At 47.9% G+C, this 141,687-nt stretch overlaps 3 protein-coding genes and 1 pseudogene across 12 annotated transcripts in view; 1 reads left to right on the top strand and 3 right to left on the bottom strand.

Moving 5' to 3' along the window:
* Positions 1–2,902: 2,902 nt before the first annotated feature.
* On the top strand, positions 2,903–68,554 carry LOC113939724 (speckle type BTB/POZ protein). 10 transcript variants are annotated; one of them, XM_027626235.2, is made up of 13 exons: positions 2,904–3,105; positions 6,426–6,529; positions 10,496–10,528; positions 35,774–35,824; positions 47,702–47,845; positions 48,500–48,621; positions 51,005–51,156; positions 51,296–51,423; positions 58,431–58,608; positions 61,412–61,467; positions 61,948–62,070; positions 65,825–65,967; positions 67,275–67,820. In XM_027626235.2, the coding sequence occupies exons 5-13, from the start codon at positions 47,768–47,770 to the stop codon at positions 67,417–67,419; spliced, it is 1,125 nt and encodes a 374-aa protein (XP_027482036.1). In that variant the 5' UTR covers positions 2,904–3,105; positions 6,426–6,529; positions 10,496–10,528; positions 35,774–35,824; positions 47,702–47,767; the 3' UTR covers positions 67,420–67,820. The 10 variants fall into 10 exon arrangements, with proteins under 10 accessions (XP_035580548.1, XP_027482043.1, XP_027482036.1 ...); XM_027626234.2 differs by lacking the exon at positions 10,496–10,528; XM_027626236.2 differs by lacking the exon at positions 6,426–6,529.
* Positions 24,087–24,218, bottom strand: LOC113908405 (annotated as a pseudogene).
* Positions 68,555–85,159: 16,605 nt separating the features above from the next.
* NXPH3 (neurexophilin 3) lies at positions 85,160–89,076 on the bottom strand. Its single transcript, XM_027626120.2, has 2 exons — positions 88,516–89,076; positions 85,160–85,902 (listed from the first exon to the last, which is right to left on the bottom strand). The coding sequence occupies exons 1-2, from the start codon at positions 88,567–88,569 to the stop codon at positions 85,198–85,200; spliced, it is 759 nt and encodes a 252-aa protein (XP_027481921.1). The 5' UTR covers positions 88,570–89,076; the 3' UTR covers positions 85,160–85,197.
* A 41,090-nt stretch (positions 89,077–130,166) lies between these two features.
* The window catches only part of NGFR (nerve growth factor receptor), a 19,260-nt gene continuing 7,739 nt past the window's right edge, over positions 130,167–141,687 (bottom strand). The window contains exons 3-6 of the mRNA XM_035724830.1: positions 138,535–138,894; positions 134,736–134,988; positions 133,121–133,281; positions 130,167–132,453 (exon numbers count right to left, since the gene is read on the bottom strand). Coding sequence (XP_035580723.1) covers positions 132,152–132,453; positions 133,121–133,281; positions 134,736–134,988; positions 138,535–138,894 — 1,076 coding nt within the window. The 3' untranslated portion in view covers positions 130,167–132,151. The remainder of the gene's footprint in view (positions 132,454–133,120; positions 133,282–134,735; positions 134,989–138,534; positions 138,895–141,687) is intronic.

Raw genomic sequence — 141,687 nt, forward strand, 5'->3', positions numbered from 1 at the left:
CTCGTGTCCCAAAGTATGTCATCTGTCTCTGTTCCTTTAGACTGGGAACCTCCAGAGCACAGGACCAGGCCTCCCCACTGAGGATATTCCTTCCTGCATACACATCTCTGAAATCCCTGTGGGGCTCCACCATGACAGGCCTCGGGCTGGGGTGCATTGACTGGGGTGCATAGAGAGGAGAGGACTGTATCTTGCCACAGTGCTTACAACCGGTTGGGAGTCTGGGCTCATTTTCTGTTCAGTCCTGCCTGTCTCCACCTCCCCTACAGCTTCAAGAGAAATCATGCCTTTGCTTACTGGACTGTACAATGGAGCTGAAGATCCTCGTTGGCAGCATAAAGACCAGATGTGTTGCGGTCTTTTGAGACAGAGCCCTTGCCCAGGACCTGGCTCATGCCAGCCAATGAATACTTTGTCATTTGTGTTTTGGAATTAAGAAAACTGAGTTCGGCACGTTTCCTACCACCACAAGGAGCAGTGAATTGAATTGGTGCCATTGTAAGCTTGATTGTTGTTGCATAGATAAAACCCTCATTAAGTCCCTCAAGAGAAGAAAAGAATTTTATTTTGAAGAGAGAGGAGTGGGGGGGGGGGTGCTTCTTGCTTGTCGGCAGTTACAACAACAGAACAGTAAATGGAGGAAATAATGAAATAACCGCACTTTTCCCCCCCAAACCTCGTCAACAGGCTGGGTGAGTTTTTAATTAGTGCTTCGTTTTCAATAAATCCGTATGTGTACGTGGTGCTGATTCTTTCCTGGATAAGGGAAAGATAATAATGAGAATCCTATTTTTCAGTCCCACACTAAAGGGATGCCTCGTATATTTAATCATGCTGTAGAAATCCTGGCAGCTTTCTCTGAGCCCAGCCTCTGCACTAATTACATTTCTAGATTTTAGTAAATTGAAAGGGAAAATGTAGGAACAAAATAATTAAAACCGAAGAGGAAGTGCATATTAAAAAGGAGAAGCTGTTTAAAATTCTTCCACACAGTGTTTCCAAGGACATCTACAGTCATTGAATCAGATCCACACCAGATCAAAGCCCTTTGTACAGAGGCTGGTGGAACACATCTCAGGTGGGCGGGATGGTCCCCACAGCAGAATGGGAGCCTCATTGCGCCAGGCTACAGATGGGGTAGGACTCATGTCCTTCCAGATCTCTGGAGATTCAGGGCCAGCCTGGACAAGCTGCTAGCACAGATTCACTAGCCCTGAGGAGTCCCTTCCCAGGTGCCAGGCAGAATCTGACTACACCATATTGATTAGCCCCAAGTGTGAGGTAGCTAAACTATGCTGTCCCTGCCTCCAGATTCCTTTTTCTGCACTCCTTACCCCTCTATGATCCTCCCTCCCATGAGCACCTTTTTTCTTTCTTCCTTGCCAACCTGTGAACTCTGAAGTGAAGAGAACAGGAACTGAATAGCCTCAGTGACACCAGGAGTCAGTTACTTGAACCGGGTTACCTGGTTACCTATGGGGCACTCTGAATTTTCACAAGGACCAAAAACCTTGTTGGCTTCAGCTAAAGGAATGAATGTTTGTTGAGGATGATGATGAGTGGAACCTAATTGGAAAGTTTCAAGCATCAGCCTACTAGGTGACAAAGGCCTTTTTTTTTTTTTTAAAGCGTTTTGTTTTAAGCAAGGTAGGCCCAGTACTCACATGACGGTGGAAGTTAGGAGCGCCATTTCTTGATCATGTTGTCTGAAATACAGTTGGAGCAAGCTCTAGGAGCTTGGAGGGCATTGTCTGTGATTCCTAGGACATTTTAAATTGTGGGATTGTAGGGTGTGCTTGTGTACTTGAAAGTGGAAGGCAGCCTGACACCGTCAGGGGTTTCTTTCCAAACCCCTGTGGCTTTGCTCATGGGCTCCCGGCCTTCCCTAATGAACAGACTCACCGGCCACCTGGCGCCAGGACGCATGTGGCAGGAGACAAGTGAGTGCAGTCTCCTGGAGACAGTCCCATGGCAGCAAAGCTTCCGGAAGCTGTTCCCAAGGCAGAGCCCACACTTTATCACACCATGACCTGCAGGTTCATCTGGCTGCTCTTTTGGGTCCAATGCCTCCGACATTTGAATGAGTGTGTCTGTGTAATGACACTATCACAGTGCGGAAAAGAGACAACAGCTGCTCTGGGTTATTTGGCTTGATTCAGTAGGAACAATTTTTTAAAGTTTAAGCTAATGGGAAGGATTGTAGCAATAACAAATATCCCATCACTGTCATTAAGTCTCTAACATGCGGATGTCTTTTTTTTCCTCCCAGGGCCAAGATGCTGAGGCTTTTTTTCTTTTACTCAACTCAGGAGTCACTGGTGGCCCTTGGGAGCCAGGATGTGAGGCCGGCTGGGGACCCAGGTGTCCATTGATAACAAGTTGTCATTGAATCAAGTCCCTTTCAGTTAAGCCACCCACATGCCCACCTTCCCCCAAGAGGTTGGTCCTTGGTTTTGTTTCCAAATGCCAAAATCTAAGTTACTTAAAAGTCTTTAGAATTATCATAAAGTCCAAAAAATAGTTTACTGACACAAATCTGTTCGGAAAAAGTGAGGGAACGCAAGTTCTTGGTAATCCATATACTTCCTGCAAATATCAATTGCTATTGTTTAATGCCTTTATTGTTATGCTGCCCCCCCCAACCTTCCCCCCCAACCCTTGGTAGGCCTCTGTTTGGTCCTCGCACCTCCGCACAGCCTCCTGCGCGGGGCATGCCACCCCCTCAGTGCTCCCGCCTCTTTCTAGTCAGGCCCCTCCTTCCCCTCAAATCCCCCGGCCCAGGGGAGCCGGCGGGACGCACGCGCACTAAGGGAGGTAGGCGGAGTCTTGAGGAAGAGGGAGGAGGGGCAGGAGAACCCAGGGAGGGGAGAAGAGGGGCGGAGGCCGCGCGGGGTGGGGCCCGGCGGGTACGCGCTCGCTGCGTCGACGTGCTGACGCCATGACGCCCCGGCCGGTGTGTGTCGGTGTGTGTGTGTGTGTGTGAGTGTGCGCGTTCTGAGTGTGTGTGTATTTGTGTATCGGCGGTCCCGCAGGTCCCGGATGTTGCGGACAGTATGAAGCGAGCGCAGGGGTACGGGGACCAGCAGCTGTCGCCGCCGTTCTCAGGTGAGTGGGGGGGAGGAGAGTCAAGGGAGAGGGTTGTCCTGTCGGAGTGTGGGGGGGCGCCTCCCTTAAGAGGTGACTGACCCCCAACCCCCCCCTCCCCCCCCGCCACACACATACTCTTCTCTGTCCCATATCCCACATCCTGGGTTACGTGGCCTGGGAATGCCAGAGCCTAATCAACCGTTCCTTCTCCCAATCCCAAGCATTCAGGAGACACAAATGCGCCCCCTGCCTTCAGCCCCCCCCCATCATTTTCCCAGCCCCATCCCCCTTGCCAAATAGTGAGCTGTCGCCTGCGGCGAGATGGGTGACTGCGCATGCGCGAGTGTGAACGAGCTAGGGGTGCTTGTTCGCTGCCCCCGGGGCGCATGCGCATCGCTGTGTTGCAGGGACCTGCGGGATAAAGAGCCCCTTGACCACGCGCCCGCCTTCTGCCCAGACAGTGGGCTGCCAGAGAGCGCGCCTGTTGCTCCTATCCAAAAGGGAGAGTTTAAATTATTTGACGGACTTACTGACAAAGCAGGATTTGCATCTCGTGTTGCCCTAGAGACTCCCAGGCTACTAACGCTTTCCAGAGCCAACGTGCCCCACGCTGACCCTTCTTTTGAAACTGTCACTGCAAGTTCTAGTTCCAGCATTACGTTTCTTTCCTCCCAGTCATGCTGTACTTTTAATGCAAACATCCCCTAAACTTAGGAGTTGGTGCCCTAACCCATTCAATTATTCTGGCAGGGGATTTTGGTGGCTTTTCTAAGGAGGACTAAGGGTCACAAAAAAGAAAGGGGACTACCTTTTAGTAAGATTCTTAATTATAATCGTAGAACTAGGTGAGGTAGAGATAAAGAACACGGTGTAAGGCTTAGAGCAGTAACTAAATCAAGACATCAGGGTTCTCATCTCTAGCCCTCCTTCTTGTGACCTATTTGCCTCTTTTTTTTTTTTTGTAAAAGATCTTCCTTTAAAGAAAAAAAAAGGATCTTCCTTAGCACTTTCGTTTTAGCTGTACATTATTGATGCTCTGTGAACATCACACGAAAACAAAAGCAATCTGAAACTACTAGTGGAGGGTAACTTACCCAGTGGAGGTTTTAACTTTAAGCAGTGGGAGTGATGTTTCTTGCCCATTTGCAAATACCGAAGAGCAGTGTAAAATAAGGAACTCTAAAGTACCGTAGTATTTCAGTGATCTAGGACTTAGGTTTCAGTTGGCAGATTATTCATGGTCCTTAATTTGCTGCTGTATGGCCACTCTTGGATACTTGGATGCTTCTTCCCTCTGGCATCAGAACAGGGTGAGGAAATGATGAATTCTTACAAACAGAAGGTTTGCTGAATAGCAATGAAATGAATAGCTGAATTGTTGGGGGGGGGGACAGCTTTTTGTGTGTTTTTCAGTTATCTTTGCCAGACCTGTTTCCTATCTGGATAACAGGATGGGTGATATCAGTAAGCCTTATTTTCTATTTTCTTCCCTTTGTGTTCTTTCTTTGGTATTCTAGCAAGACTTTTTTGGCTGCCATTCTTAACTGTAGGACCTTATGTTTTGGGGCCTTAAAGTGTGTGTGTGTGTGTGTGTGTGTGTGAGTGTGAGTGAGTGTATTATATATATATATATATATATATATATATATATATATTTCACTTCCCCTTTTAACCCTGGCTTTTGCAAGGTTCAGCTGTCTTTTGTGCTGTTTTCTGTTGCCATGGTTACAGTGGGAGCCAGGAGATGACACAGAAGCAGCACAGGAATTTGGGGGGCATATATCATCCTGTTTCCTGGAAAGTTCTGGAGACTCATCTTGTTTTCCTTGTGTGAAGACTAAGGAGTATAAGTTATCGTGACCGCTCCACACTTAGGGTGGGGATGGTTGGTGTCCATTGGCACTTTGGTGACTTCTGTTAGAGCTCTTAATAGTGGTTAGTGAACTGGAAGATGTTCAGTGTTGCCTATATCCAGACTTGCATCAGGTTCTGGTGCAAGTGAAATAAAACTATTGAGGTAATAAGTAGCCATTTCTCAGGAGGTTTCTGTCATCTGTGATCCTTTGTTTTTATCTGGAAGCATTTCATCTGGTTGAATTTACTGAAGCCTTATTCAGGAATTTTTATGGTGTGAAGGCATGATTGCTTTTAGGGTTAAAATGAGTATTCTCACTTTGTATTGGTGCAGAGCCACGTTTAAAAAGTCTCTTTAAAATGGGTAACACGGGCGCCTGGGTGGCTCAGTCGTTAAGCATCTGCCTTCGGCTCAGGTCATGATCCCAGCGTCCTGGGATCGAGCCCCGCATCAGGCTTCCTGCTTGGTGGGAGGCCTGCTTCTCCCTCTCCCACCCCCCCTGCTTGTGTTCCCTCTCTCGCTGTGTCTTTCTCTGTCAAATAAATAAAATCTTAAAATGGGTAACACATGGGGCGCCTGGGTGGCGCAGTTGGTTAAGCATCCCACTCTTGGTTTTGGCTCAGGTCGTGATCTCAGGGTCCTGAGATCGAGCCCCGCGTAGGGCCCTGCACTCAGCTCAGAGTCGGCTAAGACTCTCTCCCTTCTCCCACCATGCACTCTCTCTCACTCGCTCTCTAAAATAAGTCGTTAAAAAAATAAGATGGGTAACACACATGAAACAAAATTCAAAAGGTACACAGAGAGAAAAATCTTCCTTCTCTGTCCTCTTTTCATCCATCTAGTTAAACCCTCCTAAGCCCTCTGCAAAGGAAACTGTTGTTACCCATATCTTGTTGACCCTTCCAGAGATAGTCAGTGCTTTTACAAGCATATACAACTATGTACCCTTTTAAGTTTTTGTATATATTTACTGTTTTACACAAACGGTAAGATACTATAGCCATTATTCTGCACTTTGCTTTTTTCACTTAGTATATCCTGGCCATCATTCCATACAGTAATAGAATACCTCTTCCTTTTTGAAAGATGACAGATAGTCCCTTGTACAGATGTACCATCATTCAGCCAGCTCTTATTATTGGATACTTAGGTTGTTTCCAGTGCTACCATTAATTCTTTGCATGTACTTTCTAGGTACATGGGTATCTTTTGGGTAAATTCCTAGTGGAAGTGCTGGATCAGAGGATATATGCATTTTTAATGCTGTTAGATACTGCCGAATTGCTTGCCATAGAGGTTGTATGAATTTATATTCCTGCCAGTAGTGTTGTGAGTCTACCTCTTTCCTCACCAGTACTGTATTATCAAAATGTTTTTTTATCTTTGTACAGTCTTTTATCTAAGATTTTAAGTTCATTATGTAGCTTGTTAAGCTTCATTACAACCCAGGAGTTGTGGATAAATACCATCAACTGTTTTGCAGATGGGAGTGGTGGTGGAAGATAGTGTTCGACTGAAGAGTAATGTCATGAGACTAAAGTCATATGCCTGGATAACAGCAAATCCATGACACTTCTCAGAAGACATGTAAAACTTATGCTTCCTTTAACTCTTAGATGCTAGTTTCTCTGTGCAAAATTCTGTAAGCCCATAAGTGATGTTCTATGATCTCCTTTTGATAGCTTTGACTCAAAATTGTTTGTACAAGTGAACTGCCATTCTGTTGAGGAATTGAAAAGCTAACCCAGTTAGTTAAAGGTGCTTTACTGAGTGCTTTCACAAGATATTGGTACTAGTACTTTTTAAAAGTCTGCTGATTGTAGAATATTTCATTATGAGCTGTGAGGAAATGGAAAAGAATTTAAAAATGCATGGGCCTGAAGGAGCTCACAGTCTTGTTAGAAAACCAAATCTACTGAGTATGTGAAATGGAGAACAGTTAGAATGGGAACGTAATACACTGTGTTCCATGTTGAGAGGACTTTGTAAGAGTGATAAGGTTTAGAGGAGAGTTCCCTTTGGGAGGCCTTTCTGGAGGAAGTGCATTTTGAGCCCTTCCCCACCCCCCCTTTTACAACTGTTTATGTAAAACATTTTAAAAATACAGAAAAATTCAAAGAATAGTACAGTTATCACCTTTATACCAATTAGCCCCTAGATTCCATAATTTACATTTTGCTATATTTGCTTTATGTATATATGTGCATGTATGTTTATATAATACATAAATTTTCATATTGCAGACATCATAACATCTTAATACTTTCATACTTTAAATACTTTAGATGCATATTCTTAAAGATATTGTTTTGCTTAATTGTTCTTAGGATATATTGTCGTAGTTAAGGGAATTAACAGTAATTTCCTAAAAACCATCTAATATCCCGTTGAAGTTCAGATTTTTCTTAAAACATGTATCTTTAGTCTTTTTAAAGCTAGAGCAGTTTATTTAAATCTAGAGCCACAAGAAATTGCCTTTATGAAGAGACCAAGCCATTTGTCTTGTAGAATATATTACTTCTGGAATTTTCTGTTTATTTCCTCACAGTTTCATTTAATTTGTTCCTTTATGCCCGTATTTCCTATAAACTGGCATTTAAGTCTATGGTCTGATTAGATTCAGATTAAATACTTTTGGTAAGAATTCTTCATAGGTGTTGCTCTGTGCCTCATATTGGGTCACAATAAGAGAAATAATGTCATAATATCCCATTATTAATGATGTTTAGTTTGTTTGATAATTTGTTTAAAATGATAAATACCATATCTCCAGTGTAGACACTTTTTTCCCTTTGTAGTTAGGAGGTAATCTGTAGAGTGGTGACACTTTGGAACGATATTATTCTACTTCTCCAGCAGTCTGTCACCTAATGATAGTGATCCTTGTCTGAATCTTGTTGCAAAATGATAATTTTCTAATTCTGCTGTTCCTTTTACATTAGCTTTCAATCTTCTGTAAAGATTTCTCTCATCAGGAATAATTGTAATTTCTATCAAAAGTTAGGTAAATTCTTAATTTTCCTTTTAACAGTTTCCTGAGTAAGGAGATGCTATAATAATCACCTCGAATGGTGGCAAATGATTTGTTTGTTTTTCTCACTTTCTTTGCTTTAGTATCACTGTAAATTCATGGACCTTAATTTATTCTACATGTTACCAACAATTATAGACATTTTTTGAAGCTCAAAATGTTCCATATTTGGCTTGTAGAAACCTTTTAAGCTTGGTTTATGAGTGCTTCCTTGCCCTCTGGTACAAGAAGTTCCTGCCTCACTTTGTGTTTTTCCTGTCCTAGTTGTGGAACCCTCATCTGTGTGTGTGTGTGTGTGTGTGTGTGTGTGTGTGTGTGTGAGAGAGAGAGAGAGATACATATATGTGTGTGTATACACACCCATATGTAGGATTTATATATATATATATCACATCTTCCCTTTTATTATGTTGTTCATCATGGAGCTTCTGGAGCCAACATCTAAAAACTGAAGGTGCCTTTATTCTAACACAATGCACCTAGTGTTTGACTCATCTCTGTGCCACAGACATTGCTGGATTCTGGATCTTAGACCTCACAGATGCCTTGTTTTGAATACTCTTTGTGAAAGACAGGTAGTACCTCTGAAGACAGCATTGCCTTCCCCCTACCTCTCCAGTATAAGGTTTGCTGTAGAGGAAACTGGGAATTTCTTCTCTCATGAGCAACCTTGCTTTTTTTCCGAGATGAAAGGTACACAAAATGGAATTTAGAGACGGAAATTGTGTTTATAAGCTTTCTTGGAGATGTGGAGTTTGGGTGTTCTGTAAAAGCATCTTAGCGTGTACGTGCACAAGTATGTGTTTGTCTTTCCTCCCTTTTCCTCATTTCTACATGGTTCTCCACACGGAGTGTTATGTAAGATTATGCTGTGATAGCATATTTTTTTCATTATCACTAGATTTTCATCATTAAAAAAAAAGGAATGAGACAAATTGTTCTTAATTAGGGAAATTTTTCAGATAGGCCATGAACTCTGATATCTAACTGTCTTGACTCAGGGTCTGGAACAGTGCTGAATCCTGTAGATTTCTGTCCTGTACTGTAGACTCAGGAGAAATGTTGGCACATCCACAGTGTTTTCTTAAAATCCATCATACTAATGAAGGTTAATACAAACAAAAGGTACAGTGGAACTGCATTCTAAAGCTGGTTTTAGGGGCTGGACTAATTCCTGCCTTAGCAGGAAATGTTTTATTAGACTCTTACCATGTAGTGGTATTTTGAGTAATCTTAACTGATTTCAAGTTACTCAAGGCCTGATAATAACAGTATTGTAATATGTATCCGAAATTCTTTTTTTTTTTTTTTTTTTTTTTACTATCTTGTCGTATTTACTTCCAGACTTAATGAGGTTATTCTCAACCTGGTTTCATAACAATACTGGCCCCATATTAAAATCTGGTTGTGTATTCAGGGAAGCATACCTGTTTTTTGTGGGTGTTTGTTTTCAGGCATGGTGAATCACTCTGAAAGGCTATGCTGACACATTTGCCACTGAAGATCCAATAGCTTCTTTTCCTTTTGTTTTTGACAAGCTCACATTATAGGAAAAAAGATTCTGAAGTATAATCTCTTCAGGAAATGCTTGGGCCTTCATTCTTACAACTGTAGTCACGTTTTAATAGAATTGGCAGGAGTTGCCTAGCTGTTCTGTGTGGCAAAGCTGGTCATGCCGCTTGGGGAGAGCTGGGTGCAGAACTCAGAGTGGGAGTTAAATGTTCAGGCAGTAACCCTTACTTGACTGTGAAGACCTTTCTTCTTGACTCTTTCTTTCTAAGAAGCTCTTGGCACAAATCTTCCTACTGTGGCACTAGCTACATTAGAGAAGGGCTTGCAGTAGTTCTCTGAAAGCCTCTAATTCTCTCTAGTGTGTCTGTTTGTAAGAAAAATGTGTGTAATCGTTCATCTCCTTAATTTAAGATTTACACAATTTTTGGTATTTAGAAACAGGTACTATTTTCTATCATTTTGACTACTTTAGTTACTTTATATGAGTGGAGTCATGTGGTCCTTTTATATCTGGCTTATTTCCCTAAGCATAATGTGTTTGAGGTTCATCTGTGTTGTAGCACATGTCAGAATTTCTTTCCTTTTTAAGGCTGAATAATATTCCTTTGTGTGCATACACCCCATTTTGTTTATTCATTTATCCATCAGTGTTCACTTGGGTTGCTTCCACCTTTTGGCCGCTGTGAATCATGCTGCTCTGAACATGGGTGTTCAGCTATCTCTTTTGAGATCCTGCTTTCAGTTTTTCTGGGTATATACCCAGAAGTGGAATTGCTGAATCATATGGTATTTCTATTTTTAATTTCTTTGAGGAACTGCCATACTGATTAATATGGAGGCTGCACCATTTTACATTTCTACCAACAGTGCGTAAGGGTTCCAGTTGCTCTGTATCCTCACTAACTCTTATTATTTTCTGGGGTTTTTTTTGATAGTAGCCATCCTAAGGGTGTGTTTAAAATTTTTTAATTTTATCTTTTTTTTTAAGATTTTGTTTATTTATTTGACAGAGAGAGACACAGCGAGAGAGGGAACACAAGCAGGTAACAATTATATCTTGTATTTTTTTCTAAAAGTTTTAAAGTTTTGTTTTTCACATTTGGGTCTCTGATCCAGGTAGAATTTATTTTGATGTTTGCTGTGAAGTAGGGATCTAACTTTTTTCCATAAGGATAACCCTGAAGTAGGAATTTAACTTTTTTTCCATAAGGATAACCCAGTATCCCAGCATCATCGTCTGCCCCTTATGACTTTATAATGCCACTTACATGTTTCTGTATTCCCTGTTCTGTAATGTTGGTCTGTTTACATATCTCGTACTGGTACTACACTGCCTTAATTATCTTAGCTTTATAATTGTTCATATCTGGTAGGGCAGGTCTCCCTACCTTGTTCTTTTTCTGTTCATCAGCCTCCCTGAAAAACCCTGTCAGGTTAGTATATTTTAAAGAAGCCATTGGCTGTCTAAAATATATTGACATGATATATAATGGCCTTCTCCAAAAAGAAAAAAAAAAACAAAACAAACACCCAACAAACCAAGCCTCCCTTAATCTAGCAGCTGACCATTAAGGTTGTCTCTTGTTCTGAATAAGCCTATAATTTCCATTCAAATTTTAGTTTTGTTGGAATGACTTTCATTTTATATGGGGATATGATCTTCAAATGGAGGAGAACCTTGTTATAATTTGGTGTCTCAGATAAGGACACCAAATAAAACATTCTTGGTAACAGTATTGAAGTTCTGTGGTGTTAAGGCTTTCTTGATCATAAGGAAAAGGAACCTATTTAACGGGGCGCCTGGGTGGCTCAATCGTTAAGCGTCTGCCTTCGGCTCAGGTCATGATCCCGGGGTCCTGGGATCGAGCCTCGCATCAGGCTCCCTGCTCCGCGGGAAGCCTGCTTCTCCCTCTCCCACTCCCCCTGCTTGTGTTCCCTCTCTTGCTGCGTCTCTCTCTGTCAAATGAATAAAATCTTAAAAAGAAACCTATTTAAAATAACATATAAAAGATTTTTCAAAAGGAAGTAGTTGTAGTAGAATCCAAGGAAAAGCTGAACAACAAGACCTTAGGGCTGGAACCAAAACAGTTCCAAGGACTTCAGCAATAAGACTTAATGGACTCTAGCGTTCTGCCATAAATAGACCTCAGTATCCATGAGGCTTAATTCAGATTCCTGAATGATATCTGATTTGGCCAATCTAAGGCATGATTTTCCCTCGGCCAGATGTCTGCCCCAAGTTCAACTCTGGGTGAGGATGGGGAATGGAAGATTTGCTACAAACGGCAATTTTGGGGTGGCTGGAATCAGAGACAGATTCTCTTAGAGCAGTGGTTCTCAAACTTTTTAGTCTAAGGGCTCTATACTTTTAAAAATTATTGAGGACTCCAAGAGCTTTTGTTTATGTGGTTTATAACTATTGATATTTACCAAACTAAAAATTAAAATAAAAAACAGTTTTAAAAAATTAATTACCTAGGGGTGCCTTGGTGGCTGAGTCGGTTAAGCATACAACTCTTGGTTTCGGCTCAGGTCATGATCTCAGGGTCATGGGATCAAGCTGTGTGTCGGGCTCCGCACTTAGCGGGGAGTCTGCTTGAGATTCTCTCTCTCCCTCTGCTTCCCCTCGCTCGTCAGCGTGCACTCTCACTCTCTAAAATATATGAATAATTAGCTAAAAAAACCTCTCTCATGTTAACATCAAATCTTTATGAAAAATAACTTTTTCAATATATTAGAGAAATGTTACTTTTTTTTTACACTTTTGCAAATCTTAAATATCTGGCTTAAGAGAAGATGGATTTTCTTATCTGCTTGTGGATTCAGTCTGATGTGATTGATAGTTTTGATTGAAGTATTTGAAGAAAATATAATCACAAGGGATATGTAGTTAGAAAAGGGAGAAGTATTTTCAGACAGTTGTGCATATTCTTCTACACAAAACTTGACACTTGGTAGTTTCTTTTTAATTTTTTTTTTATTTTTTAAAGATTTGATTTATTTGACAGAGAGAGAGAGATAGTGAGAGCAGGAACACAAGCAGGGGGAGTGGGAGAGGGAGAAGCAGGCTCTCCACGGAGCAAGGAGCCCTGTGCAGGGCTCGATCCCAGGACCCTGGGTTAATGACCTGAGCCAAAGGCAGATGCTTAACGACTGAGCCACCCAGGAGCCCAAACAATTGGTAGTTTCTTAAAAGTTAAGTTGCAGTGTGGAAACTGAAATCATTGATGTTACTCTTACATTAAAATCCACTGGTCTGGGGGTACTTGGGTGGCTCAGTCGTTAAGCGTCTGCCTTCAGCTCAGGTCATGATCCCAGAGTCCTGGGATGGAGCCCCACATTGGGCTCCCTGCTTGGTGGGAAGCCTGCTTCTCCCTCTACCCCTCTCCTGCTCTTGCTCTCTCTCTGTCAAAAAATAAATAAAATCTTAAAAAAAGAAAAGATCCCTTGCTCTGTCTTACACTTTGAATGGGTTTTTCACCCATTCATGATTTGATAACATGCATTGGTTGTTTGGGAAATATTGGTTCATTGAGTTAAGCAAATTTTCCAAATGACACATTTCATAATGCAATAAAAAAAACACAGTAGGGGCTCCTGGGTAGCTCAGTCGGTTTAGAGACTGACTCTTGATCTCAGCTCAAGTCTTGATCTCGGGGTCATGAGTTAAAGCCCTTTGTTGGGCTCTGTGCTGGGCATGGAGCCTGCTTTAAAAAAAAAAACCACATTAGTTAATATCATCACCCATCTCATCAGAAAAGTCAGTAAGTATTAGGAATCTGTCAGGCGGCTACAAGATTTACAGAATTCTAATTTTTTATTAAAAGCTCAAATTTTACTAAGAAAATTTATTCCTTCATCAAAAACATTCTTGGTGAAATTGACTTAAAAAAAATCACCAGTATATGATGGTGAAAGACACCAGACTCTAGTACAGTTTGATGCCATTACCTTAATTTATGATGAAGCACCAGTAGTTTTACCCATGGTGGATTTTGTATCACTAGTGCAAATGACAATGCAGTGAAAAAGGCAAATGATTTCTTAGTATTATGAAAATAGTTTCAACTTTATGGACTCCTTGAAAAGGACCTCCAGGGATCCGTGGACTACATTTTGGGAACCACAGCCTTATGAGAGGGTGTGGGTAGGGAAACAAAGGTCTATTACTTGAGGTACAACAAATGTTTCGTGGTAGGATTTTACTGCATTGCTACTGCTGTTTTTGGCCATCATTTAACATGATGTAGAAATGAATGGAATACTTTGAAAGTTTCAGATTTCTTGTTGAATAGAAGTGTTTTCCTAGTCATGATCATTTTCAAACAGCAGAGCTTACGGTATCCAGATCTTTCAGCCAGAATTCTTTCATGCATGTGATAATCTTAAGGTAACCCATTTTTTTTATTTTTCTCTTTTTTTTAATTTTATGTTAATCACCATACATTACATCATTAGTTTTTGTTGTAGTGTTCCATGATTCTTTGTTTGCGGATAACATTCAGTGCTCCATTCAATATGTGCCCTCTTTAATACCCATCACCAGGCTAACCCATACCCCCACCCCTTCCCTTCTAGAACCCTCAGTTTGTTTCTCAGAGTCCATAGTCTCTCATGGTTCGTCTCCCCCTCTGATTTCCCCAGGTAACCCATTCTAATATAGCCCATAGGATTTCTGTCCTGGTAGTAGCACATGCAAGTTAATATTTTTTTCAAGCAGTTGAATACGTTAAAAAACTTGAGATCCAAAAATTTGGGAAGATCTTGCCTTTGCAGAAAAGCCATAGAAGGGGAGGTTAAGGCTGGGAATCTGCCGTTCCAGCCTTGTATCTCTTGATTATTAAAGGTCTTGCTAAAGAGAACCTCCATTCTCCCCACCCCCATTTAAATATGCTTTATGACAGAGACAGGAGTAGTGGTGTTAACTGACTTCATTTCAACAAATATCTATTGACTGTAAATGAAAGGTTTTATAAAAGGTGGAGAAGGGGTATGTTGTGAAATGATTGGGGAATTAAACCAGTATTACATATTTTGGTGTTTAGAATTGGAAGGGATCATTTAGTTGGGGAAGTTGGGGTGGGAGTCAGGACTGTCTTTGTGAAGGTTACCTTTGAGCTGGATTTGAAGGGTAGGTATTTTGAAGGCTGGAATTTTGATTGGCAGAGATGGAAAGGGAATTCAGGCAGAAGGAATGTCATAAGCAAAAATGTGGAGGTAGGGAAATGCAGTGTTTGTTAGTATAGGGTGTGTACTGGGAATATGAATAGTGCAATATAGCTGAAGCAACAGACGCCTGAGATAATAGGAGCTAAGATAGGAGAGAAATTGGCCCTGAACATGAAAGGTCTTCTACAAAGGCCAGATAGTTAGGCTTTAATGTGGTAAATGATGGAGAGACTTTGAAAGATTTTGATTGAAAAATAACACGATCAGAGTGTGCTTTCAGAAAATGTATTCAGCCCCATTCATTAATTCATTCATTGGCTATTTTTTAAAATAGTTACTTGGTGCCACTTCAGCATGAAAAACAGCGTATATAATGGTGAACCAAATAGAAAATCCCTATTCTTTTGGAATTTCCAGTCTAGGAAGGGAGCTTTAACAAATAAACACAAATGTAATTACAAATTGTTAATGAAGGAAAGGAATAAATTACTATTGGGGAATAATGGGGTACTTCACTTTAGTTGGGGGAATCTGGAAAGGCCTTGCTGGGGAAGTTAAATATTAGCTGAGTACCTCCCTTGTGCCAGATGCTGTTTTAGGTACTGGGGATATATAAGGAACAAAAGAGTCAAAAATCCCAGCTCTCATGAAATGCATATTCAGGCAGTAAATAAGATAAATAAATTATATGGTATTTTAGAAGGCAGTATGTCCCAAGGAGGAAAATAAAGCTGAAGAAAGAGATAGGGTATGTTGGGGTGGATGTGGAGGTTACAATTTTCAGTGGAAGGGCCATGGAATGTCTCACTAAAGCACTACAAAAGTAATATTTGAGTAAATCTCTGTAGAAGCTGAAGGAGTGAACCAGAGCAAAGGCAAACGCCATGAGGAGTGATGTGGCTGGCACGGTCAAGGAACAAGCAGGGAGGCCAGCTGTGGCTGGAGTTAAGTGAGCAAGAGAGAAAGTAACCGAAGTGAGATCAGAGAGGCTAGTGGGGGTCCAGAACCTGCAGAGCAGTCGTTCTCCCCCGGAGCTGCATGTTGGTTACCCGAGGAGCTTTTACAAATCCCGGTGCCCGGGCTGCACCTCATACTGCTGAAATAAGAATCTTGCAGGTGGGACTCAGTGGCAATGGAGAAAAGTAGATGGATTTGAGAAGTATGTTAAAGAAAGAATCCATTTAATTATAGATTGGATGTGGGGGTTGAGGAAGAAGAGTGTCAAGACTGACTCCCAGTTTTCTGGCTTAAGCAGTTGGATGTGTAGAGGTGCCGCTTACTGAGATGGGAGTGGGAGATAAGAATGGGGGGGTAGGTGTGGGATTTGGAGGGAAGATCAGAAATCAGGAGTTCAATTTTAGACATGTTAAATTTGAGATGCGAACGTGGCTAAGTATAAACATGTTAAGTAGGCAGATATATGAGTGGGGCTTGAAGTAAGAACTTGAGGTAATAAATTTGTATATCATGTGCTTATGATGGTCTTAAAAGTATCTAAATGACATCACATAGGATAGATTTGATGGAATGAACTGGAGGTGTGGAAACTGGTTAGCCTGTTCCAGCAAACTGCACAGGGATTGGTGCTAGTGTGAACTGGAATTGTGGCGGTGGGACTAGAGAAGAGAAAAGAGAGTAAGTTGGAGGTTTGAGGCCCCAGAGAGCTTGTAAGGAGTGGGGGCGGACAGTAGGCCAGGAATGCAAGACAGCTTTGAGATACCAAGCCTGGGTGAATGATCGGTCTGTTAGCAGATATAAAATAGTCAGGAGGAGCTGCTTTGGAAAAAAAGATAGTGTTTGGCTTTGCATGTATTGACATTTAGGAGAGGCTGCCTAGCAGGCAGGCAGTTGAATCTGTTGCACTGGGTTTTCGCAAAGCAGATGAGGTTTGAAAGATAGATCTAGGTCTCATTTATATAAAGTTGATTCACCATAGGAGCGGCAAACTCTATGAAAATAAACATCCAAAGTCTCTATCATAACCTGTTAGGTCCTCTGTGATGTGGTTCCTGCCTGTTTCGTGTACAGTGTTTTCCTTTGTTTACCATGATCAAGCTGCACTGGCTTTCTTTTTATTTTTCCAATATATCCAGCTAAGTCCTCCTTCAGGGCTTTTGCACTTTTTCATCTTGACTCTTCTTTTCCACTTGGTAGCGGGAATAGGAGTTCAGAGAAAAAACTTCAGAAGTTGGTATTTAGGGAGTAGAGAATATTCCAAGAGATCCTTGGTTAGGTAGAGAGTGTTGGATGAGCATCTGAAATAGAATGGCGATAGGAGCCCCAGACCTTGCAGTTCTGTCAACACAAAGGCACCAAGTGCCATGTTGGTCTTAGTGTCCCCCGAACTTGAATCTGTTCACCAGAAAGGCTCAGTCAGTGGTAGTTCCCCTCCACGTTGGCTGTCTGACGATGGAGTGGAGGTGACGGTCGACCTTTGGAATATAACTCGACTTGATGATAACCTGACTCATTGCTCCCCTGTCACCACTTATGGAAATGTCCTCTACGTAGGTGAGAAACTTCCGTTTTGAAAGCTGCTGGTAAATTACTTCAGAAACTTTTGGCTTGAAGAAACAACATGAAAACAGCAGGGAAATGAACTGCACGTTGACCTTGGTGCATTGTTAGGGACTACTTCTCTTCATGGGCTGGTGCATCACTCCTTAAGTGGTGGTGATAGCAGTAAATGTGAGTAATGCACTATACACATGAGTTCTTAAAATGAGATGTACGTAATTGCAAAATTTATACTGTATTTTTTTATTCAGAATGAAAAGATTTCCTTTTTCTGATTTTAAAATAATAGAAAAATAGTAAAAAAGAAAAAAGAAAAACTTAAAACATTACATGTCACTAAAAATGGTCTTTTATTTTATTTTTTTTTAAGATTTTATTTATTCATTTGACAGAGACACAGCGAGAGAGGGAACACAAGCAGGGGGAGTGGGAGAGGGAGAAGCAGGCCTCCTGCAGAGCAGGGAGCCCTATGTGCGGCTCAGTCCCAGGACCCCGGGATCACGACCCGAGCTGAAAGCAGACGCCTAACGACTGAGCCACCCGGGTGCCCCTAAAAATAATCTTTTAAAATAACTACGTAGAATTCCTCTACAGAGTTTTGTTGTATGAATGCATCATATTTGGTCAGTTCCATACAAATGAACTTCCTTTTTCTCCAGTTTTTGCTTGTAAATTATGCTCTGATGAGCATCCTAATACATAAATATTTGTATATACTGATCAGATTGATTCGTTAGGATGGATTCTGGAAGTGGAAGTGGGATTTCTGTGTTAAAGGGTCTGCAGTGTTCCATTTTTTCATAATTATTCTTCAGATATTTTTATAGTTGGAAAGATATTTAAACAGCATTAAAGAACATTTTAATAAAGGAAAGAATCTATTATTCTGTCAGCCATTTTCCCCTTTCCATCTGATAACTTGTTTTGTTTCTTAAGTACCTATTCTTAGGTCTCACTAGACCTACCTAAAGAGAATTTGGGGTAGGGAAAGACATACACAGAAGAATTACAGTCCTCGGCATCCTACATTAATTGTCAAGTAAGGGATTCTAAGTAACCTTTGTTAACTGCCAAGAAAGTGGACAATAAGTATGATAGGAATTCAGAGGGAGCTGGGGTGATCAGGAGAGGCTTCAAGACAAGGTAGAACTTGACCTGGATCCAGAAGGGTAATATTCAAACAAGAGGTAGGAGAATATTCCTGGCTTTCAGAATGGTATGACCAGATTTGAGGAAGGCACATGACTGTGTGTGTGAGCTGACACACAGGCTTAAACAGCCTAACCGGCAGACTAATTGGAGAGGAGGCTGTAGTGGAGAGGCTTGTATGGGAGTGAAGTTATATTCCAGAGGACTGATTTTATTCTTAGCACATCTGAAGTTGTTCAGTATAGAACTAGAAGATAGAGCAGATACATAGATGTGGCCCAATTTAAACTGAATGCATTAAAGTCTCTTTTTTTTTACAAGAAGTGTAGGAGAAGGTTATTTATTTATGTAAATGTATTATTAAATGTGTTATTTAAATAATGAACTTTCTATAGATCTTAAAAGTTCTCATCCCAAGGAAAAAAATTTTTGTAACTGTGTATTGATGGACGTTAACTAACCTTATTGTGGTGATCATTTTGTAGTGTTGTACATATATTACATCATTATGTTATACACCTAAAGCTAAAACAATGTTACATGTCAGTTATATCATAAATAAATAAATAGGTGAACTTCCCAGTACTTAAATATTTAGTATGTAATTTCACAGATATGTTGCAACTTCTGTGGATCTTATTTTCTTCTATAAAATCAAAGAGTTTAGACAAGGTGGTCGCTGAAGTACTTTCTGGTGCTGAGGTTGCTATGTAACCTTTCAAGAATACCTTGATTTTATGACATAAATTGGGCTGTAGCTAGGCTGATACCCACTTCTAGCTCCTTAGGCACACTAATGCACCCCCACATCTGTGAGAGCAAAAATCTTCAGTTGGTTGATTGTCTCCTAGCTCCCCAGGTCTAGAATGATTCACCTTTGGAAACTCAGTTGTTCTCATCTTTTATTTCTGAATGACATTTAGAGGTTTTTGGTTGAAAGAATTTTATGGCTAAGATTGAGCCTCAAGAGGATGCTGTGAGGTTGAGAGGAATTATTATATAATAATAGTTTTAAATGATCTTCCTGTTATTCATAGGAATTTATTTCATGCTGGCCTCCTCCTTTTGTTTTGAATTCACTCCCATGATGACTTTAATGTATGGCCATGCTATGTAAATACATTTTGTTATAAGTTTAGCCCAGATAAAATTTTGGATATGAATCTATAGGAAAAATTACAGAATACATTCCAAAGCAAAATGTTAAGGATTTCTTTTTTACTCTCTATTTTGAATTACACCACTTTTTACCTCCTTTTGAGAACTGACTAACACTTTTTTAAACTCAGAGACTCTATTTAAAAGTGCACAATCATCACAGGGTGTTGTATGGAAGTGTTGAATCACTATATTGTACACCTGAAACTAACATAACACTGTATGCTAACTAACTGGAATTAAAAGAAAAACTTAATATAAGTGCACAGTCAGGTTCACAGCTCATTAGTGGCATACTTTAAGTGTCTCCCACCTAGCATCACATTATTTTCACTAAACTGTACTGCCTTTGACCAAAATGTTGTGTTTTAGAGAGAACCAAGGTAAGCTGTCACAAGGTGACCAACTAGCTCTTCTGATAAGCCCTCTCAGGATGGTTTCAGTATGATGGGGTCTTCAGGATTCAGGATACTTTCTAAAGTTTTGCAAGTGAACCGTCTCTTCAGTGTCACCAGAGTTGATTGGTCTCAGGGAAAAGTGGCTAAACAAACTCATAAGGGGCTGACAGATAAACCAGCATGCCATTTTATTTATTTGTTTGTTTATTTATTTATTTATTTATGGGGGGGTGGCACACAGTGGGAGAAAGAGACATCTTAAGCAGGCTCCATTCCCAGCGCAGAGCCCAACATGGGGCTTGATCTCAGGACCCTGAGATCATGACCTGAGCCAAAATCAAGAGTCCGATGCGTAACTGACTGATCCCACCCAGGTGCCCCAAGAATGCCATTTTATTAATTTTCATTGAGGGGTGGTCTTTTCCATGACCTAGAAAACGTATGTCTGCTCAGTCCATTCCCCTTCTAGTGTCAGGGTATTATTAGCAAAAACTAATAATAGCTAATGTTTACTGAGGACTTACTGTGTCCCAGGCACTGCTCTAAGCATTTTACATGTTTATAAGTCATTTGATCTTCATAATAACCTTATGAAGGAAGTATTCTTACCTGTATTTTATAGGTGAGGAGTCTGAGGCACAGAGGTTTCTTTTAATAACTTGCCTGAGATCATGCAGCTAGTAACTACTGTGTTGTATTAAGCAAAAGGTCACTTGGTAAGCATAGAATCTTAGCAAAGGGAAGTAAAAATCCTTGAGGCCATTTTATCTGGATCATGATAGAGTCATTCCTTTTTCAAACATTTATTAAGCACCTACTATTTGCTGGGCACTGCCTAGACACCAGACTTGCCAAGGTAAATATCATAGTTGAGTGCCCTTCTGGGACTCAGAGTCTAGTGAGAAAGGCAGGTAATTACAGCAGCAAGAGATTTTACACATTGGAAGTGGGGAGGAGGAAGCATTTAAATTCTACTTGGAGAGATTAGAGTAGTTGTTTACAAAGGTGAAGAAAAGGCATTCTGGATAGAGAAAACATTTTGTGCAAAGATGTTGTGCCAAGCACTAGCTTACTCTGCAGGAATGAAACAAAGTGTTGCACTAATTAAGGTAATACTGCAGTATAATAATGTTCTGAACTAATTAAGCTGTTTGTTGTGGGGATCAAGAGAAACAAATGGGCTTGAAATATATTTCTGAGGTAAAATTCACAAGACGTGGTGAATGACTAAATTGGGGGATGGGAAGTGGAGGTATGGGTAGTGAGAGCGAGTGGGGAGTTAAGGCTAACTCCAGGATATCTGGTTTGAGCCCTTGGGTGAATGGTAGGATCGCTCAAAGCAATCAGGTTTTGGGGGGAGGATGGGCTTCCATTTTGGACCTGCTGAGTTTAAGATGCCTATGAGATAGTCACGTGATGTCTAGTAGCAGGAAGCTGGTTTGCAGCAGAGAAGAGAGAGGCATGTACATGGTGACTGAAGCCATGGGAATTAATGAAATGGGGGCAATTGTAGTGATTTGGATTGGCTAGAAGGCAGGAGCAAAAGTGGAGAGGGGCCGGTATTCCTCCATTTTCAGTAAATCCTTGTTTAAATTTTTAGGTCCTGTTTTGTCTGCTTTTGACTTGGTAGAAATTTTGTCTTTTGAAGTAAGTGCTTTAAATAATTCTTTTACTTATGGTTGTTGTCTTAAAATTTACATAAAAACTTTTTTTTTAATTGCAGTGGTTTTACACGTGAATTTTGTTGAAATTCACAGAGTGTAGACAAAAAGGTTAATTTTACTGTATATAAAAACTGTAAAAAAAAAAAAAAAGTACGTCCAGAGTTTGGATCCTTTTAAAAGGATCTGGTTAGAGCTTTATATAATGCCAAAACCTCATTTTAACAATTTTTTCTAAACTTAGTCTCCAGTTCCTTAACCAAGCTCACAAATACTAAAATGGGTGGATTTAAATTTATCCATTCTTCTCCTAATTTGATTATCACTACTTGAAGGCAGAGAGGCAAGAAAAGATCTGAAGAGTCTACAAACTGGATAGTGAGCACTGTACTGACTCCAGTCTCCCCCCCCATAAATTGTGAGTGATTTCACTGTAAATGTGTATAGTACTTTTTTATAGTACTTTTTAAAATAATTATTTTTTTCTTTTTGAATAATTTTTCATCTCCTTCAAGTACTGTAGGGATTGAAGTGGAGGTCATAATTTCTTTTTTTTTTTTTTTTTTTTTTTTTGAAGTGGAGGTCATAATTTCATTCTAGAATAAAGAATTAGGAGAACAGTATCATCTTTATTGCCAACTATAAAGATATTTTGAATTAGCTAAATTAATGTCAGTTGTGAAAAGCAGAGTTTAAATTTTTTTTTTTAAAGATTTTATTTATTTGTTTGAGAGAGAGAGAGAGAGAGAGAGCATGAGAGGGGGGAGGGTCAGAGGGAGAAGCAGACTCCCTGCTGAGCAGGGAGCCCGATGCGGGACTCGATCCTGGGACTCCAGGATCATGACCTGAGCCGAAGGCAGTTGCTTAACCAACTGAGCCACCCAGGCGCCCAAAAAGTCAGAGTTTATAGACATGAGATACTTACAGAAGTGATAGAGGGCACCTGGGTGGCGCATTCGTTAAACTTCTGCCTTTGTTCGGCTCTCCTGGGATCTAGCCCAACATCAGGCTCCTTGCTCAGCGGGAAGCCTGCTTCTCCCTCTCCCACTCCCCCTGCTTGTGTTCCCTCTCTGGCTGTCAAATAAAGAAATAAAATCTTAAAAAAAAAATAGAAGTGATTGAGTTAATTATAAAGTATGTGGAAGTCTCAAAGACATTGGACATCAGATTTTGGCAGTTTATTATGCAACAGTAGAAAACTGAGACACCGCCCTTTCTCTGTTGGACTGTGCCTTGACTGCTGTGCCTTGTATAGAGTACATGTTAATTAAAAACTGATACAGTGGAAAAAAACCCAGACTACTTACTTTTGGAAGTTATTTGTATTACGTGATCTGATTGGATAAACTTTTGTGGCAGTAACCAATAAATATGCATTTGGGTTCCCAGACTGTAGCCAATCATAAGCCATTGTGTCCTCTTAGGTCATAGTGGTCTGCTATTCAACATAGCAGCTCAACCCAAATGCTGCTTTAGTTTGTTCTTGACAGTATGTGCAAGCTCAGTATTAAATTGAGTGTCTTTGATTTTTGGATTAGTTTTAAGTCATTTGTTTTTCTGTCCTTGATTCATTGCCACTTAATACCAATCTCAAATCCAAGAAACAGATTCTTAACTGTCTTGGAAACAGATTGCAGTGAAGGACGTAATTATTTTATCTCAGTCTGAGGTCTGCCTCTTCAATTATGTGATTAGAATATTTGTTTTTGTTTGGTTTATAACTGTTATTTGAAAACTCTTAACCTAAAATTTTTATCTACTAAGCTATGGACTTCAGTCTGGTAGATGGGACATTAAACTCCACTAGGTAGAATTTGCCAACTCCTAGAAGACTTTAATTTTTCTACAGCTGCAATCTTAAAGGACCTACCCAAATCATAAGCCTTACAGGTAAGGGCTTCTTAATTAGTGGCAAAATTTGTGGACCTCTCAAGTGATTTTTTGTTAATATCATAGGACCCTCGCCAGGTAATCCTTGTGTTTGACATTGCATCCCATTTAGTTAACTCCCCCTTCCTTGCCCAGTTGATGCTCATTGGATACCTGGAACTATCTGCTTTGAGTCCAGTGTCTGGAGTTGGGACCCATTGATCATTTGTGGTATAGTCAGAGCAAGGGCTGAGAAAACCACTCTCTTTTATTTTCTTTTTCTTTCTTTTTTTCTTTTTAACTCTCATTTTGAAAGAGATGCTTCTGGCCCTCAGTGTAGGATGTGCTGTGCTTGGTTAGTTTGGTATGTAGGTGTGTGTAAGGTTGGCCTTGATTCTGAGTGCTTGGATTGATGCTTAAGATTATGAGGCTTTTTGTGTGTCTTTTTTAGTGATCCCCTGATAATATAAGAAACTGGGGGCAATTTTCTTGAGAGATTTAGTGTTGGGTGTGGTTGTTTTCCTTGAGTGAGGAGAGGAAAGAATGTATTGGGAATGATCTCATAGTAGGTGTTCCTAAATTATATTTTCCCAGTGTTCTTATAAAAGTAGAGGGAGCTCCTGCCGAAAACAGAACATACTGCATTAGATATACTGCATTTCCCTGATCCTAAAATAAAAAAAAGTTTTTTTTTTTTTTACATTTCAGTGTAACACTAACATATTTTTTGTTTTTCCCCCAAAATGTGATAGCATACTGCAATTGAAGATGTAATACTACACTTGATCTTAGCCAAAAGGCCAAGAAGCGATAAAGACATAATACTGATAATAAATTATAGGAAAGTAAAATGAGAACTTTTGTATATATTTTGTGTTTAGAAACTCATGTGCTCCCCCCCCATACACACACATATACACACACACACACTTTGAGAGTCACCTGATGTTTACATGGTCTTTTGTAAATACCTCCTATTAAATTAAGGTAATTTTCAAAGTGGATGAACACTTTAAGAATACGTCAAGAGTTGCTTCCTACGTGGTTTATTAGCAGTTTTGTCACCTTTGGAATCATACACTATCCCATTTAATTTGGGGATAAATTGCCGAATTCATAGGGATCCTTTGCCAATGACAGAGATAAGGAACTAAATTGACTTCTGTGTTGATAAACCTCTCTGGGTGAAAACAGCCAGTTTATATATGAAGGAATTTAGCTGTACATGTTATTAAATCCACATCCTGATCTAAAAACTGTGTTCTTGGGATTCACATAGACGCTGCAATACAAGTTGCTCACTACTCTCCTTTTGCTTCCCACCTGAAATTTGTTTTCTATCAATATCTTCTTAAACATCTCAAGGAAACAGCAGCACTTAAATCTTAGAAACAAACAAGTATCACATACCATGTTTGCTGTATTTTTGGATGAAGTTTGTCCACTTCATAAGAGATATTTCTGAGCTTTTTTTTTTTTTGGTCTAAGTCTCACTGGTTCTGTTTCTGTTTTTTTGTCTCTGGCCATCCTGGATGAATATCTGTCAAGTGGGTAGATGCTCAAAGGTGCAATGAATCTGGCAGTCATCTGGGGAGTATATACATATATATATAAAACATTTACAGGGCAATTTGTCATTATCTATCAAAATAAACAATGTACAGGCTCTTGGGCTTGCTTGCATGTATGTTCAGATACACCAGTTTGCTGGGTTGTTTGCTGTAGCAGACCCCTGGAAACCACACGTCACGGTACACTGGAGTTCTTTACAACCTTCAGAAAGGATAGGTCTATGTGTGCCTCCAAGGAGTGAGTGTGTGTGTGTGTGTGTGTGTGTGTGTTTGCTGGTACATGGCGGTTTTGTGCATTTTGGGGGATTGTTTCTGAAGCTACAAACAGTAGTTGTCTTTAGGCTTTAGAAGAGGGATTTGGGGGTCTGGAAGGAAGCTTTTACTTTTCATTTATAGCTTCCTATCACTTTTGAATTATTTGTACTCTGTATGTATTGCTTTTAGTTTTCAGAAAGCACATATGAAGAGAGGCAGATATAATTTTTTTTAAGGATTTATTTGAAAAAAAGATTTATTTATTTGAGAGAGAGTGTGTGTCTGCGCACGAGTGGAGGGAGGGGCAGAGAGAGAGAATCCTTAAACAGACACACCACTGAGGGCAGAGCCTGATGCAGGGTTTGATCCCTTGACCCATGAGATCACAACCTAAACCGAAACCAAGGGTCCAAGAGTCGGACGCTCAACCGACTGAACCACCCAGGCGCCCCAAGGCAGATGTAATTTTAACATTATTTCTAGAGGGGCATAGACTTGTGCTCTGAAAGAGACCTTGGACAGTCATCCTCAATTTAAGGCTGAGAAAAGTCAGATTTAGGAAAGCATCTGCAAAACCTGCACTAGAATTCAGGTCCCAAGGACCGCAGAAGCTTATGAATATATTGACTTGTTCTATTGTTACTCTATTTATCTAACTGATGTCCATTTCTCATTATGAAGAATTGATTTTGAAAGACCCAATAAAATGTTGACCTTTGTAAGATAGTTCTTAAAGTAACCACCTCTGGCAGTAAAAATAAAGTGATAGTGGTAACTTTTGGCCACATTTTGTAACTTTGGAGGCCCAATCCCTTAAAAGTGAATTCATTTATGAGTTCTGTAAGTTTTAATATTTGAATGAATTTGTGTTTAGAGTCCAAAGCTTCCCTGTTTGATTTGAATACCTTGCTGACTCTTCTAGATTTTTAAAATTGATTTTACTGAGTTTTCATTCCATCTGGTATCCAGGGGTTGAATAGATGGAGAAATAATTTTTGTGACTTCAAAAGGGCTTGCTATTTAAAGTTGAAGTGTACTGTGAAAGATGGTAGGGAAATTGTTTAAAGGAAGAAAACATATATTGAGGAGAAGCTCTCAGTTCCTGAAAATATGAGCAGTTCTTCTTTTAACCATGAGTTGAGTCTTTTCCTGGCTCTTCAAGGTCAGAAACAATTTTCTCTTTATTCAGACCAAGTACAGGCGCCTGGGTGGCTCAGTCAGTTAAATGTCCGACTCTTGATTTCAGCTTTCAGCTCTGGTCATGATCTCAGGGTCATGAGATCGAGCCCTGTGTAGGGCTCTGTGCTCAGTGGGGAGTCTCTTGGAGATTCTCTCTTTCCCTCTCCCTCTCCTTCTGCTCCCCCTACCTTCCCCCCCCCATGCCCCGCCTTGCACTTGCACTGTCTCTCTCTCTCAAATAAATAAATCTTAAAAAAAAAAAAACAACAGGCAAAGAAATTGGTAGTGTTAAAGCTGGTAGCTCAGCATGGGACTGGAGATACTCAATGAATATTCTTTATGGTTGATTGACTCTAGGGCTCCAGCAATAGAAACATATTTAGTAATGTTATGATTAGTTGCTGGTGGGGGGCGCCTAGGTGGCTCAGTCAGTTAAGTGTCTGCCTTCCACTCAGGTCATGATCTCACGGTCCTGGGATCGAGCCCCACGTCAGGCTCAAGTCTGCTTCTCCCTCTCCCTCTGCTCGTCTGCCCTGCTTGTGCGCTCACACGCACTCTCTCTCTCTCTCAAATAAATAAAATCTTAAAAAAAAATTAGTTGTTGGATTTAGGATAAATACCTGTCTTTGCTTGTATAGGTGGGGAAAAGTTACTCTTCCAAAATTTAAATAATCAATAGGCCTCTCAAGATGGTCACTTTATTTGAAAATAATTTGATTAGGCTGATAAGGTAAATCTTTACTTCAAAGGAGAGGGTTTTCAGGAAATAAAGGAGCCTTTTAAAAACATCTTGAGGGGGCGCCTGGGTGGCTCAGTCAGTTAAGGGTCTGCCATCGGCTCAGGTCCTAGTCCTGGGTCCTGGGATCAAGCCCTGCGTCAGGCCCCCTGCTCAGCGGGAAGTCTGCTTCTCTCTCTCCCGCTCCCCCACTCGCTCCCCCACTCGTGCCTGTGCATGTGCACACTCTCCCTCTCTCTCCCTCTCTCTCCCTCTCTCTCTCTCTCTCTCTCTCTCTCTCTCTCTCTCTCTCTCTCCCTCTCTCTCCCTCTCTCTCCCTCTCTCTCCCTCTCTCTCCCTCCCTCTCCCTCCCTCTCCCTCCCTCTCCCCCCCCCCCCCCCCGTGAGCGCGCTCTCTCTTCTCTCAAATAAATACATAAAATCTTTAAAAAAAAAATAAAAACATCTTGAGGATCAGACTCAAATCACGTCTGTGCAGTTTTAATCAGTAAAGTTTTGGTTGAATTTGAAAGGGAAAAGAGGTTCATACAGGGCCAAGAACAGATAGAGTGGCAAATTTATCTTTGTAATCCCACATCCTTAGGGAGGAATCCGGTCTGTATAGCCACGTTCTGTTGTGAATGTGGGCTGAGCAGTGGAATTGGAGAGTCTGGCAGTTGACTGAATGTGAACAGTCACATTGGGTAAGACTGGAAAGCTAGATTGGAGGATGCCAGTGTTAGTGTTTCCTGGTTTGTTGCCAGTATCCTTTCTAGTGATGGAGATCAATTAGAAACCTGTTAACACCAGTTCAGGTGAGAGAAAAGTGCATAGAAATGGATAAATGTGGAATGTGTTAGGAAGCAAGAGTGCTGACGGGACTTGCTGATAGATGGGAACCCTAGGAAAAGCGGGGTCTTTTTGGCTTAGGCACTTGGGCGGCACACGGCGCTGCTTAGTACTCTAGTCGTGGTATACATCTCAAATCACTATTAATGATAGAAATTGGGCTTTTCAATTCTGTGAGCTTATGGCAATGGAGAGAGAGAGCTTGGGGGAAAGACACTAGTTTCTTGGAAACTCAGGCTAGAAAATTACTCTGGCATGTTAGAACGCCTTTTAAAAAAATTAAGGATGGTTAGGTGCTAATGTATGGAAAGTCTTTCTTAAAGTATTAGAACGTGTGATTTGTTCCCAGGGTCCAGCCTTGAAAGTAGGCATGAGCCTGTCAATGATCAGCCCAGGTCTCCCTTAATAGTGGTGTTCAGAATTCATTAGGAAAAAAAGCATACTTTTCAATAGAGTTGCCTCTTGAAAATGAAATGGGAATTGAAAGCTAGAGTATATAAATATACCTTCTATCAGATATTTTTCCATTTCCTACATGTCGAATAAAAGACCATACCTGATCTAAGAATCAGTCATAGGAATAATGAAGTTTTGGGTTAGGAGAACTCAAAAGAGTTGAGTTCTGAATTCAGATCCCTTCATAGCCATGTGATCATGACCTCTGAGTTCTCTTTCTTTATTTGTAAAATACTTGCTCCACATGCCTCGCAGAGCTGTTAAAAATCCCAAATAAGATCATGAATGTCAGAGTACTTTGGAGACTGAGGCAGTGACTGATATTTGTGAGGAAATGGTTATATAGCTTAAAGCATTTAACACAGGATGACCTCAGAAGTACTTTTAACGAAGACCAGGAGGATGGGGGAGTAGTGCGTGGATTGTACCTCTGTTGTGAATCTTGAGGCTGCGGTTTCCACTAGGTTGTCGTACCTAACTGTACCTACCTATTCTCAGTGGTCTTACAATTCTTAACCAAAGTGTCTTATGAAACAGGCAGCCCCAGATACATTTCAGTGATATAAAGATGATAAAATGTGAAAGGAAGTTTGGTTTTGCTGTCTTATTTGGTAGTTGGAACTGTATTCCTGGTCCTCATGCCAAAATGAAAGACAGCAAAATATGGTTAGTATTTTTGACTTTAAGTTTTTTCCCCCTTAGTTGACCTTTGGGCTATGGCATGGGATTTTGCTTGGTTTGGGAGTATCTTTTCCTTAAGAAGCAAAAAGTATAAATATGCCAGAGGCTTAGGAGCAGTTGAAAGCAACTGTTGATCAGCAAGAGAATGGAAGGGGGAAAAAAAGGTTGGGGATGGCAAAAAGCAAAGGAAGAGAGAGGACAAAACGTAATTGAAAGAGGAGAAAAAGCTTAAAATCATTTCAGAAAGTCTCAAGTTTTCTTTTAAAAAAAATCCGTCTTTGAGTTCAGGCACTAAAAATTGAGGTGATTAAAGAAGGAGGGATTAGTCCTGTAAGGGCAATGAATAAAATTAGGGAAGGATGGAGGACAGGTCTTCAGGAGGTTAGAAGGTCTGATGGTGGAGAGGTAAGAGAAGGTTCCTCTGTGCAAACCTGGTTCCTTTCTAAGGATTGACAACCTGAAGATAGGCTGGGTTACTGTATTAGTTGTACGTAAAGTGTGCTTTCTTGGGGGTGCCTGGGTGGCTCAGTCAGTTAGGTGTCTGACTAACTGAGTCTGATTTTGGCTCAGGTCATGATCTCAAGGTCATGAGATTGAGCCCTATGAGGGGCTCCACGCCCAGCACTTTCTTCCTTCTCCCTCTCCCTCTGTTCTTCTCCCACCTCCCCCCCAAAAAAAACATGCTTTCTCTCCCTCTCTCTCAAAATTAAATAAGTAAATAAAAATCATAAAATAAAATGTGCTTTCTTGCTGGGGTATATGAAGTCAGCCTCCTCCTCCCTCTGCTTACGTAAGCCCAGTGCTATGTAATTCCAGTCAACTGGGAAAAGTATTTTACCAACAAGAGCTAGTTTTTTCATTATTAAGAAGATCTGGTCTGGGCGCCTGGGTGGCTCAGTTGGTTAAGCGACGGCCTTCAGCTCAGGTCATGATCCTGGAGTCCCGGGATTGAGTCCCGCATCGGGCTCCCTGCTCAGCGGGGAGTCTGCTTCTCCCTCTGACCCTCTTCCCTCTCATGCTGTCTCTCATTCTCTCTCTCTCAAATAAATAAATAAAATCTTTTAAAAAAAAAAGATCTGGTCTGAATTCATTGGCTTTTTTTGGTTTGATTCAGACTACATTATTGTCTATTTAAAATATTTCCCTGATGTCGATTTAAAAAAATCTTTTCCAATTTACTTTTTCTTCTGAATTCATTGTTTTTGAAACATTTTTTAAAAAGGCAAACAAAATGGAAAGATTATGACAAACCTCTCTAGCTGAAATCCCTCTTTATTTACTTCCTCTGTTCTTTTTCCCACCCTCACTCCCCAGAGACAACTATTACCCTGAATTCAGTGTGCATCCTTGCAGTACAGTGTGTGTGTGTGTGTGTGTGTGTGTGTGTGTGTGTGAGAGAGAGAGAGAGAGAGAGAGAGAGAGAGAATGTGTGTGAATATATAAATTCTATGATAGTCATTTGTTTTTTTGCTTACTGTTTTTCAAGATCTGTCCATCTGGATGCATATAAATCTAGGTCCCTCGTTTTAGCTGTTTAATTTTTATTTCACTATGAATATTTCAGTTTCTCCAAGCCCTTTGATGGATCTTTAAGTTGTTTCCCTTTATTTGCTGTTACAGACAGAACTCCAGTGAACAACAGCCTCACGTGGATCCCTGTGCTTTCCTCCTCCTCCTCCTTGTTGTTGTGATGGTTGTTCTTGCTGCTTCCCTGGTTTGTTTGTTTGTTTTCTTTCCTCAGTATCTTACCTGAATTCTCCCACCTGGGCCACCACTTTGGTATTCACATCATCACTTGGGGGGACGGGCAGGGATGAGGAGACCCTTTTATAACTGAGAATGCCAACTTCTTTTGTTAGGGTCAGAGGTTCTAAAATTTTCTTTTCCCATGGATTCTTTTTGGAATCTGATAAATTTGGCAACTTTTGCATTCCAGTATTTTGTATTTTTATTGTCTCATGTCCAGTAGCTATTTTTCATAAATGTCAATGACTCCTTACCTCTTCCTTTTCTCCCTTCGTCTTTTACTACTTTTTAACTCCTAGAATACGTCCCACCAAGCGTAGGGCTGTGCACTGATCTCCAGTCCAGTTCAGGGAATTCTTGTGTTATCTTCTAAATTCAGCATGATCCAGACATAGCTGATATTCATAAAAGAGTTCCTTGGAGCATTCTTAGCCAAATTAAGCATTAAAAAAATATAAGCCTTCACCTTATATTAGAATTATTACCGATAAATTTTTTTCAGGGACCATATGTTTCAATGATCGGAGTTTTCATTTATAATTTTTTTGTCTAGACTCTTTAATCCACTATACTTTCTTAATCATTGCAAGGTTGAGTATATTTTTAATTTTTATGCTCCGTGTCTTTTCCCCTTTAAACATGGATGCTATTCAGAGCTTTGAGCGCTTGGAATGCTGAAGTGTTACACATGAAAACTGTTACTCTTCTCTAATAATACACTCTGCCTGCTGCAAGTGTTTGAGTAGGACTTCCTTTCTTAACAACTAATTTGGGCCACCACGTCATGTATGAATATATAGTCATGATATTTTCACCTCATGAATATGTGAACTATCTTTGAGAATTTGATAAGAATTTATGTGTGAAGTATTTTTTTAAAAATTGATCAGACCTTAATGTTGAAGCCTTAGTAGTAAGTGTAACCGTGCAATATCAGATGCCTGTGTATTTTCTCGCAGATTTATTCATGTCTTAGGATATGGTTCAGGTCACAAGTACTGTGGTTGGAAAGTAACCTTTGGATCTAAGTTTACTCCGGTTTTAACTTGAGCGAAGCATTCCATCAAAAGTATAAGCTCTGTCTGTATGCTCAGATATATCTGTCGTGTCACCTGATAGGCAGTTTTGTTTAGAGAATTATTTCCCGTTTGCCACTGTAATCACTAGGTTTGAATGGAGTTCAACTGCTCTTTATCACATCAATCCCACAATTTATACTGGGGAGAGATGTTCCTATTTTAAATCTTTCTTTAGAATAAGATAATATGATACACTAACAGTATGGAGTTTTTTTTTTTTCCCTTTCATTCTGGAAACTACTATAACAATTTTGGGACCTAACTCAAAAATAATTTTTTTTCCTCTAACTGTAGTTACCGTGTTGGGATATTTCATCAGGATGCATAACAGAAGCCTTCCGTTTTTGTGGGAGTAAAAATAGAACTTTCTTCTTGAAATTATATTTTGTTTACATAATTCTTTTTAAAAACACCTTTTTCCCCTTCTATTAAAATAAAACCTCATTTAAAAAAAACTAAAAAGCCTAACTAAAGGCAGCAGTCTTCATGCAATGTCTTGTCAAGAAGCTCCTGTAGTGGGTACGCCAGTATTACAAGCACACCAGTGCGCTAGAACAGAGTTCTTGTCTCTCAGTGGCTTCCCAGCATTGTTATTACTAGAACAGGGACTGCACATTTGTTAGGGGGAAAATGCAGCTTTGTATCAACTCTTTATAGGTCTTACCTTACCCGTGACTCATTGATACTAATAAACCTGAAACTTGTTAGTAAAACAAACTTTTGTTAATAAATTTGACATAGAGGGGAAACTTTTTTTTTTTAAATATATGGAGTTACTGTCTAATCTTTCAAGAACAGAAATCCAAAAGAAAAAGAGATTAATAAGCATTTATTTCTGGCCTCCCTTGTGCCAGACACAGTCTGGGGACAAACAGACAGGAGTCTGCCTTTCATACATTCCAGATATAGTAGGGTAGATGATTTTATGTGCTAGAGAAAAAAATGAAGTAATGAAGGAAGAATAGGATTGTGGCCTTGGGGAAGGGGATGACATTTTAAGGGTGTCAGGGAAGGCCTCACAGAAGATGGTGACTATTAACAGAAAGACCCAACAGTGGTGAGGGAGCGTGCCAGGAGAGTATCTAGGGGAAGAGTTACCCAGGGAGAGAAAAAGGCAAGTACAAAGCCCTGAGGCAGGAATGGGTCTGTTCTGTCTCAGGAACAACAGCAAAGAAGGGCAGTTTGACTGGAACATAGTGAGGTCAGGAAAACATAATTGGAGGTGCGGCCAGAGAGGTAATGAGGTCCGATTGTGCAGTCCTTTTTCAGCCATTACAAGGATTTTGGCTTTTACTCCAAGTGAGATGGGAAGTCACTGGAGGTTCCATGAGAGGCCATGATTAAGCTAAAAAGGTAATACCAAAAAATACTGTATCTTGGCTTTGCTTTCAGAAACTTTGGATTATTTCTTTTTTTTTTTTCTTTTTAAGATTTTATTTATTTGACAGAGAGAAACACAGAGAGGGAACACAAGCAGGGGGAGTGGCAGAGGGAGAAGCAGGCTTCCCGTGGAGCAGGGAGCCGGATGCGGGGCTTGATCCCAAGACCCTGGGATCATGACCTGAGCCGAAGGCAGACGCTTAACGACTGAGCCACCCAGGCACCCCTGGATTATTTCTTATAATACTTTTTTTATTTAACTAATGACTGGTTTTAACTAATGGCTCCTGGTGAGTAGCCAGATTTAAACATTTGTGTCAGTACTGTAAATTTCCCTGAAATACAGATCTTAGGTATTTCATTTAAATTCAAAGAAAGAAAGTATGATAGGAAAGTCTGTCTATAGGTGTTCATTCCTAGGTGACCCTTCTCTATTACTGATTTCTCCTTATGAATTGTCTTGGAAAAAAAACAAGGGTGTATTCTATGCAAGACATTGTATTCACTCTTAGATGTAGGAGGATATATACATACATATATGTGTGTGTGTACCTTTGTGGCTACTGTATTTTAACATATGTCTCGCACATTTTTATTATGAAATATAAAACATAGAAAAATACATAAAACATAACTATAGTTTAAAGATGAATTATAAAAAGCAAGTACCTATATAACCACCAATTAGACCTAGAAATATCTCATTGCCAGCACCCAGAAGCTTGCTAAATTGTGTATTCCTTTTAGATCATAACCCATACTCTTGTGGAGAGTCTGACATTTGTGATAGTCATTTTCTCTATGATTTTACCACCTAGGAATCCTTACAAACCATTATAATTTAGTTTTGTCTGTTTTTGAACTTTATATAAATAGAATAATATAGTATGTGTTCTTCTGTGTCTTCTTTCAGAACCTAACAATATGTTTGTAACCTTCATCCATGTTGTTATGTAGAACAGTAGTTTAATTTCACTGCCATATAGTTTCCTGTTATATGAGTGTACCATAATTTATGTATCCATTCTACTGTTGATGTTTTTGGCTGCTAAGAACATTCTTGTCACGTGTGCTGATGGATGTGCAGGAATTTCTCTGGGCCATTTTTGGGAGTGGAATTGCTAGATCTTTAGTTTTATTAGATAATAAACTGTTTTTCAAAAGTGGTTGTATTAATTTGCCCTCCTACCTACAGTGTGATAGGTGTCCCTGTTCCTCCCAGTCCTCATCAGTATTGTCAGACTCCTTACATTTTGCTAATCCACTGGGCCTGAAAATGTTCATTGTAGCAAATTAACTGAGAAACCAAAACCTTACACTTAAAAAATTATTTTACAGGGTAAGGGACTAAAGGTATTGGTTTCTGTTTTAAGAATCACCAACACTCAGCATTTTCATTTCTTAGAGTTGGTTGGCATCTTCTGCCTGGGACTACTTACAGAGTCTTAAGAGGTATTTGTCTGTCTACCCTCAGAGGGTCAGGAACCTTGTCTTTTTTTTTTAACCTCTGTGTCTGAAAGAATGCCTTGCACAGTTGGTGTTGAGTAAATATTTGTTAAATGAATTCAGCCTGACTCTTGCTACTCTTAACTCTTCTGATCAAGACTGGCCTGTTTTAGCATCAGTAGTTGAGGACAGTTTTTGGTGAGGGCTCCTTCCATTATTGATAGTAACTAGACTGGTTTATGAAAATGAGAAGTTTATTTGTAGGTGTACCAGTTAAAGTTTAATGTTTAGATTTTCAAGAAAAGATTCTATTTTTAAGGAATCACCCAGTATGTATGCAGTACTTCATTTTCCCACAAAAGGGAAGAGAGTGCTAGAATTTTCTGCTTATGTTAGGCTCCTGAAAGCCTGGCAACCACTCTTAGCCCTGTTTCTGTTTTGAGTTACTTTGTAGGCTATGGTAGATAATTAGGGTGGTGGGGGTGTTTTAGCCAAGACATCGCCTCAGTCTTCACCAGGAACCTCATTATGGTAGTTGTTCATTAAAACCATAGAATACATTGCTTTGCTTAAATGTATCTTGCTTTCGTGTAGTTGACCCACAGAGCACTTTTTAAAAAGGACATTTGACATAAAAATGAAATAAGAATTCTTTCAACAGTTTGTGAGGTAACTGGCAAATGTGATGATGACCCCCATCTTGTACGTGTTGACATGAAGCAAACCATTTATTTCATTTTTGCTGCATTCATAGGCCAGTTGATTAAAGGAATTAGCTTGGATTTTTCAGACTTCCATATCAAAGTATAATCTTTTTCAGAGATGACTAAAAAATAGCATATCCAGAACTAGTGATAAAATATAAGAATGGTGATTTTTGACTAGGAATTCCTAGCAAATGTATAACCTGCTTTTGTAAGGGTTTCCCTTTCAGAATAGCCAAAATAAGTAAAGACTTGTATGAGATTCAGAATCTGGTTAAGTCTGATTCATCATCTCTATTTCCAACAGAGGTTTCCTGTTAGACAAGACAAATTAGAGTCTTCCTACTGACTTAACTTGGTGAGTTTTTACATAGTTTTCTTTTAAACATAGTTTAAGATCATGAGGAAAAAAGCAGAATGAAATACACAGACATATTTACCATGACTTTAAAAAATGCACATCTTGAGTGCAATCTACGGTTTCATTTCAGTGCAAAATGGTATGTAAAGTTGGAAGTCATAGAAGGTAAACATGTAAGGTTTGTTGTTGTTTTTTAATAATGAGCATTACAAATGATGTTAAAGAAACATTTTTCATATGTGCCTTGAAAAGTTTTATTTTAAATTTTCTTTCCTGGAGTAAACCATAGCTATTTGTTCAGATCTTCTCTGGTGACTGCAGCATATAATATAAGGCTTTACACTAATGGTGGAAGGGAGAAAAGTTGGGATTTACGTTTGTAATCAGTGGTTGATAATAGATGATATAGAGAGAGAGACCTTAGAGTAAGATGATTTTTCTCCCTAGAAAAGATCTTCAGGGAAATGAGAATTACAGTTTATAAAAGGAAATAAAGCAAGGCATTTGATTCTGAGCAGATTGCCTTTGTGTATGTATGTAGAGCTCATCTCTTTATGGGTAACTTGAAAAGATGTTCCTGCCATTTAGGCCAGTATCTTAAAATTTTTACTTTTTCATATGAGATTCATGCCTCAAATGTTTATGTATGTTTTTACAGAGTTTTATTGGGTAAAATAGGTATTACTGCATTTTAGTCTTTTAAAATCTGACACAAATTGTTGGGAGCCAGGAAATTCTGTTAAGACAGACTTTCTGTCTAACTTGCCCCTGTTTTGTCTGCCTGTGTGGTTTTACTTTTTCCTTGTGTCATGAATTTTGGAATGAACATTTAAAACTGAGAACTTCCTGCCCGTCCTTTGTTCCATTTAGCTTAGTTAGAACCTTAACATTAACATAGAAATTGGCTTATTTTTAGTAACTTTAGAAGGAGAGGGAATTTATTTTCTGCAGATGGTTTCTAAGCAAGGAGCATGGACATGGATCCATGTGAACAGTCATCAGATTTTTTCTGGTAAGACCACGGTTAAAGGAGATTAAAGCAAAAATACACTTCACTCTCTTTCTTTCATAGTTGAAGGGACACCTGAGTGTCTCTTATAAAGAACAGTATCTCCAGAGAATACCAAATTCTGTACTGCTAGATAGTAGTAGTTAATGCTGAAGAGAATTGGTTGCGCTTGTAGTATACCAAATTTTCTGGAGTGGATGGGCCTTTTCAGCTTTGAAGTTAAGAAACTTAGTACACATAGTATACCTTAAGACCAGTTTAGATGATCTTCTTTGCTATGTATTCCTTGAGCTCTTTCTGTAGCCAAATTGTGTTAGTAAGAAATATTTTTAAATGGCTTGACTAAAGTATTGATGGCCAAAGAGAACTGCATGTTGAATTTGGTTTCCAGAAAGGCCAGAGGACCTTGTGGGGTTATGCAACCTCTGCCTGTTTGTTTCATGAAATGAGTCTTCTATTTTTGAACTCCTTGCAGATTGGACACACTTAAATTGTATTACGGCCAAGCCTTTCATCTGTTTACTATTTGAATTTTATAAGGTTCTTCGTAGTTTGTAGTTGAGGGGAGAGGGTGAAAAACTATAACCTCCCAAATCTCGAAACAGCTTTGAGAATATAATTATATAATAAACATATCTTCTTAGCCATAAGGTTTTTTTCCCCTCTTCCTCCTCCTCCTCCTTCTTTTTTTAAATTCTGTTCTAGCTCTTGTTTTAGAATGAATTTTCTCAACCTAGAGGAGAAATCTTTGATAACACGTGGGATGTGTTAAAATCTTCTTTCCTAAGTTTGCTCTTTGTGGCCCTGGAGATTTTTGTCCAAGTCATCAGTGGAATCAACACATAATTATAATTTGTGAAAAGAGAGAAGTTGCTGATTATTTGGTTTTGCCTATCTAACTTCATTTCTAAAGGTGTTTTCCTTTGGAACTGAGATCCATTTTGAAGTGAAATAGCCCCTTTATAAACAGATTTGTTTGGATTCCTGTCTTTCCATTTCAGACATCTCCCAAATGATGGATTTTGAAAGTAATGTGTGGAGAAGCTTGATCTGATGAACACTGCCTTTTTTTTTTTTTTAAAGCAGTTGGAAGAGTTGTTTTTGTTTTTACTTTTTTTCCTAGCAGGGGTTCAGTAATTAACATTAGCACCTCACCTGATTGTATTAGCCCAGACCTTGTGAAACCTATGCTTGTTGAAACCATGATTGCTTGTGCTGGATCCCTCATCCAAGTGGAGACAAGATGCATTTAGCTCAGTTAGTCATTTTTCCCTAAATTAAAAAGCAAAAGAATTCAAGAAGTCTTTCTTTAAGGTCTGAAGAGATGCTATCCTATAAGACTGTTGAGTGGCATCTGCCCCTTTCAGGACAGACCTTTGCTTTTGGAACAGAGCATGTATTGTATTCTCCCTGGATATATTTTTGGGGTGGTGAACTATGCAAAGAAGTCTGTATAACAACTTTTATATAAATGATAGATTTTAGGGAGAGGGAATGATTCCCCAGCCTTTAACTTAGATGGGCAATAAATTTTTTTGCTCTTTCATTTTTCTGGTAACTGGAAGAGTTTCATACAAAGTGAGAATTATTCCATATTTTAACCTTTGAGCTGGCTGCAAAGGTCTCCTTGGGGACAAGGACACTTTGCAGTTATTTATAACCTGTAGAGAAGGGCAGTAAAAGCCTGTAAACAGCCAGCACACACTAAGGTTTGGGAGCCAGTGGGAGCTATCTGTTGGTTATTCCACTGCTTTCCATGACTTGAGATTCTTTCATGTACCTTATTGTTCATCTTCATCTTGGCTTTGGATGAGCCTTACTAGCCAAGCTATTTCTGTAAATCTCCATTTTATAACACTTAGATTGAGGAGAAGAAGGTAAAATAGCCTTTTTATGTTTGAAAGTATATCTAACCCTTACAATCATTTCAGTGTCTATGCTTGCCTAAGTTATCTGTAAACTGGGGAATCTTAAAGGTACTGACCTGCATACATACTAGTATACTTGTTTCTGAGTTTTCCTTAAATAACAATAGTTGCGAGAATAATTCAATCTCTTAATTAGATAAATATTTGGCTACGGCAGAAAATAGGTTCTACAAATGAGCCTGGTATAGAAAAAACTTAGTTATGTGTTCCGAGATATGTCTGTCTCTATATATTTATACATGGACATGTTTACATGTGTATATATTTAATGTTAAATATGTTTACATGTCAATTTTAAGGGAATCAAACCGCATGTCAGATGTGAAAATTTAAGGTCAAATCTAAGTAAAGATGCTAAAGATCTGCCTCAGTTTTATCAGTATACTGGAATTTTATTATATAGGCTTCAACTTGAAAGAACTCTCAAGGTCTAGCCTGAATTCCTGGCAGCTGTTGTAGTGGTACTTTCTATAACCAGGATTGCCCTATTCTAGAAAACTTGCTTATGTTACTGTTGTCTTACAGATTTAGGAACTCCCCCATTTAGCTGTACAGGCTTACCTTTTATCCCAAGTTTTCCTGGACTTTTTTTTTTTTTTTTTTGATCAAGGGAGAGTATAGTATTGGAACATATTTTTTTTTAAGATTTTATTTATTTATTTGACAGAGAGAGACACAGCGAGAGAGGGAACACAAGCAGGGGGAGTGGGAGAGGGAGAAGCAGGCTTCCCGCGGAGCAGGGAGCCCGATGCGGGGCTCCATCCCAGGACCCTGGGATCATGACCCGAGCTGAAGGCAGATGCTTAATGACTGAGCCACCCAGGCACCCCTAGTTTTGGAACATACTGAATGAGTTATTTAAAATTGGAGTGAGATGAACTGATACTTTTCTTTTTGAAAATGTTTTATTGTTTTATAAGTGTGCCTGGATTCCTGTAGCTGTTACTCAGCAACTCCCAAACTTTAACTTTTTAACTGGAGCTCATTAAGGAAGAATATGATCCCCAAAGACAGTAGTCTAGTTATTCAGCAATTTCACTGAACAAATATTTACTGAGTGCCTGTTATGATACCATTTTAGGTACAGGGGATGCTGTTCTCTGATTGAGCTTAACTTCTGGTGGGGAAGACAATAGACAAGTAAGAAACTTGAAACAAGATCATTTCAGGTAGTGATAATGAAGAAAATAAAATAGGGTAATGTAATGAGAGGGACAGGGTAGAAGTAGGGGGTCAGGGAAGGCCTCTCTGAAGATCTTATACTTTGATAGAACATTTAAATGACAAGGAGCCAGCTATGAAAAGATCTGAGGGAAAAAAGAGCTTTCCAGGCTCAGGAAAGAGCCTGGTGTGCTAAGTAGAATTAAAGGTCTGAGTGACTAAAGCATAGTGACTGTGAAGGGTAAGTGTTAGATGAGGTCAGGGACATAGACTGAGGTCTTGGCAGTCATGACGGAGGTAAATTTTACTCAGATAACAATGGAAACCACTGGATAGTTCCTATCTTGTCTTTCATAAGGATCTGATTTATAAGCCATCTCCTCACTTAGAAAAATTAATTGTAAAGGCTGCTAATTGCTTTAAAAATTTTTTTAAATTTTATTTGAAAAGATAATATATTTACATGGTTCAAAATTCAGAAAGTACAAAAGGGAAATACAATGGAAAGTTCCTTCCCACCCAAGTACCCTGGTTTCCTTTGTTGCAAGTAACCAGTGTCCCTAGGGTCTTGTATAGCTTTACAGAGAATATTATGTGTATGTTAAAATAAATAAATATTTTTGCCTTTTTAAATAGAAAGAACCTCCCCATTTTAAACAGATTTTTGTTATATTGTCTGTTTGTATCAGAATTCATTTAATCAAACCCTTGTTGATGGACTTTTAGGTTGTTTCCATTCTTTTGTGATTACAAATAATGCCACAGTGAAAAAAATCTTTTATGTTTGTCATATTAAATATATCAGTAGGGTAAATTTCTAGAAGTAAAATTGCTGGATCAAAGGGTATGTGCATTTCTTATTCATTCTGATATACATTTCCCTTCATGCAGAGTGTAACAATTTATACTCTAATCAGAAGTGTTCTCCTTACCCTGAGCAAGTGTTATCAAACATTTTGATCTTTGCCAATTCACTTGATGAATCAGTGTGTGGTTTAATTTGCATTTATCTTATTATGAATGAGAGTTGAACATGTTTTCATATATTTCAGAGCCACTGGTATTTACATTTCTCCAAACCATGGGCTGTTCTTCGCCTATTTTTCCATTAGGCTGTTGACTTTTTCTTCTTGATCTTTAGATTCACTTAATACGAAAGCCTTTTGTTAAAGAATTTAAGAAAACAAAAACAAATGTCAGTTATATCTCAATAAAGACAAAAGCAGTCATCTTTAACTTGTAAATTTTATAAAGCATGAACCTGATAAGGGATATAAGAGAAACCCCAATCTTTCCTTTGCTTATTGAGGTCTCTCTTGAGTACCCTTAGTTTCATTTTAAGAAGTGTCTGTAAATTTAAAAAAAAAAGGTACATTTAGTATTTTGTTAGACTAGATTGAATTGCAGTAAGTTTACCTATGACAAATTTTCAAAAGTCATTCAAACCTTGCAACAGAGGAAGTCAGTATGACCTGTAATAATCTATCCTTAGGGTAATGAGAAAGAAGTTATTATCTCACAGGCTGTATATTATTGAAGACACTGTAACAGGAGAAATACAAACATTACTTTGAGGTCACATCAGTTTCTCAAAAATGAATATATCCAAGTCTTCCCATAGTTTTGTGGGGTTTTTTTGGTCAACAATCTTTTTGGCATCTTCTGTTTGGGAAAATGCAACGTCTCTCAGGTTTAAAATAGTTATGACATTGGGATTTTTCCTTACTTGGAAACTGTACAAGGCTTTAAACCAAAAGGAAAAAAAAGTAATAGACTTCTACAAAGTCCCTAATAAACCATTCTTTTAAGAAGCTATGTTCCCATCCGTCTAGCTTGTGCATGTTTGTGTATTACGTTGAACCACATAAAATTGCCGATGTTTGACTAGTTTTGACTTACAAAACCGTTTCATGGTTCAGTCTCATATTATCTTCTCAGTCTTATTCCTGTAATTATTTTTTTTATTCCTGTAATTTTAAGACCGATGGATCTATATGGCTAACTTACAGATATCATGTATGTGATAGGCCTGTGTTGGTTGTTGATGTTCCTTTTTTTTTTTAAGTCTCTGGATGACTGGATTAGATTGAAGATAGAGGAATGGTTATAGGGAATAAAAGAAAGACAAAAAAAAACCTGCAGAAGCTGTCTTTGTAACACTTTTCAGAGAGTGTTGTAGCCTAGCTCTGCGTATACTGCAGGTTAAACTATTGGGACATTTCCCTCCATTGTATAGGGAATTCATCTTCTGTCCTCAAAGAATCCTGATTACATAAGAGTTTAGTTCAAATTACTGATTCATGTTTTCAAAATGAAGGAAATTATATCCGGTCTCTTTCCCCTTGTAGAAGGAAGATACACTTGGTACTGGATGAGAACCTTAGTTTTACCAGAGCAGATACTTGAGAGTGCCCGGCTAGGAGTTTTTGGCTTTGTGTGTAACTCATCCAAAAGAACAAATTAATGATTCTCATCACATTGCAAATCTAATATACTCAGCACTGTTCAAAGGCTCTTTTAGAGATATGTGAGAGAAACAAGCAGAAAAGTTAATGAACTAGAATGCAACTGGATAAATGTTTCAGTCATCAAAGTATTTTTGCTGAATGCCTTGTTTTAGGCAGGCTCTGCTAGGTGATAAGGGGACGTAAAGAAGAAGAGTTGCAAGTTCCTTTTAAAGAGCTTCAAGTCTACTGAAGGCAACAGAAGTATTCATAGGTGTAAAAGAAGGCAGAAAAGTACACTAGGTTTGATTGAAAGTATCATGCATCTGCATCATGACAGCATTAAAATATTATCTTTTTTATTTCTGTCTACTCTCTAGAGTTTAATGTTCTAGTTAGAAATTATACTATATTGATTGACTGGAGTCTCTTGGCAAAAATAACTTGCAACTTTATCGACTTCTAATACCTGTTGAGACACATTCTGTTAGTGATTGCTACTGGTTGCTAACTTGAAACTTCATTGGAATTTGAGCAGTATTATAGTTGACAGATATTCTAAAGTATGTTTTTTGGTGTGACGCAAAAGAGGTATCACCTCATGGGTCAGGATTTAATAGAGTAAACAGGAAAATAAATGGTGGTATATCATAGACATGTTCAGCCTCAGAGTTGTCAGCATACTGGGAAGTTTGCTAAGCTTTGGAAAAGAAATTTCTCACTAGACAACTTGGATGGTCTTGTCCTAACTTGTTTGAAGCCAGGGATACTATATTTTGGTGCTAGTTGTCTCCTACAGAGGTTCTCAAATCATGACCCTCAAATAGACCTCCTCTTTTCTGAAATTGTTTTTCTGCTGAGTACCTGCAGCAGTTGGCATGAAGTGCTAGAGAGTTCATGTAACCCTAAGCTACTTTGCTGATGAACACCTTGCCCCTGGTGCCTGCTATGAGTGAAATTAATTAGACTTGTGCTATCCTAGTCAATTTCCCTCTCAGCAGGTTGTGTGGTTAAAGCTCCTCAGAGTCTGAGGCTCATCTTCCAGTGCTACTAGCTGCTGGGTTAGACATTTCTTTAAAATTGGAATAAAGGTGATATTATTAGAAAAGAAAAACCAAAAAGACTTGGCTACAAAATAAATGAGAAGCAAAAAAGATAGAAAAAAATGGCCAAGACCAAAGTAGTATTTTTTTTTCCTGGTTGTAATAATGGACGATGGTTCAGTAACAACAGTTAAGCCATTAAATAAACTGTTTTTAGGGCACCTGAGTGGCTCAGTTGGTTAAGCAACTGCCTTCGGCTCAGGTCATGATCCTGGAGTCCCGGGATCGAGTCCCACATCGAGCTTCCTGCTCAGCGAGGAGTCTACTTCTCCTTCTGATCCTCCCCCCTCTCATGCTCTCTCTCCCCCATTCTCTCTCTCAGATAAATAAAATCTTAAAAAAAATAAAATTGTTTTATTTATTTTTAAAGATTTTATTTATTTATTTGAGAGAGAGAGAATGAGAGATAGCACAAGAGGGAAGAGGGTCAAGGGAGAAGCAGACTCCCCACTGAGCAGGGAGCCCGACGTGGGACTCGATCCCGGGACTCCAGGATCATGACCTGAGCTGAAGGCAGTCACTTAACCAACTGAGCCACTCAGGCACCCTAAAAATAAAATTGTTTTTAAACTTGTCTTTTTCTTAGGCTTAGAGAATTCTTAAATTAATTGTTAGATAAATATGAAGTATTTTTTTAAAACCTCAAAATAAACCTAAGTTAGTATTTTATGATCCCTCAGTGTAGAGCTGCACTGCACACCTCCAGAGCCAAATTTTATGCTCTTAACTAATGTGTAAAACTCACATCTTCATTGCCAATCTGCCCAAAAGATAGTTTTAAGTGGGAATTTTGAAATTTCATTCTGGTTCCTACTGGCAGTAATGGTAACTAGGATTTGTAAAACTGCCTAAGGTGCATTTACTCATTACTAGACAAATAGTTCTTTTTTTTTTTTAAGATTTTATTTATTTATTTGAGAGAGAGAGAATGAGAGATAGAGAGCACGAGAGGGAAGAGGGTCAGAGGGAGAAGCAGACTCCCTGCTGAGCAGGGAGCCCGATGCGGGACTGGATCCCAGGACTCCAGGATCATGACCTGAGCCGAAGGCCGTCGCTTAACCAACTGAGCCACCCAGGCGCCCAAGACAAATAGTTCTTGAGAATGTGTTTTCCATCAAATGGAAGCATACCTCCATCACAGGTGATCCAAGTATAGCATTTGGTTTCTTGAGTATATCATGGAATCATGAATTGCACAAACCAGGGAGCCCCAAATGCCACTCATTGCTTAGTTTGCTAGCTTAAGTGAAATAGCATGTATGTGTATAAAACTGTTAACTCCCATCTGTGATTACATGGGATACTTTAGTTGTAAATGTCTGTAGGATAGGGTTTAAAACCAGTGGGGACTCTGGTAATACCAATGGTATTACTCTGTGGGGATACAACTGTATCTTATTGATCCCCTTCCCTTCCATGCTTATTACTTAAGTTGCCAGTGAATGTGTGTAAGTTGAGTGATTTTTTTTTTGTTGTTCATTTATACCTCTTTCTACAAAGGATTTGGGGCGGTTTCCAGAAGTACTTAACATATAAAATAGTAAATAGTTGAGGGAATTATAGCAAAGTGAATAACAGTGTTAAGAAAATAATAAAGCTGGGACGCCTGGGTGGCTCAGTCGCTTAGGCACCTGACTCTTGATTTCGCCTCAGGTCATGATCTCAGGGTGGTGGGATCAAGCTGTGCATCGGGCTCCGCCCGCAGCAGGGAGTCTGCTTATTCCTCTCCTTCTGCTCCTCCCCTGCTCTTGCTCTCTCTAAAATAAATGAATAAATAAAAATCAAAAAAAGAAAATAAAGCTATTATAGAATGAGCGTGTGATCCTAGAGTTTCAGGAGATGGCTTACAAGTATGTCTCAGGGCTTCCTAGTAACCAGGCAAAGAGGACGACATGATCAGTTATATTCATATCGTCTGTGCACAGCTGGAAACAGACCAGGTGTTCAGGAACGAAATTTCTCCCTTAGATATTACAAACCAGTGTTTGATGTAATGGAATACGTCCTTACACTATTCTTACAATACAATATATTTTTTATTTTTATTTTTTTAAAGATTTTTATTTACTGAGAGAGAATGATAGAGAGAGAGCATGAGGGGGGGAGGGTCCGAGGGAGAAGCAGACCCCCTGCTGAGCAGGGAGCCCGATGCGGGACTCGATCCCGGGACTCCAGGATCATGACCTGAGCCGAAGGCAGTCGCCCAACCAACTGCGCCACCCAGGCGCCCTACAGTATACTTTTTAAAATAAAGCAGAACAGTAGGAAAAATGGTATATACTCAAGTGGCTATCATCCCAAATTAACAGTTATATATATTTCCATATTTGCTTCAGACCATCCTCATTTGGAAAGAAACAGGAGAGAGCAACTTGTGGTGTCTTATATTCTTGTCCTGGCCTCGTTCTTCTCCCCTGCTCTCCCACTGTGAACCTGAGGCGTAGCTTGTCAGTGTGTTCTTTGTTTTTTTACTTCTACTGAATGCATATATCATATCTGTAAATAATATATAAATCTTAAATTTGCATAAATCAGGTACTGCACATGACATTCCAAAACTTGCTTTTGTTCATTAGCATTGTGTTTGATCTCATCTCCATGGTGCTGCAGATCTAGTTCATTAATTTTAAATCCTGAAATACAGCTTTCCATTATATGGAAATAACCCAATTTAGTTTTCTATTTCCCTCCTAATGGATTTTTGGTCTGTTTCTCGTTTTTTTCACTGTTATGAGCAGCCCTCTCTGTGTCTTCTCCTGCCCACGTGCAGGGTTTCTCTTGGGCAGTGGTTCTTAAAATGTGGTGCCAGGACCTGCACATCAAGGTCACTTGGGAACTTGTTAGAAATGCAAATTTGTGGGCCTAGCTTAGACCTCTGAATCAGAAATTTTGGGAATGGTGGCCCTCACGTGATTCGGATGCACACTGAAGTTTGAGAAACCCCTACACTAGCACATATACAGTTAAAGTAGAATTACTAAGTCTTAGGGTACATGTATAGTCAACGTACTGCATACAGGAAGTTCCTATCCAAAAATACATCCTAGTTTACGGTCTTACCAGCAGTGTGAGAGAGTCCCCATGTCCCCATACATGGCATGGTTGATTTTTTTTCTTGCTGGACTGAAAGATGTAAAACTTTAAGAGCTATTTTATTTCCTTTTTTGTGAACAATATTTTACAGGGCAGTTGGCCATTTTCTTACGAATTTTGTAGAAAACTTACATATCAATTCATAAATTATCCCCTCATCATGCATTGCAAGCTCTTTTTTTTTTTCAGGGTTTTTTTTTTTGGCTTTGTTTATGGTACTTAAAAATTGTAACCAGATTCACCAATGTTTTGAATGGCTTTGTGTTTAGAAAGGCCTTGGAGAGGAGAAGTTGGACTTGGATTTGATTTGCTGCTGGGACATCCTGTTGAGATGTACAGCAGTTATTTGAAGGTGGTCTGAGGCTTATGAGACAGGTCACAGAGAGATTTGGGAGTCATTTGTATAAAGGCAAAACTTTGACACTGGGGGTGGATAAACTGAAAGAGAATGTAGATTGAGAAAACGATGGAAAATTCAACCACAGGAACGACACTGGAGAAAGAGAATCCAGTAAGAGAGATTGAGGAATGATCAGAAAACAGAGAGAGCAAGAAGAAGAATCTGGAAAATTGGATAGTGATGGAGCATGTAAGCGAGGAGATTTCCAGTGCTGCAGAGAAGGGGCACATCTAAGAAAGTGGTGAATGTTGCCCTTCAAGAGAGCAGCCAGCGCTGAGTTGAAGAATAGAAGACTTCTCCTAAGAAGTCTGCACCGAAGTATAGGAGGAGATGAGATGGTAGTTAGGTAACCAAGGTCATTTTCTTTTAGAAGTGGAATATTTGTGCCCCCGAGAAAGGGGCCATTGGCAGAGTTGTGCGTGGGGTTCACTATGCTGTCTCCTCTTTGGCAGCCTTTTCATGGATGTACTTTATATGCCCTTTGAGGAAATTCATTTGGTAAGATAATATTAGGAATTGGGCAGAGGATGGAAATAGGGTGATAGAATTGTGACTAGGAGGCTGCTTTCGATTAGGTGGTCTTCTCTGACGTTAACATTGAATACTAAGGAGCCATTTGAATGATAAGGTAGAGCATTCCAGGCAGGGGACACAGTTTCCAGTCTGCAAGGTCAAACGGAAATAAGATAGTATACCATTAATCTAATAAAATCCTCATGCTTCTTTGGTCAATCAGGGTGAAGAGAGAACAGAAATCTTTGTCCCCTGACTTTGGAGATCTTGTTTAACCTTCAAACTGGCGATGTCAAGGGTTCCAAGTCCTCCACCTCCGGCAGAAATGTCGAGTGGCCCTGTAGCTGAGAGCTGGTGCTACACACAGGTAAGTTCATGTTTTCACCCTGTAAATCGTGTATCTTGGGAGGATTTTGGTGAATGAAAAGAATAAGGTTTCTTCATTAGGTTTCCTGTTTCTCTAGGACATAACTGTCAAAGAGCAGATAAAGTACTTGTCGGCTTTCCATTCCTTGGTTATCCACATGGTATCTGAATGTACTAGGCTGGTGGTTTTCATTGGAGGTTGAAGGGGGGCGGGGATCTTTGAAACTAGATCCACTTATAGCCACCTTGATGGAAATGTGTTCCTCTTTGGACAACTCACAGGAAAACAGGTTTGAGATTTGCAACCCCAAGCAGTGGCTTCAGCATCTCAATTGTCAAATGGTGCTCTGAGCAGAGGCTTGTTTTAGGTACAGCTTTATTATCTGCTTGCCCACCCCTGCCCATGTTTTTCTCACTTTCCACCCAGTGTTTCTCAGAAGTGGAAAAATGTTATGAAAGCAGTTGGTCACTGTGAGATTTCTTAAAATGTGGGTGAGGGACAGAAAAAGCTGAGCCTCCATGCCGCCCAGACAGGGCTATCTTCCTATGGGACTCATGCAGACAGAGGGAGGAAGGGAAATGATTATTTGATCTGCAGCCTGTTTTTCAGGTTGCCCACTTCCTATTTAATTGCTTCTTGGTTTTCTGTTAACAGATCAAGGTAGTGAAATTCTCCTACATGTGGACCATCAATAACTTTAGCTTTTGCCGGGAGGAAATGGGTGAAGTCATTAAAAGTTCAACCTTTTCATCAGGAGCCAATGATAAACTGAAATGGTGAGGAAGACTATATCTAGCTGTAAAAATTTTTCTAAAAGTTGCCTGTTTTGCTTGGTTTTATGACGGAGCCTGACTAGAACGTAAGATCCTTGAAGGCAGAGACTTCGTTTTGTTCTTCACATATTCTCCAGTGCCTGGAACAGTGCCTGGCACATGATGGTGTTCATTGTAAAAATATATTTTTAAAGATTTATTTATTTATTTACTTATTTGATTGAGAGAGAAAGAGCACAAGCAGAGGGAGAGGGAGAATCCTCAAGCAGATGCCTCACTGAGCACAGAGCCTGACTCAGGGCTCGATCCCAGGACCCCAAGACAATGACCTGAGCCGAAATCAAAATCAAGAGTCAGCCACTTAACCGACTGAGCCACCCAGGCACCCTCACTGTATATTTGTTGAATTAATTCAGTGAGTATGTCAGGAATCAGCAAACTCAAATGGCTGTAGGGTAATATAAGTGAGTAAAGAGGGCCAGTGTTGTAAATGATATTCATACATGGTATGAGTGTTGAGTGACCTTCTAAAAGGGGTGGTGGCTGCTCAGCGCCATAGCTGTGTGTGAATAAGGGCTGACCATCGTCATATTTGCTGATTTTTTAAGAAAAGCAAGAAATTTAGATTTTAGCATAAAAATCTCAAATTTTAAATTGCCTGCTTTTCAACAATGCAGGAGATTTACTTGCTTATGTAACCGGAATGCCCAGGGTGTAGGATGGTTTTGAAGGTAGTGTGATCCAGCAGCCCAGTGGTGAGATTAAGGACCCCATGTCTCTCTGTTCTCTGCACTGTTGGACATCTCAAGTCTAGCTTCCCTTGTGGTTAAAGGATGACTTGGCAGTAGCAATGGGTGTAATCCACTACCATCCAACAGAAGTCTTTGAACTTTCTCTGAATTAACTCTGTGGCCAAGAATATGTCCTACATGTACTGACTGGTTTAGGTTTGGGTTCCCTCCATTAATCTCTGTAGCAAGGGGAATATGATCTGAGAGTGGGGGTCAGTCCCACCCAAACCACGCATCCCCTTGAAGAGGAGCTGACAGTTTAGTACAACCATATCTTTGCTGCCAAGAACAGAACACATGTGTGTCAGCCACCCAGTTTTGATCTCTGATAACCCGCTGAAGAGTTAAACCACTCTCTTTCCCTTTAGTATTTTTTGGCTGTGTGCACTAAGCAGTGTATTACTAGGTTCTGAGAGAATGCTTTATTCTTAGGCATTTCATTTATTTATTTATTTAAGAGAGAGGAGAGTGTGAGTGAGCACGTGGTGGGGGGAGGGGGGCAGGGGGAGTGGGAGAGAGAAAATCTTAAGCAGGCTCCATGCCCAGCACAGAACCCAACGTGGGGCTCTATCTCATGACCCTGAGATCATGACCTGAGTTGAAATCAAGAGTCAGACTCTTAACTGAGTGAGCCACACAAGCGCCCCACTTAGGCATTGTATTCAAATTCACATCTTGAGCACAATGTATATGTCATATGCGCTTCCCAGAGAGGCACTGGATTGGGCCACCTGTTTGAGAGAGGTGCCGTAACACTGACAAGGCCTAAGGATACATATGGCCTGTGTATTGTATGTGGTAGAAGTAGTGTGAACCACATGCAGTTCAACTAATGACATTTACAGCTTAACTCAGTTGAACCTATTAAATCTGTCTGAAATTTGTTTTGATTCATTGGCAACAGATTGTCATCTCTGACTCCATTTGGAAGCCTAGCTTGGAATTCTGTCCTGTGTAATAGGAGTTTACTTTTTTGTCTATGCTTCCTCCATACTGCCTTCTTTATTTCAATCTTAGGATATTATTGCCAGATTGATAAAATATCTGTAAAAGATTATGTGGTATTCACATATTTCTCTGGAATGTTTTTTTCTCTCCCAAGGTGATATTAAAGGGCTTAACGACACTATTTTTAGGGGTGGAGGGGCAGAGGGAGAGGGAGGATCTTAAGTGTGCTCCACACCCAGCGCAGAGCCTGATGCAAGGCTTGATCTCACAACCCTGAGATCATGACCTGAGCTGAAATCAAGAGTCGGGCACTTAACTGACTGAGCCACCCATGTGCCCCCAACATTTTGTTTTTATGGTTTCATTATAATCTTGACAAAAGAGGGGGCTGCCTTTCTGAGATTGAGGATTAGAACAGAGTGGAAGTAGGCTCAACTTTAAAATATTTTACGGGGAGAAAGAGTGATTTAGGAGATAATGAGGAAAGAGGCAGAGATGTAAGCATCTCCTGCTTTGGGGCCTGGATTGGTTTTCTTAACATCTTCCTCTCTTGGGAAATAGGTGTTCTGTTTCTCCTGTCACTTCACAAAGCCTATAAACGTGAATGCTTCCAACATATTTTTTTTTCCCCTATCTGTTTTGGGCAGGTGTTTGCGAGTAAACCCAAAAGGACTAGATGAAGAAAGCAAAGATTACCTGTCACTTTACCTGTTACTGGTCAGCTGTCCAAAGAGTGAAGTTCGGGCAAAATTCAAATTCTCCATCCTGAATGCCAAGGGAGAAGAAACCAAAGCTATGGGTAAATGTTCCCGTCTTCATTCCACTCTTAATTTTCACACCAAGCAACTTCATACGCAGACAGGTTATGGATTTGATCTGGGTTGTTTTGTTCTGTTTTTTTAGTAAATCTAAATATGACTTTTTTTTTTCCATTCCAGAGAGTCAACGGGCATATAGGTTTGTGCAAGGCAAAGACTGGGGATTCAAAAAATTCATCCGTAGAGATTTTCTCTTGGATGAGGCTAACGGGCTTCTCCCTGATGACAAGCTTACCCTCTTCTGTGAGGTGAGTCCTTTACCCCGAGGTGAGACTGGCAATTCCCAGACCTGATGGGTATCGGTAGACTTAATTACATTGTGTCAGGGATGGGGAGTGAGAAAAATCCCCAAGTGGAGTGGTACTGCACAAATGTGATTTCTATGATTGAAACTGTGTCATGATTTCAGGCTTGTTGGGCACTTCACCTTTCTGCTTGTTATTGTTCTTAAAAAGAAAGATTGTGCACTATCTCGGTATGAGCGATTTTTTACTTGCTTGGGTCAGGATTCTGGCTTTTTCACTGGGGATGTTCTCAGGTAGCATGTGCACAGACTGGCACTACAAGCTGAGGAGAATGGCCAACAACTCACTGTGTGGATCTGTCCCTTAAACTTTCTGACTTCTGAAGTATGAGGTCCACTTGTGTTTGACTGCAGATCATTTTCCTTTTCTACTTTACTAGATGACTCTTACCAGGAGTTGAGTATATCCAGTTTGTCTTGCTGGAGTAGTTGTGAAACAATGGAGAGAACCATTTTTTCTAGAGTGAGGGGTGGGTAAAGCTCTCTAACTTGTGGTTAGCTAGGAGGGTTATCTGTCGTCAGCCAGGAGAGTATTTCTCTCACCAGTGACCTAAGCCTGTCTGGGGTGACAGGAGAAGCCTTGAAGTATTCCCAAGAGTGAGTTGGAAAGTGGCTTATTTAATGGGTGTATATATACTAATCAGTCACTTCATGCCATTATCATTTACAAATACTCACAAGCTCACAGCGTAATAAATTAATAAAACCTCCAGTCTGATGGGAAATGTGTGCTCCCTATACTTTGTATGGTCAAGAACCACTTCCTGAGCAGCACCACTTGAGAGGGACCACTGTGTTTTCATGGGGAGGGTGCGAGCAAGCTCCCCAACTACCGGTGTGTTCTGCCAACTAATGGGCTCATGCTGTGAGTTAATGACAGTTCCAAAGGCTTACTGCCACCTGGGCAGGAGAGCAGGGTGTCCCTTAGGGATCTTGCCCTTTCATGGAAGAGGCCTAGCCAGCAGTAGCCGGCTTCTCTCCCCAGTCACAGCTCATTGAGTATTTCTGCAGAATAGTTGCTGGGGGTTAGACAAGTCTGGATGCACAGTTTATTAAAGTACTACACTGAATACACAGAATAGTTATATAATAGCTACCTCCTTTTCTTGTTTGCTGTGAAGTAAAAGAAGGAAATACTAGAGTGATGGCATCTCTATAAATACATTAAATGTTGCAGTTGTTTTTGTCTGTGAACTTGAGTTTGGAATTCCATATAACTCCTACTAGTTACAGATCATACTCAGTTGCCCAAGTGAAGAAATGAGAACAATTAGTTGGTTTCGTGTGAGGTTCGATGAAAACTTAAGACCATCCATTTAATCTTCAAGAGACTGTATTTCAGAAAGATTTAAAAATAGTGGAAAATTCTAATTTCTGCTGGAAATGAAAACCAGTCTTTGAACTGTTCTCAAGGAAGAGAAATCTCCTCTAAATACTGCCTCTGGTATTTTAGGCAAAGTGTTCACCTTTATTGCCACATTTTCCAGTCCACAGTGGGCCCAGTTTTTTCTCCCATGATCCCCCTCCCACCCCCTCCCACCCCCTCCCACCCCCTCCCACCCCCTCCCACCAGCCCATTCCAGCCGCTCCAGCCCCCTGTACTGACATTCTTGATTTGGGAACCGATTGGCCTGCCCTCACTTGGCAGTCTCTCATCCTGTGGCTAAGTCCAAGGCTTCGCTTCCCCATATGAAATTCTCTGAGGAGAAATCCTGTGGTTAAGTTTAGATTTGTCTTACTGACTTAGAAGGGAAGTGAGATGACACTTTGGAAGTGAGGAGATGTTGAACAGGGAAGCGTCTGCTGAGTTCTGCTGACGCCGTCGGTTTCTTCCCATCGAACCAGGTGTGCCATCTGTTCCTGTCACACTTCTCTGTTGGCCACAGGTGCTGAGTGTTGCTTCTCATACTTGGGCTTGTGCCCAGTGAGACTCGTTTCTGTTCCAAGGCTCTCCGTGGACTTAGTAGCATTCAGTATTGCAAGACGGTTGCGTGGGGGGGTGTGTTGGATGTGTGGGTTTTCGAGATGTCTGCCGCTCATCTAAGTTCTTAGCGCTTTTCAAAGCTATAGATCACTCTGTGTTGCACCTTCTGTCCTTCTGACCTGTTGCTCCCTTCTGTCAGTGGACTATTTATAAACAAGTATTTTACTTCATATTTATAGTTTCTATATTATTGGTTTAGCTAGTGGGGGTTTTTTTATTATTATTATTCGGAGGCTTTTATGAAGTTGATGTCCACCTACAAATTTACGTTACAAGTCCTCCACTGCTCCGTTCCACACTCAGCCTTTGCCCCGGGCACTTCCATCTTATCTGCCAGTGGATTATTTATAAACAAGTTTATTGCATCTTGATAAAAAAGAACGGTGGTTCTGTGGATTCTTTTGGCTGTTCCGAGAGGCCACAGGAGGGAATCCTAAGGTGAAAGACTGAGAATCACATGTTTGTGTTTGGGCCTTATTTCAGTGGTATTACTGTTAATGAACACTTAAATGAAATTAGATTGCCTATTCTCCAAATGCTGAATGGCTGGTCTTGTTTATAATGTGCCACACTGGGTTCACCTCCAATCCTCAGTGATGTTTTTGTCTGTTAGGAAATGTGCCGATTCTTCCAAGTCGGTGTGGCGTAGTTAACATATTTGGAAGCATTTTCAGAGCATTCCCTGAATTGTCTCTTATCACAGTGCTTTGAGCTGGATTAGTTCTGTTATCTTCATTTCATGTTCCTGGGGAGAGAAGCAGCGCCTAGGGAGGTCATGTAATTTTTCCTAACGTTGCACAGCAAATCAGTGTCAGGCCATGTCAGCTCTGCATTTTCCACCTCTAGTCTGCTGCGCAGCACTAAGTGGAGCTGAATGCCATTCACCAAGGAAACTTGTGCTCTACCACATTTTCTTAACAGGGAGTATTTATTTTGGTAATGAAAGAATCAGGAAAGCTTTACACTTTAAATTTTTCTTTAATAGTTCAGTTCACAGAAAAGCTGCATGAAATGTTTCAGCTTCTGTTGACCCTTCCCTATTTGTTTATATTGAAAACAAATAGCTACTAACAATAAAGGTGCAGATATTCCCCCTTCACTGTACATATCTTTGACAGGTAGAAGACTCCAGTGTCCATTTGGGATGTTGCAGTTAAAGTTGAAATATGAAATACCGTATGAAGTATGAAATAGCAAATATGAACCATGCAGACACTAGTTGACTCTTAAAATATCCCTTTTCTTCTCAAACATTAGAATATCCTTTCATAGCCTGGGAATATGTATGTTTACCAAATTTTAAATACGTGGGTCTCTCCTTTTTTTCTTTTTTTAAAGTCATTTTATTAATGGATAATTTGGATATATTAGTTGAACTATATGATAACGCCAACATTTGATTGGTCTTGACCTACGAAAATGGTGATTTTAATATGTAACGTTATTTAGGTTATAAACATTCTGTAGTAAAGCTAGCATCCAACCCAACGGCATCACCAATAACTTAGAACTAACCTGTATATGCTTCTTCCCTGTCCCTTAGACCTTTGTCCCCCCACTCAGAGGATGATAATAAATAGCTGTTGGAAATTGTATGTTATCATTCCCTCGTTTAGTATTTCTATGCCCGAACAATGTACTGGTTTAGGTATGCTTGTTTTTGCGCTTTATAAAAATGGTGTCAGAATGTATGTAGGTCGTGTAGGTCACGTTGCTTTTTTTACATTATACATCTAAAATGTATTTCTTTATATGGTGGGTGTAACTATAGTGCTTTCATTTTTAGTGCTATGTGATAATGTGTTATGTGAATATACAACAGTTTGTTTGCTCATTCTCTTGTTGGTGGACATTTAGGTTATGGCCAGTCTTTTGATTAGAAGTAAGGCTGCTGCTATAACCCATCTATATGCAGAGTCTATTTTTTCCTTGATTGTTTTATATAGAAGCTAAAAAATATATTTCCATTGGTCTTTGACTTTTTATGTTTGGATAAAATGTACAAGAAATTGGCACAATCTTTAGTCTTTTATGAAATTTTCTTTTTTAAGAAAAGGAATTGACTTTAAAAGTCAGGCCCGTTTACGACTTAAAATGTAGAGGGTTCTACAGCCTTCCTGAGACATTTTCATGTAGTCATTTATAAGACGACATAAATGTCACAGTCACGTCATCTTCACAGCTGCAATTCTGAATGGGTCTCCATAGTCAACTTTATAGGCATTAAAAAAAATCTTTAGTTTTTCTCAAAATGGTCTCATTTTAGCATGATCATTTGCAGAGGAAAACAATCCCTTCCTAAGTTAAAAGTTTGGGCTCTGAAGACTCATTTGTGAATGCCATTTAAAATTTATTTTTAATTAAGCGTATTTAATGTTGGTAAAAGGTGCCAGACTTTCAGCACTCTGGAGACTCCAGGCATCCATATATCTACAGAACAAGTCTGGCTCAGACAGTAAAGGTACATTCTCCTTCCTGCTGTGTTCCTGTCTGTGTCTGGAGAGAGGAATTGCCCCAGTGAGACGAATCACAGTCTTTGGGCCCCTCTCATTACCAAGCGTGCATCTAACCAGCAGAGGGGCCACTGGTAGCCATAGTTTGACATTCAGCTTAGTTCTTGCCAGTTCATTCTACCCCATCTAGTAAATTGCCACCAGTGTTAATGACTCTGGGCTTCTATCAACCTGGTTTAATTTAAGCTTAGAAACCCAGTGCCAAAAGCATTCTCCATTCCCTCCATTGGCCATCCCAAGAGATTCCCGCTTTTCCCTGTGAGGAAGTTGGATTTAATCGGTCTTTTCCTTGTCCTTTTTTTTTTTTTAAAGATTTTATTTATTTATTTGAGAGAGAGAGAGAATGAGAGATAGAGAGCACGAGAGGGAAGAGGGTCAGAGGGAGAAGCAGACTCCCTGCTGAGCAGGGAGCCCGATGTGGGACTCGATCCTGGGACTCCAGGATCATGACCTGAGCCGAAGGCAGTCACTTAACCGACTGAGCCACCCAGGCGCCCTTTTTTTTTTTTTTTTAATCAGTATTTTGAGGCTATAACTAGAGACAGGAAACTTCTACTTTTGGTGTTAGTATGAGAAAGTGACTGAATCAAATTAGAGATCTTACAAAGGACAAGAGAAAATCTCTGTGGGGTAGTTTGTGCTGGGTCCTGAGCTATTAAAATAATGTTATAATCTGGCTCTGATAAATGTGCTACTAATGTTAAGTCCATTCATAATTGGTTAACTTGGCTGCTTCATCACTCGAGATCATAATGGTTAGTTTGAAACAAACGAATACATTTCTTGACCTGATAGTAAATGTCTCACTCCTTCACAAAAGAGACTACGGGTCATTTGGATGCCAGGGCATTCATTTTGCCTCTGGGTTTATGACTGTATTTAAGAGATGACTTGCATCTTGAAGGTTGAGAGAAATTTGGGTCATTTAGGATATTCCTAAGCTGTCTTTCTCATCTGACTTGTAGCAATATTAGCAAGAGTGAGGAGCGGATTCTCAAGGTTTGTGAATTCTGCTTTGATATTACCATTTCTAAGCTTATATGATGGACGAGGTGAAGCATAGCAGTGCTTGTTAGGCAGACGACTGATCTGCTGGGTCTTACCTTCAGTTTGGTAGCTTCCATTTATTTTAGAATGCTAACTGATTTATAAATCCTTGTACTTGGCATCCTAACAAATTTATCTGAGTTTCACTGACCTATCTGGAAGTTACCTTGGTTTTTATCTAGGCTGAACAGTTAATTCAACTAGTTAAAGCATGCTGCCGTTGAAGTCATGGGGGCGATTTGGATCCCTCTGTAAATCTGTTGTTGTCATTCTGTTCCAGAGTGAAAAGTGCACACCTGGCTGGAGCCAGCCCTCTTATAGGTCACTGTCACAAAGGACCGAGGAATGGTGCCAGTGGTGTGGGATACCCACCCGGTTATCACTGCTGGGGAAGATCTTCCAAGCCCAGTTCTGTTCATTAGACTAACATCTGTGGGGAAGTGCTAATTATTTACCAGGCCCAAGAGAAGCTGCATTTTATTTTTATTTTTATCTTTTCATTTTTTTAATTTATTTTTTTTTAAGATTTTTAAAAATTTATTTATTTGACAGAGACACAGCGAGAGAGGGGAACACAAGCAGGGGGAGTGGGAGAGGGAGCCCGATGCGGGGCTTGATCCCAGGACCCTAGGATCATGACCTGAGCCGAAAGCAGACGCTTAATGACTGAGCCACCCAGGTGCCCCGAGAAACTGCAATTTATTTTCATGTTCTAGACCTAACTAAAATAAGTGAAGTGCTTTTAGGCTTATCAGAGATGTTTTTCTTTTAGAGAGTTTTAAATGGTAGTTTCCATAGGAATTCTTTGTTTATTTATTTATTTGAGAGAGAGTAAGAGAGAGATCACGAGCAGGGGAGAAGGGTAGAGGGAGAAGCAGACTCTCCACTGAGCAGGGATCCTGATGCGGGACTCGATCCCAGGACCCTGGGATCATGACCTGAGCCAAAGGCAGCCGCTTAACTGACTAAGCCACCCAAGGTGCCCCTCCATAAGAATTTTTTGTATTTAACCTTTTGCTTAAGGCAGAATAAGGTAAATACTTGAGGTTTAATGTGTGTTTAGGTCAGTATCCTTTTCTCTCCGCACCCCCCTCCCCCGCCGTCATGGTTTTGCCCAGGTTTTCAAGGCAGGGAAGGCAGAATTTATTAGCATTTGGAGGAGAAGGAGATTTGTGGGGCTTTTGCCTCTCATCCTAGGATGGCGTAGAATAAGTATGATTGTGGCAGATTGGAAATGACTTGATCCACAGGATAAAGCCTTGTTTTGTGGAGGTGGTTTCAAGAGAACATGACTAACGTCTGTATCTGAATGTACTGTAGCATCGAGGTAAAAGTCATCTCTTCTCCTGCTGGGAAGAAAACTCTTGGTAACAAAACCTTTGGACTGTGCTTCCTTGTCTTTCACAGGTGAGCGTGGTGCAAGATTCCGTCAACATTTCCGGCCAGAACACCATGAATATGGTGAAGGTCCCTGAGTGCCGGCTGGCCGATGAGCTGGGAGGACTGTGGGAGAACTCCCGGTTCACGGACTGCTGTCTGTGCGTTGCTGGCCAGGAGTTCCAGGCTCACAAAGCTATCTTGGCAGGTTGGTCTTTATTCACAGGAAGCTTTAGTTTTGGTGAAAAAGGAAAAACAGTGACTACATAATCACCTTTTGAGTAGCATCAGCTCTTTGAACTGGTGCATAAAAAACTGCAACTGAATTTATTTTTTTTTATGGTGGGGACATTCGTTGTCATAACCAAAAATCCTACTCTCCATAAAATAGTGGTGTTTCTGTTTTTCCTCTGTCTAGGGGACTTAGGCCACCATTGTCAAGCAGTAGATGATGATGTGTATTGAATGCCTTTGCACCTAGAGGGTAGATGTCAAAACACTGGTTAAGAGCAGGTATTAGCCGCTAGACAGGGACTTAGGGTGTAATGGAGAAGATTCTGGACTTGGGACTAAACCACCATCTAGCTAAGTCCCCCAGTCCTGGAGTGTTAGCCCTTACTTCAGTACAGACATACTAGAAGAATGAGAATTTGCTAGTGATGTGGAGGATTGGGTCTTGCTCTAATAATAGGCCGTTGTCCTTAAGACCAGAAGGACTGACAAAGAGCCGGAGCTGATAAGGCAGGACTGACTACTTCCCATGAAGGTGTAGCAGTCAGCCATAAAATTCTGTTCAGACCGTAAGATATAAGAGGAAATTGCGTGAACTTTCAGGCAACAAATTTCTTACCAAGACTCTCCGCTCTGTCATTCTAAAATACACACCTGGCAAAACCTCAGTCTGGCTCAGTCTAAGCGTCTTCCTGTTCCTGCTCTCAACTAGGTGTTACTGTCTATTGCCAAAGGAAGTCATCTACTCTTAGGTTAGTGTCTCCACGCTCAGCTAGGCTCTTGGCGCTGCCAAGAACTCTTCTACAGATACCTAGTTAGCTCCCTTTCTTTTTCCTTAACAATAGATACTTCAGACTGTTTACCAATCTCCTTCAGTCTCCCGACTCCTAAAAGAGTTGCTTGCTACTTCTGAGAGATAATTGAGGCCCTTCTCCCTCAGCTCTTGCCTGTCGCCTTGCGTGAATTTTCCCTGCATTCTCCGTGGAGGAGGTGTTCTTCCTCGTGTCCAGAGCAGGCTGTCTCTTCGGCGTCTGTTTGACATCGCCTGCCGCCTTCTCAGAAGCCTTGCTCCGCCAGTTACACCTTTGTTGTCTGGTATCTCCACCATCTCTCTTTCTCCCATTGCCTGTTTACCCTCAGCCTGGAAACTGGCTCAGCCGTCTCTCTCTACTTATTCATTCATTCATATTCATTTTCTCTGTCTCTCTCTCTCCCTCTCACTCTCCCTTTCTCTTTAAATAGAGCTAAGTTTCTTGAGTTAGCACATTTACTGTCTCTACTGCTTTCCTCCCACTTATCCTCAATTCACCTCCATGCTACGAAAGCAGTTTTCAAAAGTTCTGTGACCTGCTAATTCCTAAATTTGAGGGATTCCTTAGTTCATATATTATTTGACTTCTTTCTTCTGGTTTTCCCCTGTTGCTCTGGCTACTTCTGATGTGTGGCCTCCCTCTTCTTCACACGTCCCTGTCAGCACAGGTGGCCCTAAGGGTCTGCCTCAGTTCTCTTTTCCTCTACTCATTTCCCCCAGGTGATTTTATTTATTCTCATAACAGCACTTTGTTTCTAGCCACTGAAGACCCTCTAAGCACACCGGTGCTTTGGACCCTTCCCTTTTTTTAAAAGCCACCAGCCCTTTTAGTCTTCAGCTTCTGTGATGTACTTATTTTAGTACCTTATAACTGATAAGCCTTCTGAGATAAGAGCAGTGAGAATTAATGTCCCTTTGGAATAGATTAAAATATTGAGTCTCAGAGGGTTAAGTAATTTGCCCAAGATAATGTGGTTAGAAAATGACAGATCCAAAATTAATCCTTTCTGACATAAACTATAGGCCGAAGTTCAGGTTACCTGTTAGCTCAGAGTCCTACTATAATATTCCATCTGGTGCTCCTCTCTCAGGTGGAAATTTGGTAGTCTCTGCCTTCATCAAAACCTCTGATTTATTGGACAACACGATAAAATTTGAGGTTTTTAGGCCTTTTATTACTTTCATGGTTGAAATTAAGTTGATTTACTTTTCTGTGTTCATTAGACCACAAGGGGCATGGCTTAGAACACCATTTCTTAACCTTTTTTCATTATCTCCACTCTCCCAAGGAAAAAAATCAAATGATTCCTGATGGGAGACGTTAAAATACTAAGGATTAAGATTTTGTCAGGAAAGGTTGAGCTTTGAAGGACCACAAATGGTTGTCATACCTTAGATTTTTTTTTTTTTTTTGGCCTCTTTGGGGTGTTAGTTATCTCTATTGTGAGTGCATGGCTTGAAAGAACAGACCACCTGCTATAAACAAGCATGGACTTCATCTAGTTAATGGATGCCATCGAGCCCTGTTCTTGGCCTCCTTGCCGTGTGGTCCCTAGAAGTGGAGAAAGTTGGTGTCGTTGTTCTAGGCAAAAATCTGGGTGTTAGGCCACCCTGCTTATTATTAGAGCATGAAGGATCTTCTGTTTGAACCCCCAGATCTACCCAGAGGAGATCATTGTCATCCAACATAGGTCATTTGAATAATTTCGTTCAAATATGAATGGTTGGAATGGAGCTAATGAGAAATTATTTTGAAAGTACTGATCTCTTTTTTTCCCTCTGTCGTATTATTCATTTCTTAGTGTAATATAAGAAGAGAGAAATTTTATTATTCCTATATAATTTGAGGCTAAGACCCTTCCCTGTAGCAATGGGACAGGAAAGAAAGTGATCTCCTCTTCATAAAAGAAGAACCAAGAGGTTTCAGTGTGATAACCTTATCTATCTCTGTTTCCCTTTCACTTTATAGCTCGTTCTCCAGTTTTTAGTGCCATGTTTGAGCATGAAATGGAGGAGAGCAAAAAGGTATGTGACAGAATGAAGATACATCTTTTTAGCTAGGTTGACTGGATCCAGATGATTTCCCAGTTTGACACCAGATTTATTTTTCCAGTCATGTTATTAAAATGGTACATTCTCTGAACAGACACTTTCTGAGAGCAGGGAGAGGTGGTCTGGAAGCATTCTAGGTAAAGCAGACTCACTCTGTCCCAGGTAGATCATCCAGTTTTGGGTGAGGGTCTTAGACATGTGTTTCTACTCAGGCAAAGAAACACCAAAAAAATCAAAGATACAGTTGTCTTGCTCTTGTATTTGAGAAGATAAAGGTGGTGCATATGACGGGAGAGAAGGCTACTCTAATGAAATAGGGCAAAGAGAGAGTTCCCATCCATGTTAGGTTTTAGACGATACAAGCCTTTCTCTCACCAGAGCTTAAAATCATGAAAACTGTTTAGGGATTTTGTTCTGTTGGAATGTTTCTCATTTTCAGTTTTTCTGGCATAGAATCGGGTTGAAATCAATGATGTGGAGCCTGAAGTTTTTAAGGAAATGATGTGCTTCATTTACACGGGGAAGGCTCCGAACCTCGACAAAATGGCTGATGATTTGTTGGCAGCTGCTGACAAGGTGAGATAAGACTAGAAAAAGAATCACAAGAGGGAGGAGTGTTTGTGACCTCTTGAGTCTCATGACTGGGCCTCTGTCTTACATAGTAGGTAAGATGAGCATGTATCTTAGTGTGGCCAGGACAATCCTGGATTACAGTTATTGGTAGCATCCTTTTTATTTTCCAAAGTGTCCTGTTTTGAATGAAGTAATTTACGTGGTCCCCCTAATTATAGAAAAGAAGGTTAAGTTTGATGTTTACCTCCCTTCTCTTCCCCATCTCACATGTAAGCACAGTGATACTAAAGATGCAGATAATACTAACATTTGGCTTTATAATTTACAAAGTGTTTTTGAGTTCATTAACTTTTTCTTTCTAAATAGTGAGGGATTTTATTTACTTTTTTTTAAAGTTTTTCCTTTAATTCCTGTTAGTTAACTTAGTGTTGTCAGTTCCATGTGTACAATATAGTGATTGAAAAATCCCATACATCCTGCAGTTCATCATGGGACAGGAGCACTCCTTAATCTCCATCACCTGTTTCACCCTTCCCCCCACCCACGTCCCCTTGAGTTCATGAACTTATATTTAAACTTGTCAGTAAGAGAATAATCTTTTACCTAGTGTTGTTGTTAGCATTTTCAACTTTTACTTAAGTAGCTATTGAAATATACTGCATTCAGAATTACAAGATGATCAGTAACTCTTTGGGAAAAAAGAAATACTACTGCAGTAAATGCGTACGTTGATCATAAGACCCATTTCAATTTGAGAAATGTTAAAGTGTGAAAATTAAAGTAAAGTATGGATCTTAGAATCAAGGAAATAGAGGACCAAAAACAGTAGGCCAGTGATTCCCAAAAGAAGTTTGGGGGAAAATGTTAATGAAACACTGAGTTTAAACAAGTCAAATTGGGGTTCTTGTGTGTTGCTGTCTTAACTGCAAGATTTCTCAGAACCTTTTTAGTATGTTAATGTACAGTGTGAGTTTTCTAAAAGAATATGATAGACCGCATTTCTCTAACTTAGTCAACCCTGAAATCCTTTTCCTCAAGAATCACCGCTGGGGATTAGTGTCCCCCAAAACACACCTCGGGAAACTTTCATTATGTAGATATGCCAGAAAGAGCTCAGTAACCTGTCCTCCAAGGCCCTGTGGTCTGAGGAAACACAAGCTGGGGTGTGGGTAGCTCTTTTTCCTGCGGAAGTTTTTCTTAAAAGGGTTTACACCTGGCCAGGAGTAGGCCCCGTGAGAACGACCGTTCCCTGCTGGAAGGTGTTGCTCCTCTTCCTGCCGTGATGCTGCGGCACCCATCTGGAGGCAGAGCTGGCTCAGACCTGGGGGTGCTAGAGCCTCCCCCAAGATTTCCCTGTAGGAAGAGCCTCCTTCCACCTTCCTTTGCACCTTGAGAACAGAGGAAGTGCATGTTTTGACAGTGGAGCTTTATCTTTATTGATCAGCTTTTTGGAGTGTTTGTAGAGGATGAGGCACGTAAATCAAACCTCATTGATTAGGTTGGAAAGGATTGAATAGCAGCTGTGTCCTTTCAAGATTTTATGAATCCAGTTAGGCAATGTGAACATTCCCTACCCTCCTGGTCTGGCTCCGTTCTGACCACAGGGATCTTGCTTTCCATGGTGGCAGTAAGAAAATATATGCTGTGAGCTCTGGAGAAGTAGAAGACGCAGCTTTTTATAAACATGCATTTATAATGATCCTTGATCCTGCCTTAACCTGCCTTCTGATTTTCAGTGAAGTTTATACATGCCAGATATTTATCTCCCTCATCTTCTAGCTCCCATAAGGATGAGTAGTATCAAAAAGCCCACTTTTCAGACAGAAATACTGAGGCCCAGCGGTATATATTCTCAGAGCCAGGGTTTGATGTCTGTGTCATTCCTGGGTTTTAATTCCTGCTCCTCAGCCAGAGAACCTACTGGGGAACCCCCCCTATAAGTACACAGAGCATGGGGATCAGCCTGAATTGGCATTCTGTGAATGGTATTTTCAGTATAGTGCGTTAACTTACAGTTTTAAAAGATAAAGTAGTCGAATCACAGCAGTGCTTTAAATTTATGAATGAGAAGTAAGTGAAGGGTACATTTTCAAATTCCATTCAGAATTTTCTATCAGACAGTCTTTGCTCCAAGCTTATTTGAAAACATTTTTACCTTTACACCTTGTTGTGAGCTTCAGGAAAACAGAATAAGAAATTGTTCATGGAAGGATCTAAACATCTAGAATTTACCCAAGAGGCTGAAACAGCTTCTTCTGAGCATTTCCAGTCTCCTGGGGACACGTGTAATTAGACCAAAAACAAAACAAAACACGTCGGCCAGGCCTGGGAGACACAATTTCAATCTCCTGGGTAAGTACAGCCATTAGGCAGGTTTTTCAGAAGCATAATTAAGAAAAAAACTTTGTCCCCCAAGGGACAAGAATGGCTACTTTTGTCTAATTATGCAGTAGGGATCAGAACTATTCACGGTAAAAGTCCTTTTAAAAGAATGTATCGAGAAAGGATAAGAGGAATGTTCTGTGCAGCACTGTATAAAGACTGAACATTTTCTCAACCTTTTCCAGCCTTTTAAAACAAAAACGGCAACCTAATTTCTTGCTTGTCTAGTGTCATTCCTGTTTTCCATGGAAACTGTTTTCCAGTTACTCAAATGTAAAAAATTAAAGCTGCACCAAAACCAATAAAACTCTTTTTTTGCTGCAGGAGATCATAGTGCCAACAGATATGCCTCCTCACCCAGAATTCATAAAAATGAAATTGTCTTGGTTTGATTGCCGTGATTCAGCCTGAAGGAGTTATTTTGTCATTGAGTTCTGAGGTCCTCAAGATGGGACCGATAACGGATTAAAGCAGACCGTTCTCCTATGAACTGATTAATGATGTTTTATTTTGTGCCACCTTTTATACCTTCCTCCTCCTCACTACTGAAGTTCCTTACTAAGTTCATAATCTCATATTTGAGAGCACGTAGTACAGTGGCTTCAAAACAAATCAACTAGATCAGATGTGCCCAGTGTTAACCTAGACCTTCATTTCCAGAACATTTGTACCCTTTACTTGGAAAATAGGAAGTTTTTAGACCAAAACCGGATCCGGGGTCTCTGCTGCTTTGTTCCTACCCTGAGAATCTTAACCTCAACCCCAGTAAAGAGGACTCCATTTATCCCTTTCTCTTTAAAAGGAGGCTTTTGTTTGACCCTCATTCAGGACCAGTTAGTGGCAGAGATGCTGGTGAAAGTCACCACGGGGCTCCTTTTCTTCCAGCCCAATGGGCCAGTTGGGATACCTGCTGGGCTGGTGACATTGCTTAAGTAGAAAGGACTGTGCTTCACCCTAGTTTGGCTCTGACTGAAAGGATAGCAGAAATGTGAAAAGTAATGTCCTGTTGGCTTGAAGCAGGGTAATGCCTCATCATTGTAAGGGAGGGTAGGTGGTGGTGGTCCAAGAAACACTTGAGTCCCTCTTGGGGCAGGTGACCTGGAGGGTGTGGGTGTATTCCCTAATGGCCATTTTTCTAGTAGGTGGACTTTAGAACTTGAATGGCAGCCACGCACATTATTTTCACGGCCTTCTTTTCAGCCTCGGCGCGTGCTTGTGCTTTATCTGTCATTGCAGTAGTTCAGTATACTTGTCACGCTCTGTGCAGTTTTGCTCGGGAATCCAGTTCCACGCGGTCCCGCTGAGGAGCAGAGCTTCGGCGGTGGCAGCCCGGAGGCGCTCCGGCCCTGACCACAGCAGTGCTTGTGTCTTACAGTACGCCCTGGAGCGCTTGAAGGTCATGTGTGAGGACGCCCTCTGCAGTAACCTCTCCGTGGAGAACGCTGCAGAGATCCTCATCCTGGCTGACCTCCACAGCGCCGATCAGTTGAAGACTCAGGCGGTGGATTTCATCAACTAGTGAGTCGGCATCTTCAAAGCTGTTGTTTCAGGAGAGTTGGGCTTGCTAGAGAAAGGAGAGAGACTTTGAATTAGCAAGTAAAGCAGGCAAATGGCTTCGTTAGCCCCTTGTAGTAGTAAGTAGAAGTTTTTCATCTTTCTCTTCAGCTTGACAGGATGGAAGATGGTTTTTTTCTCTCTTGTGGGGCTAATCCGATTGGTGGGCAAGGTGCTTTCCTTCCTCGTGGTGATGGGAAACAATGAAATGATAAGCGGCTGGCCTGGAAAGGTGGTGCGCCCCGAATGGTAGCACCTTTGCTTCCCACTCTTGGGCTTAGACGTGTAGATCTTTGGGAGAACAGAGGTGTGTTTTGTATGAGTTAGTAAAACGTATCAAAGAGCTGATTGTGGAATGGGGAAAGGAGGAGGGATGGCCAGTAGTCGAGGTGGTTAAATATTGTTTCAAAAAGGAAATGTTCATTCCTATAGATCTGTCCCTTCATCCTAAATGACAGATGACCTACTACTTTCTGCAATAATTCTCAGTGGGTCATGTTCTACTCCCTTGCCTGTTGGAGAGCAAAAGTTGGGAAAAACCCAAAGGGGAGAAGCAGGCCTTAAAAAGCCTTCACAGCAGCAGTTCTGGGCTGAAGCAGGTCTAAAAGGTTGCTGAGTAGATGGGTGAACATTATTCAATACAGAAAATGCCCCCAAACAGGAATCAACTTCCTCAATGTAAGGTTGTTTGTTAGGTTGTTTCAAAGGAGTTTACCAATTGCGGCAAAGGCCAGGTGGGAAGAGACCCCTAAGTGTTTCTTCTAGTGACTGCTCACTCCATGCTGGACACTTGCTTGGTGCTCTTTAGATGTTAACCATTCAGCGGAGTGTGGTTATGATCCCCTCCTTTTTGATCAGATAGGCCCCAGGCTATGATCTGCTCTGTGGTCAGGGACCAGAATAATGGCAAAGCCAGATGGAAGCTCAGAGCTGCCCGACCAAGAGAACCCTGGCTCTTTCTCTGTATTGGCATCACCAGTGAGTATAAAGAGCACTGACAGTGTAAAGAAGGGCCTGAGGAACATTGCACCTTTTGTATTTGAGAGTATAGGGCTCAAAGTCCAGGTTTTCAGAGCTGCAGCAGCCCCAGCCTGGTCGCCTGTCTGCACGGTGTCTCGACAGGCTCAGTGTCTATTTAGGGTTCTGCCTGAGTGTTTCTCCCAGTGGCACCCTTCCCAGCGAACTCTGGGAGGTCAGACTGCCCCGGGGGCTGTTGACCCCATTCCTCTCACGTGCCTTTGGTAATCCGTCTCTCTCTGCATTTCTCCTAGTCATGCTTCGGATGTCTTGGAGACCTCCGGGTGGAAGTCAATGGTGGTGTCACATCCCCACTTGGTGGCTGAGGCCTACCGCTCTCTGGCTTCAGCACAGTGCCCTTTTCTGGGACCCCCACGCAAGCGCCTGAAGCAGTCCTAAGATCCTGCCTGTCGTAAGACTCCGTTTGTTTTCCTGAAGCCGCGGCCACCGTCGCTGCCACTGACCACCAGGTAGACAGCGCGATCTGTGGAGCTTTTACTCTCTTGTGGGGGCAGGAGACTGCATCGTGGCCCCCAGACTTTCAAAACAGCACTAAATAAACTTGGGGGAAATGGGGGGAGGGAAGGGCCCGGGACCTGGGGCTGCTCAACCTAATGAAAAACCCTGTTGCTGCGTCACTGTGTTCCCTTTGGCCTGGCCGAGTTTGATACTGTGGGGATTCAGTTTAGGCGCCGGCCCTGAGGACATCCCAGACATCCCAGCGGTGGTACTTCGGAGAAACCTATCTGCATCTGACTGAGCAGAACAAATCGTCAGGTGCCTGGAGCAAAAAGGAAAAAGGAAAAAGGAAAAAAAAAAAAAAGGACATTTAGTTTTAAGAGAAGGGAAAAGAAAAGGAAAGAAGAAAGGATTTTTGCAGAATTTCTCAAAAATCAGTTTGTGGATTCCAGTAGTATTTATGTTGAGAGAAATTTTAGTCCATCCAGCTGTGCTAAAACTTGGATATTTGTGACAACTCCTCACCACCATACAAGTATCAGAAGAGCTCTCTTGTTGTTAGCACTTACTGTTTGCAAGAACAGAATACATCCTTTTATCCTTTTATGAAAAATGACAAGTGAAGGCGAGAGGGGAAGGAGGTTATTTGAGCTGGAAGATGCGTGTTCTGATGTGGTGGCTTTTGCAAAAAATCTTTATTGGTGTTGAAAACTGGAAAAAAAAATTCATCCAGAATTCATACTGTCTTGACAAGAACTGTGGTTCTCTGTTTTTAGATATTGTGGAAAATGTTTTTTGGCATTTTTCTCTGATTTTATTTCTCCTCCCTCCCCCCCTTTTCTAAAAAAATAAAACGCAAAACAAAAACAACAAAAAGAAGAGAAAAGAAAAGGAAATTTTGTTATTAATGCTGTGTGACAAAAATCCCAGCCCAGATTGCTCAGCTGTTTGTACCTGACTTGCCACCTGCATAGGAGCCAGTCCTGTTCCTTCCAATTCACCCCTTTCCTATAGGGGAGAACTTCCAAATATTAATTTTTTTCTTTTTGAAAATATAAATAATTACTATTTTGTACTGTGTGGTATCTCTGGTCTTTTGTTTGACTCACCTGGTTGGTGTTTTGGGTCTGAGTTCTTCAAGGGATTGCAAAGGCCTAGTTTGATCCTTCAGCTTACAGAGATTATCTGAGAAATGGCTATCTGTGGGGATTTATTGCGTCTCCCTCATCCTGGGCTGCCTCTCTGAGCTCCCAGCATCTACTAGGGTCTTGTCCTCCTTGAGTATCTCGCAGGCCACATTCTAATGAGGGATCGATCAGGCTCCTGCCTCTCCCAAGGCAAGTAATGGGAGTGGGCTTTTCTACACCCTACATGTGCTAACACCTAACTCCCAATCTCCCTTCTCCTGGCTAACTATAAAAAGATCAAGGGGACATGAATGTGGAGATTAAATAAAGGGAAATCATTATCTCTGACTGGTTCTGTCACTGACTTGATGTGTTTCCAGAAAAGTTAACGTCTGAATTCCCAGTGGGCTCACAAGGACACTCCGGGGCTCCTCCGCCTTTGTCGCAGCAGTGTTGGACAGGCCAGGACAGTGGGACACACTGGAAAGTGCAGTGGCTATGTGGTCAAGGTGTGTACCGTTTGACCATAGGTGGAGACTCAACGTGCTCCACCTTCCATTTCCCTTCAGTGACTTTGGCCTTTGCAGATTTTCCAGTTTTCATTCATCTTGCCGGTCCTGGACTGGACCAGCCATGGTCTAGCATCATACAACCACACACAGGATGTGCCTATTAGAAAGCACTCCACTGTACTTCTGTTTCCTCCCGCGGGTCACGTCCGTGAGGAAGTATCCTGTGCTGCCTCGTCCCCACTCTCCAGGTCAGCGCACTGGTCCAGGGCTCCAGCACGCACAGAGTCTCCTCCGCCCGTGTGGCCTCTCGGGCCACTGCATTCACTCGTTCGCTCGGCTCTTCTCAGTTTTCACTGAACCTTCACATAACAGTATTTCATTTAAACTTCCCAACAACCAGGTGACAGCACCTTCCCATTCTATAGCGAAGAGAGGTGGAAACCCAGAGAAGTCCAGTGCCATGCGTCAGATCCCACAACTGTCGAGTGACAGTTCTTCTGATACAATCCCCTGAAAAGATTATGCAAGGAACAGGAGGAAGTTCCATTTCTGAAAAGTTTCGGTACCAGATCGGAGGTAAAGCTTCCTTCCTATGGGAATAGCAAGAGCAAAGCTCTCTAGAGAGATCTGTCTGCTGTCCTGTTCTGGGGGGCTGGGAGGACCAGCCTGGCTTCAGATTTGCTTTCCTCCTCATTCATAGCTGTGGGTTGGGGGCCGGTGGGTTCAGGGAGCATATCCTCAGGAGGGTAGCAGTCCTAGTGCCAAGCTTTGTCAGGAGGAAGGTCTCTTTGGGGATTTTCCAATATTTTTGGAATCTCCAATGTGAGCTTTACTGTGGGTACAAAGCTGTTAAGATTTCAGGTACAGGTGAAACTGCTCGATGCTTCTCCTGTCATTATTACGTTATTTCTGGACATGTTTGTTTTGGTTTAAGTGATACAGTTGAAGCCATCTGGTTATGACAACATCAGAGCCCCAGCATACTGTTCATAAACCTCCCACCGCCACCACCCCCTCCCTCAGCTCCCCCACATCTGAAATTTAATTCAAGTTAACTCCACAATCTGGGGCATGTGCTGTCACTGCAGAGATGTCCGTGCCAGTGGAACAGTTGGAGATTTCAATTCCATCCACAAGGATATAGCTTATTTATCTAAACAATATTTCAGGCAAGTAGTTTCACAGAACCTTTGGAGTTGCAGTTTGAGGTCCAAATAGAGTATCTGGCATCGTTCCCCACTCCCCCTCCTCCGGGTTGTCAGCGCCCCTATATCTGGGCCATCTGTGGAAAATTTTCCCATTCCCTGTGTGGAGATGAAACCTCTCTGTGTTGCTATTAGGCATCTCAAACACCTTAATGGGATTTAACAATTCAGGTAAGAGAGGCCTCTCTCTTCCTTATCACTGGCTAGTCAGCTGGGCTTGCGGGTCTTTAGAAGAGAGTCTTGTGGGTTTTTTTTGTTGTTGTTGTTGTTGTTGTTTTAATTCTAGCCGAGGACGTCAAGAATCCTTTCTTAGGCCAAAAGATCTCTGGCTTCCCCATTCTGTGCATCCATTTATAAATCTGGTTTAAACCTATTGTGGGTTCTCCGTATTGTGTGAGCCTGTGCAGATGAAAGGAAACAGCTTGTATGTTTATGAGCAGAACAGAAAACAGAGGGGGAGTTGAGCTTCACTTTAAAACTGACTGTTGCTTTGTTCTGGCTGCTCAACTCCTAGAGAACAGCAGCTAAATCCCCCAACATAACTGTATTGGATCCTTTGGTTCATCTTCGTCAAAGAAGATGAACCAAACTCTTGGCTGGAGCCCAACCTTATTTTCCACAACCAATTATCTTTTTAATCAGCCTGGGCCCCGTGTGTTTCCTTTATCTCATGACTTTTCACTGAACTCTGCCCTACATCATTTAGATTCATTTCTAATGGCTTGCTGACTAATCTAACATTCAGGTGAGGATCATTGGACTGCTCTTTATGTATGTGTATGTACAGGGTGGATGTGTTTTCCCCCTTTTAATTTCAGAGGTGACCGCACCACGTTGGGGCCTTTGACCCAACAGGTGGACACCTCACGGAGGCAGTGAGCAAGAAAGCAAATGTAGGACGATCAGTATCTGGGATAATGAGCTGGGAGAACCAGAAGCTATGACCTCGAGATGAGAGCAGAAACTTGAATGTTGTTGACTGATGGGATCTTTATGCCGCTAAGCCATTAGCAAGATGATCGCTCCCCCTTTGTAAATCCCATAATGGTGGAGTGGAAAGTGGCATCTGGAATACTGTTTGGTTCTGATTCCTGCAGCTCTAGGAAAAAAAAGAATTTTAGACTTGAGGGAATGCAACACAAGCAACAGAAATGATTAAGGAGTTGAAGGGAATCAACTCTAGGGGGAAAACATTATGAAGATAAGATATGTGTAACTCAAGTACAGGAATGTAGCATCAGGACCCGCGGTTTACAGAGCTCGCAGGAGTTCTGAACACTTGCCAGCTTGTCTTGCACAGTTCCCATTCATCCCAGTCATATAGCTTGGGAAGGTGATAATGTAACTTGCTCAAGGTCACTCAACCTGGCTCTGAGCTAAGAAGCAACAGACGGCAAAGGAGTAGCTTTGGGGCTTAGGCCCAAGGCCCAAAGAGAAAATGAAAATCCAAGAGTTTGCCTGGCAGTGAAGTGGACACACGCCTACTCATAAGTCTCAGCTGAAATGGGGAGAGTTGTAACTTTCTCAAGACCCTTAAAGGTGAGCCTTTGACAAGCCAAAGGGAAAGAAGCTCCCCCCCGCAAACCCACACACGGTTCACCTTCTTTTGATGTCTGAGCAAACCAGACATCCAGCCCAGTGAGACGACATGTTCAAGGTCACAGGGATTAAACTCAGGCCAGCGATTCAGCAAACAATGGCCAAGCACCCAGAAGGTACCAGATATAGTGCTGGGCTAGGATTGGGGTGGAGGGTGGGATTTCTGCTCTACCAATTCAGTCTAATGGGGGAGGCAGGGGAGTGGCCCTCAGAAACAAAGCAGAGAGGTCATAACATTGAGAACTGAAGAGAACAGAATTTTTGCAGTAAGGAGGTCAGTGGTTACCTGAGAGCAGTTTCTGTCAAATGGTGGAGGCAGGAGGCAGAAGCCAAGACTGATGAGAAGGTAAGCAAATACAGAATGAGTAGAAGCTACGCTTTCCAGAAGTTTGGCAGGGAGAGAGAAAAGGAATCTCTCCCGCCCACTCTTAAGGACTTACGCCTCAATTTAGTCAACACGTTTATTTTTGTCTAGAAGTCATCATGTACAGGTTCTTCCATAAAATTACACTTCAGTAACTGATCTTTGTAATAAAATGTATGTAGAATAGTTACAGCTTTAAGTTGAAGAAGAAAACAATCACCTTCAGCCCTTAACACAATTTTGAGAATGATTTCCTAAATTTAGACAGACATGTTTCTGTACTTCTTCAGCCTATCCATCTTCCAAGTAAAAGTTTGCTTCACATTTACCAGAGACCTTTAAAATGTTTTAAGGAGCCAGTGGTTTGGCTCAGCAGTGAGCTACCAAAAGGTATAACATTTAGTACCCCAAAATGTACGCCGTGATTTGGTAGCTTTGCCAATTTCCATGGTGTCAGTACTCCCACCAGGGCCCAGTTCAGACTTCAAAGGTGACATCACAGGAGCGCAGAATTGGAAAGCGCGCGGCTCACTGCTGCCTAGTGTTTCCACCACGCAGATACAGCAGACAGAACCTCAAGAGCGTAGGCAATAGTAGAATGGGAAAGAATTCAGAAGAGATGAATTCGGAGCATTTATTACCTTTGCTGTTAATTGCATGTTAACATAAATTAAATTTTAATTGGCTACTTAACAACCAGCTCTCAAAATTCCTAAAAATGTTGTCCACAGTTCACCTAGACAGCCAGGGTGAACCAGCTCTAGCACGCACCGTGGTGTGGTTTCACATCTGTCCTCCCAGCATCTGTGCACCTCATTATTTCCTGTTATCCCACAGCACTTACAAATGCCTTAAAATCCTTAGTTTAATGGTAAAAGGAAGTACACTTGACCCTTGAACAACAAGGGAGTTAGAGGCAACCCTCACTCCCACTGTGCAGTCAAAAATTTGCATGTAACTTTTGACTCCCCCAAAACTTAATGATTAATAACCTACTGTTGACTAGGAGCCTTACCAATAACAGTTGATGAACATATTTGGTATGTGTATTACATGCTGTATTCAAGCTCGAGAAAATAATATTAGGAAAATCATAAGGAAGAGAAAATGCATTTACAGTACTGCACCGTATCAAAAAAGATCTGCATGTGAGTGGACCTATGCAGTTCAAACCCATTTAAAGAAATCTATAGATAGAATGACATTGACAACGTGAACCAATAGTACTATTACACATTTTAATCTCTCTGGGTAAATAAACATTTTATTTCTATCTCTTACCAGTACTAGAAGTATTTTATTGAACCACTAATGAAAAATAGGCATATCCCCTGACAACATGATCCAGTGTAATCTCCAGTCATTCCAGGGATGTGACCACTGAGTATCCTTGCTGCCCCCATGACCTCTGGACAAAAGCGAAGGAGCACAAGCATCTGGGAGTGGTCAGCATACCACTGGGTGATCCCCAGGGCCTTCCACTCCAACCTAAGTCTAAGAACCTTGCCTTGGTGTGGCCTTGTAAGAATGAATTCTCTTCTGTTTTCCCTGCTAATTATTCATTTACACGTTCAATATCTGATGTGCCAGGGGCTGGGCTAGCTTTTAGGGGTTAACAGGGAGTTCCACCAACTGCTCCCTGCCCTCCATGGAGCTTAGAGTCTGATGAGGAGAGAGCATCCTTAATGATCTCACGAATACGTGATGTCAAACCATGCTGAGTGCTCTGAAAGAAATGCATGGGGCACTGCGAGAGCCTGTGAGTAGGGAATTCATCTGGGGGATCCAGAAGGCCTCCCTAAGAAAGCAGCTTTTTGAAGTGAGAGCTGAAGGGTAAAGGGCTGTGAGCCTGGGAAGGTGGGGAGGGCACATTCTGCCCAGAAGAAACGGCATGCGTGAAGTCCCGAGCGTCGGGAGGGAGCTCGGGAGCTCGGTGCGCTCCAGGAACCCGGGAGGCTGGGTGGCTGGCCTGCAGACAAGCGTGGCAGCGAGTTAGACGCCGGAGCTGGGAGCACCTCCCTAGGTCACGTGTAGGATTTAGGTACTTAATTGAGAACAGTGGGAAATCATTGAAGAGGTTTAGGCAGAAGAGGGTGACAAGATTTCATTTTAGTAAGATCTCTGGCTAGAGTTTAGAAAAGTTAATGTTGACAGTGGCGACAGTGGAAGGCCAGAGATAACAGAACTTGCACTGGGGAGGTGGTAGAGCTGAAAAGTAGATCCATTTGAGAGAGATTAAGGGGGCAGATTTGGCAGAACTTGATGATGGGTTGGATAGAGTAGGGACAAAGAAGCCACCAGGATGGAGTCCCCCCAAAAAGGGACGGATAGGAAGATAAACAGGCTGGAGGGAAATGAGATCACTGATTTCATCTGACTTGCTGTTCATGAGTTGTCGTGAGAAATCCAAGTGGAGGCGTCACGTGGGCTGTTGCATGTACGAGCCTAGCATTCAGAGGGGAAATGGGGACTGGAGAGAAGGTTCAGGAGATACTGGTCTATAGGTGGAACTGAAGCCCTGGGTGTGTTGGATCCAAGGAAGGATACAGAGTGAGGAGAGAAGGGGGCCTGGGACTAAACCTTCAGGAACCCTTAGCTCTGAAGGCCGGTAGAGGAAGATAAGTCACGAAGGAGAAGTGGCCGGAGATAGGAAGAAAATCAAAGTCAAGAGGACCAATACGAAAGAGTTAAAAGTGTCAGATGCTGTCAAATAAGAACAAGGATTTAAAAATGCCCATTGGATCTAGCAATATGGAAGTCATTGGTGACCTTAGCCAGGGTCATTCAGGGAAGGGACCAGGGGCGGGGCAGGGGGTGAGGGATGAGCAGGGAGGACAGGCTCTGGCTTCAGGTATGGCTGTGAAGGGAAGAAGCTCGGGCAGTGCCTGGAGGAGGGAAATAAGGAGAGAGGGAGGTGGGCTTTCCCGGAGGACAAAACCTATTTGTTTAAAGCTGATGGGAAGGTTCCAGTAGAGAGGGGATGGTCCGTGCCCTGAGGTTCTGAGCATACAGGGGGCTGGGGGGCTGAAGAAGGAAGAGGAGGGACACCCTCTCTGGGTGTGAGGAGAGTCCTGCAGACACGGGCGCCTTTGTGTGAGGGTGGGAAGTTGAGCAAGGTTGCACCCGGGGACTTGTATGTTTTCCGGTGTTACGTAGGGAATAAGGCCAATGGCTGAGAATTGCTGGGAGCGGGGTGGGGTGGAGGAGTGGTCTGAACTGAGTGCAGCGCGGAGGGTCCAGCCCCGGCCGGTGTTTGGCGGCACAGCATCTGGAGTCCGGGAGCCTGGCTCTGCACTCCCGCCACCACTCGTGATCCTGGCCAAAGTACTTGCCTGCATAAGCCTTAACTTTCTCCTCTGTAAAATGGGCATCCTGCATAGAGTTCTCTTGGGAAATTAATGAGAAAACATATGTCAAGTCCTTAATTCAGTGACCACCATTGAACAAGAAAGATAAACTGCGGCTAACGTTAATGTGATCACCACATAATTCGCGATGGTTCCAGCCTACCCCATATATAGACTTCGGAGTCCATTCCCTTTTAGGATTTCTTGGAATGGAATATAAATCTTTGGTGAGACACTGAAATGGGCACCGTTGGGAGCATGGGGGGGATTCTCTGAAGCAGAACTCCCTGTGGGGAGAGGCCCTGCGTCGAGAGCCTGGTGTCCTGTGAGCTCCGAGTTCTTAGGCTGTGGGCGTGTGTGGAGGAGGGGGAGTCCGCAGAGGTCCCCGGAAGGAGTCCGCCTGCGCCAAATTGTTCAGTCACCGGGATAGCATGTGTCTGGTCACCCCTGTCACCACTGTCACCATCTCGGAAAGCCAGCAGCACTTGGCATTAGGCATTCCAGAGAGGAGGGTGGGAGGCGGGGCAGAAGCCCTTGGGCTTGCAGATGTGAGAAGAGTAACTCTGGGACCCAGGAGCCCTGTTTCTCGGGCTCCTGCTGGCTTCTGGGGGGGGCCGGGGAAGGATGGATGAAGCATAGCCGCTAAACTAAGCCCATCTCCACACCAGTTTCCTTCTTGGGCTTCTCTTCCTTTTTTCTTCCTTCTCTACTCCCTGTGCTTCCCTCCTCCTGGAGCATGGAAGCTTCCATTTCTTTCTCTCCTGTTTTCCTAGACATTTCTCCCCCCCCCCCCCCCATCTCCAGTCCGGCTCACTGGAGTGACATCTTGAGCCTGATCCTGCCGCATTAAAAAAATAAAAAAGCCTGCCTACACCGAGCCCTCCAGTGCTGATCTCTGCTGAGCTGAGGCAGATGGCAGAGCCTGAGTAAGCAGCCCCTCCTATCCGAGGCCTGGTGCTGCCAAGACTGGTAAATGGGGCATTTGTATACCCTTCCATGCTCCTGTATCCCGCGCCTAGCCCCCGTCTCCCCAAACCAGCACCGTTCTTGTCTTGTGTAGATGCTGCCCGGCAGGGGTTAGCTCCCTCTTGACCTGTGTCTCTCCCCTTCTTGCCCCTATCCCCGTGAAAGGGCCCCACGATAGCCATGAAGTTCAGAGGTCGTCTGTGAGTCCAGATCGACTGGCTAGGTTGTGTGTGTACCCCACGCCCTTGGCCCTCCTCAAAGTGTGGAAGAAATGGGTCACACAAGGCCCAGTCCTCAGGGGGACTCATCCTCAGGGGTACAGTCCGAGATGGGCATGCTTCCTACGCCCAGTTCTCAGGGGGTACCGACAAGGGACCACGGGCCCTCCAGGCTGAGAAGCTGATCCGTAGGGTGGAGGTGACAGATGGAGGTGACGGGTGGAGGTGACAAAGATAGGCAAGGTAGGGGGTAGGGCGAGGTAAAGCAGGAGGGGCCCTGGGCAGGCTGCCTCCGTACGCTTGGCTGCCTGCTCTGTAATTCCGTGCTTCTAAATAAAGACCCTGTGGCCACCTGCATCCTCTGAGCCTTGTGTTAGGTTTACAAGGAGAGGTCTCGGGCCCGGCGTACACAGATGAACCTCCTTAGTGCATCACAGGGCTTCTGGAGTGCAGACATGCGCTTCTGGGCCCAAAGAGCTGTGGCAATGCCACCAAGGGCCCCGTCTCTTAGGCAGAACCAAGGAAAACAAAAGTAGCTGCCTTTGTATGCATCATCCTTTGTAGACATGACAGACTTCTGACCTCCCCTGTGGGGTTTTCTCCTGCACATTCTTCCTGCTGCGAGAAATGAGTGTGCCCATGGCCATTCTTTTCCCTCATTCCCTCCCTCCCAGGCTGGGCCAAGATCGGGGGGGCCGTACTGTGGGACTCTTCAGAGTAGCTCCCCTGATCGCTGCCCCGGTGCCCAACACAGTTCCAATCGCCACACACATTCCAGTTCACCACAGCCCTCCGATAGGTAAAGATTATCCCCACTTTACAGCTGGGGAAATCGAGACACAGGGATGTTCAGTAACTTGCCCCAGGTCTACAGTTAGGAAGTGGCAGCCTGGCTTCAGGATCCATGCTCGCAACCACTGCCCTACATAGCCTACCCCAAAAAAGAAAGAGAAACAGCTTTCTCCCCATTCCTGTGAGGCTCTGGGATGCCCCTGGGCCCCGGCAGGTGGGTCGGAGGGCCGGGTGGTGCTAGATGCCAGTAGGCCTCTGCCTGACATGGGGCTGCCACTCAGAGTCGGTTTGTTCCTTACTGTAACCATGTGAGCAGGTGGGGAAAAGAACCGCCATCCAAGGCCCAGAGAAGCCCGGTAAGACTAGGTCAAGATCACATGGCAACTAAGATTGTATACACAACTCTCTCCAAACACATCATAGCTGGGGCATGGCCTTGCTTTGACCCCAAGGTGGGGGAGCCCTGGCTCCCTGGGACTGAGCAGGCCATTCTTCCCCCGGTGGGGCTACCCTGTAAGCCCCAAAGGGGATCTGGGGCGAGGAAGCCTGGCTTAATGGAAAAAACAGGTACTGGGTTAGGATCCAGAGGGCCCTGGCTTTTCCCATGACTCTCAGTGATTCAGGTCGAGACCCCACCCCTCACTGTGCTCCAGGAGCTAACCTGGGTCTCTGAAGACCCTTCTAGAGAAGACAACATACAATGCCGGGGACAAGTGGGTGGAGGGGTGGGGCTCTCTCCTAGCCAGGAGGTCGGGCATGGCAAGTGGGGACAGCGGCTTGCCCTCCTGTCATCACTTCCCCACCCCAGCTGTGGTCATGCCTGGGCATGGAGGGTTCGGTGTGCAGGACACTGGGGTGCGGGTAGTTCATTAGCTAGGCCTTGGAGGAAGGGCCTCTGCCTCTGGGGATCCTGCAGGCCAGCTGCCTAGTGGCACCTAGCCCCTGCCCTCACGGAGTCTCCGTTTTGTTCCGAGGGAGCAACAGCTCCCGTGTCCAGTCCCTCATTAGTCTAGGGGGAATAGCCACATGTCCTATTATTACGGTCCCTAAGTTGGCAGGGACACAGCACTGCAGGCTCAACCAGAGTCAGAGATAGGAGCAGGATCTTCAGAGAGAGCTGTGGGGGGTCAGGGGACAGCAGAGGACACGGGACGGAGCGCAGGGTGAGCTGAGCACAAGAAGAGGGGAAAGTGGTGGGAAGGGCAGGAGCAGAAAGGCCTAGGTCCCGGGAAGTGTGTCCAGCAGAGCAAAGTACGGAGTCTCCCCAGCTCAGCTCTGGAAGGAGAACATTTGGGGTGTGGAGTGGCAGGGCCTAATGATTCCTAATCTTTCCCCTTGCGTTTCTCCTTCCCCTTGGGGTTTCTTGCTCCAATTCCAACCACTGACGTCATGCTGACCCCAGTAGAACGTTTCCTGGAAGGCTGTGGCTCAGGTATGAACTGAAACCTTTTCTGGATCTCCTGGCACCATGGAGATCTGCTGGAACTTTTGGAGGCTTTATTAAACAGTATTTGTTGAATGAATGAGCACTAAGGAAGAATAGATGGGTATTAGTGTATGATGTCCACAAGGCTTAAGAATAGCCTGGCTCACAGAATCTGCCCCTGCCAAGGCCTGGTGGGCTCTGGCCTGGGCCCCTTCCGTCTGCCTTCCTAGGGAGGAGCCAGTTGAGGCCCAGTGCCATGGGGGTCCTTACTGGTACCCAAGAAACAACGTGGCCATCTGCAGCCCACCTCAGCCTCTCACTTTCGTCCCCCTCCCCACGCGGATGACACCTGGAGGGAAGACCCTGTTCTCGGGGGGCATGGCTTTGGCGGATGCGGAGGTACCCCTGTTTCTGAATAAGCTGGGCTAAGTGGGGAGGGATCAGAAGCATCCCTGTTCTTACCTAGTGTCCTGGGCAGGGCCAGGGTCTCAGGCAGCCCAGACCTGAGCTTCTGCAGCCTGTGGTGGTCCCAGTGCAAAGCACCGCCCCAACCTGACAGCATCAGTTTCTAGAGCCTGCTGCTCTGCTCCCCGGAGCCTGCTTGGCCTGGCTCCCCAGCTTGGCTGCAGCCCAAGCCAGAGGCAGGGGCTGCACTGGCTGTTCTGTGCAGTTTGTGTCCACCGGGTGGGAGAACCATCCCGAAAGCCTGGGTTCGCGGGGTGATGGGAGGGCAGCCACCCTTCTGTCCTGCCCTCTCCCCTCCCATCACAGGGCCCCTCCTGCACCGGACTTCCAAAGCTGTGTTGTTGCAGGTAATTAAAGGGTTTTAATTAAATTAGGATCCCATCTGGCTGGGATCAGCCAGGCCCTTAACGAGGATTGTGTGTCACCAACATCAGAATGCGGATGGGGACTCAGATGTGCGGGGGTTGAACTTGGGGACTGGAGGCCTTTCAGACGGGGGCTCCCGGCCATGCTGCAGCAGCTCATGGCACCCCGAAAACGAAGGCTCTGTGCCCCGATGCCAGGGAGCCGGGGGAGAGCTTTCCCAAGTTTGTTCTCTCCCGCCGGCCTACAGAACCTGACTGATGTGCGGCAGGATACGGGAGCTTTCTCTCATTTCCCCAGATGAGAAAACAGGTCCACAGAAGGGGAACGCTCAAACACATCCACTGGGTCAGGTGGTGATAGATTCAACTAAGAAACGGAGACCCGAAGCACAGTGGCTTCCATAAGGCAGACATTTGATTTTTCTCTCACAGAAAAGGCTGAGGGGGGAGGCAGCCGAGCGCTAGCATGGTGCTTCTGGTCCACACCACTTCCTATTTCACGAGGCGTTCAGGAACCAAGCCTTCCCCCAACTCATTGCTCTGCCACTTGCAGGATGTGACTCTTAGGCCCGTGGTCTCTGATGGCAGCAAGAACTGTCCTTCAACTGTCTTATCAACTGTCTTTCCAGAAGTTGCCAAATAGCCCTTTGGCTTACATGTCGCTGGCCAGATCTCGGTCACGGGACCACATCTAGGGGCAAGAGAGGCAGAGAGATGTAGTATTTATCTCAGGCAGCCATATGCCTGGCTAAACACTGAGGAGTCCATTCCTACGGAAAAGGGCGAAATGGCTAGTACGGGACAATTAGCGGCCTCTGCCTCCTGTGTTATGGGGCAGGACCAGGCCCAGAAGCCTGGGGTCCTTGCTCCAGCCCCAGGGGCCCTTCCGCCCAGCTGCACCAGGACGTAGACATAAACCCACGTCCCAAAACAAAGGAGGAAGAGGTAACATTTGTGGACGAAGTCACTTAATTTCCGCCCCCCTCCCTCCCAGTGTTCCAATGTAGGTAGATTCCTAGGTTTTCACCTAAGGAGGTCTGGCAGATGATGTCCTTTGCCCAAAGCCACCCAGCTAATGGGGATGCAGATGTCAATTCCTGCAAGCACACGTTGTCAGTTCGGAGGCAGCCTCTGTGGTTCGGGAGGTGGCCCCGACATGGTGCACTGGGGAGCTTTGAAGTAGGCATCCGTCGCTTGGATTTTGAGCTTGGCAGGCCGACAGGAAACGGGTCCGGCGGAACCAGAGCCCAGCCCCCGACCACTGAGTGCCGGGTCTCCTCCGGCGTTCGCGCCTTGCGGATGACGGCAGCTGCCGCTCCTGGAATTTGGCATAACTGGCAGGTGCCACCCCCCCAATCTCGCCTCCTCCTCGTGGGGCCTCTCCTCGCCTGTCGCCCCAGCCCCCGGTTCTCCTTGCCGGACCACGGGACTCAGTCTCTGGAAGTAACATTTCTCTCCCCGAATCCCCCGCCATGGCATTGGATCACTTCCCAACCCGGAGCAACTGGTTCACTGTGTCTCCCACAAGCCCCTACACCTACCCAACTTGATAATCCAGGTCTCCGGTCACCCCCCGACCCTCAGCTGCCTCCATCCTCCATACACCCCCTTCCCCCACTTCCCTACCCACCCACCACCTTGTGCAGCTCTGAGCAACGGGCCTTGCCTCAGGAGACTGCCACATGCAAGGTCACGGGCACCCTTGCCAAGAATGGGGAAGGGGGTGACTCAGTTCCCGCTTGCTCATCCCAGGGAGGAAAACTGAGGGGGAAGGAGGAGAGGGGAGGGACCAAGCACCTACTGCTTTTGCCTCAAGCTTCATTCAGAGGAAGACTCGGCTTTGCTGCCAGTTGCCCTGACACGGATTCCCTCTTGTTAGCTTCACAGACTGCGGGGAAGATTCACCCTGTCAGAGACGGGGACACTGAGGCCTAGACAATACCTGTGCCCAAGGCCCAAGGGCAGAGGCAGCCTCCAGGTGCTCTGAGAGCAAGCTTTCCCACCTGTGTCCATATTGCCGTTCTTGCCCTCGGGAGACTCCAGTCTGATGAGGGAGGTACGGATGCTGGCCTCACGGGGTTACAGACCCTGGATCCTGAGTCTCAGAGGGTGATATGGGCTGTGGCCTCAAAGCTTGCTCTACTCGGATGAAGGAGACAAGGAATCTGCCCTGGGGCAGCTCCCCGGCTGGGGTGAGCAGATTGGGGAGCTGGACCATGGGACCAAAAGCTTTGTCACTGAAGAGTAGGGGTGGGGGTAGGACCTAGAGCTTCTTCTGGGAGAGGAGACAGGTTCATTCCAGAGGAATCCGCTCCCCTGTGTTGGAATGGCAAGATCAGACGATCAGAGAGCACTTGGGAGTGCCTGGGGGTCCATCTCCCCTGGGAAGATGTCACAGACATCGCTCACCAAGGGGAGCAGCGGTTGGTGCCTTCGTAACGAGAGGCAGTTGGATGGACCCTTACCTTTGTGAGGTCCAAGGGGACATAGGATAGGAAATATCGGCGGGTGGCAAGAATATCAGGGCCCAGAGGTCTATTCCAAAAGAATTACAACTCAGGAGAAAATCTATTGGCAAGATCCTAGCTGAGAGGAGTGGCCAGGTTAGTGGGGAAGGCAGAAAAGGATGGATGAGGCAGCCGAGTGGGCGCGAGGGTGAGATGAAGTTATTAAAATGGACCCCCTCCCCGCCGCCGCTCAGGCGGAATGTGTGCCAAGCGGGCCAGCCCTCCAGCTGTCCCCGGCATCTGGCTCTCCACAAAAGAGGAGCCAGAGGGGGTGGGGCAGTGTCCCCCAAGCCTGCTGCTAGCTCAGCCAGGCCAGGTGAGGAGGCCTCAGGACCACTGGCCTGCTTCTCTTCCTCCAGCACCCACACGGCTGTGGGAGGTGGTGGGGCCTGGGGGGCATCCGCAGGTGAGAGAGTACACCAGATTCCAGCACCCCCCCCCAGGGCAGAGCCTGAGCTCCTGGGCCTGTCTGAATTCTGAGCACCTGTCCCCATGGCCGAGGTGGGGGTGTGTCTCAAATCTCCGCTTGGGAGAGGTGGCCCCAGGAGGCATGGTGCAAGGGAACGCTGCAACAGGAGTGTGAGCTTGAGTCATGTGCCCTTTCTGGGTCACTTCATACAGCAAGGAGGCTGCTAAGGCCTCGTCCAGCTCTGCTCTGTACAAGGGGAGCACCGGGCCATGCTGAGTGCCGGTGGGCAGGGGAGACAGGCTGGGGGCGGCAGGACCCCCTTCCCCTCATGCTAGGACTCTCCTCACTGTGCATGGCCAAAAGGGACCCAGGGACCCTGAGTGCTGCCCTCCCAAGTGAGCAGACCTAGGATGACCTGAGAGGGCACTGTGATCTTGGTGCTTGGGACTCAATGTTCTGCTCACTGAGCCCCAACGGGCCCAGCTGACTCCCAGGCGAGGCGCCACGGGCAGACACCCATCCCAAGGCCCTCATCTCGGCTGGGGGCAGGGCAATGGCTGCTTTCAAGCCTCCTTCTGTCCCCATTTCCCCCCAGCCTGGCCTGTTCCTGCACCAGCACGTCATCAGACCGAAACCCCAATACCCCGATTCTCTGAAAGGACCCTTCCAGGAGATTTGCCCAGGAGAAGGAGCTGGAAGTCACAGGTGGGAGAGAGCCTCAGAGGTGTCTGTCCATGTCGGGGAACCAGGGCCAGAGAGGAACGGAGAGGTCATGTGAGTGGTCCTCCGAGTGTGGTCCCTGGGGCCAGGAGCATCAGTGTCTCTCTGGGCAAATCCTTACACCCCACCCGAGACCTACCGAATTAGGCACTCCGGAGCCCAGAAATGCATGTGTTAACCAACACTCTCCGTGGCTCAGAGGCCCACTCACATGGGAGAAGCCCGGGGTTGGGCAAGCTCCTCATTTTACAAAGACGCGGAAAGAGACCAGGGAGGAAAATGGACTTATCCAGGGCCATGGAGCAAAATACTGACAGAGCGAGAGCGAGGGCCCCCCACCCCAGGCCCACCCAGACGGCCGCCTAGGGAGGCAAGGAGGAGCACGAGGGCCCATCCCACCTTCTAGGTTGTCTTCCCCAAGATGCTCTGCGGCTGCCACCCCCACCCCCCTTGGAGCATCAGGCAGTGCCTGTCTAGCCTTCCCGATGGCTCCAGAAAGGGGGCCAGAGAGGGAAGCCCTGAGCCCTCAGGGAGCTCTGGTCTCCAGGACATGTCCTGCCGCCATCTGGGTGGGGCTGGCTGGACGCTGGGGCACCCAGGGCCCTTTCCCTCCCCGGACAATTCAGAATCCAAGGCCTTGGGAAAGCTTTATTCCTGGCTCCAGAACAAGACTCTGCACACAGAAGTTGACAATCAGGTGATTCCACACCCCCCCCCCCCCACCCCCACCCACAGACAGACACCATGGAACGGGTCCAGCATGCCCTGGACAGTCTGGCGTCCCCCGGCCCCATGGCCAAGGCCAAGACAGGAGGTACCGGCTCTGTCCAGGGGAGCCCCAGGCCGACAGGCAAGGCTCGCTGGCTGGACGAGGACACTCCCAGAGGAGCCGGCAGGAGGTGGGGTGGCGGAGGGACACGGCGCAAGGGCAGGCTTCCATCTGTGGCCTTGGTGTGGGGAGAACCACAATCACCCTCTGTCTCAGCTTAAGGATGGGTGTCCCGTCCGCACAAGGGTGGACGGGGGTGACGGGGTACGCAGCCATGGCGGGAGAGGGAATTCTGGAAAGGGATGGCCTGGCTGGGAACAGAGGGTCTATTTGTCAAGACATCAAAAAGACTTCAAGGGTCACCACTTCAGCCTCAAGCCAAGCTCAGTCCACAGTCCAGGACAAGGTCCCCTCGGTGGGGCCCGAGAGCTCCTCCTGCCCCCCGCCCCTCCCCCCTCCCAGAGCTGGCTACCAGGCAGCCCCATCTCTGCCGTCCTTTGTCGCCTACTTGGAGTCCACACTGAGGAAATGCCCCTCTCCTTGCTGCTGCTCTTCCTCAGGATGGCAAGGAGGGAGCCCAGGCTTTGGGCTCCTCTTCATCCCTTTATTGGGGCCACACTGGTCTGCCTTCCCCAGAAGCCTCCGGGACCCAGCATCTCCCTGCTGCTCAGTGCGGAAGCCCTGCGGGGCTGCCCAGAGAACCCACTGCTCCTCAGGTGCTCCCGTGTCCCAGTCGCTCCACAACCTCAGGCTGGGCCAGCCCTCGGGACCCCTTCCCTGCCACCACTGGAGACTTGGCCCTGGCCGCGCTTGGCATCTCCTCCTCTCCACCCCCCTCCCTGCCTGAGGTCCCTTCCTTTCCCTGCCCAGTATCCAGCCAGATGGCCTCCTCTGTGGGCCGGCCTGGCCTCTGTGGCCTGCCCAGGGTCACCCGGAGGGGTAGTAGGGAGTATCGCTGTGGTAGTTGTAATCCGGGCACACCTTCTGGACCAGCCTATAGTCTGTGCTATAGAAGGCGATGTAGACGCAGACGACTTTGAAGGGCTGGGAGCAGCTCCAGGTGGCCGAGCTCTGAGCGTGGTCTCGGGAGCAGGTCTTGGCCGGGTCGTGGGTGCAGAGCGAGGTCCGGCGGCCCCGTTCCACCTTCTCCCACTCCATTCGGCAGTTGAAGATTTTGGAGGCCTTGGCTTCGATGAAGATCTGCTGCTCCTGGTGGAACTCTACAGCTTTACTGGGGGGTACGAGGCTGATGGAGATGTTGCCCTGGCCGGTGGCGTTGTGTCGGAAGTGGACGCTGAAGGTCCCGTTGCCGTGGTCCACGATCTTCCCGGTGACGAGCAGGTTCAGGGCCACTGTCTTGATGTTGGAGTAAAAGTCACCCCAGCCGAAGATTTTCTTCACCTTGGCCGAAGGCGGGGGGCTGTGGTTCGGGCGGTTGGGGGGCTGCCCAAGGACCCCCCATGCCTCCCCAGGTGGAGCCAGCAGCCCTAGGAGAGTGGAGTTGGCCATGGGGCGGGACTTGGGTGAGATGTGGCCCCGCTTCCGAGGTATCCGGGGCCGGGACTGGCTCTCATGGTCATCGTGCTCAGGGTCCTCTGAGCCGGGAGGGCCATCCTCCTGGCCATAGATGACCTGTGGGGGGAGTTGGGAGGAGAGTGAGAGCCCTGTCCCCGGAGGACCCAGGAGTTCTGGTCCCTGTTCCCCACCAACAGCCTAGCCTGTCCCTTCCACTGACCTGAGGCTGAGGGACCCCCGCTAGGCTTTGGGTGTACACTCTGCCTTGTGTCATGGTCCCAGCTCACCTTCTGACATTCAGGTCACCCCCCCCACCCCTCACCCCCGTCCTGCCTTTGGCCACTACTCAAAGTCTGGAAGGATGATCAAGAATTCTCTGGGGCGCCTGGGTGGCTCAATTGGTTAACCGACTGCCTTCGGCCCAGGTCATGATCCTGGAGTCCTGGGATCGAGTCCCACATCGGGCTCCCTGCTCAGCAGGGAGTCTGCTTCTCCCTCTGACCCTCTTCTCTCTTGTGCTATCTCTCATTCTCTCTCTCTCAAATAAATAAATAAAAAATCTTTAAAAAAAAAAAAAAGAATTCTCTCCAGTGGACCAGTGAGACATTGTCCCTGCCCCTAGGGAGTCTCCAGTCTGATGGGGGAGGCCCAGCTCCCGATCTTGGGAGAGTCCTCATCAGATGTCAGAAGCGTTAGCCTTGTGCTGATGTAGCCCCCCATCTTATAGGAGAGGCTATAAGGTCACAATTTCACAGAGGAAATTCCCCGCCTCTGAGAAGTTCACAAGGTGATGATGGGGAGGCATAGTCACTGCCCTCAAGGAACCCCGAGTCGAATAGGAAAGCTCCATCCCTATGCTGGGAGAGCCCCCGGGTTGATGGGAGAGGTGCAGCCCCTGCTTTTTGGCACTTCCTCGTCTGTCGGATGAGACACCACCACCCTTAACCCTAGGATATTTTGTCCTCTGAGGCTAAGAGAACCAACAGACAATGGAATAAGAAAGCAGAGCTCAGTGACGTTTTCTGTCATGTACAAATGCAGTTAAGGTTTGGGCAGGAGGACTAGGAAGAGCCCTGCACTGAATTCCACACCCAGGATGGCCAAGATATGGAAGGTCAGAAACTCTGGGGGTCACCGATGATGATGTGCCCGGACACTATTGCTCCACGAGGCGGGAATTCTTATGCCCATTCTACAGATGAGGCCACCAGGATTCAAAGGCAACATCCCTACAAGGCTGAGTCACATAGGGTCCGCCCTCCCATTCCACTGCTCACTCCTGGCCTCAGGGACCAGATAGGTCCGTTTATGGAGGTTCTTACCCAAGCCCATCCCCACTCAGAATCTTATGCCAAACTGCCAAGGCTTGGCCGGCCTCTGCTGGATCGGCTCCGGCAACAGGCAACACCTGGGCAGGCCTCCTGGAGGAACTGTGGGGAGGGCCGGCAGGACAGCGTGACCCAGCTCAGACAGCGGCCGGCTCAGGAGGGCAGCAGGGAGTAGACGAGGTTTCCTGAGGGCAGCCGCCTGGTGTGTGCTTACTCAGCTTCTAAAGAGAGTACTGGCCCTATGTGTCTGTGTCACTGGCACTAGGGGCACCAGCTCACAGCTAGGCAGCTTCGGGTTTGCTGGTGACCCCTGGGGTGAGGATGGGGGGATGCCTGAGGGCTGGGATCTGGAGGGCTCCAAAGGGGCCCTGGGGTCTTCATGTCTCTCCGTCCCGCCCCCCCCCGCCCCCTCCCCCCGCGTTCTGGCCCCAGCCCATACCCTCAGAGGTGTGCCAGATGGCCCTCCCTGCTAGGCCCCAGGGGTAGGGTAGAGGGACAGCCAGGAGGGCCCGGGGCTGCAGCCCCGTGTTTACTTGGCCCTGAGGGTCGCCGCTGAAGGGCTGGAGGGTGGGGAGAAGGGCCGCAGGTGCGGACAGGAGAAGGGAAGGGTGCTTCCACATTGTGGCAAAGGGGAGGTGGCACGAGGGGGGGTTGTTTTGAGGAAACAGGCAGGTCCAGATGTGGGGCCGAGGCTTCTCTACGGCAGGACTGGGGGCGGGGGGCCGGGGTGGGACTCCCGGGTGTCCCGGGCGGCAGGGACGCGGCGAGCGAGCGCACGGGGAGCGGGCTCTGGGGCGCTCCGCTCAGCTGCCGCGGGCGCCCGGGGCGGGAGCCGCCTGCCCAGGTCCTGTGGGGCTCGGGCTGCGCGCGGCCGGGAGAGGAGAGGAAAACAACAGGCGGGGAGGGAGGGAGCGGGAGGGAAGGCGCGAGCGGGGCCCGCGGGGGGCCGCCCCCCCCTGCCTGAACAGGCTCCGCGCGCCGGGGGACCCAGGTCCCGGGCCCTCGGGGTCCCCGAGGTCAGAGAAGAGCCCAGGGCCCCAGACCTGGCAGGTGGTCAGCTCCGCCACCCACCCCCACTCCCCTTCTGCGCGTCCCGGGGCGCCGGGACCGGGTCGAGTAACCCTTGGCGCCCCGCGGCTGGCCTTTTCCCTCGTGCTGGTCGCACCTCCCGCAGCCGGCGGCCGAGTGGGTGGGCCAGGCGAGCACCCTCTCCCCGCCCCTATTAACCCTTGCGGTCCAGTCTCGGTCCTCGGACCCGCCCTCTCCCCCGGCCTCCGGGCTTCCCCTCCATCCCGGGGATGTCGGGGGGGGGGAGGGGGGGGAAAGAAGGGAGAAAGTTTCCGGGCTCTCCGCCGTCCTCCGGGCCCCCGCCCCTCCGCGCAGCTCCCCGCGGGCCACTCACCAGATAGAGGCTGCCCTGCACTAGGAACACGAAGCAGCAGCGAGTCAGTTGCATCTTCCTCCTTTGCTCTCGGGCCCCTTGCTCTCCTCTTTTCCTGCCGGGCTCCCAGGCCCCTGCCTCGCCCCTGCTCCTTCAGGCGCGCCGTCCCATGCTCCAGTCCCCGGCGGCTCGCGGCCCTCCCCTCTGCTGGCCGCCCGGGACCGACCCCGCCCCCTCCGGTCCAGCTGTGTAGCTGCCGCCCCCCTCCCCCGGCCCAGCTGTGCGCGGCGCGGCCCCCTCTCGAGGTCCCAGATGTGCGCCCCGAGCGCCTCGAAGGACCCCAGCCGCGCGGTGCCTCTGCCGCTCCAGATCTGCGCTCGGCGCCCCCCTCGGTCCAGCGGCGCCGCTCTCGCCCAGATGTGCTGGGGACCCGAGCGCGCGCCCGTCCCTGGCGCTAATTCCCCAGGCCAGACGGCCCCTCCCGCCCCGTCGCGGCGCGCCCCCTGGCGGACGCCCCTGGCCGCGCCGGGCCCTGCCGCCCGCTCCCCGCTCAGCGCCCCGCCAGACTGGAGCGCTCCTGGCGCCCAGGCGGCTCCCGCTTGCTCGTCCCTCCCACCGGCGGCGGCGGCGGCAGCGGCAGCAGGTACGGTGAGCCCAGCCGGTACCTCCGGAGTTAACTCCTCCCCTGCCGGCCCGCAGCCCGGGGACCTAGGACGAGGGGGGCAGGACGCGGGGGCGGAGGAACTCTCGGCGAGGAGGGGAGAGGGTGGTGGCCCTGGGATAGGGACCCTACCCTTTGCATCCCTCTGGCAAGACTCCTGTTCCTCCGCAGCGGGCATTGGGAATCAGCTGCCCTACCCCGAGCCCCAGGAGACCTGGACTTGGGAAAGGTTATTTTTTCCAAACCCATTCCTACAGCCAAAAAAGAACGTCAATAACGAGGAGCCTGTCCCCACAGCTGAAAGTCACTTTCTTTCCGCAAGACTTGCTTCTGTGAGGAGGGAAGTTCTTCTAGGTGTCTAGCCTCTACTCCCTTGTTATAATGTCAGTTTCTTTCCTCTTCTACTTTCCTCAGAGGGGCTGGGATAACCCCCACCCCCCACCCTGTCCAATCACTGTGACAGGAAACCTTTGGCCAGAGCCCTGGGTTGAAAAGGTCACTAGGGGCCGGGCTGAATTCTGGGGCTGGGGTTAGAGGTAAGCCTCCTGAGAAGCTGAGGACTGAGGGGGGCAAGGTCTCCCTGTGTCTGCCGTGTCTGCCTTCTTCACTACTTCCCCTCCCTGCGACTCAGGGCGTGACCAGGCTGGGACACTGTGCTCCTGTCCCCGCAGGGTCCTTCCTTATCTCTGACCTCTGCCTACCTCCAGGGCAGGGAGGAAGAGCAGGCCCCTGACCTGAGACCCCCAGTGGTGGGTCCCATCCTCCATCATCCCACTCATATCCGTGTTTCCTTGCTGGCATTCCAGGACCCCGCTAGTCCTTAGGAAAAGCAAAGGTCAAGTCCTAGCACCCCTTGGAGGCTTGTGAGGGTGAGGAGGTACCCCAGCAGTTGGAGTGGCCCCAGCTTGGGCTGGGGCCCAGGGAGAACACGGAGGGAGAGCACTCTGCTCTGTGGCCCTCCAGGCCCAGCTTGGTCTCTGGCCACAGCCCCCAGCACGCACCCAGCCTCCTCCCCCACCATCTGCCAGGCGGGTGCGCGGGGAATGCAGATGAATCTTAATATCAGCCTGGGCCAAGTGCGATGAGGGAGACAGATTCTGCAGAACCCAGACAGCATCGCAGAGCCCCCTGCGTTCCCCAGGCATCCTGGGCAGTACCAGGATGCAGCAGCCCTCCCCTGGTGGGGGGATGTGTGTGTGTGTGTGTGTGTGTGTGTGTGTGTGTGTGTGTGTGTGTGCATGTCTGTCAAAGACCCCCAAAGTCAGGGGAAGAAGGAACAGATAAATCTTTGGCCTCTGAGCCTCTGGTCCGGCTGGGAGGAAGAAGCTGTCGGCCTGAGCGTGGGCAGCTGGTTCCAGCGCTCAGCCAGGCAGAGGCGTAGCTGGGCCCACTCCCTGTCCATCCCCAGAAGGTCCTATCCCCAGGACAGCAGTGCAGCTCAGGAGAATGAACACAGGTTTTCAGGCCAGACAATCCTGGATTCCACTCCAAGCCCGGCTGTGTGACCTTGGGCAGGTTGCTTGGTTCTCTGATGCCAGTTTCCTGATCTGTTGTTGCAAGAACTAAAAGAGACAAAATGTGCAAACAAAGCTCAGGCACAATGGCTGGCGGACAGTCGTGGGAGTGCAATAAAGGGAAGTTCTCGCTTTTCTACTTCCCACACATTAGCTCTGGCTGTGCCTCCTGCCAGGCTTGCCCTCCCTGCCCTCTCGGCCGTTTCTGGCTCTCACTTCCTTCGGGCTCCCCCGCTTCATTCATCCATCTAGCATCTAGGCTGTCTTCGGTGCCAGGTGCGAGGCGAGGGTCTGGGATACAGAGATGGATGGGACACCATCCCAGCCCTCAAGGATCTCACGGGCTAGTGTGCAACTGAGACACGGAAATCAATGATGATAATTCAGTGTGGTGAGTGGAATAACGGATCCCTGTAACAGGCGTTATGGCTGCACCAAGTACGGTGCGGGCAGGGTCCGGGAGCATCAGGGATGGCCTCCTGGAGGAGGTGACGCCAAAGCTGTGAGGAGGAGTCAGCCAGGCAAGGGCCATTCCTGGCAGAGGGCACCGACTGGTCAGAGGTAGGAGGCTGGAAGCAGAAGCTGTGTGCTGTCACTGGAGCACAGAGGAGTGGGGGTGGGGGAGAAGAGGCAGGAGCGGGAGGCTCTCGTGTGTCGGGTCATGCTAGGACCTTTGAAGGGTTTTCAGGGGGCTGGTGAATATAGTCAGATTGTATTCTGGAGAGACTGGAAAGAGGAGAGACTAGAGGGAGGGAAGGGGAGGGAACCGGTTAGGGGATGGACGCAAGGGTCTGGGGACAGAGGGGGTACCCCAAGGATGTCTTTAGGAGGCCAAATAATCAGGTTGTGGTTGTTGCTGAGATGAGAGAGGAAGGGAGAAAGGGAGTTGAGTATAAGTTTCTGGCGTGGGCAACAAGGCAGGATGCTTGCTGAGGTGAGCATCAAAGGCGGGGGCCGGGGGGCAGGGAGGGAAGTGGGTTCTGGGCCTCCAGGGGCAAGGAGGGCAGGCAGGCTGGTCCTGGAAGCCGTGGCAGTGGTGGGGTTCTCACATTTGAGCGTGCCAAGCAGAGTGGGGGTTCCTACAACACATGCAGATTCTAGAATCCCACCCCAGGGAGCTTTTCAGGAGACGGGAGCCCCAAACTATGTATTTTTATAAGCCCCTGCTGGGTGATGCCAATAGAGGTTGCCTCTGGACTTCGCTCTGATAAACCCTGGTGTGTGGGGAGTGTCAGGAAAGAGGGAGGAACCACTGCTCAAAGGAACCGAGCGGCCCGGCAAGGGAGAGACGGAGAAGTGACCACTGGGTTTGGCTGAGATTCCTCTGGTAGCTGTACCCCACCTTCGTCCCTCTAGCTGCTCCCAGGGTGGGAAGACAGAGCGACAGCGAACTCTGTGCACAGCTGTGCTGGAGACAGCACCCCCTGCCCCCCCGCCCCACATGGCTAACCTCCCCGTGTCCCCAAGGCTGCGACCCCACCATGCCAGGGGCATAGGGCAGCTGCTCAGTGAAGGGTCAGAACTCAGTGCACGAGGCCCGCCCCCCGGCCCCCAGGTCCTGGCCCCCTCGGTGCCTCCACAGCGCGCTGGGTGCGGTCGGCCTTTGCTTAGCCCCTCTGCTTGCCCCTGCTTCGGCCTCACCCTGGGCGGGGTCCTGTCCGCCTCCCTCTCCTCCTCCTGCCCCCCAGTGCAGCAGGAAAGCAAACAGCACAGGCGGTGCCTGATCGGCGCTTATCGAATGGATGTGAAATGGGGTTCCTGATGCTTTGAAAGGCAGAGAGTGGATGCCCTTGAGCCAGCTGGAGCCAAGAGTTCTTGGGATGGGGGGAGATGGCAGCAGATCCTGATTGTTAACAATCTCTCAGGTTTTACCTGGCAATTTGCAAGGTGAAAATGTTGTGATGGAGTGGTATGCACGGAGGACTCAGGGAGCCCAGAGGGAAACCCTAATTCAAATGAGGGGGCCAAGGACTCGTGGCAGAGAAATTGGTCCTGTGATATAAGGATCGGCCCAGGTGGGAGGGGAAGGAAGGAACCTTTCTGGAAGAGGAAGCGACTGCAAAGGCCAGAGATGAGAGCAATGGGAGTGGGGTTCCGAGAGGCCGAGATGAAAGGATGATCTGTTCCACAAATAGGCATCGGGCCTCGACTTTTATGTCGGGCCCCAGGCTGGGTGTGGGGGGTACAGCTGTGATAGGCAGTCCTTAGGTGCATGCAGAATTTGGGCTCTGACAGAGACAGAGATGAACCAGCCAAGCACACGGAAACACGAGCTCTAAGATGGTGGCAAGTGGTGTGAAGGTAGAACAGCAAGTTCCCAGCGAGATGGAAGCTCAAGAGGGGCCAGGAAAACACTGCGAGACATGACATTTTAGCTGGGATCCAACGGCCGGGAGGCCTGGGCCGCCACACAGCGGGGGAAGGGGCTTCCAGGCAGAGGAGACAGGACATGCTAGGACCCTGGGGCCAGGAAGAGTCCAGCGCCTCGGGGTGTGGCCCAGGAGGGGAGAAGGAGACCGAGAGCCGGCCGGGCGGGCGGGGCTGGATGGCCCAGGGCTTTGTGAATCTAGTTAAAGATTTTGGGTTTCATCCTGTGATTCAGGTGCTTTGGGTGGATTGCAAGTTTTAAACGGGGTCGGATCTGCACTCAGAACACTCGCTAGAAAGATCACTCTGATAACAGCGTGGAGGGTGAATTTGGGAGGGGGTAAACTGGAGGCTGGGAGGTGAGGATGGGCTGATTTAGGGCAGACTCCAGGGGATGGGACCGATGGAATGGCCTTGAAAGATGTTTAAGGGGTGTGGTGGAGAGGAGTTTGACTTCAGGGCACAGGGTTGAGGAGGCAAAGACGATCCCCGGCTTTCTGGCCCGGAGAACGGGACTAAAAGCGGGTTTGCTGGAGGAGATGCAGCACCCATCCTCAACAGGTGGAGTACCAGGTGCTATGGTGTGCTCAGGGGCAGTGAATAGCTGGGGGCAGAGTGCAGGACCCCCTAGAGGGACCAGACTGGGAGGTGTAGGAGCCTGGAGGATCAGCAGAGGTGAGATTGGGAGGAGCTTGCACAGAACAGAGCACAGCCAAGTGTGCAAAATGAGGCTGCCAGGGCCGGTTGTAGAGGAAGGAGTGAGGGAAGAGAGGGGGGCACCAGGACAGCGGAGGGGCAAAGGAGCCAGGGAAGCAGGTGGGAGACCGCTGGCCCTGAGAGCCCTGAGGGAAGCTGCCCACTCACATCCCAAGCCTGCATGCCACAAGCTTTGAGAGGTCATTTTCTCTATGCCCCTGCCTCTCTCAGGATCTCACTAGCCAAGAGGGACCTTCGCCTGGCTGTCAAGGCTCCCACATGTGCTCTCCTAGAGGGGTGAGGGCGAGCACATGGACTCCAGCAGGCCTGGATTAGGGCGCATCTCTGAGATCTGCTGTCTGGGTGATCTTGGGTGAATCTCTCCTCTTCTTCGGGCCTCAGCCTCCCTGTTAAGGGGGATCAGAGTGGCCATCTCACGGGGTGGGGACTGATCAGTGAGAGAGCATTCTGCTCTCTACTGGGCTCATAGTACCCCCCCCACCCCGTCTTTGGTCAGAACTGAGCTAGTGGAGAGGGCTTTGTAAACAGAGAAGCACTGAACAAAAGGCGTCTGGCCATGCCCCTTGCTGCTACATCTCAGTATCTTCAAAGGTGAGGAGCAAGGGGGAGAAAACAAGGCCCGAGCTGGGCCCTAAACTGCAGGACACGTTGGCAGGGAGCCGACACCTGGCACCAGGTCACCTGTCCGCCACCTGTCGGCTGGACACGGGTCGCTGTGGTCAACACCAACTCCCGCAGGGGGCGATGGAGAGATTGCGCGGGCGTGGCGTGTCGAGGCGAGTGGGGTCAGCGCGCCACCTGGTGGGCACTTGGGGCTCCCGGGGAAGGCGAGGACCTTCGCCCACCGCGCACCCCCACCCCCCACCCCGCGCCTGCTGGTGCGCAGACCTCCCCGCCCGCCCTGGTCCCGCGCCCCGCGTCCAGGCGCTTCCTAAAGCCCCCTTAACCCATGGCGAGTGCTACTCAGAGGCGTTGTTACGCGCCCCAGGTCTGAAGCCAGATGGCCTGGGTCCCAGCCCTGGGACCGCTATATGGCTTGGGCAAATGACTTCACCTGTCTGTGCTTCAGTTCCCTCGTGGGGACAATAACAGTATCCACGGTTGTTGAGAACAGCGTCTGGCACATAGTAAGTGCTCAGCAAATGCTGGCTGTTACATTCGCGTTCAGTTAGTTACTCGTTCAACCACGGATTTTCAAACGCCGCAGCTCCGTGGGGGAGGTAGCCTCAGCTGCCAGGGGGAGAGGGGCTCCTATGACTTGGTGCCCGGAAATGAGCCTCGGGTTTTGAATTTATGAAACGGGTCAATATAACATCTGCAGTGAGAAGTTCCCACCGCACGTTCTCCCGCACCCCTGGTCCTCGGGCTTGCCTCCTGAGTCGCGGCCACAACACCCCGAATACAGGGATGCACGCCCCTCTGGACGCCCCCCCCCCCCCGCCATAGACAATGGGGCCAGAGCTCCAAAGGGCAGCCACTTCCGGAGGTCGGGGAGCGTCCCGCCCTCCACCCCAAAAGGCTGGCGGGGCGCTTCTGCCCCTCACCGGCCGACTGTCGCCAGGGCGTCCTGGACGCGCCGGGCTGCGCCTTCCATTTCCAGGCCTGTGGTGACGCCTGGCGGCAGAGGGAGGGACAACCGCGACCTCGACCCTGCAAGGACGCCCTGCGGAGAAGCTCTTAAGGGCGGCGCTGGGCACCGCTAGGTAGGAGTTGGGGGGTGGGGATGGGGGGCAGGCGCTGTCAGAGGGATCCAGGAGGTAGAAGAGCTTCCCGGGGCTGCATGGACCTGGGCTTCTGTTAGAGAGATGGAATCTGGGGCTTTCCATCCAAGCTAGATCACAGATGGAGCAGGGGTAGTGAGGGGATTGGGGTAGGAGCCAGATGAAACACCAGGGAGTTCAGACGAAGACTTCCCTAAGTTTTCTCCCTGCACCCCATTTGGGGTCATCATTGTTCCCCTCTGGTGCTTCAGTGCCCCAAGATTTCAGTGGGAGTGGTGTGGGGCAGGGCCTGGGGGCAGGGTGGGGAGTGAGCCTAGGAACAGCCACAGCCTGAGAGGGGCCTCAGTCTGCAGCCGTGGAGGCCCGAGGACCAGCAGCAGACTTGGAGAGGCAGCGGGAGGGACGTCCCCTGGAGATGCTTTTCTGATCCCTGTTCTGTCCTGGACCACCAGGGGAGTGTGGCTGCCCACACCCACTTCCTGCCAACTCAGCACCAGCCTACTCCTGGCCCTTGCAGGCCGGTAGGACCTGACCTCAGCCCGAAGGCATAACCTCCTCACTCCTGAGCGCCAGGCCTGAAGTCAGCCACCTCCAGGAGTTCACAAACTGTGCCAGCTCAGGGAATGCAAAGTCACACTCCGCACATGCTGACCCGCAGACATGTGGCCTCCTGTGTTCCCCACTGCACGAAGGGCCCCACCCTCCAACTCGGAGGTGCCAGCCTCACTGTGGGCCTCTGTCTCTGGTGCCCAATAGCGTTTTCTCCACCACACGGCAGGCTTCATGGCTTCACCATTGCTCACTGGGGCCACAGCAGCCCCCCAGTGGTCTGTCCCCACCATTCCTTCCCTACCCAGGGGGAGAATGATTTCCAAGATGCTAACGAGATGGTGTCCCTCTCCTGTTTCAAATCCTTGGAAGTTTGGCCACAGCCCCAAACTAGCCAAGCCAGACTGAGAACGCTCCCTAAACATTACCCAAATTCTCTCACTGAATTGCACAACCCAGTGAGGTCGTTTCTATTACTGCCACATTTTACAGAAGAGAAAACAGACTTCGAGAGACAAAGTGACTTTCCCAAGGATCCCGTGAATACTCCTCAGGGCTGGGATGTGAACCCGGGCGGTCTGGCTTCCGGAGCGCACACTTTCACACCGCACCAGGGTGCCCGGGAGTGAGGAGATTCCTTTTCTTTAATAGCACAGATGAACACTTTTAATTTCCATAGAAATGTTTCTGTTTACAGCTTTTCTTCTACTTTCCTTTACTTATAGCAAGGGATACTGTTTTCCCATTTATGGGAGTCATACACTTGAAACTGAATTTCACTTTAGGGAAAAGAAGTCGCTAAGTGAACGACAGGCGCTCAGTACACACCAGCACCGGACCAGGTGTTGGCGTACACGCGGGAGCGCCGGCCACGGAGAAGGGCAGTCTCCTCAGCACTCCTACGCGTGCTCTGGCCCTGCTTACCTGGCCAGCAGCTCTCTCCCCTTCCGTCCCTACCCTCGCCCCCTTGCTGGGGCCTTGGAACCGCCTGCAGCTCCCCACACACACTAGGCTTTGTCTGGCCCTGGTGCCTTTATGCACACTGACCTCCGGTCCCGGCTGCCCGGCAGCACCTGCTCACCTGCCGCGGCTTCCCCAGCTCAGGCAGCATCTCCTTCCTGAAGCTTTCCTGAAATGGAGTCGCCATGTCTCCCACCACTGTTCCCCCAGAGTCACCTGTCCCCAGAGCCCTGTTGCAGTTTGTTATTTCTCCTTCCTTCCCCAGAAGACAGGGACAGCTTTTTCTTGTCCTTCTGAAACTCTGTCCTGCTGACCGTGGCTTTCTGGTGCCCTTAGAATAACGTTCAACCCGGTCACAGTGGCCTCCAGCGCCCTCCAGCGGGGCTCCACTTGTAATGTCCCTCCTCAGGGAGCCCTTCCCTGGCAGTGCCCCCCTACAGCAGCCTGGTGCCCGCCCGGGGAAGCCATCACTCCCAGCCCATCACCCCACCATCGCCCCCAGAGAGTTCATCGCCATTTGGAAGATCCTCGTTTCCTCTCTACTGCCTCCCCTTCTCCAAAAGCCCCGTGAGGGCGACGGGCATCCTGACTGCTGGCTGATTTGCCCGGGGAGTCCAGGCTTCTCACAGGGCAGGCAGTGAACGTGTGGTGGGTCTCATTCTTCCTACTTGTTGAGCAAATGGCCTTAGAGAAACAAAGACAACACTCTTTCAACCATGTTGGTGACCTCAGGGGTGTGTGATTGGAAAGGGAGAGAGGAGATTATCAAAGTTTTCTCTAGATCCCTCTGGTTTGTTTAAGCTGTTGCGAAGAACATGTAGTACTATGGCTTTTAATTAAAAAGAAAATCCAATAAAGTTAATAAAAAAAAGAAAGGAAATAAATTAAAGTTTTCATTTCCTGGGGAAACCTAAGAAAAAAGCAGAAGTCTTCATGTGGGAAATTGGTGTGTCGGGGAGCACAGGGTGTCTCCTGAGGCTGGGCGTGGGGGTGAGCTGAAGAGGATGGAGGGTACGGTGGCAGAAGAGACAGGGAGATTCTAGAATTGTTATAGCAAGGGTCTGGGTGGAAGGGGTGGGAGGCAGAGGTGGAACCCGGAGGCGTGTCTAGAGTCAGCTGGAGGTGGGTTGATCTGGGGTGGTTGGTGGGGAGCATGGCGGGCGGGGGTCACTTGGGAATCTGGGGCCATCCTTTGGCACCACCCCTGGGACATAACCCGTCCCAGAGTCCAGTCCCTGGCCCAAGCCCCTGTGGGCGTTAGTCATCTCCCCCTCTCTTGGCTTCAGTTTTTCCAACAATAACATAGGGGTTGACACAGGAGTCACCAGGGTTCTCCCAGCTTGAATGGCCGTATCAATGGCGCTGACTCCTGGGACCCAGGGAACTCGTGTCGTCTGGCCAGAGCCCGCAGCTGCCCGCACCCCGCTCCCGCGCATGACAGAGCTCTGAACGGGCAGCCTCCGCCTCTGGCCAACAGAGGGCGCTGCGGCGGCGCCGCACCCGGCCGACTCCGCGCGATCCAGAGCCGCTCGCTGCGGGCTGAGGTCCTGGGTGGGCCCCGGCTCTAACTGCCTCCCCATCCATGGATCCTTCTCTCTGCTCCCCTGGTCACGCCAATGTCCACAGGACTCAGGTGTCCGGTTCTCTGGGCCTCGGCCGAAGAGGGCAGGCTGGATCTGGAGCCTGAAGGGCTCAAGAAGTCATTTCTTCCATGCGCCTGCCTCTAATCCCTGCCTCTCCTTTCCCTCCCTGGAGTGGCCCCCTCTTCCCGCCCCCCGCCCCCCAGTACAGAGCTGACTGGGTCCCAGCCCCGACATCTGTGGGCAGGATCAGCCCCGAGCTGCAGGCTTCTCACTCCCGTGTCTTGCTTCATCTCATCCCAAGAAAGTTCTTCCTTCCTTATTTCATGCCTCATTGGCTCTGCCACCCCAGACCTGGCAGGCTCTTGGGAGTGTGTTGTTCCAACATCAGAGGAAGTTCTGCTGCCTCTCAGATGCCTCATTTGACCCTCCTGGAATTCTGGCCATCTGGGCTACTCTCCCTGGAGCTGACGGGGCACAAGGGTGGACCAGGTCCTCACCAGAACATGGAGGACTCCCGCTGCCTGCGGGCCAAGGAAAGGGGCTCCCACTGATTCCGGGGACTGAGCAGGTCCAGACTTGATGTGTGAAGTAGAGAAATCACTCTCTGGCTTGGCTGTTGCCCAGCTGCCAAAAGGGAAACCCATGTGGCCCTGCCTCGCTGGCCCTCTGTGGTCCCAAGGATCACTCCCCAGCAGGACTGGGGCCCCAATTAAGCTGTTGGTCCAGGGTCTGTCGTGGGCCAGTGGTGGGAGTGAAGCCTGGCTGGTGGGGCTTCAGGAAAACACAATCCAGGGCAAACTTCCCAGGAGGAGCCCCAGCCACGTGACACGTGGAGTGGGGAGTGTCTCTCCGCCAGGCACTCGGGGCTGGGATGCTGAATGAATGTGGAGGGAGGAACTGAACGATCAGCACCATGGGCCCGTGCGGACAAAGACCCCACACCCCAAGCCCCTCCCCTGTGTCCCCTTCCCCATGTGGAGTCCTGTTCTCAGGATGCGGATGAACCTCAGTTGGCTCTGGGAATCGGACCAACGGGCAGCTCCTGTTCAGGGTGTCCTACACTGTCATTGGTCCCTGAGTCCAGATGGAGCTCCCGCCTGTGTGCTTTAGAGACACAGTGCAGGATGTGGACATGTGTGGAGAAGCTGTATGGGCAAGTCTTGTGCTGGGCGCTTGATCAGTTTGCCCAGATCTGTCACCGCGATGGGGCGGCAGGAGGGCACCGTGGTGAAGACTCTGTCCAATCCAGCTTCAAATCTGGGCAAGGACAGCCCTGCACACTTGGCCTCACTTTCCCCACCCATAAAGTAGGGAAAACAGTATCTTCAGCCACACAAGGTTGCTATAAGAAGTGAACGGTAGAGTATGTAGTAATAACCAGAGCAAACGGTGAGTAGTACCCGAATTAATTCATCTGACCCTCACTGAAAGCACATGAGGTTGCTTCTGTTATTATCCTCACTTTTGTAGAGACAGAGCCCTTGCTCTGAAGGAGCTTCCAGTCCAGTGGGAGACAGAGAACTAGGCAGAAATCCTTGGAGCCAGGGGCGCCTGGGTGGCTCAGCCGGTTAAGTGTCTGACTTTGGCTCCCATCATGATGTCAGGGGCCTCGGATGGAGCCCTGTGTCAGCAGGGAGTCCATTCGTCCCTCTCCCTCTGCCCCTCCTCACGCTCACGCAGCTCTCTGGCTCTCTCCCCCTCAAATAAATAAATGAAATCTTAAAAAAAAAAAATCTTGGGAGCCAAATTAGTCTGTACTGTTCGATGAATGAGAATTCAGACCATAAATGTTCAAGCTCTCTTTTGGTCCTCATAACCCCCCCGCGGTGAACCCATGTTACAGACTAGCAAACCAAGGCCCAAGTCTGCGACACTCGCCCAAAGGCTCGCAGCAGAAAGGGTGCAAGCACCATTGTCTGGGCCTGGTGCACAGGCTCCTCCCCCTAAAATAAACAAAATATAATTTAGACCCAAGTGCTCTCCACGTAATCTGCTAGTACCTTCTTTTTTTTTTTTTTAAGATTTTATTTATTTATTTGACAGAGATAGAGAGAGGGAGAGCACAAGCAGGTGGAGCGGCAGGCAGAGGGAGAGGGAGAAGCAGGCTCCCCGCTGAGGAAGGAGCCTGACGTGGGGCTCGATCCCAGGACCCTGGGATCGTGACCTGAGCCGAAGGCAGCCGCTCAACCGACTGAGCCACCCAGGCGCCCTCTGCTAGTACCTTCTTACAAATGGAAGATTGCAGGCCCCAAAGCCCTCTGCAGCCCCTGTACAGATACTGGGGCCAACCCTGTCTTTCCAGCCCTCTGCTCAGCGTCTGGAGTTGTGGGGTGAGGAGTGGTGACTTCTGCCTGATTCACCCAGGAGGTGACATCTGAGGGGGGACTTGAGGCGTGTGCTGTCGGGAGGGAAGCCCATCCGGGAAGAAGGCAGAGCCTCCCAAGGAGGCTGTGCTGAGGGTTACTGGGGCAAGGTCTGGGCCAGGTGGCCACGTGAAGCCAGAAAGTGAGGGCGGAGCTCAGTGGGGAGAAGGTTCCAGCTGCAGGACCGCAGTGGCCTGGGGACCCCCTGGGGGGAAATCTTCATGAGTGCTGCCTCCTGTGAGGACCCCTGCCAGTCTTGCCCATTTGAGGGTCTGGCAGCCAGCCGGGGCACGGAGACCAGTGCAGGCCCCAGGCCCCTGGGTGAAGCTGAGTTGGGTGTGCCGAGTGCACTGGGGCTGTGGGTGTGTGTGACTCTCCCTTAGGCCTCATCGGGATGGGGGGAGGGGGGTGGAGAGCAGGAAGCCTCTAGAGAAGGCGCAGCACCCCCTGAGATCAGAATCCGGGGTTGCTTGGAAATGACATACCAGGAGGCACATGTAAATCAGATGTAAGTGATATGCAAATGAGCAGACTTCTTCCTGGCCTGGGCTGAGGCCCCGCCAGTCCTCGGGGCAGAGGCAGTGGAAAGTGGGGGCTCTGGGGGTGTGGGGAGCAGAGCTCCTTGTCACCTTGCTCTCTCCCAGCTCAGGGATTAAGGCTCAGAACCCCAGGAGACTCCATGGCCCGGGGAGGCTCCCAGGTGCCACCAGCCTGATCCCCAGCTGTGGGAGTGTCTTGGGAAGGGGGGAAAGGGGGAAGGGAGGGGGGCTGGGAGCTGGGTGGGCGCTCCCAGCCCTCCAAGGAGAATGAATGTCACAGTGACAGCTGGCCCAGCCTGCATTCGATGGTCAGGCACAGTTGCTGGGCACAGGACAGGGATCAAGGGCAGACAAAAGGCCTGGAGGTGGGCATACAGGGTCCCTGGGGTTGCCCCTGGGGCTTGCTCTGAAGCTTAGAGCACAAATCGATGGATCTGGAGGAGACTCACACACAGCCCTCTGACACCCCCCTCTCTGTGCAGGAGACCCCAGGCCTGGGGAGGGCATGCAGAACACCGAGCAAGGCTTCATGGGGCTCAATGGGCCCAGGCTCCCCACCTCACCAGGGGTCCACATCCTGACGCATGTGCATGCACTGCCTGCAGAGTCTCCGTGGGGAGCCTACTCCAGCATCTAGAACCACTCACCTGGGCACCCCCATTCCCCAGCCCTGAGCACAGGTACCTGACATAGGCCCACAGGTGTTCACAGCCTGCAGTGGGGCCTTCGCCCACCCCCCTTCCCTTGCACCCCTGCACGTGTCTACTGACAGGCGGGGCGCATGGTGTCCTGGCCCCTGTAAGCCCCCTGCCGTACTGCACTCATGCCGGGCACGCTGCCATCTCTCTGCCTCCAGTTTCAGGTTCACACGCAGTTGGGGGTCCAGCTGCCTCCAGAGTTGCGGGTCTGGTGTTTGTCTGACTCCTGGGTCATATCTCCCCCGGGACAGTTCTCTTCCCCGAGGCAGGGGCTACGACCCTTCCCTTCCACTGGGGGCCCTGCAGGCAGAAGCCAAGTATGGCCCATTGGATGACAGCTCCCTGAGGGCCTCCTGAGAGCAGGGGTTATGTCTGCTCCACCGACAGGCAGACAGGACAGATGGACGGATTGCCAGCCCCTCTCAGAGCCGGCCTGGGGCTCTGCACAATCCTAACCCTAAGGGGGTGGGGGGTGGACAATCAGCCTTAGAGCATGACTAAGCCAAAGGTCAAAGATCAAAGGTCAGCATGCCTGGAAGGGAAATCCAGCCTGACCAGGACCCAATCCTGCCGGGAGGTATCCCCCCGCCCCATGAACCACCCCCCCCCCATGCCGCCTTGGCCACAGGTCCCTCTTGCTATTCAGCCAGGTGGGGTCCTGGGAAACAGTGAAACAGGGCCTGTCCAGGGACCCATACCCCTTCCTTCCAGAAAGTCCTTAGTATCAACCTCAACCCTCTCACGCTGGAGCACATCCTCTCATTTGGCTTCATGGGGCTCTCACGTGAGGTCTCCTGACCTTGCAGTTTTCCAAGATGTACTGTCGTCCCTTTTGTAACTAAAGGGGAAAGCCTGAGGGCCAGAAGGGACTGCAGTGACCCTCCTAAGCCCATCCCGTCGTGGGAAGACAGGCCAATAGAACAGAAAGGGCTTGCCCAGGGCCCACAGGAATTGAGGGGAGAGGCCTGAGGCCTCCCAGAACTTGTTCCTAGACCCTCCTTGTTCTAGCAACCTCTCTTGGGTCTTCTTCCAACCCTGCTCCTGCCCTCAGGCCCCTCCTGACGGTGAGTGTGGACCTGTGGTCTCAGCCCAGTGCCCCAGTGAGCACTGCCCCCTGAGGTCAGCAGCTGAGTGAGCTTACAGCTGGGGGGAGGGGCAGGGGGCAGCAGGGCTGAGCCCCAGGGGAGACTCCGTGGGCAGCTGACTGTCCCCAGGCCTGGCCACACCACAGAGGTGTGCCTGAGGTGGGTGGGGGTGGGGGTCCCGCCACCCCAGCAGCGGTGGCCTCATCCAGGAAATGGCAGGCAGCCTGCGAGTGTTTCAGGATGTCACAACCCGCTCCCCTCTCCTTTCAGCCCCTTGGGAGGAGTGGGAAGCAGGGCGGGCGACCAGCCCCAGCACTGGCAGGAGGCAGACCCTCTCGTAGGGACCCTCCAGCCTCATGGAGAAAACACTGCCCTGACCTCAGGCATCTCTAGGGTGAAGGGGAGACACCGCCCCTGCCCTCAGGGAGCCCAGGTCTAGAGCAGACAGCCCGTCCCACTTCCTTTAATTCGTAAGTCCATCCTTCCCCTTGCGGTCCGTGTAATGTCTGTCTGCCCCCAGGGCTGGGGTCTCTGCGAGATCCTCGTCGGACTTGTTTGCGGATCTCTCCGCACCAGCACTACACCCGGCCCCCCGCGGGCGCTCACTGAGAGATGCTGAAGTGAACAGTATGTGCCGAGTCCCAGTCTGGCTTCTGGGGGGAATGCGCTTCTCCCCTTGCAGGTCCAGGAAGTCTCCAGGAGCTACTGATTCTCCTCCTAAACACAGACGTGGCCCCTGCCTGGGCTCCTTGCCTCCCTCTACCCCTGGGGGGGAGGGGGGGCAGCCCTTCCAATCTCTTCTCACCACAGCCAGAATGGTCCTTCTAAAACCTGCACCTGAAACTGTCACTTCCGAGCCTTAAACCTTCCATGGCTCCCCACTGCCCCAGGAGCATCCCGACTCCTTGCCTGGCACTCAGAGCCTTTCACACCTGGCCTCACAGGACCTCCATCATCCCAGCCTCAAAGTTCTCCCCAGTGGTCCCAAGGCTCACTCCTCCCCCCTGCCTGCTCTGGACTCCTGTAACCTGTGTCTCTCTGAGCATCCATTAGGACCTGGAAGTCTCGGGCACAGGGCCTGGTGCCTGCTCACCTGCAAATCTCTGTCCGCACACCAGGACACAGACTTGGAGAGAGGGGCCAATGGCCTCCCCCTATGAACAGCCAGCCCACCCCCATGCTGCCTCCCAACCATCCACCCAGAGCTCTGCTCACCACCTTCTAAGTCCCTTCCTGTCACCTGTCACAGTCTGGGATGATCCTGTTCGCTGGTTGCCTACATGATCAGTGTCCATCTCGGCCACTAAAGTGTGAATTCAAGATGGTTCAGACTGGGTCTCTGCCTGGCGAAAGCCGGGCACTGCTCTCGTGGGAAGGATCGAGGAGGGCGCTGGCGGAGCAGTTACGGTATGCCAACATGGGTTCAGGGGCTCAGCACGGACGCCATCTTACAGACACAGTAGCAGAGACCTCAGCCACCTGTCCGGGGGCCACAGGGGCCTCCTCCAGACCTGCCCCCCCACTTCTGCTCCCACTGTTCCTAGACCCATCTCCTGGCTCTCTGCTTGGAGGCTGAGGGGAATTAGAGATGAGAGGGGGGCAGTCAGCCGCTGCCATAGCAGATGGACAGCTGTGACCCAGGCAGGGTGGGAGCAAGGTCAGACAACAGAAAGAACTTTCAGACCCTGGCTCCTTGGGGGACCACAACTGGGTTTTGTTTCTGTACACAGGGGTGAATGAGTGAGCTTGTTCGCTGGAGAGCAAGCAAGGACTCTCCTTGTCCCAGCCCAAAGAGTCTCTGCCGGCACGGTTAAGGACTGCGGACATCCGGCTGGAGGCAGGGGGAATGGCAGAGATGAGTTCGTGGGGGACTTCTTGGGGCCGTGCTGGGAGAGAAGGAGTTAACCTCCCCCCCACACAAACCCACACAAAGCCTGCTTGCTCAGGCCTCTGACCGGTGTGTGCTTTGGCTCAGGGAGTTGGCTGTGTGTGCCTGAGGTGTCCCCTCTCTGCCCTCCTGTCCCACAGGCCGGCCCGCCAGCTGCGCAGTTGTCTGGGGCTGTGTCTGGGACGACGGGGCGTGAGAACATCTGGGGCTGGGGCTGCACAGCTGCGAGCCAGTGCAGCAGGATGGGGGCTTCCCGGGCCTGGGGACCCAGGGCTGCGCTCCTCCGGCTGGCGGTGGCCTCTGCCTGTGCAGCGTGTGAAGGCCGAGGGAGCAAGCCTGCTGGCCCAGACCTGGGCACGCAAGCAGTGTTGGTGGCCTTGCTTTGAGAGAGGATGAGCATTAGGGACAGGCTGCTTTCAGACTGAAGATGCACGTGGGAGAGCAGGCCAGGTGCTCTCCTGTGATCTTGGCGCTGCTGGGGTGTGACACAAGGGCCACCTTCACCCGCCCCCAGCCTCAGTGGACTCATCAGACTAGGTCAGGGTTCAGGTCTTTGCTCTTAATAGCCCGTTCACACCTCCTAGCACATATTCCAGATGTAACTGATGACTTGGTTAATGTTTGTGTCCCTGACTCATCGGAGATCCCTGAGGTCCTCACTCTGCTGATTCAATATTGGGTTCACAGCATCAAACCGTGTCTGTCTCATTGTGGGGGCTCAATACAGAGAGGGAGGCGGGACTCTCAGGAGGTGTCCATGACAAGATATCGTCATGTCTCGTTCCCCTGCTCGTAGAAGTTCACGTTCGCGACCCCCTGCTGCTTCCCCAGCTGGTCCCTTCTCGGCCCTCCCTCTCGGCTTTCTAGTCTGATCTTTCAGTCTGAAGCCCTGTGGTCAGCAGCCATAATGCTCCCCAAATTTTCTGCCATCAAGCTGTCCCTTTGCCAGAACAGCCCTTCCCCTGCCGGCTCCCAACCTTGGCTGCTTTCTCAATCCCACCGGAGCCAGCTCAGAGTATCCTTCCTTTCAGAAGGTTTCCTGGACACCCCTAAAGGTATAAAATGGCTTCTTTATGTGGGGTTGGCCTCCCCCTTGAGGATGAGGGTCTCAAAGGCCAGGGTCATGGTCTCACTAATCTGCATGCCTTGTGCACATTCAACTGCCTTTGTTAAGTAGAAGTCGAGAAAAGAAAGGGTCATACCTGGCCCCCTTCCCCGGGCTTGGGGCACGGTCGCTGTCACACAGCCCAGAAATGGCAGGGATCTGCGAAGGAGAGGAAGTTACGTTACAAAGACTCCCAGTGGATGGTGTGGCAGAGGCAAAGCTAGGTGATGCCCAGTGAATCACACCTTCAGATAATCCCTTCCCCCTGAGCATGGGACAGAACCTGTGACTTGCTTTTAGCCGATAAAATATTACATAGGTGAGGGGCTTTTGCAGATGTAACTAAAGTTCTAAATCAGTTGATTTCAAGTTATCAAAGGGAGCTGGTTCTGGGTGGGTCTGGCTTAATCGGGTGAAAGCTCTTAAGAGGGGATCAGAAAGAGCCTCTTGTTGGCCTTGAGGAAGTCACCTGCCCTGTTGTGAGAGGATCCCATGGCAAGGAGCTGAGGGCAGCCTCCAGAAGGCGGACCGAATTCTTCTGAGAAAAGAGGGAGCTCAGAAGGGGACCCGAACTCAGGAAGGAGTGCGGTCACCTTGTGAGACCCTGACGGGAAGCTGGACCCAGACTCTGACCCATGGAAACCATGACATAATAAATGTGGTTGTTTTGTAAGCTGTTAAATTTGTGGCACTTTGTTACTCAGCAACAAATCCAGGGGACTTGAGAACAACCGAACCTCAGGGCAGGATGCCGGGGGCGGGGGTAGGGGCCATGGGGTATGAGGGAACCCCGTGCCCTGCCCCAGCCCCCAGCCATCTCCACCTCCAGACCCGGCCTGGCAGTACTGAGGTGTGGTCCAGTGAGCTTATGTGGAGTCCAGTAGGTCTCAGTGGGAGACTTGCAGGGTACATGGTTTGGGGGTCCTCGCCTCTGGGTTTCCTTGAATTCAGACCAAAGTTGGGATAAGGTAACAGTATCCCAAACACACCCCCCAACCCTAACACCAACCGTAAGCCCCCAAATTACCATAAAGGCAGGTGAGACACAGATCCTCCCCCCTTCCGGCCCCCCTTGAGAACCCCGGCGCCTGCCTGTGACCCAGACAGCCCAACACACACAGCTGCTGCTCCCCTCGGCTCTTCTCCTGTTGTTGGGACCAGGCAGGCTTCAGGGGAAGAGTTCACAGCCTCCATGGTGGGTCGGCAGCTGGGGCTCCAGATGTGGGGCAGCCCAGAGCCTAGGGATAGTGTTACACCCAAGTGGCTGTCTGTTCTCCCAGGAGGGACAAGGATGTCAGGGGTGTCTGGGATTGGAGAATCTGGGAGGGGTCTATTTCCTACTGCATCACCCTCTCCCCAGCTCTGCTCCTAGGCTTCCTCCTGGGTGTGAGTAACCTGGCTCCCCAACCAATAGGGGTGCAAATGCCACCCCCTTTGGGTCTTCTCTGCCCCTGAAGAGAACCTGACCCAGATGTCCCAAGACCTTGCTGGAAACCTCCAGCCAGAGCAGCTGGTGAGAGGAGCCTGACCCCCTCTCCAAACCCTTTTGTCCACAGTGAATACCCCAGGATTGTGTTTCTCTGCTCACACCCCCCTCCCTAGCCCCTGGCCCAGGGCTCCCATCCATCCTGTCTCAGGCAGGGCCTCTCTAGGATGCAGACAAAGGAAGGCATCTCAGATTCCCTTGTCAGGGCGCCTGCCCTTTGATCTGCCCCCTTCTCCTGCCCCAGGGATCCTGAGGTGCCCCCGGAGAAGCTCCGTCTGGACACAAGCACCCAAAGATAAGATCTGGGATGGGAGAAAGCCCAGGACACCAGGGACTTGAAAGGGTGCTGACAGCCTCCGCTGCAGGCTTACCTCTGCCTGCCTGGGCTCCTTCCCTCCCCATCAGCCAGTGCTCTTCCCAGACCTCCATTTCCCACTGGACTCCCGACTGGGAGATTCCCAGCGCACAGAGACTATGCGGCCTGCCACCTTCCCAGCGAATTGTGGGTGACATGGGGCATCTGGGTGGCTCAGTCAGTGAAGTGTCTGCCTTCGGCTCCGATTGTGGTCCCAGGGGCCTGGGATCGAGCCCTGCGTCGGGTTCCCTGCTCCGCGGGGAGTCTGCTTCTCCCTCTGCCTCTGCTGCTGACCCCAGTTGGGCTCACTCGCTCTCTCTCAAGTAAAAAAAAAAAAAAGCGTGGGTGACAGATGCCCACTGCATGGAACAGTGCTTCTCGAGATGGAATCCCAGACCATGAGAATCACCCTGGGGCTCCGAGGGCCCAGACCCACTGAAGCCGAATCTCCAGGGGGTGCACTTTCAGCAAGTTGCCAGGCTGACACGATAGGGCCACACCAGCCCCCGCCCTCAGAATCTTCAGGGGCACAATAAAATACTTATATTTTATTGTGAGCTGCCCCCTGCCCCCCAGTCCTTAGCACCGCGCGGGGCACGGGGTGGAGCTCTGGACTCCCGTGAAATCTCCAGGCCGGAGACTTTCACACAACAGGGGCTCCCCTCCACCTCCTGGAGGGAAGAAACACATCTGGGCCAGGAAAATCTGGTTCTGCCCTCCCTCTCTGCTCCTCTGGGGGGCTGCTCTCCTACTTCCCATTTGCCTGTAGCCCCCGGCCCACCCCTGCCTCCATGACCTGCACAGTTCACCCTGCCCAACCCGTCTCCCCTTCCTGCACCCCAGCCGGGTCTCCCTGGACTTAGCAAGAAGACCGAGGTGGCACAGGGAGATCAGCCAGGAGTCTTAGTTAACGGCAAGATTTCAAGCTGGAAGAGACTTTACACTCCCTTAGCTTCTGCCCCGGACGGAGTAGTAACAGGGATTATGATCGCCCTCCCTCCCAATACAACCAAAACAACCAGACAGACAGAATGTGTGAAACAAGGTCGGGCAACGAAGGACAGTAATCCCCGAGGGATAGGAAACAAGGAAACAACAAGCTGAACCCTGCGATCCCCCAGCTTCCTGTCTGGAGAGGGTTTCCAGGCTGTGGCCCAGGGGGAGAGACCGAGGCAGGGCCCAGACAGGGGGATAGGGGGCTCCAGAGAGGAGGGGTAGAAGTGAGAGTCTGGGGCGGGGGTGGTGGTGGAGAGCTAGGCACATGGCATCTAGAGTTGGCAGGAGAGAGTACCCGGGAGGAGAGGTCTGCACAGAGGGTACCCCCAGATCTGCAGAGGGGACCAGATCTTGAGTGTTAGGCTGAGTACTGATCAGCGCACGTGGGTGAGGGAAACGACCCAAGGCTGGGAAAGATGATCGCTCCTCTGAAAGGAAGTGCCCATCTGGCAAGAGTGTCTGTTCTCACCAGCTGGACTGGAAAAGCTCACAACCCATGCAGCGTTGGGGAGACTACCCGGGAATGGGGAGTAACTGGCCCTAGACCAAGTGCTGCTCTGGACCTGCTTTTGAAAAAGAGGAACGAGGTGCCTGCCTGGCTCAGTGGGTGGAGCGTGTGACTCTGGATCTCGGGGTCGTGATTTCGAGCCCCACGTTGGGTGTAGAGATGACTTAAATAAACAAATGAAAACTTTAAAAAAGAAAAAAGAAGAACAAAGTTGGAGAGCGAACACTACCCGATTTCAAGTCTTCTTGTAGAGCTATAATAATCAAAACAATATGGTATTGGTATAAAGATAGACAAATAGACCAGCGAAACAGAATAGAGACCAGAAATAACCCACACACATGTACGGGCCCACTGATTGTTGACAAAGGCACCAGGCAGTTCGTGGAGAAAGGACAGTCTTTTTAACAAACGGTGCTAGAACAAGTGGATATCTGTATGCAAAAAAACAAAAAGCAAAAAAAAAAAAACCAAAAAACTGACCCACATATCACAGCATATACAAAAACAAACTCAAAATTTGTCATAGACTTAAGTTTTACCTAAGGTAAAACTTAAAATTATACAATTTCTAGAAGAAAACATAAAAGAAAGTATTTTTAATTTTATTAATAAAATATTAATGATTGATATTAATAAGATATTGTTTATTTTATAACTTGGGTTAGGCAAAGATTTCTTAGCTATGACCCCAAAACCAGGATCCGTGAAAAAGCAAGTTGCTAACTTGGACTTCATTGAAATAAAAATCTTCTTTTCGAAGATACTGTTAGGAGAATGAAAAGACAAGCTACAGTCTGGGAAAAAAATATTTACAGAACATATTTCTGAAAAATGACTTGTATCCAAAATATACAAGAAGTCTTAAAACTCAACAGGAAAACAAACAAACCGATCAAAAAATGGGCACAAAATCTGGACGGACACCTCCCCAAAGAAAATACACAAATGGCAAGTAACATAGGAAAAGATACCCGACATCATATGTCACTAGGGAATTGCAAATTAAAACAAAAACAAGACACCTATTAGATTGGCTCCAATTTTAAAAACAGACACCACCAATTACTGGCACGGATGGGGAGCAAGAGGAACTCTCATTCACTGCTGGTGGGAATGCAAAGTGGTACAGCCACTTTGGAAGACAGTTGGCAGTTTCCTACAAAGCTAAATATATGATCCAGCAATCACACTCGGAAGCATTTACCCAACTGACTTGAAAACTTTATGTCCACACACATGTTTTTAACAGCTTTATAATTGCCCGAAACTGGAACCGATGAAGATGTCTTCAAAGGGTGAGTGGATAAACAAACTATATATATATATATATATATATATTTTCTAAGTTAAAGAGACCAGTCTAAAAAGGCTACATATGATTCCAATTAGATGATTCTGGAAAAGGCAAATTTATGGTGATGGTGAAAATATCAATGTTTGCAAGGAGTTTGTGGGGGAAGAAGGAAGGAAGAATGGTTGAAGCACAGAGGATTTTGTTTTAGGATGATGAAACTATCACAACTCTCATGCCGCCATGATGCCACTGTACATTTGTCAAGCCCATGGAACTTTACAAAAAGTGAAGAGCCACGTATGAGAATTTTAAAAATCATTTAGGAGGTTGGGAGAGCCAGGAAAGAATGCAGAATGTGGCGATTGGGAGATCTCAGGAAAGAAATGCAGAATGTGGCAAAAGCATCTGTTACAAATGTATGAAACAACATAACAAAAGGAAGATGGGGAGAGAAGGTGCTGTTCTAAGTCGCTTTGGAAATGAATAGCATCTGTGAGACTAAAGTCAATAGGAACTGTGTATCAGAACTGCACTCTAGGGGCGCGTGGGTGCTCAGTTGTTAAGCGTCTGCCTTCGGCTCAGGTCATGATCCCAGGGTCCTGGGATCGAGCCCCGCATTGGGCTCCCTGCTCGGCGGGAAGCCTGCTTCTCCCTCTCCCACTCCCCCTGCTTGTGTTCCCTCTCTCGCTGTGTCTCTCTGTAAATAAATAAATAAAATCTTTAAAAAAAAAAAAAAAAAGAACTGCACTCTAGTAGACAGTTCTTGCCCACAGAGGTACAGGTTAACAATTCTGATACTGGTATAGATGTATCCTGGAATTGAACTCAAGGGAAATGAGTGGCAGACCTGAAAGGCCAGGTGTCTCACCGTGTAGTGGTGTAGATAAGCAAGCAGAGGGGGTTAGAATGATGGAATGAATTAGAGGTGAGGCATTACTATATGTTTAGCTTAATATAGATACAGATGGTTACCTGTAGAAATATTTACAGACATATTTATCTACAAGGATTAGGGTACATATATTTCACTGTTCTGTCAACTGAGAGCCCCTTGAAGTAATCACACCAAATTAGAAATGAGCACACTTAGTGCCCAGATCTTAATTTCTTTTTTTTTCTTAACATATAGTGTATTATTAGTTTCAGAGGTAGAATTGAGTGATTCATCAGCTGCATACAACACCCAACGCTCATTCTATCAGGTGCCCTCCTTAATGTCCAGCACCCAGTCACCCCATCCCCTCAACCCCACCCCTCCAGCAACCCTCAGTTTGTTCCCTATAGTTAAGAGTCTCTTATAGTTTGTCTCCCCCTCTGTTTTCCTCTTGTTTTATTTTTCCTTCCCTTCCCCTATGTTCATCTGTTTTTTTCTTAAATTCCACATATGAGTGAAATCATATGGTATTTGTCTTTCTCTAACTGACTTATTTTGCTTAGCATAATACCCTCTAGTTTCATCCATGTAGTTGCAAATGGCAAGATTTCATTTTTTTGATGGCTGAGTAATATTCCTGTGTGTGTGTGTGTGTGTGTGTGTGTGTGTGTGTGTGTATCACATCTTCTTTATCCATTCATTTGTCAATGGACCCCTACTTCCATATTTGGCTATTGTGGACATTGCTGCTGTAAACATTGGGGTGCATGTGACCCTTCAAATCACTATGTTTGTATCCTTTGGATAAATACCTAGTAGTGCAATTGCTGGGTCATAGGGTAGCTCTATTTTTAATTTTTTGAGGAACCTCCATACTGTTTTCCAGAGTGGCTAAACCAGTTTGCATTTCCATCAGCAGTGTAAGAGGGTTCCCCTTTCTCTGCATCCTCACCAACATCTATTGTTTCCTGAGTTGTTAATTTTAGCCTTTCTGACGGGTGTGAGGTGGTATCTCATTATGGTTTTGATTTGTATTTCCCCGATGCTGAGTGATGTTGAACATTTTTTCATGTGTCTGTTGGCAATTTGTATGTCTTTTTTTTTAAGATTTTATTTATTTATTTGACAGAGTGAGACACGGCAAGAGAGGGAACACAAGCAGGGGGAGTGGGAGAGGGAGAAGCAGGCTTCCCGCCAAACAGGGAGCCCGATGCGGGGCTCGATCCCAGGACCCTGGGATCATGACCTGAGCCGAAGGCAGACGCTTAATGATTGAGCCACCCAGGTGCCCCTGTATGTCTTTTTTGGAGAAATGTCTGTTCATGTCTTCTGCCCATTTCTTGACTGGATTTTTTGTATTTTGGGGGTGTTGAGTTTGATAAGCTCTTTATAGATTTTGGATACTAGACCTTTATCTGGTAAGACATTTGCAAATGTCTCCAGATCTTAATTTCTAATACCATTCTCCAACAAAAGGAACCAGGGGTTCTTGGAGGAAAAAAATGGCTGATTTTAAGAACTGGCAGGAGATACACCAGTTGAGCCTGGAGAATCTTCATGCCAGAGGTAAAAAAGTGCTCAAACAAAACAAAGCAAAACAAATAAACAAGCAAATAAAAACCCTCAGTCATGGTATGTTAAAGGAAAATAGGACCTAACTGAAAGAGCTCTCAATGACCAAAGCTGGAACAATTTGAGCAACAAAATAAGTAAAGTAGTACTGAATTATAACTCAAAGCATAAAATAAATATCCATGAATCCATACTGAGATCAATAGATTATTGAATAAGTAAATAAATGGGGGAAAAAGAGGCAAAACACCCATGCAGAAGAAGCCCAAATAGTTTTATATATGTGTGTGTGTGTGTGTGTGTGTGTGTGTGTGTGTGTGTGTGTCCCACTTGAGGTGAAGCATAGTTTCCTATTCCTGAAGTGTGGACTCTTTCCTAAGAGTCCAGTATGGAAAGCGGGGGTTGGGAGAAGGAGTAATTTTACAGCGGAAACACCTGACAAACATTATCTCAGGTGGGTGATCAAGGTTAACAGAAACAGTGATAAGCAATGTTATTAGTATGTACCCTTGATACGATATGATAAAAATGGCACTTCTTCCCCCAAACCCATAACCCCAGTCTAATCATGAAAAAACATCAGAGAAATCCCAATGGAGGGATAGTCTACAAAATACTTGACCAGTACTCCTAAAAATGTCCAGGTCATTAACACAAGGAAAGTCTGAGACATTGCTACAGCCTAAGGAGAACTTGACTACTATGGGGTATCCTGTATGAGAACTTGGAATAGAAAAAGGACATTAGAGGGGTGCCTGAGTGGCTCAGTCAGTTAAGCATCCGACTCTTGATTTTGACTCTGGTCATGATCTCACGGTCTTGAGATCAAGCCCCACATCTGGCTCCACACTCAGCATGGAGTCTGCTTGAGATTCTCTCTCTCCTTCTCCTTCTGCCCCTCCGCCTGCTCATGCACTCTTTGTCTCTGTCTCTGTCTCTCTCAAATAAATAAAATCTTTCTTTAAAAAAGAAAAAGGACATTAGGCAAAAACTAAGGAGATCTGAATAAAGCATGGGCCTTCATTAATATTACTGTATCAATACTGGTTTATTAATTGTAACAAATGTACCATATTGATTTAATAATAGGGGAAACTGGGTATAGGATATATGGGAACTCTCTGTATAATTTTTTTCTGTAAATCTAACAGTGTTCTAAAATAAAAGTTTTATTTTTTAAAAAGACAAGAAAAATATTCACAAAAGATATATCTCATAAAGGACTTATATTCAGAAACATATGAAGAGCTCTCAAAACTCATAAGAAAAACATACAACCCAATAAAAAGTGGGCAAAAGAGTTAAAGAGACATTTTGATATAGAAGACATATGGATGGCAAATAAGTAGATGAAAAGTGTTCAACACTATTAGTCATTAGGGAAATGCAAATTAAAACTACAGTGAAATACCACTACACACCTACTAGCAGCTAAAATTTAAAAAAAATGAAACTGATCATACTAAGTATCAACATGAGCACAGAGGAAGTGGGACTCTCATGCACTGTTAGTGGGAATGAAAATGGTACAACTACTTTGGAAAGCAGTTTGAGTTTCCTTTTTTTTTTTTAAGATTTATTTATTTATTTTAGGAGACAGAGTGCCTGCCCTTGTGGGGGGAGGGGCAGAGGGAGAGACTCTTCAAGCAGACTCCCTGTTGAGCACAAAGTTGTGGGCTCCAACCCATATCCCATGAGATCATGACCTGAGCTGAAACCAAGAGTTGGTCGTTCAACCAACTGAGCTACACAGGCATCCCAACAGTTTCTTAAAAGTTAAATATATACCTACCATATGATCCAGTCATTCCACCCCCTCAGTGTTTATCTAAGAGAAAAGGAAACATAGATGTCCATACAAAGACCCACACATGAAGGTTCATAGCAGCTTTACTTGTAATAGTCAAAATCGAGACACAACACAAATGTTCCCTTCAACAAGGATAAACAAATTGTGGCACATCCATGCAATGGAATATGATTGGGCAGTAAAAAGGAATAAACTATTGATGTTGGCAACAGCAAGGATGAACCTCAAAATAATTATACTGAATGAAAGAAGCCAGAACTACCCCCCCAAAAAAGGTGCATGCTAGATGCTAGATGATTCCATTTATGTAAAATTCTAGAAAATAGAAACTAACCTTAGTAACAGAAAGCAGATCAGTAGTTGCACTGGGTGGGGGGAAGGAGGGATTACAAAGGGCATGAGAAACTCTTGGGGCTGATGGACATATGCCCTATCCTGATTGTGGTGAGAGTCCCACAGTTGTATACATATGTCAAAACTATTAAATAATACACTTTAAATCTGTGCAGCTTCTTATATGTCAGTTATACCTCAATAAACAAAACCATCTTAGAGGAAAACTAAAAATATCCTTCAGCCAAAAATTTTAATGAAGTTAATTTATTTAAACACTTTTATTTTAACTAATTAAAATATGCATATGGTTGAAAAATTAGAGTGCAGAAGGGAGTAAAATGAAAAACAACCTCTCCCTGTCCCATCTGGGATCCTGCTCCCCAGGGAACTTTTGAATCATTTTTATTTTTAGCTACTCTGGTGATTGTCCTCTTATCTCTAATTTTTATGCTGTTATTTTAAAACATTTCAGTTCTCTTCCTTGACCTGTCAACTTTAGATATTATTGATTGTTTGCCTCTTAGAACTGATGAGAATTTGTCTCTCAACCTCCCGGTCCCTCTTCCCCTCCCAAATGTGTTCACACTCCACTGTTCTCACACCCTCCAGGCCTCATCTGTGCAACATCAAACATCACACATCAGGACCTCTACTGCTTGTTCAGCCCATGATAGATGGTATCTCTTGATTCTCCACATTGATCCCCACCTATCTTCTCTCCCTTCCACCTCCCAGCCACTATGAGCTACACTTTTGACATCAAGTCATTAACATTTACCTTCTAGGCTGCAACCATAGACAAGTCCTCTGTGATTTGTCTAAAAGTTGGTCCTTGTCTAAAACAACAACAACCAAAACCAGCATCTGACCATGTAAATATCATGAGCCACGTGGTATGCTATGATCCAATAGGACTGTGACAACCAGCTCTCATCATTTTATGGATGAAGAAACAGATCACAGAGGTTCAGTGTCTTGTTGAAGGTCACACAGCTTATAAGTAGTAGTGTCAGAACAACCCTTCTAGTCTCCTAGAACCTGGCTTCCAAACTCTTGGTTACTCTGGAGGGTGGGGGGAAGAGCTGAGCCAAGGTAGTTGTTACTTAGTTTGCAGTTAGAAATAGGGGTGAGATGGAGTCAATGATAGCCAAGACCCTAAACCTGCATGGGTAGACGTGTCACCAGTTAAGAGCAGAGAACTAGTAGACAATTTGAATAGGCCTATCTCTATTAAAGAGATTGAATCAACAATAACCCTTCAAAACAGAACCCACTAGGCCAGATGGGCCACACGAGTGAATTTTAACCTTTAAGGAAGAAGTTTTACCATTTCTCTGCAATCTCTTCCTGAAGACAGAAGATTGGGGAATACTTTCTAACTAAGTCTATGAGACCAGCATTACCCAAATATGTAAGCCAGACAAAGACGTTACAAGAAAAGAAAATACAGACCAATATCTCTTGTGAACACAGATGTGAAATTCCTCAGAAAATATTAGCAAATCAAATCCAGCAATGTATAAAGAGAATTATACACCATGACCAAGTAGGATTTATCTCAGATATGCAAGGCTGGTTTAGTATTTGAAAATCAATTAATGTAATCCATCACATCGACGGGCTCAAGAAAAGTTACATGATCATATCGATAGTTACAGAAAAAGCATCTGACAAAATTCAACACCCGTTCATGATAAAAACAAACAAACAAACAAACAAAAAACCTCTCAGTAATATTAGAAATAAAGGGGCACTTCCTCCACTGGAGAAAGACATCTGCAAAAACCTATAGCTAACATCACACTTAACCGTGAGAAACTGAAAGCCCTTAAGATCAGAAACAAGGCAAGGATGCATCTCTCATCATTGTGTTTCAACACTGTCCTGAAGTCCTAGCTACTGCAGTAAGACAAGAGAAGGAAACAAAAGGTATTGAGAAGGAAGAAATCAAACTATCTTTGTTCATAGATGACATGATCATCTAGGCAGAAAATCTGAAAGAACTGACAATCAAACTCCTGAAACTAATAAATAATTGCGGAATACAAGGTTAATATACAAGAGGCAATCACTCTTCTATATGCCAGCAATGGATGAAATTAAAAACACATCATCATTTACATTAGCATCCCCCAAAAGGAAATACTTAGATATAAATCTAACAACATATGTATAAGATCTATATGAGGAAAGCTACAAAACTCTGATGAAAGATATCAAAGAAAATTAAATAAATGGAGAGACATTCCATGTTCATGGATTAAAAAGTTCAGTTTTGCCAAGATCTCAATTCTTCCCAACTTGATCTATAGATTCAACATAATCCTAATCAAAATACCAGCATTGTTTTTTGGATATCAACAACATGATTCTGAAAGTTAATGTGGAAAAGCAAAAGACCCAGAATAGCCAGCTCAGTATTAAAAGAGAAAAGCAAAGTCAGAAGACTAATACTTGATGTCAAGACTTATTTGTAAAGCTATGGTAATCAAAGCAGTGTGGTATTGGAAAAGGAATGGAGAAATAAATCAAGGAAAAGAATAGAGAGCCCAGAAACAGAGCCATAAATACAGTAAACTGATCTTTGACAAAGGAACAAAGGCAATACAATGGAGGAAAGATAGTCTTTTCAACAAATGGTGCTGGAACAACGGAGGCATCCACGTGCAAAAACATGAATCTAGACAGATTTTACGTATTCACAAAAATTAAGTCAAAATGGATCATAGACCTAAATGTTAAGTGTGAAGCTATAAAACTCCTAGAAGATAGCACAGGAGAAAACCTAGTTGACCTTGAGTATGGTGATGACTTTTTATTTTTTTAAAGACTTTCGTTTGAAGTAATCTCTACGCCAAATGTGGGGCTCAAACCTACAACCCCGAGACTGAGTCGCATGCTCCACTGACTGAGCCAGCCAGGCGCCCTGCTGCTAACTTTTTAGATACAACACCAAAAGCACAACCCAAGAAAGAAATCATTGATGAGCTGGATTTGATTAAAATTTAAAACTTCTGCTCTGCGAAAGGCAATGTCAAGAGAACAAGAAGATGAGCCACAGACTGGGAGAAAATACTTGCAAAAGACACATCTGATAAAGAACTGTTACCCCAAATATACAAAGAACTCTTAAAAGCCCACAATAAGAAAATGAACAACCCAATTCGAAATGGGCAAAAGACCTGAACAGACACCTCACCAGAGAAGCTATACAGATGGCAAACAAGCATACAAAAAGATGTTCCACATTATATGTCATTAGGAAAGTGCAAATCAAAATAGTGAGACACCACTCCACACCTATTAGATCAGCCCAAATCCAAAACACGGATACACCAAATGCTGGTGAGCAACAGGGACTCTCATTCATTCCTGGTGGGAACACCAAAATGGTACGGCCACTTTGGAAGATGATTTGGGAGTTTCTCGATACTACAGTGGTGGATCCATGTCATTATACATTTGTCCAAGCCCATAGAATGTACAACACGGAAAGTGAGCTCTAGTGTAGACACGGACTTTGGGTGACATGATGTATTAGTGTAGGTTTATCCATTGTAACGCACGTGCAGTGTGGGGGATGCAAATAGTAGGGACGAACATGTGTTGCGAGGACAGAGAGTATGTGGGAACTCTTGGTATTTCCACTCAATGTTGCTGTGAACCTAAAACTGCTCTAAAAAAATCCAAGTTTGTTATTACACAAAAAAGAACAGCGCACTGAGGGCAGAATTTTCATTACTGTTGTTTTGGTTTTAGAGGGGCAGTGCAGATAAAGAGGAATTCTTGTTGCATTTTGAGCGTGTGGAGTTTGAGATGTTGGCATTTATAGGTAGCCAGAAAATTGGGCATAGGAGAGAGCGGGTGCTGAGGTAATAGACACGGGGGTCACCATGGCAGTAGATCCGATGAGCTAGGAAGACAACATGGCCTAGAGAGAGGGGAAGGCCCAGCAGGGGATCCCAAAGCTCTGGCCTTGGGGACAGGTAACTGAGTCAGGGAGGACAGCAGTCCAGGGAAGGTGAGGCCCTTCCTTAGACGCTGGGAGGGTGAGCCCCTGGAGGACCCACTGGATCACACAAAGAGGGCACCCAGCTGAGGTGGGAGGAGAGCAGGGTGCTGTTGGTTGAGAGCCGGAGGGAGGACGGAGTGAAAGTCTTTCTCCCAGAATCCGGAGTTTGACGGGAGGGTTGAGAGGACAGATGCCTGAGGGTGGCGCGGCTCAGAGAAGGTGTTTATAGGATGAGGGAAGTGGGAGAGTGTTTACAGACTAAGGGGACAGACTCTGAGAGAACCCAGAGCACAGGTGGAGGAGTAAGGGACTTTAAGGGCTTAATTTGATTTATTGTGGAAAAGGTATTACACCAACTCTTAAAACATTTTTTTTTTTTTTTTTGGAAAACACCCATAATTACAGCCCTCAACTTGCTCAAAGATTCCTTTTTCTTCTGATGTCAAGAAGCTCTTCCTGGCAGAAGGGAAGGGAATCCAAGGAGGTCCTGTCCCAAGACCTTGGCCCTCCCAGAGCCTAGCAGATGAGGGGGCTGGGGGGCACAAGGAGGCTAGGGTTGGGGGACAGGGGACTGGCGAGAAGACAAAGGGGCTGGGGTGGGGACTAGGGGTTGGGAGGGGTGAGGGGACCGGGGGGGGGTGCTGGGTTGGGATCTAATATGGAATCATCAGAAATGAATATAAACCTTGTGTCCCCCCATTTCCCTCTGGCCACCCTGCCCAGTGCACCCAGCCCTGACCCCGTGTGTGGAGGAGGTGGGGCGGGTCTCGGTCCGAGGTGGGGAAACTGGGTGGTAATTGAATCCAGGGGCCTCGAGACGGAGGCCAATGGCTTTTCCCGGCCTAATTAGAGGGATTTTTTTTAAACCCAGGAAACAAATCCATATGGTCTGCAATTCGTTTCTCAGGCTCTTTACCCTCCTGAAGTCGTAAATGTCGTGGGCTTTTTAGCACCGGAGCCTTGGGAAGGGGGAGGGCCCCCAGGCTTAGGTTTCTCAGCGGGAGCCCAGTCCAGGATCTTGGGGCCTCCAGGGCCAGGGTCCTGCCTGCTCCCCCATCTCGGTTCCCTCTGCTGGTCCTGGCAGGTGGCCTCTGTCCCCACCCACGCAAGCCTTCCCTTCTCCCTCAGGCCTTTCCTCCCGCCAAAAACACTCCCCCCTCCCACCCAACCCTTCTTTGCTGCTGACCAGTCCATCCACGTGGCCTTCCCTCTGCCTCTCCCATCCCCTGCACGGATGCCCACCACTCTTGGTCTCTCTGCTGTCCTCCGTGTGGGACCTGTTTCTACCATCAGACTGGGAGTTGATCCGAGACAAGAACCATGCCTTTCCCATCAGTCTGGGGGCTTCTTAGCAGTTGCTCTACACGTTTTTTAAAATCTGCTCTGAAGAGCAGAAGACACTGAGGTTAAACCTAAGGCAGAAGGGAGAGATCGGAGCTTTTACACAGGGATGGCTCAGAGTGTGAGACAGACTGGAACCTGCGGACCAGACCCCTGCACAGCCTTCCACGGGCCTCACTGGCTACAGGGGTCCTGGGTCCTCCCCACAGAACCAGGGCAGCATGGGAAGGGGGAGTGGTGGGGGTTTGCTACAAAACCGGACAGAAGCTCCTCTGGTCTGTGGTGAGTGACCTTGCTCAGGGCCTTCTAAGCTGGGAGGTCAGTTTGGAAGAAATGGGGTGCACGCAGGTGAGTTTGGGGGCAGGCCAAAGGAACCTGCTTTCTCTCCTGGAATCCTCCAGACCTTTTTGAGCTTTGGGAGTTTGTTGGCGGCAATACCTTGCCCTTGAGACCCCTGCCCCCAGGAGACGGTGACAGGGTCCAGGATGTTTTGAGGTGAACGTCTCAAATGGATTCCCATCTCTGCTATACATCCATGGTGTGACCTTGGGAGAGTCACTATATTCTTTGAGCCTCAATTTGCTCATCTGTAGAGTGGGGTGGTTGTGCGAATAGCTGTTCATCAGGCACAGCGTGAGGTGTGCAGGATTAATCAGTAAGAGCCAGTCCCTTGTTCCCACAGAGTTTACAGTTCAGGTGAAATGAAGGGACCTTAGTAAAAGTCTAAAAGGGGTTGTATGGGGGGTTCGGTGGGGAGAGCAGCCCGGAAAGCAAACAGGTGTCTGATGCATTAGTCTCCACTACTGCGTCAGCTGCAGCCTAACTCCGAACTGTCCCCCACTTTACTTCCCCCCACCCACAGCCTTCCTCCAGCTCCAGCCCGGAGGCCCAGGCTATGTCCGTCTTGCAAATGGGTGTCTGTGGGTGGCTTCTCCTTCTCCACATGGTCAGCCAAGAATGGGGGAAGGCGGAGCTGCCGGCCTGGCTGGAGCCAGAGGGACAAGCGTGAATGGCTTTTGCCAAACCGTGTCAAGCTGGATTAAATCACAGGGCTGGCCCGCGTTCATGTGCTTCTCTCTCTGCTCTCTCTTTCCGAGTACCAATCGGGTTCCCCCTGAATGGCAGTGTCCTCACTGGATGGTGTGAGGTCTCCGTGTGGAAGTGGGTCCAGGCAGGTCGAAGGGAGATGGGCTGGGCTCGCTCCAGGGAAGAGGAAGGCGATCGGCATCCCTGGGTTTGGGGCACCTCATGAGCCCCCAAGTGCTGGGGGAAGGGGAACACAGTGAGGATAGGATGGGTTGCAGAGAGGAATCAGCTTAGAATTTAATAAAGGATTTCTTAAAGCTACAAAGATATAAATCTAATAGAAGATAGGAAGCAAGGACCCCAAATGGAGTAAGGTCCTTTCTGTGCGAGGCACTGAGGAGATCCAGGAGGTATTGTGAGAAGGAGGTCTGGGAGGGCTTCCTTGAGGAGCTGGAAAGGGCTGGGGAGACGGCCCCACAGGCAGCAGGCACAGCAAGCCTGGAAGGGCAGCATCGGGTTCCTATGGGGCCTCTGATGCCAGGGTGGGGAGGGTGATGACTCAGATACCCACTGGACCCCAGGGCTGTGCTAGTTCTAGCCTCCCATATATTAACTTGAAGTCTCGCAGCAAACCTCCCAGGCAGTTGCCGCCTATTCCCATTTTCCAGCGGGGAAGCAAAGGCTCTGCCAGGATGCTTACCCCCGGGCCCAAGATCCCAGAGCTAGGAAGTGGCAAGGCTGGGGTTTGAACCCAGGACACTGTAAGTCTAAAACTCACTTTCTTTCCACTTGTGTCCCTTGGGTGATAGAACCAAAATGAGCAGCAGCAAGGGTGGGAGGAGTGTTCTGGCTGGGGCACGGAGCCTTCATTTTAGGGGCCCAAGGACAGTCTGTATGGGGCTGCCCAGTGGGATCCAGCAGAGCCCAGGGTTGAGAGGGGTGGGACGTCTTGAAAGGGCAGGCTTATCTGAATCCCAAATTGAGATCTCAAACCCCGAGGAGTCTCCGTGGACCAGCAGGGTGACAGGCAGAGTAGTGGGCAGGTGGGGAAGTGCAGAGGGGTCCAGGCACAGGGTTGGCGGGTGGCCATGCCAGTCTGCCCCCCGCACCGGGGCTGACCTATGTGGCTCCATGCCAGGCTCCCAGTGGCGCCAGCCTCCTGCAGCCTGGGTGGGGGGCTGGGAGCGGAGGGGAAGGGGGTGTTGGTGGCGGTATCAAGGTTAAGACACCAGGCTCTGGACTGGGATCCCCTTTCTTCTTCCCCTGGTGGATTCCAGCTGTCCCTGCCACTCTGTGGAAGGGGGCAGGGGATTCTGGAAGGGGAATGAGCCTTTGGAAATATTCGAATGGGGTCAGCTTATTTTCAGCCTCCATCCTTCTGTCTGAATTCCAGTCCCTACTCCAGACTCCCAGCCTCCCCAGACCAGCCCTCTGCACCAGCCCTTCCTTGATGGAGACTCTTTGTTGACGGAGGACTGCCTGGCATCGAGGCACCAACTCTGAGTGTGGGTCAGCCTGAGACAGCCTCTATGCCAGTCTGCCAAGGTGACTTCCCTCCTATTAAGGGTAGCACGCTCCCAGATGGGGGAGCCAAGCCCCCACCCCTGGCACCCATGCTCCCTCTCGTGTCCCTTGACTAGCCTGCAGCTGGTGCTAGGGAGTGGGGGGGGGGGGGAATGCCCCAATCTGGCCCGGACTGCAGCTTTCCTGCCCCAGGCCCGCCCCCTGCTTGAGTCACTCTTCTGGTTTGCCTTGCCCTGGGGCTTCTGGCAGCTTCCCTGGAGAGGCACGAGGCAGGCCTCAGCCTGACAGGCATGTGGCACTCTCTGGGCACGTGCCCAGCCCATGTGTGACCCCAGGAAGAGGCGGGCCTTGGTGCCCAGAGCCGGCCAGGTGGCTTCTGCACGAATCTAATGTGATGCTTTTTCACTCCTGCCCTGGCTTTCAGCCGGTCACCCCCTGGAAGGGCTGGGGCGAGGCCCTCGCTCACAGAGCCCAGTGGCTGTTAGTAAAGTCTCAAAAGAAGTGGCATTTTGACAGGGGATCTGGGCTGTGGTTCTCCTGGCAGAATCCGATCCCATTTAGATTTTCAGACAATTTCCCTCTTCCGTTTAACTGAACTTTGAGCTCCTTGAGAACGAGGCACTGGCTCTTGCCAATTAATCCTGCACCGGGGGCAGTGAGGTGGATGTGAGAAGACCAAGAAATGCGTGGGGGATAGAGGGCGAGACGGTTGGGGCAACAAGACGGGTAGGGCCCTGAGGACCAAAGCACAATCCCCTTTGCTGGCCTGGCCTCTCGAGGCTGTGGAGTATCACACAGAGGGGCTGGGCTGATGGAGCCAGGCTCTGGAGTCCAAGAGGAGAGGGATGGCTCAAGGTCAGCCCTCCTTGACCATGGAGATCACCTCCTTCCTCTTTCTCCCCACAGCAAAGTCCCTCCTCCAGGCAAACCCTATCTCTTTCCCCTCTCAGCAAAGCTTCTAGGAAAAGCTATATAGGGCCTCCACTGTCTTACCTGCCACCTTTTCCTCTGACCACCGCCAGCTGTCTCCTGCACACCTCCTCCAATCCAGTGGCTCATTCCAGTACCCCCTTCCAGGTGTCTCCATAGCACTGGCATTGGGGATCACCTGCACCTCCTCCCGGTAACTTGCTCTCTTAGTAGGCTTCCTTGATGCTGCAAGGTCCAGGCGCTCACTCACTGGTCCTTCTTGATCATCTCTGTCTCCTTCTTCTCGGGCACCTAAGCAGGCCTGTCCCAAGGCTCTCTCTCCTTCTGTCCAGCAGGGACCTCACCCAGGGGCTGGCAGATGATTAAAATCATTCCACTTTAGCCCTGGAATTTCCCTGCTCCTGACATGTATAACCGAATGCCTCCTGCCTTTCTCCCCTGAATGGCCCCCAGGCTTCTCACACTTAACAGGGAATGCAAGATCTTCCACGAAAGCCTGCTCCTCCTCCCGGGCTGCCGACTCGATGGACAGCACAGCACCATCATGCCCTCGGTTGCCAAAGCTGGAGACCGGGAGTCACGGAGACTCCTCTCCGCCGTGCTGCTTCCCATCCGATCCGGTGCCAATGCAAGGTCATTCTCCCTACTTAATATTTCCTGAGTTGCTCCCGTCTTTTCCTCCCCACTGCTAGTTCTCGTGCCTGAAGCCCCAGCCTCCCAGCGGGGCTTCCTGCCTCTCCTTCCAGAATATTCTCCTGCTTAGATAACCTCAGTAGCTGACACTGGGGTCCCTGCTAGCTCTGGCCTGATCTTCACCTTGTTCCCATTATTATTTATGCCGGTCAAAGTTGAGTCCTCATTCTTTGGTCTTTGTTCCAGCTGTTTTCTCTGCCCCAAATAGTCTCCCCACATTTTTTCCACCCCCCACAATCCAAATCCTGCCCATCGTTCAAGGCTCAGGTCAAAGCCTCCCTTCCAGGTTCCTCCTCGGGTCCCCGCAGCCATGAAGACTTCCTCCACCTTTGGAACCCCAGGCATCTTGGTTGCCCTTGACCTCAACGTCTGTGTTGTTTCATGGCATTTCTTACTAGAAAGACATACTTGGGTCTGGGGGTGGAGTCTCACTCGGGTTGCCTAGCGAGGAGGAAGAAACTCAAATGCTGAGCTAGGATGGGGGCTACATTTGTCCTTTATGGGGGCCCCCCTTTTGGTAACTGTACTCAATTCTGCTCCCCCCCAAGTCCCCATGCTTCAAGAGGGGTGACACTCCTGCCTCCAGGTGGAGTATGACCTCCACTTTAGCCAATCAGTGATGGCCATTCCATGGCCACGGTGATGGTCCAGGCGGAACCCAGGATGCCTGGAGACTTTCTGGGGGATTCTAGAACTGAGGCGTTCTTGTTCCCACAGGCCTGGACCCGAAGCTGTTGCAGCCTTCTTATCACCACAAGGGAATCGTCCAGGGAAGGAAATGAAGGCAAGAGATGGAGAGGAAGAAACTAGGCCCTGGGATGTTGTTGGAGCCTCCGTGCCTGGAGCCAGCCCTACCCCTAGGCCTGTCCTTCCGACGGACAGTACATTCCCTTAAACCGCCCTGGGTTGGTTTTCTCCCTGTTGCAGCAAGAATCTGAACTGGTACGCAGGGTGAGGAGAGGGGAGCTCCCAGGTGGCTGGCTTCCCAGCTGTCGGCACCATCTTCCAGGAGGTCACGACCGTGTGGCCTCCCTGGGCTCTGGGGTTGACCAATGGAAGCAGGGCTGCTCCGTGCCCCTGGCCCGCACCTCCGGCCTGCTGGCATCCCAAGGTCCGTAGGAGTAGAATGAGAACCATCTGGACTGCTGATTGAAGCCGTAGGCCCCGGGGTAGGGCTGGGCCCCTGGAATGTGAGCCCTGAGCCCCGAGCCCAGGCCAGAGAGCACGGAGGGCTTCTCAGGAGGACGTTGGGCTCCCACTGGATGACGCACAAGGACCACCAGATTCTATGAGTCACTCGAATAGGGGAGGGGGATGGGAGGATTCCCAGACTTTTCCGAAGAGAGCCTCAGAGCAGGGAGGAGACCTGGTGCTACCTTTCCCAGAAGCCCTTTGGGAAGGTTGCTGGAAACAGCCGGAGCGGGGATTGCCGGGAGGGCACGGGGATTGGGAAGTGCCCCGGATGCTGTGGGAAGAGGGTGGATCGCAAGGCCCCGGGGGGGATGGAGGGTGAGAGCTGGAATGTTCCTGAGTATTCTTCCGTGACAGAGCCCTAGGAAAATGTTCCTGGCATCTTCCAACGTGGTTGGGGGATTGAGAGGGCAGAGTTGGGCTGTGGAAATGGGGACCACCGTGCGGAGCCCTTTCAGTCGGGCCTGGGAGGAATTCCCGGGCACGTGGGGATGAAGAGGGCCTCCCTCTCAATGTCTCCCTTGGGAAGAATACTGGGTCCCCGAATGAATGAGGGCGTTGACCCAGAGACCATCAAGGTCATGTACTGAGAAGTGGGGGACTTTGCTGGGGCTGGAGAGGGCTCTGGAGCCTGGGGCAGGGCCCAGAGCAGGGAGCCTGGCATAGCTGGGAGGGTCAGCGTGAGGGCAGGGGTGTTGGGGGTAGTCCCAAAGGAGGGGGCAGGAGGCCGAAGGTGCCCCCTTTGCCTCTGTTCTCCTGCGCCCAGAAGCCTGGGGGCTCAGTTTTGTCCCTTGGCCTTCTGCCCACAGCTGCCACAAAGCTGGGGAGGAATCTGCTTTGCATTATCTGAGGAACCACCTCCCCCAGGCATATGGTCAGCAGACCTCCCCCCCAGCCTGGAGCATCATGGGAAATGTCTTCTCCTGACCCCAACTCTGGCCCAGCCCCCTGGAGGGGGGTTGGGCTCCAGGCTCAGTGGCCCTGCCACAACCCTCCTCACTGGATGAAGAGGCCTTTCACATGCTTCCAGTCTCATCTCAGCTTCACTGAACTGGATGAAAGAGGGAAGGGAGGCACTAGGGGAAGGCAAGGGGCCCTGATGGGCGGGCAAAGATGAAGCGTCTCATCCTCTAGCCTAGAGAATGAAAGAGATAAAGGGAGGTTTCTCAGCCTGAGCAGAGAGAGGCCATGGGGATGGGGGTGGGGGTGGGAGGTGAGAACTACAGAACTATAAGGGGACTGATGACATGGGAAGAAGCAAGGCAGCCTCTATGGGTCCTCTGAGCCTGCTAGGGGCTCCGAATGAGTCCCTACTCTGGGAGGTATGACTCCCTAGAGCTGGCTGCCCAGTGTGATGGCCACTAGCTACATGCAGCTATAAGCACTTGAAATGGGGCTAGTCCAGATTGAAATGTGCTGTGAGAATAAAATACACACTGAATTTTGAAAACTTAGTAGGAAAAAAATTTTAACATATTTCATTAATAATTTAAAAGTATTGATTATATGTTGAAATAATCCTTTGTCTATATTAGGCTAAGTAAAATATGAAGTTCATCTCACCTGCTCCTTTTCACTCTTGTAATGTGGCTACTAGAAAATTAAAAATCATGTATATCCGATATTTCTATTGGACAGTGCTGTTTGAGAGCACATTCACTCATTTATTCCACAAATTTTTGTTGGGTGCCAGCTCTATGCCAGGCCAGGTGCTGAAGATTAGAAGGTGAGCAAAACCAGACCCTGTCTCTGGATTCCTGGCATTTACAGTAATCAAATAATCACTCAAATTGTCCCTGATTGCAAAGAAAAAGAGTGGAACATGATGTCCTTGGACGTGGAATCAAGAAACCTGATTTGTGTTTAGAGTATGGTGAGAGCTTCCCAAGAAAGCACTTGGGAAAGAAAGAGGAAGTGTTCCAGACAGAAAGGACAGCATGTGCAAAGGTCCTGTGGCCAAAGGGAACATTGAAGCTTGAAGAATTGTAAGAGGGCTGGTGTGGGGGAACACAAAAGAGGATGAAGATGGCTGGAGCAAAGCAGTGAGTGTGCAGGAGTTGGCAGGGGCCTCATGCAACCCTCTGAGAGTTACAGATGGGAAGCTGATAAGCATTTTTGCCCTCGTGGTGGAGTTAGAGAAGGAGGCGTGGAGCTTAGACTGAAGGAAGGCAGAGAGGGTTTCTCCACAATGTGCTGGGGGAGGGGGTGCGAATCTGTGGCATGCCGGCTATAAGGCTCTCTGCTCTGCTACCCCCCAGGGACCCTAGACCAGTATCAGCCACTCCTGGCCCCCCTTCCCAATTCTGCGTGCTCTGAGGAGCTTTTCCGAATGGCCTATTCTCACCATCGCTGCGGCTTCCTATACTTCGGGCCGCCACTGACTTGCACCTCCCCACCTCTCCCGCCGCACCCCACCCTCCCAACCGCCCCCAGAGCGAGGGCTTTCTCAGATGAAGGCTATTTGTGGCATCCCCCTGCTCAAAACCCCTCAGTGGCTCCCCAGTGTTCTCAGAATGTAGTCCAGACCCCTTAGCCTGTCTCTTTGTAAGCCCTTTCCCATCTGGCCCCACCGACCTTCTGCTCTCTCTGGGCTCCAGGCACAGGAGCCTCCCCAGGCCTCCTGTGTGCTCTGCTGTCTCTCTCTTTGGGGCCTTTGCTGAGCTGCGTCCTCTGCCAGGAATACTCTCCTCCCCCAGCCTGTTGACTCCACTCATCAGTGAGGGCTCAGCATCAATGTCCCTTTTCTGACAAATCTTCCCTAACCCCTGGTAGGGGTGGGCCTGGGCTGGGGCACCCCTCACCCCTAGTATGGCACCGCACACCACACAGGCCTGTCTGCTGTCCAGCCCCCCTCGGGATCGCTGGAGTGTGTGTCCCTTATTCCCACAAGCAGTATCTGGCTCTCCCCGACCAAATTAGAGACATTTCCCCCCATCAGAATGGGGGCTCTCTTAGGGCAGGAATTGTACCTCCCTCATCAGATTAGAGGTACCCAAAGTCTGGGACTGTGTTTTCTCCAGCAGACAGGAGGCTCCCTCAGGACAGAGCCTGTCTCCCTCGTCACACTGGGGGTTCTCCAAGTACCGGATCTCTGAATCACCCCCCTCCACATGTACTCCTCACAGCCCTCACGGACATGGGGGGTGGGAGATGACAGGCAGCTCCCCCTCTGCCTTATGCCTAACCCTTGGCTGGGGCCCGACTGGCCCCTGCCATGATCCTGAGAGCAGGAAGGTTTGTTTGCTGTTCTTTCTGGGAAGAGCAAGCCTCCCGTGGCCTTCCGCAGCAGCCACGAGCCAGCCCCACCAGAAGACCCGGCCAAGTGACCAGCAGAGGCTGAGCTGCTCTGGACCAGCTGCCGGGCCAGCCTCGGAGATGGGCACAGGCCGGGGGCCAGGAACCCTACGGCTCCTGCGACAGGCGGGGCTCAAAGCCAGGCTGCCAGGAGCCGGGGTTGGGACCCGCCCCCGGAGAGCCGCCAGGGAGGGGCCTGCCTCATTGCAGGCCAAGCAGCCGGGCTCCTGCCAGGCCATCTGGAGCCAGCCCCCGTGTGTGTGCATGTGTGTGGGTGTGAGTGCGCGTCTCCCAGGCCATGTGGGTGGCTGGGAGCTGCAGGGTTGTGACCCGGCCCTCCTAGCAAGCCTCTGGCTCCCCTGTGGTCAGTTTCACTTCTGACATCTGGTCAAGTTCACAGCTGGCCGGCTTCCCTGCGTGGTCATTTTCACTTTTCCTCTGCAAAACCTGGGGGCAGAGGGCCCCCACTCCTTCCCTATCCCACTTAACTCCATGGCCACACATGTGGATGTGCTCGATTTCTGTGAACACTCCCCATTTCGTGGGGGGGGGGGGGGCGGGTGGAGAAACAGTAGGACAAAAACTCACCAAATTAGAAATTATACCTGCGCCCCGCCCCCGACCCCCACCGGCTCCATTCACGTGCGTTTCCAGAAAATCTCTTTGCACTGGTTTTCTTTCTTTGCTATTATAATATTTGTCATTTATGTTTTATGTGTAGGTTTTAGGAAGGCCCAAGAAATGATTACACAGGATGCAAGGGGGAGGTGACAGGGAGTCTGGAGCTCACAGCCCCCAGCTGGAGGGCCGAAAGGGTTTCATCTCCACGCAAAGGGAGGCGGTAGGGGCCCCAGAACCAAACACATGCTAAAACATACTTGTGGTACCCCGACCCCCTCCCCAACTGCTGGGGAGGAAAATAAATACACTCAGATCCTGTCCTGCTCTCCAGGTGCACAGGTAAGGGGCCAGCAGGTGAGTTTCCTCCCCTCATCAGATGGAGGTCACAGAAATGCCATCTACTTACAATGCTCCCAGTCCCTTACACGGAGCTGGGAGAATCCTGGGCAGGGGAGGGGGTGGCCATCAGCGCACACCCTGCTTGGGGCTCGGGGCTTGGTCATGCTAAATAGAGGGGCGCCACACTCATTCCAATGTCAAGCAAAACAGAACATGCCAGGAAGGACCTCATGAGACCTCACGGCCCCTTTCTGGCACCAAGCTAGGGAACAAACGGTCCTTCGAAGGGTCCTCTGAACTTGGGAGAGGCCCTCTGCAGGCCACAGTCTCCCTTGGTTCCTTCTTGCTACATTCCCACACTGGTCCGCCTTTCTTCACTGCGACTGTCGGAGCCCAGCCAAACCCTGTGCTCGCAGGAAAAGAAAGGACGGGGGCGGGGGAGGGGGAGCATTCTTCCACGTGCAGGCCCTCGGAAGCCAGACGCCAGCTCAAGCCTCAGCCAAGCTTGGCCCGCCAAACCAGGGGCGAGGGAAGAGGGCAAGCTGAGTTCAAATCCCTTCAGTGCTTCTCTGCCAGCCGCCCTGGGCAGGATCCGGGCCCAGCCCAAGAGAAAGAACTTGGGGAGAAAAGCAGGATTTCTCATCTTCTTTGTCTGTGCGTCTGTGGATCTGTTTGTCGCGGGTCCGGGGCCCTTAGTCCCTGACCCCAGGGCTGGCTCTAGAAGATACTGCCTGTGTTGGCTCTGAGTCTGTGCCGGGATGGAGGGCACCTGCAGGCCGGGCCACACCACGGGTGCCACACTGACGTGCCTGAGCGGGACTGGCAAAGGGAAGTGGCACCCCTCTCCACAAACCCCAGTCCATGCTCAGTCAAGTCCATCTCTGACCATGACGGATCAGTGCACCAGACCTTGGGCAAAAGCCTCCCATCTCCACAGGGGTTGGACAGGCCTGGAGATGGTGGAGGGCAGACTGGATTTGGCTTCGAGACATTTCCCAGAGGGTTGCCTATCCCCTCCCCCCAACCCCCCTGGCTCCTTGCCCTCAAGCAAACCTGAGGCCTATACTCCCTAATTCAGAGAGTTGGGGGGCAGCCCCCATTTGTCCTCCCCATTGCTGGGTGGCTTTGGGCAAGTCACTCCCTCTCTCTGGGCCTGACTCTCCTAAATGTAAAACAAGGGGGTGGACTAGACTTCAAAACCCCCTTTCAGCTCTGACAAGCCTCTGGTGGTCTTCATCTTGGGCCAGAGAGGAGGGTGAGGGGGCTGAGGGAGGACGTAGGCCACAGTGATGGTCCCTCATTCCCCAAGTTCACAGTGTAGAGCCCATGGCTCTGGTTCCTCAGTCTCTCCCTTTGAATCTCTGGGGCTTTGTCTTCGTCCCCAACACCATCCTTGGTGTCAGCCCCCCAGGACTGACACCTGCTGAGATGGGAGGGGCTGGCCCACCTAGAAGTGCCGGAGAAGGGAGCAGATGTGAGATGTGATGTTAGGGGCGGGGTGGGAGAGGCAGCAGGGGCCCTTCTGGCGCTGGAGAGAGCGATCAGAAGCGATGGGGCCACATGGGAGCAGGGACAGGGCTGCGGTGGAGGGGCCCGGGCTCCGCAGCCCTGCCCGGAGCTCAGCTCTGACGCTGGCCCGTGGGGGTGGCGGGAGCATCAGCCGTCAGAATGTGGGGGCAGGGCAGGGGCTCCGGGGGGCGGCTCACACCGGGGACGTGGCCGTGGACTCGCTACACAGGCTCTCGACGATGTCAGCTCGCTGGATGCGGCGCAGGGCAGCCAGAAGGGCGTCGAGCGTTGCGCTGTCCTGGGCGGCCCAGCTGGCAAGCAGGGCTCGGACGGGGCAGGCCTCGTGGGTGAAGGAGTCTATGTGCTCAGGCTGGTAGCCCAGCTCGCCTGCCAGGTGCCGCCAGGTGTCCCCCGCAGAGCCATTGAGCAGCTTCTCCACCTCCTCCCGCTTGGCCGGTGGCAGACTGCTGTAGAGGCCTCCATCCCCCTTGAGGGCTGCCAAGAACCCAGGGGGCGTCAGAGGCTACCCTCCAGACCCCCTTTTCCCTACAGTGGGCATGGGGGCCCCAGGGTAAGACCGAAGACGGGCTGAGGCATTTCTCCTCCCAGGGTGGGTAAACCCCAAGGGCCTGGAGGCAGAGGGAGGGTCAAGATGAGGTCGTGGATGGGGGGCAGGGCTGTAGGGGTGCCTGGGGGTGCTGACTCACATCCCCTCTGACCTGCAGCTCCAACACTATCCCCCCATCTCACCCCGTCCCCGCCCCACAGCAATTAGGCAAGACAGGACCTAGCCCCAGACTCCACCACAGCAAGTATCCTGGAGCTGGGCTCTGGGCCACTAATTAGGGTCCATAATTAACTACTTGCTCCCCAGAAGTCCGGAGCAGGAGGCTAATTGCAGCCACTTTGGGGAGTAATTAGCCCTAGGGGGGGACAATTAGCTTGATGAGTCTGGATGCTCCAATTTGTCAAAGCTCCCCCTCTCCCACGCCTCTCCACTGGAAAGACCTCTCCTCCCCGTTCACGTACCCTGCTTCTCCTGTCCTACACAGAGGCCCCGTTCCCTGTGAGCCAGCCCCTCCGGCAGTCCTTCCTATGGTCTACCCTTAATCACTCCTTTCCTCCCTACCTCAGCGCCCCCTGCCCCCGCCTCCCTGCTCACCCTGGCCCGCGGCTGTCTGCGTGTGGGGCTGCTGGTCATGCAGGCTCTGGCTGTCCACAGAGATGCCACTGTCACTGTGGAGCTTTTCTCCCTCCGGCGGCGGCGTCTGGTCTGCGGGCCGGCTGTTGGCTCCTTGCTTGTTCTGTTTGCAACTGTTCCACCTGGTACCAGAGGACGAGGACGGGCCCCAGTCTCAGGGGCTGAGGGCCCGCACCAGCCAGGTGCCTAAGGGATCTGTGCTCTGATGCATCGGGGCTGGGGCCCTGGCAGGTGCCCAAGCATAGCCCCCCACCAGAGCACCTATGGTTCTTCTTTCTGTCCATCTCCGCCCACCCCTGGCCTGCACTGAAAGCACCGTGGGGGCCCACCGGCTCCCTGGGCTCGGTGCACGGTGCAAAGGTTCAGTGAATGTTCACGGAATGAGTGGCGCGTCCAGTGATTTCTCAGGAATTCCACCGTTCCCAGTCTACCCTGCTAAACTACTCCCACATGTGTGCAGGGATATACACAAAGATTTCCTCTGCTATTATTAGCAATAAGCAAAAGCTGAAAACAAATTAAATGTGCATCAAAAGATTGTTCAAATAAATTAGGATCCATCCATATCCTGAGTGAGCAGTTACAAACAATCAGATAATCCGTATGTCCTGGGGAAAGCTCTCCCAAAGGGGACTAAGTGAAAAGGTAAGTTGTAGAGTGTGGGTAGTGGGATCCCATAGATGCTTTAAAAAAAAAAAAAAAAACCCTCTGTGTTTTACGTATAACTATAAAAAGTTTTAGGTACATGTGTTTATAAAGGCACAGAAAATGGCTGGAAAGGATCCATTCCAAACAGATTCCAATGAGGAGAGAGGTAGGATTTGGGGAGATAAAAGAGGGCTTTTACTTTTTGCTTTATAAGACATTGGTCTTGTTTGCATTTACCCAAACAAACATGTATTACCTTGAAGATTTTCTTTTTAAGAATGGAAAATGCATTGAAACATTTAAAACACTTTCCAGGGGCGCCTGGGTGGCTCAGTCCGTTGAGCGTCTGACCCTTGGTTTCGGCTCAGGTCATGATCTCAGGGTCGTGAGATGGAGCCCCACATGGGGCTCCAACCTCCGCATGGAGTCTGCTTGAGATTCTCTCCCTCCCTCTGCCTCCCCTTCTGCTCCTCCCTAGCTCATGCTCTCCCCCCTCGTATAAATAAGTAAAATCTTCAAAAACAAATAAATAAGTAAAACACTTTCCAGAAGTTCTTGCACATCCTGAATTTCTGGATGTGGGTGCCACAACATCCCCAATGTGACATGGGAAGGGACACATGCACACATAGGTCACTGGGGGTCAATGGGGTTTGAGGGATGAGGGCACACGTGGCTGGTAAAGAAAGCTCAGTGTGCAGCTGGGGGTGTGCTGTCAGGGAGGGGAGCAGTTTCATGGGAATGGGGAGGGTGCTGGTGCCAGAGCAGGACAGGGACCATCCCCCCCTGGCATGGGGCAGCTGATGGTGAGGATGAGCGTGGTTTGGGGTTGACTCTAAAAAGTGTGTGTATTTTCAGGTCAAGTTCACAGTAAAGCCCTCCTTGAGAGCAAAGGCCCTGCTCTCTGTCCCTTGTGCCCCCCTCTCACCTCTTGAAGGCAATGTAGGCCACTAGGCCCACAACCACAGCAGCCAGGATGGAGCAGTAGACAGGGATGAGGTTGTCGGTGGTGCCTCGGGTCACTACGGGCTGAGAGCTGCCCATCACTGTGGTCACCACATCTGCCACTGTGCTGGCTATGACATCTTGCTCTGGAGGTCCCTCGGGCTCCTCCGTGCTGGGGGCAGTGCTGTCCGAGCCTTCCGAGGGTGTGGACCGGGTAATCCAACGGCCAGGGATCTCTGGGGGAAGGAGCTACAGGAATGAGGGCCCACTCCCCACCCAGCCCTGCTCCAGCACTTCTTCCCCAGGCCTTTCCCCGTGCCAGGCCATTACACACGGGGGTGAGGGCCGGGATTGTGTGTATGAGTCATGATGGTGGAGGAGAGCAAGGGCCTGGGTCCCCTTTGGCTCTGTCACCAACGGACTGTGTGACCCTGGACCAGTCCCTTCACCTCTCAAGATCTCAATTTCCCATCTATTGAATGGGGATGCTAAGAGAGATGGTCTCTAAGCTCCCTTCCACCTGAGGTGCAGCTGTGACCCTAGGACTCTATTCTGCCTCCCTGGGTACCCAGAAGCCTGGCACGGAGGCAAACACACAAAGAAGAGAGAGTGGGCACCAGGAGGCCTCTAGCTGGAATCACTCTGGGAAAATGTTGTAACCTCCCTCGTCCCAGTTTGTCCCAGTGGCCCCAGTCATCCCGGTCCTAGGGAAGGATGAGGAAACTCAGGTCTGGACAGAGATACTTCCCCGCAAACCACCTCTCCAAGAACTGGCACTCAGCCTCCCTTCTGTTCTCCGATGTCCTAGCTCTCAGCTCAGACAGGGTAGGGGGTGCCCAGCTGGCTGGCTTCCCTCCAGCCAGTCCTTAGCCAGTGGCCAGCCTCTGTTTCCTGCCCGGTGTGGCCCCCAAACCAAACCATCTGATCTCACCGCCCAGAGAAGACAGTGTTGGGCAGCCCCAACCCTCCCTGGGCGGAAGCAGACTGTTGGTGGGGAGAAGGCCTCCAAAGAAGGTACTGCCTGCTGCCTGAGGTGGGGAGGCAGGTAGGACTATGCCTTGCCACCCACCTAGGCCCTTTTATGCCAGTGGGCACTGCCAGCCTCCCCAACAGAGGACCTGGCACCACTGGGTGGGATTTTCCATCTTGCCACCCAGCCAGGGGCAGTCCCAGGGGCTGTGGGCTCCAGACGGCCTGGGGGTACCTGTCCGGGCAAAGTTGCCTAGCCCATCTGTCCTCACTTCCCACGCCTGGGGCAGGGAGGGGAAGCAGACAGGACATGCCAATGGGGTGAAGGGGAGGCACCTTGCTCCCTAGCTCCGCCCTACCCCACCCCCAGTTTGCCCACCCAAGTCGGAGTGAAAGCTGCCCCCTGGTCTCCCGGCCCTCCTCGGCTCAAGATGAAGATGATTCAAAGGCCCCCATTTTCAGCACCTTCTGAGGGGTAAGGCCCCCAGATGTGAATCTGGAATCCATCTGGCTGGCACTAGGGAGGGGGCTGCCATCTGTTGCCCCACCTCCCCCCCCACTCAGTCCTGGGGGGCAGGGGTAGGGTGGGAATGGGGCCCCAGACAGGGTGTTGGACTGGGGTCTTCTCTTGCCCTGCTAGGGGACTGGGCAAGCTGCTGGTGCCATCTGAGCCTGAGGCTGAGATACAACTGGCTAGGACTCCCCCCACCCCAGAGGCTGAAGGTATGTTGGGGGGTGTTGGTGAATCAGGCCATCACAGAGATTCCAGAAATCTCAAATGGGAAAGTTTGACAGTGGACATTAAGGGACAGATCAGGCTGAAGACAGGGCTGTCCAGGGCACTTTCTCCTCATCTCTCCAGTCCCCTCTGGGGCAGGGCTAGGAGGGGGGTACAGCAGGATGAGATCCAGATGTGGCCATGTCCACCGGCATTCCAAGCCCCTAAGCCCTTGGCGAGTTCTGACAGCCATTTCCGGAATGGGAGCTGTCAGACTCGGGGGTGGAAAAGGAACCAGGTTACTCCTAAACCCAAATTTCACTGGGGCGAGGAGTGGAGGGGGGGGGTATCCTTCTGCCCCAAGGCTGAGTGAGTCACCATGTTGACACCTGAAATGTATATGCAAGGAAGTACAATGGACTGGAAGGGGAGGGGCAACCAAACCACGCATCCAATTCCATTTCCTGAAGTGTTCCGTCTGTTCCGGAGCTGACATTTAACCCTTCAGAGGTTAGAGCAGAGAACGGAAGACGGACAGGGATAAACACAACCCTCAGGGTACCCTCTTCCTTCAGGACGGGCTGGGAAAGTAGGGTGGTATCCGAAAGCAATCTGTGAACGCCTCAAAAGGCAGGGCCCACCCCTCCCCCAGCTGCCACCTTTCTTTGCTCCAACCGCGCCCTGACTAAGTCCCCCCACTGGCTGGTCCAGACTTGCCCGTGAACTGTGCTGCCCGCCTGCCCGCTGACAGCTGCTGAAACTCCCTCCGCGCTCTGCCCTGTGCCTGACGCCACTTGCCTGTCTCCGGGCTGAGGGCGATCACCACCGGAACCACTATGTTCTGGGCCCCACTCCCCCCACCCCTCCCAACCCCCATGCAGGAGGCTTCACATACATACCTGGCCTCAGCCCAGTTTAACCACTCTCCCAGCCTGAGCTCCCTGAGCCAGGGATCACGGGGTGTGGAAGGCAGGCATGCTCCCCATGGCAGGGGATCTGTCTCCCCCATCTGACTGGGGATTGACTGGGGGCAGAGGCTGTGCTGCATCCCCCAGAATGGGGGATCTCCTGGGAACTGGGACAATGTCTGCCTCAACAGACTGGGGCAAGGGCCGTCTTTTTCCCGCAAACTTGGGGCTCCCTGAAGGAGGCACTGCTTGCTCAAAGTGAGGGCACCCTGAGGGAGATGTCCCAAAAGGAAGTAGCTAAGTAGGGGCCCAGCCACAGGGGGATGGACAGAAAGTAAAGGCACTGTCACCCTCTCCCTGCAATAGAAAAGCCCACTTGCCTCCCTGCAGATGGATGTCACCAACCAGAATCCAAAAGAGTTCCGTCCTGGCTGCCATCCTGCTTCCTCCTCCCATCCCAGGAACTAGGTGCACTCCTTGGGGCCCCATGCCCAGCTAAGCTGAGTGCACCCAGTTCCTACCCACCCTGGGGCCGACAGCCCTCCATGTGTGCCCGTCTCTTCCTTGGGCTCCTGAGCCCTGGGCCTGCTGCTGCTCTTCTTTCTCCACCCCCACCACCTCCTTAGCATTCCCGGAGTGAAAGGTCATCCTTGGCGAAAGGGTAGCAACCACTGTTGACCCCGCCCCCAGATACCACCAGTGAAAGCGGGCCAGCCACCTTCCCTAACCCACGACATCCCTGAAAACTGTATGACCAATGAGGAAACTGAGGTCCAGAGACAAGAGTGACCTCCCTACCATCACTCGGAGAGTGACTGGGCAGATTCCCTCCCGGGTCCTAGAGCCATAAACCACTGTGGACCCAGACCAGGCCCCCGAGCCAAAGGGCCCCAACTCCTGAGGGTCCTCAAGCCCCTTTCTCCAGTCTAGAGAGCCTGCTCAAGGATCAAACATGTCCCGACCGGGGAAGAAAGCCCTAGAAACTGAGTTGGAGGGTCGTAGCTGCGGCCTGGGAGGAGGATGGGGGCTTTCCAAACACGCAGCCCACGGAAGGACACAGTGAGAGGAGTCCTTTGGACCTGGGATTTCAGGGAGGGTGGCGGCTGGCTCGAGGCCCGCGAGCCCCCCCACTCCCCCCCCCCGCTGCCCCCGGCCCCCAGGGGGCGCCCTCGGCCCGGCGCGCTCACCCTCGCACTCGGCGTCGGCCCAGCGCGTGCACTCGCGCAGCTGGCGCTCCGTGTCCTCGCACACGGTGCAGGGCAGGCACGGGTCCACGTGGTTGGCCTCGTCCGAGTACGTGCCGTCGGGACACTCCTCGCACACGGTGTTCTGCCTGTCCTGGCACGAGAACACGAGGCCCGAGCCCGCCTCGCACACGCGGCACGCCTCACAGCGGCCGGTCGCCTCGTCCTGGTAGTAGCCGTAGGCACAGCGGCACACGGCGTCGTCCGCCTCCACGCACGGCGCCGACATGCTCTGCAGGCCCACGCACTCGGTGCACGGCTTGCACGGCTCGGTGGCGCTCACCACGTCCGAGAAGGTCACGCCTGGGGGCAGATGGACGCGCTGGGCAGCCGCTGCGGAGCCTGGAAGGTCGCCCCGCCCCCCCACCCCCCGCAACCGGGACAACCTGGGACGCAGAGGCTGGGAGCGCCCCGCGGGGACCCTCATCCCTCGGGATCCCCGGTCTGTGAGCGCTCCTGGCAGCCGACGCGGGGAAGGGGGCAGGGGGCCAGGAACCCCCGGTGCCCCAGGCCTGGAAGCACTGACTGTGAGGCTTCGAGGGGTAACCCAGCTGGAGGCCAGTACATTTCTTGGCAAATTCTCTTAGAGAGTTCCCAGTCCGGTACCCTTGTTCCCAGCATGATTAAGGAATAATCTGAGCGTGGTTCCCTCCCAGCCCTCCCCGCCGGCCAGAGCTGGGCTGTGAACCCAACCCAGGCTCGGGCGGGCCTTCACGAGGGAGCCTCCGGCCTCCGCCGCCCTTCTCATCTCCGCGCAGGTGGGGGCCCAGGTGTGGCCTGACCAGGGTTAGACCGCGGAATTTCCCACCCATGGCGCTGCCCCACGCTGCTGAAGGGCTTGGTTCTTGAGGGTGGGGATGGACTTCCTGACGAGGTAACAGCAGGAGGGATTGGAGCTAGAAAGCAAGAAGGCCTTACCTCTATATATAGTCCTCTGCCCTTCCCAATGGCACAAAGGGGAGATTTCCAAGCTCACTCTTGACTCATGCTCTCTTAATGGATGTGAGGTCTAATCTAATAAGGGGAAGAACGCCAGGGGATGCCAGGGTCCTCTCCTCCGTGTGCAAGGAGGGGAAGGCACAGAGCCAAATCTTCTCCATCCCTACCCGCCCAGGTGCAGAACTCTGTGCCAGTCGGAATCCAAGAGGATGTACCCTTGCTCCAAGGGCAGAAAGAGCAGGATTTAGGAACCGGGAACCAGGGAAGGAGGGAGTGTCAGAATGTGGAAGCAGAAGTAAAGACTCCCACTGGAGGGAAATCGAGGCCTGCCATGCGTTCTGATCTCAACCTTCTCTAAAGGAATCGAGAGACCGGATGGAGCACATTATCTTTGGGGTGTCGGTGGAGAAGCAGATGCAAAGAAAGAAAAGCAGAGAGAAATGAAAAGGAAAGCAACTGAGGGGGAAGAGAAGACAAGACAGGGGTGGGCCTGGAGGGAGACCAGTTTCAAGCCAGTTCTGGCAGAGGAACGAACCCGTGTCCCTCTTCCCAGGGACGGGGTCAACCTGGACCCAAAACCTGCTTCCACCCCTTATTAGCTGTGTGACTCTGGGTGTTTTACTTCACCTCTTTGAGCTTTTTTTCTTCCTCTGTAAAACCGAGAATAATTTCTCCACTCACAGGGTTGTGGTGAGGAAGAAATGAAATTCTACCATAAATCACTAGACACACCGCAGGGATCCTGCAAAGGTTGGGCCCCCTGGGGTGGGCTAGGGCAAGTCAGGTGAACTTGGGTCACAGGGATATAGTCTGCAGAAAGGACTTCCAAACATAAACAGCCAAGGCAGGACGTCCAGTTTATACAAACAGGAGGATTCGATCTGGTTGGCATGTGGCAGGGCGGTGGGTTTAGTCACACTGGAGGGGGAGAGAAAATGGGGGGGCTGCCCATGGGAAAAATACAGAAAATTAGTAGAAAACTCCTGGGAGACAGTTTTAGGGAGTGGGAAAAATGTGGTCTTTTTCGGCAGAGAATGAAGGCAGGAGCTTAATGGGTTTCCTTGTGGAAACGTTTTGAGGATAGAGGGAAAGTCCGCTGGGGTCTCCATGCCATAAAGTGAGCTTATAAAGGCGGCCTGTTAACGCAGCTGGAGGTGGGGAGGGGAACCAGAGGGAGCAAATGGAGGGACGCCTCCCCCCACCACCTCCTAGCTGGTCTCCAGCTCCTGTCTCCCTTTCTCCGGAGATGCCAGAGACTCTCCCCCAGGCTCCTCTACCCCACCTCTTGCTTTGACAGAAGGGAGTGGGTACCCATCCTGGGACACTTAGGGTCCAGGCCAGAGAGGACCTAGGCAGGAGTCTAGGAAATGAGAGAGGCAAACTCGGGAGGTTCCAGCACAGCCGATGGTTGGCCAACCCTGCTGGGATGGAAACCCTGGTAGGCCAGGGCAGGTGGCCAGATGGCAAGGTGGCAAAGGCATTACAGGATGTCTATCTAGCCTCGCCATCTAGGCCCAGGCCTTTCCTGCTGCGGGATGGAGTTACAGGATCCACAGGCACAGAGAGAGGAAAACTATGTGTCTGGGAACACCAAGGAGTTGGGGTTGTCTGGTAGATAGGCTGTGGCGGGGGGGGGGGGGGGGGGGTGGCGGTGGTAGAGAGGAATCCAGAGGTCAGACTAGGCAGTTGGGTTCAGAGTTCCCAGTTCCTGGGACACCTGGATGGCTCAGTTAGGTGTCGGACTCTTGGTTTCCGCTCGGGTCATGATCTCGGGGTTGTGGGATAGAGCCCTGGGTCGGGCTCTGCGCTCAGTGGGGAGTCTGTTTAGGATTCTCTCTCTCTCTCTCCCTCTACCGCCCTCCGCGTTCTCTCTCTCTCTCTCAAATAAATAAATAAATCTTAAAAAAAAAAAGATTTTTTTTTTTTAGTTCCTAAAAAGTTCCATATGTTCCTATGTCCTTGTTCCTATCATGATTAAAGAAGAATCTGGTATGGTTCCCACCGGCCCTCCAGGTAGGCAGTGCGTGCCAGGTAGAAGGCAGGATGTGACTCTAGGCAGGGAGGAAAGGTTTCTGGGCAGAAAAGAGCACTGAGCCGTGGCCTGAAGGCAGCAACTGAGGCTAGGGACATCCAGCAGGGATACAGAGTTCTGGGTCA

This window comes from Zalophus californianus, chromosome 16 (genome assembly GCF_009762305.2).
Source record: "Zalophus californianus isolate mZalCal1 chromosome 16, mZalCal1.pri.v2, whole genome shotgun sequence".
NCBI classification, from domain to species: Eukaryota; Metazoa; Chordata; class Mammalia; order Carnivora; family Otariidae; genus Zalophus; species Zalophus californianus.

What these genes read in the sequence shown, in the direction of transcription:
- LOC113939724 (XM_035724655.1), top strand. Translation starts at nt 47,768, where the DNA reads ATGTCAAGGGTTCCAAGTCCTCCACCTCCGGCAGAAATGTCGAGTGGC. An exon ending in AGAGCTGGTGCTACACACAG is followed by an intron (nt 47,846 to 48,499) that starts GTAAGTTCATGT and finishes TTCTGTTAACAG; the next exon opens with ATCAAGGTAGTGAAATTCTC. An exon ending in TCACAAAGCTATCTTGGCAG is followed by an intron (nt 58,609 to 61,411) that starts GTTGGTCTTTAT and finishes TTCACTTTATAG; the next exon opens with CTCGTTCTCCAGTTTTTAGT.
- NXPH3 (XM_027626120.2), bottom strand. Translation starts at nt 88,569, where the DNA reads ATGCAACTGACTCGCTGCTGCTTCGTGTTCCTAGTGCAGGGCAGCCTC. An exon ending in TGCAGGGCAGCCTCTATCTG is followed by an intron (nt 85,903 to 88,515) that starts GTGAGTGGCCCG and finishes CTCCCCCCACAG; the next exon opens with GTCATCTATGGCCAGGAGGA.